The 144,179-nt window shown below is 42.3% G+C and overlaps 6 protein-coding genes across 12 annotated transcripts in view; 4 read left to right on the plus strand and 2 right to left on the minus strand.

The window, feature by feature from the left end:
* The first annotated feature begins 5,589 nt into the window (after window positions 1-5,589).
* Window positions 5,590-68,186, plus strand: LOC147152549 (muscleblind-like protein 2a). The gene is given in 10 exon segments (XM_086048427.1): window positions 5,590-5,921; window positions 12,153-12,849; window positions 47,158-47,322; window positions 47,440-47,643; window positions 55,130-55,390; window positions 58,330-58,383; window positions 58,780-58,930; window positions 60,180-60,215; window positions 67,831-67,934; window positions 67,937-68,186. Coding segments are annotated over 9 exon segments (1,176 nt in total). The 5' UTR covers window positions 5,590-5,921; window positions 12,153-12,675; the 3' UTR covers window positions 67,964-68,186.
* A 3,165-nt stretch (window positions 68,187-71,351) lies between these two features.
* LOC147152550 (ras-related protein Rap-2a-like) lies at window positions 71,352-83,869 on the plus strand. Its single transcript, XM_086048440.1, has 2 exons — window positions 71,352-72,038; window positions 82,767-83,869. The coding sequence occupies exons 1-2, from the start codon at window positions 71,725-71,727 to the stop codon at window positions 83,002-83,004; spliced, it is 552 nt and encodes a 183-aa protein (XP_085904566.1). The 5' UTR covers window positions 71,352-71,724; the 3' UTR covers window positions 83,005-83,869.
* A 9,496-nt stretch (window positions 83,870-93,365) lies between these two features.
* Window positions 93,366-101,365, plus strand: mrpl39 (mitochondrial ribosomal protein L39). Its single transcript, XM_086042571.1, has 10 exons — window positions 93,366-93,526; window positions 94,070-94,270; window positions 94,376-94,515; window positions 97,262-97,361; window positions 97,450-97,517; window positions 97,594-97,706; window positions 97,822-97,887; window positions 99,016-99,169; window positions 99,690-99,737; window positions 101,221-101,365. The coding sequence occupies exons 1-10, from the start codon at window positions 93,490-93,492 to the stop codon at window positions 101,293-101,295; spliced, it is 1,002 nt and encodes a 333-aa protein (XP_085898697.1). The 5' UTR covers window positions 93,366-93,489; the 3' UTR covers window positions 101,296-101,365.
* Window positions 101,366-112,694: 11,329 nt separating this feature from the next.
* On the plus strand, window positions 112,695-126,045 carry jam2a (junctional adhesion molecule 2a). Of its 5 annotated transcripts, none has more exons than XM_086049224.1 (11): window positions 112,695-113,416; window positions 116,424-116,489; window positions 116,657-116,767; window positions 119,234-119,383; window positions 119,459-119,646; window positions 119,807-119,909; window positions 120,227-120,334; window positions 120,501-120,516; window positions 121,764-121,835; window positions 121,999-122,032; window positions 125,228-126,045. In XM_086049224.1, exons 1-11 carry the CDS (start codon window positions 113,368-113,370, stop codon window positions 125,264-125,266), a joined length of 936 nt encoding a protein of 311 aa, XP_085905350.1. In that variant the 5' UTR covers window positions 112,695-113,367; the 3' UTR covers window positions 125,267-126,045. The 5 variants fall into 5 exon arrangements, with proteins under 5 accessions (XP_085905350.1, XP_085905360.1, XP_085905370.1 ...); XM_086049234.1 differs by having other exon boundaries at window positions 120,504-120,516; XM_086049244.1 differs by lacking the exon at window positions 121,764-121,835 and having other exon boundaries at window positions 120,450-120,516.
* Window positions 126,046-127,016: 971 nt separating this feature from the next.
* Window positions 127,017-128,948, minus strand: atp5pf (ATP synthase peripheral stalk subunit F6). Of its 2 annotated transcripts, none has more exons than XM_086042771.1 (4): window positions 128,836-128,948; window positions 128,082-128,251; window positions 127,631-127,755; window positions 127,017-127,113 (listed from the first exon to the last, which is right to left on the minus strand). In XM_086042771.1, the coding sequence occupies exons 1-4, from the start codon at window positions 128,890-128,892 to the stop codon at window positions 127,085-127,087; spliced, it is 381 nt and encodes a 126-aa protein (XP_085898897.1). In that variant the 5' UTR covers window positions 128,893-128,948; the 3' UTR covers window positions 127,017-127,084. The 2 variants fall into 2 exon arrangements, with proteins under 2 accessions (XP_085898897.1, XP_085898907.1); XM_086042781.1 differs by lacking the exon at window positions 128,836-128,948 and adding an exon at window positions 128,656-128,798.
* A 3,045-nt stretch (window positions 128,949-131,993) lies between these two features.
* The window catches only part of appa (amyloid beta (A4) precursor protein a), a 37,752-nt gene continuing 25,566 nt past the window's right edge, over window positions 131,994-144,179 (minus strand). The window contains exons 4-17 of one of the 2 annotated variants that reach the window (XM_086048453.1): window positions 144,123-144,179; window positions 143,824-144,014; window positions 140,421-140,683; window positions 139,965-140,132; window positions 138,832-138,965; window positions 137,843-137,917; window positions 137,594-137,752; window positions 137,111-137,239; window positions 136,796-136,895; window positions 135,926-136,138; window positions 135,798-135,851; window positions 134,862-134,953; window positions 134,412-134,558; window positions 131,994-134,285 (exon numbers count right to left, since the gene is read on the minus strand). The exon at window positions 144,123-144,179 is cut by the window's right edge and continues 56 nt beyond it. In XM_086048453.1, the coding sequence (XP_085904579.1) occupies window positions 134,184-134,285; window positions 134,412-134,558; window positions 134,862-134,953; window positions 135,798-135,851; window positions 135,926-136,138; window positions 136,796-136,895; window positions 137,111-137,239; window positions 137,594-137,752; window positions 137,843-137,917; window positions 138,832-138,965; window positions 139,965-140,132; window positions 140,421-140,683; window positions 143,824-144,014; window positions 144,123-144,179 (1,884 nt within the window). In that variant the 3' untranslated portion in view covers window positions 131,994-134,183. The remainder of the gene's footprint in view (window positions 134,286-134,411; window positions 134,559-134,861; window positions 134,954-135,797; window positions 135,852-135,925; window positions 136,139-136,795; window positions 136,896-137,110; window positions 137,240-137,593; window positions 137,753-137,842; window positions 137,918-138,831; window positions 138,966-139,964; window positions 140,133-140,420; window positions 140,684-143,823; window positions 144,015-144,122) is intronic. The other variant, XM_086048463.1, reaches the window with a different exon arrangement.

The raw sequence follows: 144,179 nt of genomic DNA on the forward strand, positions 1-144,179 counted from the left end.
AATCTATTTAGGAGAAAGGCAGCCTGTAGTTACATGGGGGAAATTGGACATGAGCTAAAATTGTCATTTGCCATTGTTTAGGAATCAAATTAAAAAAATCTATTAACTAATTCAGTGCCAGACATTTTCAGACCCACTTTTACCCTAACGTTTGAAAAATATTTTAAAAATATATAAATAAGTTCCTGGGAATGAATGGCTTGACTGTGAAAAGACAAATAAGTATCTCCTTGGCAGTGAATGAGTTAAATCAATCAATATTGATTGATTGATTTAACTCATTCAATCCCAAAGACATATATATATATATCAAGGCATGAATGTCCTTTTACTATGCTCCCAAATAGCAGTCGCTAGATTGCTTGTTCACACACTTTAACAGATTGTCCGCGCTTTTGGCAAAAGGTGTAAAGGTGGTGGGGATAGCCATATTTAAAAGAAGGTTTTGAGCTTTCGATAGCTTTGCTGTTTTTCACTGTGGAACATTTGGGCAAGCATTTCAAATGCAAAAAGAAGGTTGAAGTAATGGAATTAGAAGTAATAGTAGAAAAGGTAAGCAAAATTATTACGCAGTAAAAGTTCCTTGCTATTGTTCTAGTCCTAGCAAAATTATGAGCCGTTCTTCTTAAAACATAATTTTACTCGCCAGTATGGCCTTTCAGCACCTCACTTCCGGGTTCGTGTTACGCAACCAATTGGGTGCCTGTAATACAGGCACCCGATTGGCTGCATAACCCACGTGATGATTTGAGACGTCTGAAAAAATGCACTGATGATTGGCTGACTGGCGCACGTAACATTTCTCCCGTGGAGCTATGTACACAAAAACCAGCCGTTGTACGCTCGGAGTTACAGCACATTTTCTTCCGATTAAACAAAAATAGATATGTCACCGCGACATGCTGTTGTCTGGTGGGGAGCAGTGTCTGTGGTTGAAACTTCCACTTCGCCCGACTTCCACGCCTTGCATTGGATAACACATCAGTACGGAGCCCCTAAGGCAGGGGTATCAAAGTCAAATTGACGGAGGGCCAAATAAAAAATTTTGCGACAAGGCAAGGGCCGGACTGATAGAATGTTCATTGAAATTTTTTTAAACGTCCAGATTGGATCGGGTCCTTCGCGCCTGTTGATGATGTTGCGCTTTATATTTCTGTAATCTATTTCTTTGCCTCTGTGTTTGACACCCCCCTAGCTGTTGTGTTTTTATGTTCCGAGTTACTAAATGAAAAATAAAATAAAGTACATTAGTGCTACTTTTGCGAGGCAGCTCGTACGTCACTTGTGCTTATGGCCCGAGAAGAAGTCGCTGCCTGTCTTGTGAAACAAGATCAGTGGAACGTTTGCGTTTCTCCTGCCAAACTGGAAACAATTTTCTGGTTGACTCGGGCTGCACGATTGTATGAACTGTACAAAATGCGAAATAAAACGGAGAGGATCATATGATTGGTATGATGTCTCCAGCTGACTCTATTTTAGAGTGGCAAGGTATGGATGTGGGTGCTCCTGTCAGAGAACACAGGCCCGTATTCCACTTGGCACGTCTATTTATCGTGGTCTGCAACAACACAGACAAAGAATAACCTAGCAACATCATCCAATGCATATCCATTAGTTAACAATATACCTAAACATTACAATTCACTGTATTAAGGAATTAAACAACCAAACAATACATACAATACACATTCACACGTTTCATCACTAGAATAGTAAGCATACTAGCCGAAATAACTAACTAGTGTTCATCAATGTGACATCACTCACAAGAACATATCAAGGTTATTATGTACAGCAGTTACCTGACACGAGCCTAAATGATTAAACTCACCTTTTAACATTTACACACAACAACCAACATGGTGAAACACGGGAAATCTGCAACTACTGAGTTTGCTGGTACAAACAAACTACTAGCTAGCTGTGTTGATGGAGGAAAATGAAAAGAAACCACGTTTCTCGCTATCAACACTGAGCGCTTGAGGAGCATCCATTGCCTGCTCACAGTGTGGGACATCTCAGAACTACACCGAAACTCAATGAATTTATTATCAAATGCCAACAATTACCAATACTAAAAAAACGTGGGATTTCTAACATGAAGTAATTCTTAATAAAGCGTATTTTACGCCGAATAACCTTTCACCACAATCCGATTCTGAAAGCCACGAAAAGTGACGTGAAGTCTTCAGTCTGCACGTAGACGACCGAAGGACGCAAAAGTTGCGGTAATGTTCGTTATAACAACAGCCAGGGGGTGGCAAACATAGATGCAAATAAATATATGACAGAAAGAGTGTAACGAACTGGGTTATTTGTGTTGTGGTCGAATGTGTGTCTTGCCAAGTTGTGTTGTTTCCGAGGTTCATGAATGCATCGAGCTGGATGGGCGGGCATGCGAGCGAGAGGAGCCGAGGACGAAGAGGAGAGCCGTTGCTCTTTTTTGACTGAACGGTTGTTGTACTGTATTGGTGTCGGCTGCAGCCCACAGTAGCCGGTTGGACTAATAAAAACGTGATAATTAAACTACGTCTGTGTTCTTGGAAGATGCTACAATATATTTTAAAGCGTGACATCATCGGCAGGCACGAAGGACCCGATCACATCTGCTACCCACACCGGCTTGCTGCGGGCTGCGGGCCGGATTTAATAAAGCAATATCATCGCAGGGGCCATAGAAAACCTTCTCGCGGGCCGGATGTGGCCCACGGGCCTTGACTTTGACATTCCTGCCCTAAGGTGACATGGAAACGCTTCCTTTGTTGCTTTTCTTTACCCGGAAAATGACCCGTAAGTACATAAACACGCATTTAAAAAAAAATGCGTTCCCTCGCAAAAATTGCGAGATAACGCAAAGTTTTTTGCGAGGGAACGCAAATCTTTGCGTGTCACCTTAGGGGCTCCGTACCAGACCGTGTACCATATGACTTTCCAGCAAAACAATGAGGCTTACTTTTGTGTTGCCCTCTAAAAATAGTTGGGTTAAAAATAACACAATTTTGGGTCAAAAATGGCCCGATCTAGTACTTGAGTCAATTTGACCCAACTTTCTGGCTCGATTTTGCAGAAAATAATCAAAAAAATGGGTAGTTTTGTACAAAACAACCCCAAAAATTGGGCTGATTTGTACAAAACAATGCAAGAAGATGGGAGAAATTGTGCATCGGTTCTTTTTTGACCGAAAATTGTGATATTTTTAACCCAACTGTTTTTATAGGTGTGTGAGCTTTCACACAACATTGCAGTATATAAACTGACGTCAATACCGTGATAAAACCAAACCATCAGCTCTTGACATTGTCACAGCAGGTTTTTCTGATGAAAATTAAAACAAATAATAATGAAAAAAAAACCATATATGAGCCGCACCTATCTATGTTGAAAAATAAGGCCCGTGCACGGCGCGTCATCGGTGACGTTGCTACCGGGTTAGCCACCATGTTGGGAGTGCACTGGAGGTGACGTGACTACTGTTGTTAAGCAAAATGAACTCGCTGAAATATATAAACATGGTGAACAGTTGCTGTGTTAGGAGGTGCAGCGATTCCAGCCACCCACGATCGTAAAGGAAGAAAATTTAACAACGGACTGAGTTTGGTTCGCTTTTATTTATTTTTTATTTATTAACCATTTACTTGTCATCTTTTCAAAATAAACATATTTAAGAAAAAAAAAAAATCTGTTTTTGTACCGAAAATATGTCGAACCGAAGTTTCCAAGAAACTGAACCGAAATGTGATTTAGTGTATAGTTACACCCCAAATAGTATTGTATTCCAGGAGGACTGCCCCTAAAGGTGGCAGAAAAATCCACAAAATAGCCGCACTGGTCTATAAGCCGCATAGTTGAAAACCTAGGAAAAAAGTAGTGCCTTATAGTCATCTCTCTTGCTTCATTGTACTTTTTAGCGCCGACTCTCAGTCACATCGCCTTAGGGACACACTTGGCTCCACGCCGAAGGGGCAAAAGTCGACGCGGTCCTGCTCCTAGCAGCCGTACCATCGCAGACAGTCCAGCAGCATCAACATTTTCTGCCCAAAAAAAAAAAAAAAAAAAGTGGACAAACAAAACAATGGATGTTTGTGCATCTGGCATATGCAATCGTGGGTGTACCAGTTAGTAGATCAGCTTCCACATCTCTTTGAATGCATAATCAAGTTTGTCCCCATCTTTGCATGCGCAAACCTTTCGCCCGTATCCCACTGAGGGGCGAACGTTTGCGAGTGTTTATGAAGGTAGCCAATGTTTCGTTCTCGTTGGGGTTCGTGAGGGCTTGTTCAAGGTCGCCAACATTGCGTTGCGACAAGAAAAAAACAAAACTGTCGGCGAGCATCTGGCAAACGTTTGGAAAATGTTTGGCGAACGTTTGTGACCTCGAACGGACCCTGACGAACCGTGACATGAACGGACATTCGCTACCTTCGCCAACACGTTGCCCCACGGTGGGATTCGGGCTTTTGATAAATTAGGCCATTGGAAGGAGTGAGGTTACTACGGTCTTGGAAGGTTTGAGGATACAGCATTGGCGCTACGGACTCTGAGGGTGCAAAGATCCAATTGTGGTACTATGATCTTGGAAGGTAAGACGGCACTAATATTAGAGGTCTGGGAAGGTGACAGGATCTGTTAACGCGTCACACAATAGCAGTGTGTGCCACAGAGTTTTCCCACCCAATGACGATAGCAGTGAGCAGCCTCATTTCACAAGGGCTTTTAATCTTCCTGATGCTTTACTCCAGTAAACAATTTAATGAATCTCTTAACATCACTGGCAGACTGTTGATTGGGTTTGCATATCAGAGGATTGAAAAGCATGTTTAGCCCGCCGGTATCAACGAAACACCCAGGCTGCTGTGTCATTCGCAGCTTTTGTTTCAGACTTTGTATGAGACTGAGACTGACGGTACAGCTGTTCGATTGAATCTGGATTTCTGACTCATCAGTTCTGTGATGCCCCGGCTTCACCGCTCACATGATGCCGACCGGCTTGTCATCAATTGGATGGAGGGAGGTGGGGTGTACTGGGTGGGCCGACCCGCCGCCAGTAACAGAAACATTCAATGAACCGCGATTATCCAGTCCAGTAAACTCAGATTTATGATTAAAATTCCATGCGAAAGGCAGCTTAGAGGACAAGAGGAAGAGAGATGCGAGTAATTGGAGTGTCTGTCTGGATGATGAGGGGAGGGGGTGCGGCGCTCTTGTTTCCTGGGGGGGATGGTGTGACATATCAATAGAACACAGACAAGGACAGAGAGGATCATCCTTATGAACTAAGTGGTGGTGCATGTCGACTTCTCAGACATATTTGTTCAATATGACATAGCTTTGACTGGCAGGAGTGACATAACGACTTGCTTGGCAGGGCATGAAATTGGGGAAATACCTCGACAAGTTAGCATTCAGAGGATGTTACTGTAAGCGCAGTTTTCTCCTCATTGCCTACTCTCTTCCAATAGAGATGCCCAGACAGCATTGATTCATAGCTGCTCTTCTCCCATTGGCTGGAGCGCTGAAAGGGCGGTGCTGTGTCTCATGCTGGTGGGCAGGAAGGGGCTGGCTTTAGGGTGTGTGAGTGTGGGTGGGATTGCTGGAAATGTTTCATCCAAATAGTTGAAGTCGGCACTCGGCACTCTTCTGCTTTCTGCTTGCATGTCCGTCCGCCCGCTTGCCCGCTTGCCTGCCTCACTCGCTTGCTTGCATGCCGCGCGGCTGAACGTGAGACAGATACTGAGAGGGAGCCCGTGTCGGCGTGGACCTCTGGCTGCAGCATTGGGCAGCGTGCGAGGAATGACAACAGTTCACATGGTCATTAACTCCAGTTGCTGAGGCAGACTGCCGCACTGTAGCCCGGTTCCACACAAGGTGCCTCCTGTGTTGGGGACAGCAGACGGCCAAGCTCGGGGACCGGCTGAAACCAGGTGGGAAAGCACGGTCATTTTTCAATAGTTTGCTGCAGTGTGCTGCACACCAGTTCAGGTGGGAGGAGAGGGAATGTTTTAGCTGTGTGAAAGTGTCAGGCTGAAAATGAGAACCTCACACTTTGGCCCTTTACTGTAGTTTCCAGTAGTCATGCGCTTTATGCACCAACTCCTGCCCGTGAGTGAGTGTGGCATTATCACGGCAGTGGATTCACTCTGCCAACAGTGCAAATGTCAGAAGTTTTTTTTGGGTTACATGGCTTGCGTATTTTTCTCTTGTGTGTGTTTGTTGGGGCGGGGCATATCGCTACTGGTTATACTTGCGAATGTTTCCTTGTACGCCTTGGCTGGAAAATCTTTAGCATCGTTTAATGTAAAGCCACCAATGATTTTCCTCATGCATGTATGCACAGCCTTTGGTAATTTGTCTCTTGCGTAAAAATCGGCTATCGTTCACAACTTTGCGCAATATCTGGGCATGCTTTGGTCTATCGGTTAATGCTAAAAGGCCAAAGTGATGTTGTACGTCTGGCGGCGGAGCAAACGAATCGAGAGATGAAACGATCTGAATATTTGAAATTGTGATGTCATCAGTATTATCACAATAATACTAAAAGAAATTTAAAAGAAATAACATTGTATATGCACAAAGACAAATCATTGCGATTTTATTGTAAAAGAACTTCAACTTTTCTGCTTCCTGTCATTCTCTCATTGATGCTAATTATGGGAAATTTTGAACTGTATAAAAACTACTCTGTCTGAAACCTATCAATATGATCCGAGCTCCCTTATACTACTCACTAGAAGGCTTGGAAAAGTGGCTAAATATAGCAACAAAGATGATTATTAGGCATGTCTGTTCACAACCATGTTTTGCAAAATGTCTGTGGGGACATAATGTCCTAATTGACCAGCCCTAGAAGATATGTATGTACCGGTAGTGCTTTTAAAAGAATATGGTAATGTACAACAGTGGTCTCCAACCACGTGGGCCACTTCAGACTGGGTCACGGCGGGCCGCACAGATGCATTGTTAACACAAATGTTATCACACATTTTATCAGTGAGTAATTAAAATAAAAAAATAAATGAAACTCGGCCCATTCTCTATCAAAATTTTCAGGAAATTATTTCTTCATACGTGCTTCTCTCTTCTGACGGTTGCTGTAAATTCAGGTGATGACTTGCCTAAAAATAGTAGGGAGACCACCCCAAGACCACATACATATACCAAATGTAGCCCATTTCAGTGTTTATAATGTAAGCGTGATGGAAAGTGGTAGGTTATCTCATCTAACAAGGAGAAAGGCCCAGCCCATATCATGAACAGGGCCATTTGGGTCACAAGCTAAGGCTATTATGATGTGCACTGTGCCGTATGCCAATCTGCTGACTCTGTAAAATGCTACTTGTGTTGCATCTGAGTCCTTGGGAAGTCACACTCATCTGTCCTTATGGCGCTTGGTAGTCAACTCCAGGAGCTCAGGCTTATGCCAAATGCAATTTAGCACTGTATTAAATCCACATGGACCCTCTGAGAGGAGGAAAGGTGTAAAGGAACAGTTTGCAAATGAACAAGCCACTGACGTCACCTTGAAAGTTAGGTTAGGCTTTCAGAAACAAAAGGTCATTAAAAAAAAAAAAAAGCACCTTCATTTTTCCATTACACGCAGAAATGGAACATTTTCGAAGGTCTTGAAAATGTGCTCCAGTCTTCACAGCCTTGAATAACATTGACCATTTTTACCTCTTGGCCATGCAAATGACTCCACAGCAGTGGTTTTCCACAATAAAATGGCAATAAGTGGAAATGCAGCCACACGGTTGGATGGCCATGAGCAACTCTGTCACAGTAATTTGTGCACAGTAACCACGTACATAAATTGAGGGTCGTCTGTATCTCGTATATTACAATTACAATGAAGTTGGAACGTTGTGTAAAACAAATTAAATAGAATACAATAATTTGCAAGTGATTTTCGAACTATATTCAGTTGAATACATTATAAAAGGTATTTAAGTTCAAACTGGTGATGATTTTTGCAAATACAGTATTCTTTTATTTAGAATATGGTGCACCTTTCAAAAAATGTGGGACAAGGGCGTCAAAAGACTTGGAAAGTTGAGGAAAGCTAAAAAAAAAAAATACATGTTTGAAACATTCCACAGGAGAACAGGTTAATTGGAATTAAGTGAGTGTCATGATTAGGTATAAAAGAAGCATCCCCGAAAGGCTCAGTTATTCAAAAGCAAGAATGGGGCAAGGTTCACCACATTGTGCGAGCAAAAAGTCTAACATTTTAAGAACAGCATTTCTCAATGTCAATTGCAAGAAATTTAGGGATTTCACCATCTGCGGGCCAGAATGGGGCAAGGTTCACCACATTGTGCGAGCAAAAAGTCCAACATTTTAAGAACAGCATTTCTCAATGTCAATTGCAAGAAATTTAAGGATTTCACCATCTGCGGGCCATAATATCGTTAAAAGATTCTGAGAACATGGAGAAATCTCTGCACGTAAGCAGCAAGGCCAAAAAACATTGGATGCCCATAACCTTCGATCCCACACTGAATTAAAAACGGGCATGATTGTGTAAAGCAGTGTTTTTCAAACTGTGTGCTGCTCTGCTACAACTATATTGCCAGGTGTGCCGTGGGAAATTATCTAATTTGTGTGCCTGTGCGGTCTAGCGCCTGGCAGCGTAATCATGTCTTTACTACATTGTAGTACTCTTTCATACCAGCAGGTAGCAGCAGCAGCAGGTAGCTAATTGTCTTTGTTTAGCGACAAGCGATTTAGTGACGCATGTTTATCCAAACAGGCTCATGTTTCACACTGAGTAAGTATCAATATGAAACATTATAAAATACTTTTTTCTTTGTGTTTATTTGATTCCTATTCAAGACGTTATAATGTAACGCCATTCTTCAATGTTAAAAAAATGCTAATATAAACAATACAACACTTATATTGTTAAAATAAGATCTTTTTTCACAATTTCAGATGGTGGTGTGCCGCGGGATTTTTTTCAATGAAATAAATGTGCCTTGACTCCAAAAAGTTTGAAAAACACTGGTGTAAAGGATATTCCCACCTGGGCTCAGGAACGCCTCAGAGAACAAATGTCAGTTAGGCTAATCGCGACATCTGCAATTTAAAGTTAAAACTCTACCATGCAAAGCAAAAGACATTTGTCAACAACACCCAGAAAGGCCACCTGCTTCTCTGGGCCTGAGCTCATCCGAGATGTAAAGTGGAAAAGTGTGCTGTGGTCTGAAAACTCCACATTTCAAATTACTTTGGGAAATCATGGATGCCATGGTTGACCATCCTGATTGTTATCAGGACAAAGTTCAAACGCCAGATTCTTTGATGGTATGGGGCTGTGTTATAGCCATGGCAACTTTTATATCTGTGAAGGCACCATTAATGCTGAAGGGTAAATATTGGGGATGTACAATATATCGAAACAATATTGTTACAGTGGTAATGGCCCATGCAATATGTATATTGCAAAGACGTGCCATAAGTTTCATGTGGAGTTGTATGCTTGTGTATGAATTTGACCAGTCAGATGCAACCTTAAATGTGCATCAAATGGCATTTCTTTAGGTACATGTTAAATATCGCAATAAAACATATTGCTGGATTCAACACCCATATCGCATATTGCATGTTTTTACAATATTGTGCAGCCCTAGTACGTAAGTACAAATTTTGAAGAAGCAACTTCTCCAGGGACTGCTGTGCTTATTTCAGCAAGACAATGCCAAAACACATTCTGCACATGTTACAACAGTGTGGCTTCATAGTAAAAGAGGACGGGACCTGTCTCCCATTGAAAATGTGAAGCGTAAAATGACAACGGAGACCCCAGACTGTTGAGCAACTAAATGTGTACATCAAGCAAGAATGGGAAAGAATTCCACCTTAAAGCTGTAACAATTAGTGTACTAAATTCAAAAATGCTTATTGAGTGCTGTTAAAAGAAAAATATGCCCCTGTCCCAGCTTTTTTTAAATGTGTTGCGAGCATCAAATTCAAAATGTGTGAATATTAAAAAAAAACAAAAAAAACAGTTTGAACAACAAATCTCTTACTTTTGATGTATTCTGTAGAATAGAGGGTTTGCAAAGGGGCTTTCACTTGTATAGCGCTTTTAGCGCCGTAGGCACAAAAGTGCTTCATACTGTTTCCTCGTTCACCTACTGACGAAACAGCATCCGGAGCAACTGGGGGTGGGGGTGGGTGGTCGTCTGTGGGGTCAGTATCTTGCTCAAGGACACTTTAACATGGTCACAATAGCCGGGGATCGAACCCCCTAACCTCTGTGTTGGGAGATGACCACTCAACCATGCCACCCGCAAATCATTGTATTCTGTTTTTATTTACATTTTGGTTGCAGTTTAGTTTTATGCAGTCCACACCTGGCCTCTGCCATAATAACCTAGTCACAATGCTAACAATGCGCAAAAGTAGCTTAGATAAAATGCAACACAAAACACAGTCATATAGAGTGCACATGCATCAGCCTAATGGGTTACATACTGTGTGAGGTATTCAGAGGTCAAGCCAATGACTTTCACTTGAGACACCCCAGTTCCGCTGACTCTCATACAATTAAGCAGACTAGTAAGCTAATGCCCTTGCCAGCTGTCTTTAGTAAGCATCAGTAATCCATAAAGTCTACTACTGTGGTGCATTCTTATACAGTATGTCTGTCCTGCTTCACAGGTCATTTCGTCTTTCCCCTTGACACAGAGATGCACACTAACTCTAAACACTTTTAAAACAGGTGAATCGCTGTCCAATGTCCAGGATTATTTGCATCGTCCAGTGAATTTTAATGAATATATATATGAATATGAATCTGTTTGAACACTGCATTTCACCAATTTGAATTTCCTATTGTGAGTGTGTTAATCTCTGCAATCAAAACATTGGGTGTTGTTGGACCATCTGGCCTTTACTTCCTTCAGTGCGGCATGGTGCCTGAAGACCACTGGTTCAGCTCTGTGTAAACTAAGACAGACACTAGCAAGAGCTGAATTAGGCTAAGCCAAAAGAAGTTTATGCTGTCTTAAAACCTGAATCTGACCAACTCTAAACTAAAGCCGCATGCACTGCATATGCTGGAGTAGGCAGTGCTTGCGGTCTACAGTTTGACATCTAGAATGACAGTTTTCATGACCCTCGAAAGTCCTTCCCCAAAAAACTAAAACTCTGTGATGGATGTGTTCCCAATCAAGACAACACAATCATTTGAGGAAGACAAAATGATTGCAATGAGGAAGAGGGGAGGGAATGGCACTGTTTCGCTTTCGTTCATTCTGACAAAGTAGGGTAGCTTCACTACAGACTTTTTATGAGTTCTAAAAATAATGAGGTTTAATTGTTAAAGGTCAGCTCTGGCATGATTTTCACCTGACTGTCTCTTCTACAGCGGTTGCCTGTCTCCGTGGGGAGACATTGTGAAATTAAATCATGCCTTGGAGAGGGAAACTGCTCTTCTGAACAATTTGGCCGGGAAGCTTCTCATTTGGTTAGCCATGATCAGACAAGTGGGACGGGTTCTGTTAGACAATGTCCTGGATTCAAGAGGTTTGGAGCAGTGTAGTGTTGGTGGGCTATTTCAGGAAGAAGTTACTTGAAAATTTGAACCCGTATTACCCAGATAAATAATGATGTCGTTTGTATAGAAGAAATAGATAAACAATGAACTAAACAAGAACTCTACATTAACCAGGTCGTCTAATTTTGTTACAGAATTAGTTGTACGTTTAGTGCAAGTATATCATTGACAATGATTCAATGGTGGATTATAATACACCAAATATGTGAATTGTTAACTGCTTTGACACTCTGGAATCAGTGTATATCTCAGGACACCGGCCTATGTCATAATCATGTCGAGTGCTGGCATATGCATCTGTCTTAGTCACTCTCTGGCTACTGGACAGTTGCCCAGACTAATTTTGTGCTGGGTGGTTTTCGTTTGACGACACCATCAAGCCAGCATGGCTATACTGGGTGAGTCAGATTCAAAGGTTCTCGTCTTGTCCCTCGCCTCACATCACCGAAGTTCTTGCCATTCCTTGCTTTGTATGTTGAATAGCAGTTGCATTACTGGTTGACTGCTGTGTATTTTAACCAGCCACAAGAAATAAAAACATCCCAGATGGCACCTATGTTCTTATTCTGTTCCTCTGGCTCTCTCCCCACTGCAGATTGAAGATAGAAAGCTCCACGTGAGACAGCATCTCTACTTGATGACCCCTGACAAGTTTTGAAGAGTTCCTGAGCCCAACTGGAGTCGCGATAGGACACTCAGACGCAACGGTTGCTTTAATCCTCTGAACTTCTTCCTGTTCCCCATCATTGATACATCATACATTTTTGGACAGTTTGGAGACATTGGGACAACCAATTGAACTCATCTCGGACCATGCTTCGTCCGCTTTGCCCGAGGTTGCACTTGAGTCTTGCTGAATGACGAACAATCCACACTTTAACTGGCAAACACCACGATAAAAGTGCAGTCCCATGCTCTGCTAACACACAAGACTTCACTAGTCCCTTTCCTATCTACAGAGACGGATCATATCCCCTGAGTGAAAGTGATTAACTTTCAGCTGCAACTTCCGTCACTTGTTTTCTGTTTTTCCTGGAATACATTGTAACCACTCCTCAGAGGACGGCCCTCCTCCGTAAACTGAGCAGCTTTTCTCCAACTAAGATAGCAAGGCAGACATGGCTCTGAATATTGCCTCTATACGAGATACAAAATGGCTGACCCTGGAAGTGTGTCGGCAGTTTCAGAGAGGGACTTGCTCACGCAGTGATGAAGAGTGCAAATTTGCCCACCCATCGAAAAGCTGCCAGGTGGAAAATGGGAGAGTGATTGCGTGTTTTGACTCCCTAAAGGTAAGGATATTCTCTTACAGTATAAGCAGTTAACCGTACAATACTTATCATCCAACCTCGTAGGACCGCCAAAGAATGTAAAGTAAGCTATGTCAAAAGAACAATTTGAATCCAAATTTAGGATTTACAGCTTTGCAGCTCCTGGTGCATGCTGTCATGTGCTCAAATTAGCTCAATACTGTGCCACAGTTAGCTGATCATCCTGACCTATGAAGCTAAAGGCCAGAGTGGCCTGTTGTCATGTTCACTGTCACCACAGGCATGTGAAGTTTTATATGGTAAGTTATTCTAATGTTACCATGCCTGTCCATCATCATTGTGAGGGTGCACTTCTGATCTCCTCAAGAAGTCGTTGCAGGACTTCTATTCCTGGTTCCTTGTCAACACACAAGCAACATAAACTGACCTAACCTGTACCTATTCTGTGGTATTTGGTCTCACAAAACCAATTAGTGGGAAAAACAAAAAACTGTTGTGACAGTGACAAATAGCCAAAGAAACTGTGGCAGAACGCCAGGTCTTAGACTATATATATATATATATATATATATATATATATATATATATATATATATATATATAGATATAGATATATATATATATATATATATATATATATATATATATATATATATATATATATATATATATATATATATATATATATATATATATATATATATATATATATATAGAGAGAGAGAGAGAGAGATATAGAGATATAGAGATATGGATAGTATAGTTACTATATATATATATATTATATATATAATATAAATATATATATAATATATATATATACTATATATATATATATATATATTATATATAAATATATAATATATATATATATATATATAGTTGTATATATATATATAGTTATATATATATACACACACACTATATACAGTATATACATATATACACAGTGGTGCACATAATTTTTTTCATTGGGTACTCACATGAGTACCAGGAGATTGTCTTTGGTACTCACTAGTGGAACAACGGATCAAGTCACGGTTTGAATCTGTCACAGATTTTGAGTAACGTATCGGATTGTTGTTTGGATCAGGAAAAAAAAAAAAGTTAAATAGAACTTAAAAAAAAAAAAAAATCAACTTAAGAACACAACGCAATATAAGGCAGGATACACTCTTATTTTGTAAGTGGTACAGTGTATAAATTCCAAGGTATCCTGCCAGCCATTTTGAGCTGAATGTTTTCTTTGAATTGTTTATTGAGCAAAAGTGTTTTTATAAAATAAATGAAGACGAAGACGACGTTTGATTTTTATTTTATTTATTTTTTTCATAATGAAAAGGAAGTGCAATTTAAGGCACCTTCCTTTCAACATAGGCAGTGCATTACAAACTAATCTCATCAATATTGAAAAAGTTAAAACAAAAAAAGAAAGTACTGTAAGCCAAGGAACAGCTGTTGAACTACCAGCTAATGATAACAGCTGCTAGCCACTAACGGCAGAGACTTGTACCGTATTATACAATGACAGCGTAATTAACCAGCGGATTGTTCATGTCCTAAATTAGTGACTGAATATGATTTCGGGACAGCATTGCGTTAGCATTGGTGACAAGCGTTAAAAATGCCGTTAACGTCGATAACAGAGTCAAGTTAGCCGTTACGGCACCATGTGGGCCAATTTCAAAGTAAAAGTCCACTAAGGCATTCGCATCAATGACTCAATGTACTATTTGGTAACCTTTATTTTGAAGCTAGCCTTTGCAGAGGCGGTGTGTTCATCGAGTATGTTTGTGAAACGCTCTCATACATGTGGCTTGAGGTTTTTCAACTAGGGGTAGGCGATACTCAGAATTTTGGTATCGATCCGATACCAAGTAAATACAGGGTAGTATCGGCCGATACCGTTACGATACCGATACTTTTTGCTTCAGTTAGTTTATTATAATTATGATAAACACAGCACAAAGATTTTAGGCAATACATTTATTTTATTTTGTATTAAATGATTGAACTGCCATGCAAACCTTTAACAGTAGAAAAAAATAAAATACTTCTACTACAACTATTTCAGAACAAAAGTCAAGAAAGTCAAACGAAAAAAAGCAGCAATGTAACAAAAATACAAATATAACAATGTAAACGTGACAACTATATACCTTCCATTGCACAATATTTGGAAAATAAAGTCAAAAAGTGCAAATAGTGTAAACAATACAATGTAAAAATATTTAACAGTATAAAAAAAAATACTTCTACTTAAACAACTGTTTCAGAACAAAAGTCAAAGGAGTCAAACCAAAAAAAAGCAGCAATGTAACTAAACTCTGCCAGAGTACATTGTCTCTGTGTCCGCGGGGGTGTTCTGGCTTGGGGGGCTCCCCCCTCCTCCTCCTCCCTCAACTTCTTCGCTTGCTCTCTGTAGGGTGAGCTATTTTCATATGTTTGTGTAAATTTGTTGTGTTACCACAGTAGCGGAGCACTTTATTACACAAATCACACTTGGCGCTGTCCTTTTTTGTTGTAAAAAAAAGTCCATACTACCCTCCGCTTCTTGTTTGGCTCTGCCATTGCTTTAGGTTCCAGCTGCTCTTTCACTCTCTCGTCGCCCTCTCTGCCAGGGAGGGGCTAAAAGTGTGCCTGAGTCACTCACTCAGGCAGAGACTCAGAGGCCCTGTCTAAACGTAACCGGGGTTTTATTTTTTTTTTATTTTATGCTTTAAACATTGATTATTAATAACTCTGAATCAATGCAGAATCGTTTTTAATAAAACGAACGCTGCATCGAAAAACGATTATCGTTCCCACCCCTAATATATATACCGCATTTTCCGGACTAAGTCGCTCCGGAGTACAAGTCGCACCAGCCATAAAATGAATAATAAAGAGGGGAAAAAAGCATATATAAGTCGCACTGGAGTATAAGTCGCATTTTGGGAGGAAATTGTGCGCTTATTACGCATCATTTCCACTGAGCTACGATGCTGTATGTAGCATACAAGAAAGTTATGGTAAGATAACTTTAAACTCACCAAAATGGTTGTAGATCGCTTAAATAAGTCTTTTATTTATCCACGACCATGTAGAATGTTTCCAAGTCTCCAAAAGTATGTATGTATTCGGTCGTAATTATGTCTTCGTCTCCTTTGTGCTCCCCCTTACGTGTGTGGCTGCATGATGCAATACCCCAGCCAGAGGCAGGCAAGTGCCTGTTTGTGGTTCATTCTTGTTCAACCATCGCCTTGTAGATCGATTAAATAAGTCTTTTATTTATCCCCGACCGTGTAGAATGTTTCCAAGTCTCCAAAAGTATTTATGTATTCGGTCGTAATTATGTCTTCGTCTCCTTTGTGCTCCTCCTTACGTGTGTGGCTGCATGATGCAATACCCCAGCCAGAGGCAGGCAACTGCCTGTTTGTGGTTCATTCTTGTTCAACCATCGCCTTGTAGATCGATTATATAAGTCTTTTATTTCTCCCCGACCATGGAGAATGTTTCCAAGTCTCCAAAAGTATTTATGTATTCGGCCGTAATTATGTCTTCGTCTCGTCTGTGCTCGGCTTCTTACGTGTGTGGCTGCATGATGCAATACCCCAGCCAGAGGCAGGCAACTGCCTGTTTGTGGTTCATTCTTGCTCAACATCGTCTGTAAGTAACTTAGACAATTGTGTGTGATGAGTATGCAACATTTATATAGGAGCTGAATTGTGGATGATTGTACTGTGTTGTTAACTGAACATACTAATCGCTATCGCTAATGCTAATTGCGGTTGCTAATCGTTAGCATGTCTGTCTGTTTGTGGTTCATTCTTGTTCAACCATCGCCTGAAACTAACTTAGACAATTGTGTGTAATGACATTTATATACGACCGGAATTGTGGATGATTGTAGGGTGTTGACTGAACATACTAATCGCTATCGCTAATCATTAGCATAGGCTCATCTTGTTCATGTCTATGAAAATACTTGTGTATGCAATGCATAGCTTGATAGTATTTTCTGTTTCTTGTGCAGTTTCACAATATAAACAGGCAACTTCGCTGCACACCTAGAGTCTGTGGAGTTCGTGAATGTTTAGCAGTTTGGATAAGCTGGCTTCCTCGACTAGCCAGGCCTGTTAGTTTAACAAAACATTAGACTTTAACCGTTTAAATTATTCATGCATTTTAGGATGTATCTTATGTTTCTTTATGTGGGTTACAATAACATGTGAAATGATATAGAAGTAATTGTCATGGCTTGTTAGTGCTGACTTGTATTTATGATGTTTTGTCTCCCTTTAGCTAAAGCGCCTGCAAGGGAGGCAAAACATAAGTCACAAGTCAGCACTAACCATCCATGACAGTAATGTGTTAATAATTTCACACATAAATCACTCCTGAGTTTAAGTCACACCCCCGGCCAAACTATGGAAAAAACTGCAACTTATAGTCCGGAAAATACGGTACCTTAAAATCGATCTTGAAACACACGGGTAGCCAATGCAGTGATTTTAAAACTCGGGTAATGTGCTCCCGCCCTCTGGTTCTCGTCAGCACCCGAGCGGCTGAATTCTGGAGTAGTTATAAAGAAGAAATACTCTTTTGGGGGAGGCCAGAGAGCAGGGCATTACAATAATCTAAACGACAAGAAATAAAAGCAGGCATCAGCACTTCCGAGTTAGCCTGAGAGAGAAATGGGCGGACCATGACGATATTCTTAAGGTGATAGAAAACTATCTTGCTTACATTTTTAATATGAGGAATAAAACTGAGCTCCGAATCAAAGATGACGCCCAGGTTCTTCACACATTCTGAGGGTTTAAAATTGTGTTAATGCACAATGGCTGCCACATCGTGACACCTCAGATCACACATCCCCCTGGTGTATTGCAAAAACATAATGATGCTCCCTCCAGTACCATTAACGTTAGAGACAGCTTGAGTTACATAGAAGGACCATAATGACGCTCCCAGCATTTCCAATTTTACTCCAAGCAGTTTACTACTTTGGCAATTTATAAGTGCATAGCAAGATAACACGTTTGTTTATACAAGGAAACCATACTTTAATTTATACATTTGCACTTTAATTTTTTTTTTTTAAATAATTAATTTAATAAATTTTGGTGGGTCCAAAACAAACTTAAATTATTATAGCGTTTCAAAGAATTTTGTCTTCATATGTTTCACATGTTTAAACCTATTCTTGTTTTGTAGCAAAAAATAAATAATCGTTTGAATAATCGTGATTTCAATTATTACTATATGATTAATATTTTTTTTCATAATCCAGCAGCCCTACTCTGAAGTCTAACACTCTTTATTTATATTCAGTGTTCTATCTCTGTTTAAGTTTTGGGATTGTTTGTTATTGCACAATATATTCTCAGATGTTGTCACCATGAGTATTTCAAAGAAAGACACGCAGAGAGGCTGTGACCACGTATATTGGTGTGTCCTGAACGGTAGCGATATTGAGTTTTTTGAGGTGGTCACAAAAATATATTAAGTGAGAGAGAGAAATAGAAACATCCTCCCGGTATGTGAATGTGTTTTCATTTGAAACAAAAGCCTATTTACTGCTCCCTGGAGGGTGAGGTGCCCTGGTTTGTTTCACTTTGTCGCAGCATCGTAATCTAACTTGGACACTTTCACTTGTAGTTTTTAGGTTTGTGGGGTGTTTCAAACTTGCATTAAGCAAATACTTGATTGGCTAAATCACATTCTATAGAATGATGACAGCCATTGGGTCTATTGTCATTCTGCCTGACAGGTTCACATTTATTAATAGCTATTGTAGAAACGTGTGTTCTTTTTTTTACTATTTTATTGGCAGAGAATAAAGTGAGGTCATTATTTTGCAATTATTTTTAAATGTCAAAAATATCTAAATTGCCTGAATTTTCACACAATTTTTACATTAAATCAAAAGTAAGAAATTGCAAAACGGGTCGCAAGTGTGAATTTGATTTTAATACAGTGGTACCTTGACCTTCATTTTATGAAAAACAATTCATTTCTTTACATTCTATTTTTGTTACATTATAATTTCACACAATATAGTACTTTTTTTTTTTTTTTTTTAATTAAAACGCATTGCAATTTTGTCTCGTTTTGTGTTAGATTTCAAAACAAAATAAGTCACTATTCGGTTTTTCATTTTTTTGATTGCCAATCAAAAATGGAAACAACGATCATCATTGTTTGCACGTAATTGATTATTTCCCCCGCCTGCCATTCTACTTGCATGATTTTCCCCTAAGGGACATTTAGTGTACTTGAACGTATAGTTTCTGCTTTAAGAGCCCTGGTCCTTGTTTAAAAAGATGAGTTTGCAGCATTCCTCCGTGTAATCCTCTTGCAATGGACCACACCCTTGGCTCGGGGAACGTGTGTGTGTGCAGTGCAGTATGATCCAGTGGTCCCCTGAGGTCATTTGTACAGACACGGTGAGGTACTCACCATGGCTGGATGAGATCACTACCTTGTCCATTGCTTGATTGCTCCTCATATTCGGACACAAGCCCCGTTGGCTCATTTCAACAAGCATCCAGACGTAGGAGATAAGTGTGGAGAAGCAGGAAGTTGACCAATACGCCCTTTCAATTGCAATGTACAGTATGAATACAGACTGGAAAGCATGGTAGAGGGAGTTTAGCTAGGGCAGAGCCACTTTTCCCCCACCTTTCTTTTTCTCAATCGTCTTTCAACGATTAGACTTCCAAGGATTCATTCAGGGCTCAACGCTGACTCAAACTGTATATTGCCCATTGCCCAATCAACCATTTTAGCTGCTAGTGAGTGCTCCAGTGATGTTCTGTGATAGTACTTCAGGAAGTTAAAACATACCGGTGCAGTGCTTAAAAAATGTATTAGACCACCTGCTGTGACGCTCTCAATAATTGATCAAGCATACTATAGCATAATTGATTGCTTACCATCAATATCTTTTCCATAAGTCTTTCACCTCAGCAAACAAAGTTATTTAGATTGGTACCCATTACAAAAAAACTAAAAAGATCAATTTTACTGACTAATCCAGAGTGCAGAATTACCTATGTCGTTACAATATCCCTTTTTAGAGTGGACATGTTGTTCAGTTTATACTTGGTAAAATATTAGGCAAAGATTCATCAAATTGTCAGGCCATCAATTTCTAAACCAAGTTAAACATTTATAGAAAAGCATCTACAGGAACAAGGGCAACTGTCAACAGTGAAAGTGTGATTTACAGTTCCTCCATTTCCAAGGACTGAAAAGTACTGTATTTGTAACAAAGCTAAATAATTATATTGTAAATTGTTCATTCTTAGCTGAAAATCCTTCGCAGTCAATAACTGCTTGAAAATGATGTTTCCTCCCTGAGGTGCTTTACCAAGCGTTCATTGCACCTATACTTGCCGCTTGTCTGTGGGTCTTGCTGCCTTCACTCTTTATTTCAGCAACTGATAAACAGGTTCCATCGAGTTGAGATCAGGCATCAATCAATCGGTCAATCAATCTATCAAACAGTCAATCAGTTACTACACTAGTAATAGCCTTTAATTTGTTATCATTACCTACTCACCACTAACATCCTCATCCTCATCTTTGAATCAAAATTTAGGGCTGTTTGACCCTAAAAAGGGTCTTAAATACCGTACTCAAATACACATACAGTATTTGTTTTATTTTTCTGTGTCTCTGTGCCCCATTTGTAATGGAGTTGAGCCCCTTGCCTGCATTGTTGTTGTTGTTTTTTTTTTTTAATTCTGGGCCTTAAGATTGAGGGTGAAGTCATTTTTGCTGGCTAAAGACTTCGTTCCAGTATTGGTACCGTTACAGGGTGTGACACTACTTGCCTCCCTGGCCCAAACTCTTGACCCCAAACACAGAAATTCTATGTCACCATTCTTGATTTTGATAAGAAGGAATATACTGTAAATCGCCTCTTTAGCTGTTTATGTGTTGGATAGAATCAGCACAGAAATCTGCCCATCTGCTGTACCAGTGTCTCACCTGGTCTCAGTCCACCCACTGCCTCTGAGTCATCCTCTTTTTCCTTCACTCTGCAACCCACAGTACTGACTAAGCACTTGTTTGTTCTGTATGTAAAACATTATTAGTTTAAATTTGCTATGAGAACTGGATACCATCCACAGCACACTTGCCGAGTTGAAGGCAGCTACACAGAAAGACTTCCTGCTACTATGTTGTTATTGTTGCATACACCTTAGGAGATCGGTGGGGAGCTGGGCAGGAGGTTCAATGCATGTTTGAACTTTAGTACTGCTTTGGATTAATTAATGATGTTTTGTCTCGTCGTCATGATAGACAGACTCGGGTTGTCCTAATCTAATTTCTGCATCTCAGTCTGCCATTTATTTGTCTGCTTTTCTCACATCTATTTGCTGCTGGTAACTTCAATACCACACATGAAAAACCAACAGCTCTTGTCATACATCTTTTAGAAAGGTCAGAGATGTTGTTCCGATGCCACTTGGCCTCGATACCGCTTCCAACACCCAGCTATGCAGTATCGGTACCGCATTTTTTTCTTGTAATTCTAAAGAACTGCATACTCACTTGGATGGTCATGTCTTGGTCAGACTTAAAAACCTTTGTGAAACAGGAGAACTTTATTGCCTACCTGGTATGGGTGACAATAAGTGGATAAACTCTTCTGAAACCTGAGCGTTTTGGCTCCCAAAGGCCAAAATAGTGCAATGATCATGTAATTTACATGTGTAACAGTAGTGCAACAAGAAGTAAAATTAAATTAAAATAAGAAATAATATACATAAGGTATGTTTGAGGTATCTTTGAGAGAGATTGTGTCATTAAGGCATAGCTGACGTAAGAACATCATACAAAAGCTATAGGACATTATTTCAACATGTAAAGCTCTGTCAAGGCGGATGTTACTTCCTCTAAGTGCTGCCAGAATTTGTTAAAATAAAAGTTTGTTTTGAGTATTAGTGACCCATCGAAACAACTTCCGCTCCCAAATCCACTTCCAAAACCAAAAAACAGCAGTAGAAAAATCGAATAACTTCAACTCCAAAATCCAAAATTGAGCAGGGTTTGTTGTTGTGTTCCATTTCCCTTGTTCGTGCTAGCTGCCGCTGCCGCAGACTCTTGTTTTATCGGGTTTGACGTATTGAACCTGGCCACTTTAGTTCCACCTCTTACAGCTTTTAAGATAAGAATGCCTTTATTGATCCCACAGTGGGGAAATTTTCGTTGTTACAGTAGCAAAGATATAGGTCACACAGGGGCGGCGGCATAATGTGGCCATTAATGTATAACATTGACGGCAAACATTTAGAATCAAACCTATGTAGATATACGCAGTAACATGTGTATATACACATGTGTATACACACCAACCTACATCTACATAAAAAATATGAGGAACACTCATTTCGGCCTGTACATAGTACAGAGGAAAAAATACTCTAAGTGACAGTGCTGCAGTGCTGTAGTGAAATGTAAGGAACAGCATTGGATAAAAATAAAACTAGACTAACAGTAGTGGGGAATGTTGAGTATTGCACGGTATTACAGTAGTGGGGAATATTGGGTATTGCACGATACGAGCTCAGGTGCAGGACTGCACAATTGCACTAATGACCGCCAGTTTGTAGAGACTACACAATGTTCTTGTTAAAGAGTCTGACAGCAGCAGGCAAGAAGGAACGGCGGAATCTCTCCTTTGCACAGCGAGGGTGTAACAGTCTGTCACTGAAGGTGCTATGGAGTGCTGTTAGGGTGCCCTGGAGGGGGTGGTCCGGGTTGCCCAGCATTGATGACAGCTTGGCCAACATCCTCCTGTCCCCCACCGAGTCCACAGAGTCCAGGGAGCAGCCCAGGACAGAGCCGGCCCTCTTGACCAGTTTGCCCAGCCGCTTCTTGTCCCGGGCCGAGACGCCGCCTGCCCAGGTGACCGCTCCCTGGAAGATGACCGATGCAACCACCGAGTCATAAAAGTTCCTGAGGAGTGTCCCCTGAACCCCAAAAGACCTCAGTCTCCTGAGTAGGAAGAGTCTGCTCTGACTCTTCCTATAGAGGGCGTCTGTGTTGTCGCACCAGTCCAGTTTATTGTTCAGATGAACACCCAGGTACTTGTAAGTTGAGACTCTCTCAACATCTGTTCCCCGGATATTCACTGGTGCAGGTGAAGAGTGCTGGCGCCTACCGAAATCCACCACCATTTCTTTGGATTTCCCCGCATTGATCAGGAGGCGGTTCTGCTGGCACCAGTCCACAAAACCCTGAGTAAGTTCTCTGTACTCCCGATCATCTCCGCCTGTGATGAGGCCGACAATCGCAGAGTCGTCAGAGAACTTCTGCAGGTGACAGGTAGGGGTGTTGTAGTTGAAGTCCGAGGTGTAGAGGGTGAACAGGAAGGGAGCCAAGACAGTTCCCTGTGGGGCCCCCGTGCTGCAGAGGAGCACGTCAGACACACAGTCCTGTGTTCTCACATACTGTGGCCGGTTTGTGAGGTAGTCCTGGATCCATGTGGTGAGGTGGTGCGCCACCCCCGCCCGCTCCAGCTTGTCTCCCAGTAGGGTGGGCTGGATGGTGTTGAAAGCACTGGAGAAATCAAAGAACATGATCCTCACAGTGCTCCCCGCCTTCTCCAGGTGGGAGAGTGAAGTGTGGAGGAGGTAGATGATGGCATCATCCACACTGATGCCAGGCTGGTATGCGAACTGGAGTGGGTCCATTGAGGAGCTCACCAGGGGGCGCAGGTGGACAAGGACCAGTCTCTCCAGGGTCTTCATCAGGTGAGACGTCAGCGCCACTGGTCTGAAGCTGTTGAGCTCCTTCGGGTGGGGGGTCTTTGGCACCGGAACCAGGCAGGATGTTTTCCATAGCTGGGGGACCCTGCCCAGCTTCAGGCTCAGGTTGAACATGTGCTGGACAATTCCACACAGCTGGTCTGCGCAGGATTTGAGGAGCTGGGGGCTGATGCCATCTGGACCCGCTGCCTTCCTCGCCTTCATCTTCTTCAGCTGGTTCCTCACCTGAGATGTTGTGAAGGCCAAGGCTGGACAGGAAGGAGTGGTGGCTATCTGGTGTAGCTGGGAGCTGGAGTCTGTGGAGAAAAGAGGGGAGGGGGTGACACGCCCAGCAGGAGGAGTAGGTGGAGACTGCAACAGGAGAGACTGAGTGGAGGCAGGCATCTGATCGAACCTATTGAAAAAGAGATTCAGCTCATTTGCCCACTGCAGGTCCCCCTCAGTCCGGGTCTTGGGTTGTCCGTGGCCTGAGATGGTCTTCAGGCCCCTCCAGACTCCCCTGGCGTTATTCTGCAGCAGCTGCTCCTCCATCCTCTTCCTGTAGGACCTTTTCCCCTCTCTGATCCTCCTCCTCAGCTGGCGCTGCACAGTCCTCCGCTCCTCTATGTTGCCTGACGCAAAAGCCCTCCTCTTCTCCTTCAGGAGAGCTTTTATGTCTGGTGTGATCCAGGGTTTGTTGTTGGAGAAACACCTTACTGTCCTGGTGGGTATGGTGTTCTCCATGCAGAAATTTATATAGTCTGTAACAGTGTCCGTTAGACTACTAATGTCTTCCCCATGAGCATCGCTGAATACTTCCCACACAGTTGTGCTGAAGCAGTCCTTTAAGGCCTCCTCGGCCTCTCCAGACCATCTCTGAACCGTGCGGGTCACAGCTGGCTGCCTGCGGACCAGAGGTTTGTACACAGACTGGAGAGCCACCAGGTTGTGATCAGCTTTGCCCAGCGGGGGGAGGGGCAGTGATGTGTATGCCTCCTTGGTGTTGGCATAGAAAAGGTCCAGTGTTTTATTGTCTCTGGTGTGGCAGGTGACATACTGTGTGAATGAAGGCAGAGAGGAGGAAGGGGAGGCATGATTGAAGTCACCAGAGATGAGTACCAGGGCATTTGGGTGCTGTGTTTGTAGCCTGCTCACTGCTGCAGTCAAGACATCACAGGCTGTGTCGCAGCTGGCAGCTGGTGGGACGTAGACGGTCACCGCGATCACGTGACTAAACTCTCGCGGGATGTAGAATGGCCTCATGCCAACAGCTAGCAGCTCAATATCCCTGCTGCAAAGCTGCTCCTTAATCGTGATGTGCCCAGGATTACACCATCTATCGTTCACAAACACAGCCAGCCCTCCTCCTTTCCTCTTTCCACTCTCCAGCGTCCTGTCCGCGCGTATGATTTGGAAGCCGTCCAATTCTACGACCGCGTTCGGCGTTAGCGTTGTTAGCCACGACTCCGTGAATAGCATCAGGCTAGCCTCCCGGAAGTCCCTCTCGTGCCGGGTAAGCGCCGCTAGCTCGTCCATCTTGTTGGGGAGCGATCTAACATTCCCCATGATAACAGACGGGAGGACGGGATGGTATCGTCTCCTCCTTTCCCGGCGTTTAACCCCCGCACGAGATCCCCGTCTCTTCCTCCTCAGCTCACGGGGGATATCGGGTCTCGCCCCGGGAGCCGGCGCATGGTTAGCACGGAGTGCTAACAGCTGATTCCGGCTGTAAACAATGGGGGCTCGGCTCCGAGCCAAGTCGCCGGACACGATCGCGCAAAAAATAGCAATCAGCAGCAGCAAGAATACCGCAGTTTGGGTGTCCATTGCTACGCAAGTTACGACTATCAATTATACGAAAAAGGTATGAGGTAGAGTAATATTAAAGAACAAAACACACGAAAAGGCTCACCGATGAGCCGGAGCTACTGTAGCGGGCTGCCACTCGCGCGGCGCCGGAAGTCGAATCTTTTTGTACCGCAAATTTTGCACTTAGCTGTTCTACTCGCTGGAGTTTCTATGTTGAAGTAGTTCCATATCGCTGACATTATATCTCCTGTACCCCACTGTTTTTTTTTTTCTCTCAACATGAAAAAGCAGCCCCGCCATTGGTTAAGAACGTCCGCTCTGGGCCAATAGCGACGGCTAATACTGAACAGACACAACACACCAGTGTCGTGAGTGAGCAAGATGCAAGGCGCTGCATTCAATGTTAATTGAGCAGGGTTTATTGTTGTGGTCAATTCCCCTTGTTCATGCTCGCTGCCGCCGCCGCAAACTCTTGGTGCTCGTTTACATGTTTCGTTCTCAAACGTTGTATCAGGTTTAACGTATTGAACCTGGCCACTTTAGTTCCGCCTCTTGCAACCTTCACTCTAGCTGGAGTTTCTATGTTGAAGTAGTTCCATATCGCCAACATTATATCTCCTGTACCCCATTGTTCCCCCCCAACATTAAAAAGCAGCCCTGCCATTGGTTAATAGCATCTGTTCTGGGCCAATAGCGATGGCTATTACTGAACAGTCACCACACACCAGTGTCGTGAGGGAGCAAGATACAAGGCGCTGCATTCAACGTTCTTTACTAGTACAGCATCGGGAAATGGCATCGGCACGTTATTTGTAAGTACTAGCAGATACCGATACCAGTGTTTTAATGTGGTATTGTAAGTATCGGTATCGAACAACACTAACCAGTAGACCAGCTTGTTACTTCCTGTCAATGCGCACTGGCATGTGGCTTTTTCTGCACGGACCATATTTAATGTCATCATTAATCTTTTCTCTGAAAATATATTGACAGTGCCCCAAAGACTTGTTTTGTGTCTCCTTTCAGTGTAAAAATTGACAAATTTGCAAAGATACAAGATTCCCCGCCCTAGTGTGCACATGCACACACAGTATTGGGTAGTTACAAACAAGACAACAGACAGACAAATGTCCCGCAGGGGCCGTCACTTATAATGAGACAGATTTCCTCTTAATTGGCTCCATCTAATGAGGCAACAAAAGCAATCTTTTGGGGCCTGCTACTAGAATAGGTTCTAATCCAGGCTGTAGTGAACCCAGCCTAGCATGACATCACAGTCCCATGTGAAAATGTGCCAGAAATAATACGAACAATAAATATTGTTTGTAAAGCACATTTCATTCACAAATCTCCTCATGCTACGGAGTAGCAAAGATAAAAACAGAGACGAAAATGCATTGCTAGCAAAATTATTGTTAATTTTCTTTTTTTTTTTCAGAACACTGTACCCCCACTTGACTGAAAGTGTGAGGTGCAGCACAACATTGGCAGCAGTTCTGGTTAAAATGAACTTTCTCCCTGCCAACTAATCTCAAAGAGTTATCTGGAGACGCTCCACAAACAAAAACGAGAATATTGGGTGCAAAAAGTGTTGCCGCTCTAATTTGGGTCCTGTATATTTGATAGATCTTGTGTGAATGGAGCATTGTATGTATTTCTTATTTATTTGTTTATAGTAACTTCAAAGGGACTGTAACGTGATCATTCCCTTCAGCTGCAGCATCACTCCACTGCAGGGGCGGAGCCATGGGTGGGCCTGGGTGTGCACAGATTGACAGACTGCCCACCCAGTGAGATGCATGAAAAAATATATACGTTGAAATTTTTTGGAAATGATTTTTGAATGTGTGTTTCCTGGTGATCAACTCTAAATTGCCCCTAGGTGTGATTGTGAGTGCGAATGTTTGTTTGTCTATGTATGCCCTGCGATTGGCTGGCAACTAGTTTACCCCACCTGCTGCCCGATGACAGCTGGGATAGGCTTCAGCACGCCCGCGACCCTTGTGACGATAAGCGGTTAGGATAATGGATGGATGGATGGATGGATGTTTCGTTGTGCTTTTTGTTTTATTGAGTATTAAGAATGGCATAATTGTGGTTGTCTAAGGAAGATCTGAACTTCACACTATTCAGTTTGTCATTTTATTTGAATATACGATGTGTCGGGACAGGAGTATTGTGCTCGTGAGGGGAATATTCAGGCCTGCCCTGATTTTTCCAGGCCCACCCATTAGCCACGTTCTAACTCCGCCCCTGCTCCACTGTGTACTTAACTCATGATTCATATTCAAACATACAATCACTAAACATTGACCATAACTAATGCAACTACCACAATTTGTGTCTTCCTTCAATTTCAGTACCACTTATACTGGCCATGCTGCGTATACAAATGAACATTATTTGTTAAATAGCTTTCCTCTCTTTTGCTTTCCTTTGTGAAACCGGAAAAAAAGGTTGTGACACGGCTGAATAGTGAGATCAATATGTTGATTTGCATGCAGTGGTATTCAAATAAAACCCAGCCTGTAGCTCAAAGGCTGTTTGAGTCACTGGACCCTGGTTCATTGATCGTGTCTCTTTCACTAAAGGGCACTTTAGGGCTATCATTATACAGGACTTATTGAAATACCCCAAAATGTTAACCCTATGTTAACCAGAACTGCAACTGTTCACATCCATGACAATCACATCCATCCGTCCATTTTCTTTACAGCTTGTCCTCATTAGGTACCCATCCCAGGTGACTTTGGGCTAGAGGCTGCCAGTCAGTCACTGATCACCTATAAACAAACCACCATTCTGACATTACAGTATTTCACCATACAGTTTTATAACAATTTTTTTGTCTCTGTTTGTCTTCACTAATTAGTAGGTAGGAGAAATCACACGGTACTGCTTCAAAGTGTGTCATGCCTTCCGTTTTGAGTTATCAAATATGGCTGATAAAGGGCTACTTCAGTGCGCTTGCTACTTAGGCCATCAGTGGCTTCACTTGATGCAGGCTGTTTTCTTCAACTACATGTACACCTCGGAGTACCTTCAACCCACAGGAGAGCATCCTTGGGGAGCTATCACAGCCGTCAAATAAGATGATCAAGGCGAGGCTCTGTTTCCCTTTGGGCATAAAAAATGAATGGCAATCAACAACATCTGCAAATTTGTATTTTGGAGTCCCCAGCAGACTCTGATGGTTAAGTAAAAAAAAAATACAATACATATGCATACACACAAAACAGTACGTAAACATATAACATGCATAATATAAACATATAAACTCAAAATTTGACAAAATACACTGTAAAACCCAATTACGTAGTTATCATTACTTAAAAAGCATGCAAACCAGTTGCACTTAAAAAAAAAACTAAAGAAGAAACTACTTCATTTTAGTGCAACTTCCTTTGTAGAGTACACTTGAGCAACCAAAACAAGTAGTGTGCTTGATAACTTACTTCAGAATACTCTTGATTTAGTAAAGACTACTCAGAATTACTATTTTAATCTACTGAATGGTTGCATGTTAAATTTAGTCTGTTCTGTTCACACAACATACTTATCTAAGTTTCACTAACTTATATTACTTCACTTGACTAAGATATGTTTACTTGCAAAAACAATCTGCAAACACAACTGTACAAATAATACAGTAAAGAGGTTTAAAACTATAATAACAGTTTATAGACCACAAGAACCAACATGCTGACAAGTGCACTGTGCGCTTCAATATTCCAAAAGAATAATACTCAAACATATTTCAAAAGGATGTATTAAGTATCCCCCCCCCAAAAAAAATGTACTTCTAATTATAACTTTTTTGTTGTTAAATACAATGTCATCATGTGCAATGTAGCTTAATCCAGTGAGTGCAAAAAATTGAGCGGGTGATGACTGAGAATGGGTGCAGGTGGAGCTGATTTGGAACGAGTTGCTCATCCTCGCTGACAACAGTCAGCACCCCGACAGATAATTCTGCCCAAGTCTCATCAGTGTCACAATCCTGTGATGAAACCAAACAAAAACATAACATTCCAAAAGCAATTATCGTAAATTCCAGTCTTGTGCATTGAATAATAATATTAGTAGTAATAATAATAATAAAAATCTACATGGCCAAATCTATCCATATATGCTCAGTGCAAAAGCAGTACATGAAAATGCCATGCTGGCCAATGCTTTTAAGTGAGGTGCAAACAAGGAAGGGAATAAATCGTTGCTGTCCCGTGAAAAACACTTAATTTTCACTTTAATGCGATGTCTGTAACGCGGAAACATGATCCATGTAAAAATAAGAAAATGACAAAAAAATGGAGGTAAGTGTTTTTCACAGGACAGCGACGAAATATTATTTGGTGGCCTAAATTGGCATCGTACAAAAAATGTCAACAAACACGACCGGCAGGACAGAAGGAAAAACAGAAAGTGCTCAGACTTAAAAGGAGATGATTATACAATTGCGATGGTGCGACCCATCGGGCCTTAATTGCTGCTCCATAGTTATGGATAGCAGTCGCAGGTGTGCGCTCAGACAGAGGGACACAACTCTGAATACAAATGTTGCTGCACTGAAAAAAGTAGCCTATAAAATTTTTGTAATTTGTATACATTTGTTGCGCCTATGGTTAAAATGTGATAAACTTGCGTATGTATATTACAGTTAAATCTACAAAAAAAGAAAAGAAAAAAGTGACTGCTGCTTTGTTGGTGGCTGGGTGGTGTTAGCTCAGCAATCAGCGCAATTTGGTTCCCAGCCGGTGAATCGCGCGGTAGTGCGGCTTAGAACCCCAAGCACGACCGAGCAAGTGTAGCTGTGCTGCTGGTGGACTGCGCAGCAACACCATCAGCTACTTAAAAAAAAATTCTATTGGATAGACCCCGTAGCTGACGGCAAAAACAGTGCAAAAACAGAACACCGTCATAAGAACACACGGATCTTCTTCCTTCTCGCCATCCGCTCACTCCATCACTCGCACACCCCTCCCATCCAGCGAGTCACGTGATGCATTCAGGAACCTCAGGACAACTCAACACAACTCAGCAAAACATAAATGTCATCACAACACAGATAACCCAATTGTGACACTATATTTAAATAGTTTTAAGAGGAGACAATTACGTCAGTTATCGGTCAGTGATTTTTATTCATGTGAAACCGTCCGAATTAAGTAAATCCAAAACTGATGACATTTGTGTGACGCATTGACGCAACTTTAGTCATCGATGCCTATGATTAAGATATTGAAGCACTGTTCAGTCTTTCATTGACAATATACAGTAAATGCAAAAGTCATGATAAAAGAACAGAGTGGTTTTGTGTCCTTTGTTTATTCCTCTAGAATTACGAGAAAGGAGAGTTGCTCGAAGGAAGCTTCTCAGCCCCCGCCCCACACACACACACACCGCCATACCACACCGAACAGATTTTGCAATCAAAACACTTCATTTATCCCAGAAGGGCACATTAAAAAGCATGAGCAGCATCTTGATAACAGGGCAGAGAAAACATAAAGAACAAAGTTGCACATGAAGTGCAAAATCTATAAATATAATCCGCACAATGAACGTTTGATTCTGAGTGAAACTGGACCCGTGTCAGAGGCATGATCTTCAATTCACCACCACCTCACCGACCGCATCGCTGAATTTTCTTGTCCCCAAAATGTGCGTATGGATAGGTTAAAGCGTCCGTATATGTGTGCAATTTTTCCCCTCAATTTTTTGGGGAAGAGGGTCACGTACTTAACGCAGCACGCATCTTATCACGCCTGTTTTGTGTGCACGCAGCTTTAATAAGTCCGGCCACTGTGCACTTGCACAAAGTTTTTTTTTTTTTTTTTTTTTTTTTTTGATAGGTCACATACTTTGCGCAGGAAGTTGCATACGCATCTTTCAGGCCCCGTTTTGTGCATACGCAACATTGATAAGTGAGACCCCAGGTGTTGTAGAAGTCACTGGGATCATCACCAAGTAGAACAAGGAGGCCTCGGAGTACAATGGTGTGCATTGCCGTCACATCTGCATTCTAAAAGTGGACGATAAACAAATTCAGCTAAGATAACGCAGCATTCAAAAACTACAACACAAAACAATTATTGACCAAAAAAAAGCAGCACACCAATCTATCACTGTTTGAAGTCACCTTACTATAAAGACAAAACCTTTCATAGACTCACCCCAGCATCAACTTGTTGCAACAACTCTGTAAAGGTCTTCCCCACACTTCGTTTATTTGCCTTGAAGATCTCAACAAAGCGTGGGGTGTGGCGGTCGAGGGCCTAAAAAAGGTCCAACTGTAGGTTCTCGGTGACTACCCTGTTGAACACTGCATAAACCTGCAACACAAAGCAAACAGCAATGCAGTGAATAGGGTTGGGCCAGTGTGGAAAAATATATTTACAACCATTTATTTAACTTTATTAAATCAGTAATTGGCAGACTGTCACATAATACTGAAAGGGCTAAAAAAAAAAAACAACAACAAAAACACACACAATCTGTTCTGGGAAAAGTCACAATTCTGATGAAAAAAGATTTTTCCATTAAATTGTAAGACTAAAGTCTGAATTCCGAACAGGGTGTCGAGTCCCGCAAAAAAAAAAAAAAAAAAAAAGGCTCACAATGGGAAAATTATGTTATGATTATAATTTCAGTACTTGTCTCTCCACCGCTCTTTCAAAGTTTTCACTGGAGGTCTGGCCTCTACAGTCTCTCTTCAGGAGCCAGAATGAAGGGCATCCATGTTCTACTCAGTGAATATGCTGAACAGCACCACCACTCGCCAACATACAGAGCCCCCTTTATGGCATCTCTACTCCCAGGGACCTGAGTCTGTTGCACTGCCAACTACAACAGTCCAATAAAACACCGAACCACAGAAAAACTCATTAGTGGTGGGGAAGTACGCCGTCCAATAATAGATAGACAGACCTCTCACAACCAGTCCAAGGTTGGGTTGCTCTCGTCATGTCTTTGTTCAGGAAAACGTGCGGCTATATAGCGGATGCTAACACCCTCTCACGGTTTTAGCCAGTTAGGCAAACGCAAACAGTGGTAGCAGAAATTAAAACATATTAAAAAGTAGGGCTGTAAAGGTACACGTGGGTGTATCACTACGTTTCGTTATGACATGTTCGGTTCGGTCCATCTTGCGTACAGTTTCTGATCAGTTTTTATCATTAGGCCGAGCTTACGTACGGGCGCTATTGACTGTTGCACATGGGAGAGGAGAGTGGCGGCACAAAAGAGAGAACCAGAAAAGAGCCAGAGCTCAAAGGTTCCCCGCGTACACTGCGGTCGCCTTTTTGGGAACATTATTGCTGTCCTGTTAAAATCACCAATGGGGAAAGGTACGTGGTGGAGTCCCTAAGTTGTGTGCAGACATTGCTACATGAGATCGGCAGCTATGTTGCAGCTAGCACGTCTAACATGCACGGCATCGTCCGACCGTGAATGTTTCTTAGACAAGGAAGCAAGCAGTCGTTTTAGCCAAAAACGTCAAACTTAAATAGCGAGATTTATCATATTGTAGCGTCTTCCAGAAACAGATGTAGTTTAATTATCGCATTTTTATTAATCCAAGTACAACTGCTTGCGCTCTTCTTGGTTTCCGCTGCTCCGCTTACCGTACGATGCATTCATCAACCTCCGAAACATCACAACTCAGCCACACACAAATCCGACCACAGATAACCCAATTCGTTACAATACACTGTTGAACATTCAAAGATTTCAACACCTAAAAATGTGTACAATTTCGTAAAAGACTTTTTAAAGTTACTGTATTTTTTTCATTAAGAATAGTTTTAATATAGTTAGCAATAATTGTAACTGTTTTTGTATGTATTTTTTTCATCATAAAAATGTACATATGTACTGTAATGACAACTTATCTTTAACTTGAATACTTAGATGTGTCATAGGCTGTTGCTGCTGAGTGTTTAAAGATTTCAGTGTCTTGATAATTTACAAAATTAAGGGATCTTTGTTGTTAGTGTATTTTTTATTCTGGTGTAATTTCTTAGAATATCAACTGAATGGTTCGCTTTTATTTATTTTTTATTTTTTTCAAAAAAGAATACTGTTTACTTGTCATCTTTTCAAAATAAACATATTTAAAAAACAATAAAATCTGTTTTTTTGTACCGAAATTATACGGAACCGTCATCATATTTTTGATAAGCTAGTAAAGTTAACTCATGTTTGCAAGTCAGGCCAGCTATTGGATTTTACAGAAATATAAAAAAAATTCTGAAGGCCGACGGAAGTCAGTTGCATGGACTGGAAGAGAGCATTGCGGCCGTTGTGCAGCATTGTGGGACGGAATGCCGCCGACTACCGGCCAATCGAAGCGGCTCCCCTTTAAAGCCTTTAAAATCATGCAGGCTGGACAAAGCACACACAGTGCTTGACATTGCGAGAGACCGCCTTGTACCCCGGATAGTGCGTCCATGTGTGACCCACACAATATTTTTAAGATAGTGATAATAATTTTTTCAGTTAATAGATTTCTACCATGATTCCGAGGGATTGTAGAATGAAAGAGGTTGACATCCCACCACACACGTCCGCAGAGCGCCGAATCTGTCTGCCTGCGCCTCGATCAAATTCACCAAAATCCCGTTACTTCACCTGCACGACCACATAGACCTGCTTATAGCGAGTCTAAAATGTAGTCTACTTTTTGTCACCAAATTACCAGATGTGCCAGCTGTCCTGGCTGCTAAATACAATATGAGATGTGTCCAAAAATGATATTTCAAAAGTTTTTCCCTTCAAAGTAATCCACCTGGAGTCTACTGCGCTTTCCCAGCCTCCTCTGCCTTGCAATTTATTTTCTTTTTCTATACATACAAAATTGTTCACACTTTAGTTTGTTCTTTTCAGGAGTCAATTTAGTTTGAGAATTATGAGTAATGTGCAGAAAATGGTGTTCAAATAATGCCTAGATTTTCCTAAGTTGATTTAATTAAGAATTGCAATACCATATTTAAAATGTGGCCCCTGGAGGTAATCACTGTGATAACGTTTAATACAGACATGTGGATCGTAAGATAAAGAAAATATCACTTTTTTTCTCTCCTCAAAAATCAGAGGTGTTTTTTTTTCAAGCAAATATTTAATTGAATATAAATGATTCCCTAGATTATTACCTTAGAAATATTATTTGCAGCCTAATGATGACAAGCTGATTTTACTTAGCCTATTGCGTATTACCAGCAATTTGACATTACAATGACATTGCAATCACTACACTGAGTTTGACTCACCTGCATTCGTGCTTCTTGCTTACTTTCTCCCTATTGTGAATTATGAACCGATACCGCTTTAACTTTCTTTTGTCAGCAACCAAAGCTTTAATCTCCAAAGTAGGGGAGTAAGCAGCCACGTGATGCCTGGGCCCCTATCTGCTGAGTGTGTTCGAAAGAGGCTTTGATGCACAGATCGGCGCTCTTCCTTCCATCTCATTAGCTTCCTTTATCTGTCCTATGGATTTAAACAACTTCTCAACATGCCCTGACATGCCTTCCAATGAGGCAACAAGATCTAAATGATCTTGCTTTGTTTATTCCCTTTTTTTCCCTCATGTGCAGTTGTAGTAGATTTTATTTTTATTTTTAGAGTGTTCCAGTACTCACTGCCTTGATTGCCAGGAGTGACTGAAATTAGCAGAAGGCCTGCTGTTTTCTCTTGGGATTGTGGCACGGTTCCTTTTAAAGTAGGACATCAGAAATGTGTAACCTATTTCTATGAAGTCTCACCAATTTGTCAAGTTCCTGTTTGACATAGGAATTCTGCCGCATTTATTTTCACTGCATCACACTATAGAATGCAGATCGTTACCTGAGGCTGGTTTATCAACCACATAAAGGGGATTCCTTGATAATGAGCCAGTGTACTATATTGTATTGTGTGAGTGCAGATTAGAGAAGATCGGGATGGTGGGTTCCATGTCTCAGCAGGTCACAGATGATCAGATTAACTAAAGCAGAGCTCCATCCTTGAGTTGGATTAGAGAAGACCAAGTCTTCACAACTGCAGTTTCATGACCATTGACAAGTGTCAATGTATTATTTCCAAGAGGAAATGATTATCTGAATCAGTCTTTGTCCATGGTTCAAGCCTTTTTAAAACCAAAGGTGATAATAGGTTATGCACAGGGCTTGACAAGTTGACATGATTTTTTTTTTCTCACCTGCCACTTTGGCTACTAGTTTCTCAGAGTTACAAGCCATTTAACATTTTTACTAACCACCAAAAAATACAGTGGTCAAAGGGGGCAGACCGATGTATTTTTTTTTCTGATTGAAATACATTGGTCAGTTGGGGGGGATTCATTTTCTGGTTTGGAGGTGCAACAATTAATTGATTGAATGATCAACAACTAAACGATTGTCAAATTGACAGATATTTTTGACAATCAATTAATCGTTTAGTGACCTTTTTTAGTTAAAAATTGTCCAAATCTTTGTAAATTCAGCCTTTTAACAGTAAATATTCTCAGATTATTGTAGTCCTCCATGAACCCAGACTGATTACAGTATCTGTGTTGACTCAAAATGAAACATTTGCAAACACCTGCTTTTAGTTTGGAAAATTGATTAACATTTTTGCCTATTTTCTCAAATGTTACTTACCAAACCAGTAACTGAATCAATTTTATAGTGCGTTTTTTGCAATGTCAGTTTGAAATGATGGCCTGTTTTTGAATAATGCGATGGATCCCTCAAGTAATCTCCCAAATAATCAACAGATTAATCGATTATTAATCTAATCTTTAGCAGAGCTGGGCTTCGCCAAAGTTCCTGTCTGCATAGTTAAATGACCCACGTGTTCCCAGTCTGTCCTTTGTCGCCGACAGCCAATCGGCATCGAGAACGTAATCTTCACATCAGACGCATGTGAGCAAACACGCCGCCAAACAAAGAAAAAATATCAAACAAAAACAACTGACACACATTGTGATTGGTGAAATAAAAACAATATTGGGCACATGTCATTGTATCTGTGGGACGGCAAGGTACACAACACTGTTTTATTTTTAATTTTTTACGTACTCGGCCGCGTCAGGCGTACAGCACCTGCGTGTGACGTGGTGCAGGTTAAGTCTGTTCTCGACGCTGTTTGGGTGACTTGGAGTGGGACCACATGGGGAGCTTAAATATGTAGACGGGAACTCAGTGACGGTTAGGGGATGCCCAGCTCTAATCATTAGTTGCAACCCTACTCCAGTTCAGTACATAGTTTTCAAATAAGTGAATGTGAGGCTTTGGCCCTTTGGACGCCGTATGCTGTAGATAAAGTCCTACATACGGCCAGTGCTCCATTTACCATTTTATTAAATTTGTTCATTCATTTGTTTGATATCTTCATTTCTGAAAAGTAAAAGGAGTAACCATTTGATTCCGAATTTGTAAGTCACACCAATAGCAAATCGGGATTGAGAGGGCAATTCCAACCTCTACAGGATAGTAAAACATAAAATGAAGGCGATTCTCTGGCCTTTAACATTTTTAGTAGTAAATATTTAGTGCAAAGTGCACTGTTAAATAGAACCAAGAACTATGCAGTATCGTGTGCAAGCACAACAAAGAAACCGGAATATCCTGTGATAGGTAAGAGGGCCTTTTTTTTCAAATGTTCTGTCTAGGCACATACTTTTATATTGAAACAAAAAAGTATATAAAGTATATATATATATATATATATATATATATATATACATACATATACATATACATATACATATACATATACATATACATATACATATACATATACATATACATACACACAGTGGTACCTCTACTTACGAAATTAATTGGTTCTGGAAAATATTTTTTTCAAGAATATGCTCCCAGCAGGCCCACTAGGTGAAACACGGCATTCTGATTAATTTTGCGTTTGTGGGATATAAATTAAGCAGCAAAATCCACTCGTTGTTAGCCATCTCTGGGGGCGGCCATTTTGTCCTCTGTCGACTGAAAATGACATCACAACTGCTCACAATGACCAATCAACAGCTGACCTGTTTTCTGAATCCGAGCCGTGATTCTTTATGTAGAAAATTTTGTAAGTAGGGACGCGTTTTCAATGTAAATGCCCTTATCCGTTCCAAGCCCCCAATATTCAGACATAAATGTTTTATAAAGCATAAAAATGCATCAAAACATGTAACAAATACACGTTACGATTAGATTATTGCACAATAAATGAGAGTTGTGCATAATGTAAAAAAACAAAGAATAGAGTAAAGAATAAAAATGATGGTCGTTTTTAATTACTGTCCTCATCGCTTTTTGCCCTCTTTGGTTCTCAGAAATGGTTTTTGCCTGGCGTTTTGTAAAGAAATTATTTAATAACGTGGCGACTATCGATACTTTACGGTCATATTCTTTGGCGAGATCAACCAAACGCATCCCTTTTTCATACGTTTCTATTATCTCTTGCTTTGTTTGCATGGACAAAAAAACCTATTTTCTCCTTTTTTTGTTTTCCTGGTTTCTAATTCACGTAAAATCGGAACACCTCATGGCCCGAGGGGAGAATGACGAGGACACTGCATAGACATATCTATCACATATATATCTATCTACCTGTCTATCTACACACATAGACACGGTAGAGGTCCCTCTTAGCCAATGGGATGTCAGGAAGATCCTAGATGCCTAGTATTGGAACATTTCTCCATCCATTCATTTTATCTATTGCTTGTGTCTGGGGTCAGGGGTAAAGTCAAGTTTTTCCACGTTATACTCATCCTTGTATGCCGTATTACACACAGTCCAACTGAACAGAAAGACCTTCCAAAATTGTCCCCGCAACGTTGGAAGCTTAGAATAGCCCAAGGCCTGGCTCAGTCATTAATTGGTTAAGAGTTGCATCCAACAATTTTTGTCATCTATGTAATGTATGAAAAAACTACACCAGGTGTGAGCAATTCATTTTCCAAATGTGAGAAACTGGAACAGTTGTCAAGGGCCATACTAACATGCTAACCTCAATAGTGTTCCATTTTAATTGCATGCATCCATCCATCCGTTCCCTGAACCGCTTATCCTCAACAGGGTCACGGGCATGCTGGAGCCTCTCCCAGCTGTCATTGGGCGAGAGACGGGATGCACCCTGAACTAGTCGCCAGCCCGTTTAATTGAATGCATTTACATTACAGAAAGAACTAATTTGCAGAGATGGCCACTTGACCCTTTTTTGCCGGTCCGTCCTCCGTCCGCAACCTGGGTACCCTTCCGTCCTCGTCTCTCCGTCCTTATGCATAAAAATAATTGTGCTCTGACCCCGTCCGTCCTTTAAAAGCGCTTCCGTTCTTAGATGCCATCAGCACACTAAGCATTGGTAGGACGTCACGACGGGCGGGACACCGGAGCGCGCCATGGGACATCAGTCTTATTTTATTATCATTTTTTATTTGATTTGATTTTTGTACCCATTGTAACCTCCCTGCCGTGTTTTATGAATGTTATGAAGTTGTATACTATTTCTTATTTAATGTCCCGCATGTGGGCGACACGGTGGACGACTGGTTAGCACGTCCGCCTCACAGTTCAGAGGTCGTGGGTTCGATCCCGGCTCCGGCTTCCCTGTGTGGAGTTTGCATGTTCTCCCCGTGCCTGCGTGGGTTTTTTCCGGGTACTCCGGTTTCCTCCCACATTCCAAAAACATGCATGGTAAGTTGATTGGATACTCTAAATTGCCCCTAGGTGTGATTGTGAGTGCGGATGTTTGTCTCTGTGTGCCCTGCGATTGGCTGGCAACCAATTCAGGGAGTCCCCCGCCCACTGCCCGAAGACAGCTGGGATAGGCTCCAGCACACCCCGCGACCCTTGTGAGGATAAGCGGTATCGATAATGGATGGATGTCCCGCATGTATACATGATTTCTGTAAGTAATGTCTTTTTGTCTTAAATTGTTCAATAGTGATTGTTGAAACAAAAAAAGCCAGGGGACATCACAAGATTGCTTTATAACGCAATACTATTGCATTTTATTGTAAAACATTTGTGTTAGTTTAATAATATTCAATTTTCATTGCGTTATTTTGCAATAATTATTTTATAGCAAAATAACGCAAGGTTATCTTAGGAGGAAACCATACATAGGGGCTGGCAGAGACTTTTACGGTCAAAAGATGTCCGACACAAGGACATACTTCGTACTACCTCTTACATGCAAAGGGGATAATTATGTACTAAATGTTAACAAAACAAAATTGAAATGCACCTTTTTACACACACTAGACAGGCTGGGCGTGTTTCTGTCAGTCAGTAAAATGGCATAATCCATGGTATTACATGTGTTGGACCACTAGAGGGCAGACTATGCCTGTGCAATGCACATAAAAGGTGTAGGCAGTTGATCAAGGCGGCTGTGATATCACAGAAGAGAACAGTGGTCTTGCTTTTTAAAAGAACCCAACACAACACTTAAGGCTGTACTTGATCCGGTTAGGGATGAATAGACAGACGGATGAAAACCCATTTTTCGTCCTTGCTTATTCCGTCCTTTTGTTCTCATCCTCTGTCCATCCGTTCACAAAATGGGCGTCCGTCCAGGACGGATCCATGGGACGGAATGCCCATCTCTGCTCAGTGAGCTGCTACTTGGTGTATGTTGTTACAATTAGGAAAGGAAACTGTTAAACAGTATTACAATTACATTATTTACCATTTTTATTATACAGGGAGTCCTCATTTTACGAACGAGTTCCGTTCCTACGGTGGCGATGTAACACGAATTTCTGCGTATGTCGAATTTCACCGTGAAAGACGAAATTTACGTCAAAATACTCTGTATAAAAAAACGAAAATCCATTAAAATAAAAAGCTTAACATTCTGTACTTAGCATTACTGCTGAGAATTGGATGGAGAAAAAGGAGAGGTGGGCGAAAAAGGCAAAGATACTGTCGGCGGGAAAACAGACACGATTGAGACACTCTGTGCATGATCATTGTTCAACTGCAAGGAATGCTGGTCTTTGTAGTACAGGAAGTGCTTGTATGCGGAAGTGCGTTGTTTGGCGCGAAACCCATCGCAAATACACAAGCAGAGGTAAAAAAGCTCAGAAATGCAGCACAAAAGCACACTTTTGGAGCGAGGAGGAAACCGGCTGCTTCATTCATGTGGTGAGTGACATGAATATAAAGTGTTTTATTGACAGTTGAAAGTAACAAGCGGAAATGACGTCCATCTGAGTGTTGACGTCGTGTGTTGCCGTACACAGTGGGTTATTCAAATGCCGGAGCAACTCTGTCCGATCAATCATGTAAACGAGATATTCAGAATGTTTCAGAAATCTGAATTTTGATTTTAACCCAAATATTGACTGCATGTAAATGTAGTCACTATGGTGCTGGAGACAAAATGGAGGAGGAGGCACGGGTGTTGGAAAGTTGAAACGTCGTAGGTCGCGTACGTGTACGTAGTAATTCGAGGACTGCATGTACTTCTATTGTGAGTTCGCAATTAATGAAGCTTTAGCATGACGGTCCCAGCATTCCCTCATTGTCCACAACTTTGTCACCAAAATAAAAACTCCACACACTCCTCTTGGTTTTGTTCACAGTTTACTTCAAAATGAAAGTAATGGTACAAAAAAAAATCCAAGGTGTCAAAACTAAAGAATTAGGAAAATAAAACATTAAAAACAATATTAAGCTCAATTGCATTTACTAGGCTTTGCACAGCCGAGAGGCAAGCAAGCATTCTGTGTCCCTAGCAGGCCAGAGGATAGGGTGCTCTTTGAAGGCAAAATGCAAATTGTTCCAGTGGTGAAGGGAGGGGCCCACAACTGAAGCACTATTCTGCAGACTTGATAGAAGACTGGCCCTCTGTGTCTCTGCCACCCACAGATATGCAGCACTTATCACTCCAACCATTCAGATAGGCTAATGGAGGAGGTGGGGATACTTTGTGCCACTCATGAAGATGGCAGGGTGAAGTCCAGACTGGGGATGTCAGACCTACGCAGTCCATTTGGCACACATCTTGGGAGAAACCAAAAGCGTGTCCTCCTCCTTCCAATGGTTACTAGGACATTTGTATTGTTTTGGCCAAGTATACTTGCGTTGCATGCCACACAGAGAACGAGGTCACACACATACAGGCATACAAAGAGCATCAGAGTGAAAGGGGTGTGCAAATGGTGCGGCGGCTAGCGGGCTAGGTTTCTTGCTCAAGGGCACCTCGACAATAGTCAGGAAGCAGACTCTCCAACAGGTAGTTGACATTTTACATTCCATTCCGGGATTTGAACTGTGACCGCTCCACAATCCGTGTACAGTTTCACATGCCAAAATCTTGTCCAATAAATGACATTTTACAATGTGACTCTCACATTGAGAGATGGATAGATAGATATTTTATTCATCCCATGAGAGAAACTACATTGAATGTTCTGTGTACTGTATAAGGCTGCACTTGCAATAACATGGTGAGCAGGCTAACAATGAATGGAACTAACCATGCTGCTAGAAGAACAAATTTAATGTCAAAGTCAAGTCAAGATGGTTAACAAAACAAACAACAGCTAATGATTTGATAGTAGCACAACAATTAAAGTAGGAACTCTAGCTACTGGAAAAATATGAACGTGAAATAAATACAATGATTTAAAAACAATAAAGGATTTAAAATAAATAAAGTTGGAATAAAGTACAAATGAAAATATAGTTCTATAATCTGCATCGTTACAATTGCTTCAGCAATCTCCATTTTTGCTTGACAAGACTTAAAGAAATTCTACCGGCTTTCCAATGAGCGTACAGACGCCATACACAATGTTCTTTGCTTTGCCTCATTTTTCACAAAACTGCTTAATAAAGAAGGGATTGTACTTTTGAAAGCATTTAGTCATTTAGGATGGTTGATCATCATTTTTTTTCCCCTTTAAAAATCCCTAACTTTGTAATATGTGGCTTTCATCTGCTGGCAGTGGAGCTTGTAAACAACTAATTAGTACGGTATACTGTAATCAGTTGGATCTCTGCTGTCTTACCGATGCGGCCCATCCATGTAAAACTGAACATTTTTCTCGGTCTTCAAGGTGGCGCTTGAGACCACTTAAGAGCAATTAGATCCAACAAATGGGCACCTGTTGGCTTCTGTCAGGATTGCTCAAATTGTAAATTAACTTTGACGTCAGTGGTGTTTGCCGTGAAGGATATATTTGCCCAATCTGGTTGCGAGCACCCACTTTATTAAAGGACCCCCACCACCAATGGACCATAGTATAGGGCATGTGCAGGGCTACAATGAGAGGCTGTCATGTCAGCAGCCTGATTGAAAGGTATAATAGCGTCACGTAGCTGTGGCTATAAACTGGCGGCTGGTGCGCAAATCACGGAGAAGACTTAGTGCTTGTCAAAGATCCTTTTCATAGACGGCTTCGATGAATAGATGTGTGTATTCGTGCCGGCATCTGTTTATGCTTCTGTGTGTGTATGTGTGTGTGTGTCTTCCACTCTGTGAAATAAATACGTCCGGAGTCATTGCCGTCGATCGGATCCTACATGTTTAACAATGAGTGCTGCCCTTTGCACATGTGATGCAGCAATTTAGCTATCCTTCTTTTATGTGCTGCAAATCTTCTGTGTGGTTGCCTGAAACGAGAGACTCCTGATACTGAACATTATTACTAATCCCAGACACCCAAACGTAAAGCAATAATTGTGTTGGGTTTTTACTCTCACATGCCGAACAGACAGGCATGATGTGGATAATGGCTGTATTCCCTATGATGCACAATAGCGATTAACACCTCCCTCACTTGGATGAACGCATCATTTTACTAGTGTGGGTGCGTAGTAGTGTTATTTGATGACGACTCTTCATCTGCTAGAATCAAGTTTTTGGACTTATCTTCGAATGAAATATTAAGTAGTTTCAATTACACTGTTGACACCCTGTATAGAGACATTAAACTCTACACAAGGACAAAATGAATAAAACCTAATTGATGCAAAGACCAAGTGAGAAAGGCACTCATAGTTTGACCCGGTGAACTCAGCAGAGGTCCAAGAGCTGCATTCAGTTTGACTGAGTTGTACCTTATTAAACATCTCCTAAGGCAATCAGCCACAATATGTCATCCCTTTAAATGGGAAAGAAATAATGATGAGGAGCATGTGAGTGGCAACACTCGGGAGAAAATTACTCCACTTAAAGTCCACAGAATGAACAAAATGAGGAGCGTGGGTCTACAGTGCGAGAGTGCACGGGTGCTATTGGTGACCTATGTAGGTCGCAATGCTGACAACGTGCTACCCTGGCAGATTCTGTTTTGGATGCTGTCCAGATCTTGGCATGCACACTGTTATACATTACTGCACCTTCCCACACACTCTCCTGTTCACAGAAGACACAAAAACACAGACTTGTTTTGTTTATTTAGCCAGTCAACATGCATTTCATACATTTCTGAAAAATTAAACAAGCATTGCATACATTTAAACCAAATTTCCTAGACATGGTTACAGATTGACTAGGAAGGACTGAATTTCTTCCATCTATCCAGTATTTGTTCTGCTTATCCTAACTATGGTCGCAGGTATACTGCAGCCTATCCCAGCTGGCTTTGGGTGAGCGGCGGGGTACATAGTGCTGAGATTATTCCAAAATGGCAGTAAAATGTTGTTTTTTTAAATCCTTCAGTCTAGTGTGGTATAACCTGAAGTTATGACCTGCAATATCAACTAATGCATTGTAGACCATAATCAGATTGAACACAACGCATCAAGGAGTCAAGAAATGAAGGTTGACTTAGAAGATAGGCATTCGTTGATTAGTCAGAAAGGCCAGGCAATCTACACGTAAATAGACGTTGCTTTTTCGATTAATTCTAAAAAACCATTTACAAAGAGCCCATACACCTAGCCCCTATTCCAATGAGAGGCGATCAATTGCGACTGTTTTCGAAGGCAGTGAATGTTGAATTCACGTCAGTGTTCATTCAATGTCGCACATGTTCGCCAACAGTTTTTGCAATTTTTTTATTTTATTTTATTAAAGTACACACCAACATCTGACGAGCGTTTGGCAAACATTTGCGACCTCAAAATGACTAAAATGACTACCAAAATGTTTACCACATATGAAGGTAAAAGGCTTCACCTTGCTTGCCTTAAACTCGTACGTCCACACAAGTTGACCCAGTTGACAGGGAAACGAATAAAGAATACATCCTTCATATGTGCGTGGTGGTCGTAGTGTCTAGAGTTGTTTCTGCAAGTTCCATAGCAGCAGTGTTTACTCGCCATGTTTCTTTCTGAGATAAACAGGCAGAATACAAGCAGCATTTGTCTGCAGTCCATGTTGCGACATCACACGGAACACTATTAGCTGACCAAAAACATGCCTGATGTAAGACACAAGAATCAAGCAGCAAATTTACCTGTATAAAACAAACAATAATCATCAATGCCAGATTATAGACAATTACAAAGAGGGGCAAAAATCCACTTCCGCTTATGCTTAATCCGTCTTTTTTTTTTCATTTCCTGTTTATCGTTTATCGCTGGCAAAGTGGGCGTCCGTCATTGTCGGATAGACAGACTGGTCCGTCGGCTAGGTAGAATGCCCAGCTCTGGATGTAACTAATGAAAATCTTAGAGACACACATGGACCCATGAGGCACACTGGATGTAACCTCATATACGTTCTGAATTTGCATTTGAAATTGCCACACACTGCTTCTGCTCATACAGGTATAGCTAAAACTGAGTTTGAATCTGAAGTAAAGTGAAATATCAGAAAAACGGTTTACATATGTAAGAAGGTAACTGAGACCAAGAGGCTTGTGGCAAATTGTCTGGACCAGGACTGTCTTGTTCTTCCTTGGGTGCGGTGGTTTATTAAAAAAAATAAAAACTTCCCCTTAATGATAAATTATAATTTCAAGGTGTGGGGACAGTCAAAAAAGTCATATTCCAAAGTTAAGGTATTTTCAATTAATTGATTAATTTAAAATTTGATGTATTATATATGCAATCAGATCAACGTGCAGGACACTTTGCTAGCTAAACAAGTATTTTTACCACTATTTTATCATGCATTTAAACATGCATTTATATTACCTGGGGACACAAATGGCACTGATTCAGTGGAACGACCCTTACTGTATCTTTAATGCTTCTTAAAAGCCATTAATTACTGCCCCCCCCCCAAAAAATCAATATATAGTTGTGTAAAGCCGCAGAGTCAGATCTAAGTAAGTGTATGTCAGCTCATTAGCACAGTCTGACTGTGTAACCATAATCATAACATGAGTTTTTACTTGTGAGGTTCAGTGCAAACATTTTACTCTTCCAGGCTGGACATGGCCGCTTTGTTTGTGTGCATGTCCTCAAGCATGACAGTGTTGGTGTGAGTGGGTGATGCTTGTTGTGATCCAGGCATTTAATATGCATATGTGTGGGCAGGTGTGAGTTGGTTCATGTGAAGCATAAAGGAGGTGGTTCGAGCAGCTCACTGCGGGGTGTAGAGGTCAGCCAGCCTGAGTCGCTCATCGTTACAGAAACGTTGCGGATCTCTCTGCACGGCACCAGCTTTGTACAGTCTTAGAGACGTAGTTCTATTTTGTGGTGTGGAATAAATATGTTGCGAAAATGCCAAATGAGTGATGTTTTCTGGAGTTACTTACAATTTGACAACAATCGACAGTTTTTATTAGGTTTCTCTTGTTGGTTATTTCCCCTTGAAGCTATGTGCTTGAGCCCCGTTTCATTTAAAGCCTAGTACCCAGCATAGCTAATAGCATGTACAGGTTGTAAACAGGTTGAGGTTGGAAAATCATTTGGTTCAAGCATTCATTAGCGCATCCTGTGGACATATTCCATTTCTGTATTTTTCCTAAAAAGCAGTTAAAAAAATGCTCCTTGAAATGGTCTGCTCTGTATTATTTTTAACAATGTGGTTATTTTTCTGGTTGTAGTTTGCAGTTGTGTGGGGCTGCACTGTTGTGTCTAATAGGATATCCATAGAAAATCCAAATAAAGTAATCAAAATATTGTGCAAATGAATACCTCTCTGAAAGTGACAGATTTTTAGCAGTTATGTTCAGGAGCCGGGAAGACAAGATAAGATCTTCCTTGACAAGAAACACAGCAGGAACAGCGTCTGAGTCGTTTGTGATTCTCATCACGCTTCACTTGGCTCCGCCCTCCACAAGATGTGCTATGTCATGGCCAGCATGTTCCTCTCAGCGCTGTCGTGTCCCTCTGTCATCCTCTACTCACTTTCACCCTCCATTCATTCCTTCATAAGGTTTCTTCCTTTACTTCTGCTCACAGTTAGCACTGCATCAAAGAGCCATATTGTGTTACTGTTTGCCATTAGAGAAATGGAAAAATGCTAAATGGGCTTCACTTGGATGGCACTTGTCTACCTTCAAGGTACTCAAAGCGCTTTTTGCCTGACTTTTGTCACCTCAGTCACGCAGTCCCACAATGATTCGTGCTAGATTACAGGTTAAAATGGCATGAACATTTCAATTGTCAGGGTTGTCAACTGTGATCGCGATATTTCTACAAGCCATGAAAATGAAAAACACAGATACCTAAACCCTATGCATGTGTTGTCCATTAGCAGCAGTAAACAGCAGAAATCATCATGAATGCAAGACCACACCAATTGCATAGTTTAATGTGATGGATAAGATGACGTGAAGAATTGGACGTTTTTCTGGCCTTCACAGCAAATGTTTCCCTCAATCTTTCCACACACAAAAAAAGACTATAGGCTTTGTCTGTGTGTCTTTCCTTTTCAGGGCCGCTGCACACGGGAGAACTGCAAGTACCTACACCCGCCCACTCACCTGAAAACCCAGCTGGAGATCAACGGGCGCAATAATCTGATCCAGCAGAAGACAGCGGCTGCAATGCTGGCCCATCAGATGCAGTTTATGATTCCTGGCACCAGCATGCAACCTGTGGTCAGTGCAGCTTACAGGAAATGGCTCATCCCGACCTCTTCCTGCTCTCCTCTTTCATCACTGCTTTATGGCTGTTTCTAAATACATGAATGTTTCTAAATTGTCTTTCTGCTGCAGCAGACCTTTCCGGTCAGCCAGGGTCTAGCCTCCAGTGCAGGTTTGAGCTACACGCCATACCTGACCCCCATGTCACACAGCATGGGCCTGGTACCCACAGAAATCTTGCCTAGCACCCCCGTGATCGTCCCAGGCAGCCCTCCTGCATCTTTGGCAACTGCCTCATCCGCCAATCAAAAACTGTTGCGAACAGACAAGCTGGAGGTAACCCGTCCCGATGTTCCTTCTGTCTTGAAGGGTCTTGCTCGTGTCAAACACTAACCTGTATTTTCTTGGCAAACAAGAACAAAATACATTTGGAGTTGCCTAGGTTTCTGCATAAATTGGTCATGAAATCTGTGAGTCAAGTCACAACAATAAGCAAAAGATATATCGTCGCTGTCCTGTGGAAACACATATTGTATGTCCAACTTTGTAATTGTTTTTTTAATTTTCACGTTAATGGAATGTCTGTAACGCGGAAATCCCATTTACGTAAAAAAAAATTTAAAAAGTGAAAAAAAAAAAATTTGACATACTGTATTTTCCTGACTATAAGTCGCTCCGGAGTCGCACTAGCCTAAAAATGCATAATAAAGAAGAAAAAAACATAAATAAGTCGCACTGGAGTATAAGTCGCATTGTTGGAGGAAATTAATTGTGCTCTTAGTACACATCATTTCCACTGAGCTACGATGGTAACATTTAGCTAACATTCACACATGTAGCATACAAGAAAGTTACGGTAAGATCACTTTAAACTCACCAAAACGGTTGTAGATCGATTAAATAAGTATTTTATTTATCCACGACCGTGTAGAATGTTTCCAAGTCTCCAAAAGTATTTATGTATTCGGTCGTAATTATCTCTTTGTTCTCTTCCCTGCTCTCAGCTCCGTGGCTGTGTCTTAAAGCAACAGTACATTATTTTGTATGGATGTATATTGATAGACAGTCAAATTGTCTTTATCATCCATACCGCTTATCCTCACAAGGGTCACGGGGCGTGCTGGAGCCCATCCCAGCTGTCTTCGGGCAGTAGGCGGGGGACACCCTGAATTGGTTGCCAGCCAATCACAGGGCACACAGAGACAAACATCCGCACTCACAATCACACCTAGGGGCAATTTAGAGTGTCCAATCAACTTACCATGCATTTTTAGAATTTTTAGAATGTGGGAGGAAACCGGAGTACCCGGAGAAAACCCACGCAGGCACGGGGAGAACATGCAAACTCCACACAGGGAGGCCGGAGCCGGGATCGAACCCACGACCTCTGAACTGTGAGGCGGACGTGCTAACCAGTCGACCACCGTGCCGCCCTGTCTTTATCATACTATTTTAATTACTTATTTCTCAAAATGTTAGATTTTAACCGTTTAAATTATTCATGCATTTTGATAGCTTTTAGGATTTATCTTTAGGTTTCTTATTGCGGGTTACAATAAGATGTGAAATGATATACAGTATACACTATACATGTTATTCTGCCCGTTGTAAAGTCAATATGTAATGCAGGTTTATATGCAGCCTTAGAACGCCCTCCTGTGGTTGTTTGGTGTATTGTTTGCTGACGTTGAAAAGGAAAGAGATACAATATAATGTGTTAATAATTTCACACATAAGTCGCTCCAGAGTATAAGTCACACCCCCGGCCAAACTATGAAAAAAAACTTTGACTTATAGTCCGGAAAATACGGTAAGTGTTTTTCACAGGACAGCGACGATATGTTGCCACGTTCTTCGTTTCTCTCTAAATTACTCCTTAAAGAGGAATCCGACTCAAACATATTTTTTTCGAGAATATGTTCTCTGCAGGCCCATAGTTGAAACAAGGCAATCTGATTAATATGAAATGTGATTAAAGCAACAATATCCACCCGTTTTTAGCCATCTGTTGGGGCAGCCATTTTGTCACTTCTGTCGACTGAAAATGACATCACAGCCCCTCAGGGTCAGATAACGACCAGTCACGGCTCGCCTGTTCACTCTATGATTGGTTGTTATCTGAGTCCTGACCATTTGTGATGTCATTGTCAGTCGACAGAAGTGACAAAATGGCCACCCCTGGAGATGGCCAAAAACGGGTGGATTTTGTTGCTTAACTCATATTTCACAAACACAATGTTAATCAGAGTGCTGTGTTTCAACTAATGGGCCTGCATAGACATACATATTCTTTAAAAAAATATGTTTGGGTTGACTTCCACTTTAAACAGCCGTGCACCGCTACGCACACACACTTCCGCATTTCTTTCTTCAGGCAGCCCGCCCTGCCCTCACGCATATGCACTCCAACTGTAAATGGCTGAGGAATATGCAATATGAGGGTGGACTCGGAGAGTTTCATTGGTCCACTGTGATGTGTTTGGTAATTTCACTGGTCATATGTGACGAGACTATGGATAAATCCAGAGCTAGGCATTGTCTATCCGTCTCTAACTTCTGGGCGGTATTTCCGGCCGACCCATGTGGTCCCAGTCCGTCCCTCATCGGCGATAGCCAATCAACGTCAAGAACATAATTTTCACATCACATACAGGCACCGAAAAAAAATATCAAATAACAACAGACACGCACAGCGTGGTGATCGGTGAAATAAAAATAATATGGGGCACATGTCATTGCGTCTGTGGGACCAAATTGTATACAACACTGTTTTTTTTTTTTTCTTTGTTTGGCTGCGTGTCAGGAGTGTGGCACCTTGCGTGTGACGTGGTGCCGGTAAAGTCCGTTCTCTACGCTGTTTGGCTGACTTGGACCAACTCGGCGGGCCTGAAATATAGACGAGAATTCATGGACGGACTAAAGCATAGACGAATGCCAAGCTCTGGTTAAATCTATTGGCGGCTTGAAGCTCGTCAGTACAAATTCATAAATAAAGTAACGGCTTATAGTCTAGAAAATACGGTATGTGATCCTTTGGATTTAATATCTGATTGAGTCCCCTTTTGGCAGCAATAACCTCAACCAAACATTTCCTGTAGTTCCCTACTAGACAATATATGTTGCATAGTGAGCAATATTCATGGGGTGTCTACTGTCTGGTAGGGGTGTAACGGTTCACAGAAGTCATGGTTTACGTCCCTCGGGCTTGGTGTCACGGTTAGGTATAAAAGGAAAAAGCAACAAAAAAGTCTCAAAAGCAGGGATGGCGCTAAACCGGGGCTAGCGTGGCGCTATAGCGCCATCAGAAATCTTTGTAGCCCCAGTTAAGCCCCAACCGCTCCAGGAGAGAAAAAGTCCTGGAGCCGTCCCTACTCAAAAGCATAATTTTAGGTTTCTTTTCATAATTTTAGGTTTCTTTTCAGTTAGTTTTAGCTGATAGTAGTGCAAGTAACAATTTGTTCAACATACTGTCATTTAGAACTACCTGAGATAACATGGTATAAGATGCAGATCACCACTTAAAGCATGTATGTCCAAAATGCGACCCGGGGGCCATATGCAGCCCGTGTTCAAATTTGCACCAGCCCGCAGCCTATGGCTTAAAATCAATATTGTGTGTCCCACCAGTACTGTTGACCACAGTAGGAGATACACATATACAAAAAAGCTATTCAATATTGCACCAGAAGTGGCCGCACTCTCGGGTGCTTTCAGAAATACGCTCCGAGTGCTCTCTGCCTCTTCCCATCTCAGTGGTGTTTGATGTCAGAGTGAACACCTTGCTGCATGACCTTTTGTGTGGCCCTTTCCAGCCCATTTCTAAAATAGAGACTGTAGCGAAGAAAAAGAATCTTGACAGAGAGGGCCGGCCGTCACTGAAATACAAAACAACTGCGTCTGCATAGTTCGCTGAGAGACTGTGGCTGTTTTCAAGGAATTCAGTGTCAAGAACCACTACCAGACAAAACATGCAAACTACGACAAGGTGACTGGTAACTAACGCCGAGAAAAATTAAAGGAAATGGAAGCTGAATGAATGGTCTACGCCCCCACACACATTTTCACCTCACCAAATCTGGCCCTCTTGGCAAAAACTTTTACACCCCTGACCTGAAGGTAGTCAAGCTGTTGAAATGTACAGTGCATGCCAATCGCTTTGGTAATATCTTTGGTCAGCTTTCAATCTTGCTTCTTGTAACAGTTGGGACGAATGGTTCTACGGTTCGCTTTTCTTTTGCCTGGCTTCAGTACCGTGGCCGACAGGGTCAAACACGCTGCAAACACAGGAATGCTACAAACAACAAAAAAAGACAAACACATGCAAACTAAAAGACACACAAATATATGCAAAACAAAAATGCTGCAACTAAGAAATGCTGCAACCGGCCACACGATGCAAACACATGAATCATGCAAACAAAAGACATAAGTTCTCCCGGTGCAGACAAGTTGTGGTTGGACAACGCCATTTTCAAGTGCGTAAATGACGTCACTACGCATTTGCATCAAGACAGACAGAGCATGCGCAGACCAGACACAGCCTGGCTGTTCCGATTGAATTTACATGAACTTTGTTTGGATTGGCAAAAGGAATATGATTCCGAATGAAATTCCATTTGGATTCTGTGTTTTTACTACGATTGAGATGTTTAGATGGAGCATTTTCATTCCATTTGGTCCTTCAGTTTCATTCTAATCAGAATGCAAGGCTGTAAACTCGGCTACTGACTGGTTCCCCTCTGACCTGGACAAGTTTGTGGAGAAGACGTGCGGGTGTCTTGGTTCACATACTTTTTCCACCCTACCATGTTTGCATGGGGTGACCAATAAAGTCATGAAAAAAATAATTGTGTGATATTCGTTTGAGCAGACTGTTTTCTGTATTGTGACTTAGATGAAGAACAGCTAATAATACTAATTCCACATACTTTTCTCTGCAACTGTGTACATACTGGCCCAACCCCTTGTACATATCATGGGATCCAATGCAAAAACTGCCTTCACAAAGGTATTTGTGGTCAGCTTTAATTGACACTGTCAGAGAGGTATTCATTTAATGCTCTTTTATTATTGTAGTTGTAGTTTGCAGTGTGGTGGAACTAAAATGTTTTCTAATGAGAGGGGTAGAGTTGGGCGATATATATCGTCATCGATATCATCATCAATCTTTCTTTCACAATGTGTAATTTTACATTATTGAGTATTAATACTGCCTCGAAAATCATAACGAGTCAGTCGACGGCCGCAAAGTTTGAGGAAATGCTGAAACCCTCTTTCGGCAAATCAGGTTGCATTTATGGCAAAGGAGCAGGAAGTGATAATCATTTTGACAAATCAGCGGGCAATGCAGCCGGTCTGTTTCAAGTATGGAGGAGTGTCCAGCGGGAAACAATAGCGCAAGTCCACGTCGTCAGTAGTCTGTAAATGGTTTGATCTTGACAAAACTGATGTCGGTGGGAATAACATTGTTCGATGTGCCAAAACGGTCACCGTGAAGAGCAATTCTGTTGCACCATGAGCCATATGGATTACGAGGAAAACTTGGCGACCGCGCAATCACGCTAAACAAAAGCTTAGTAAACACACACACACACTCAGAAAACTACGGAAGAGGATTAGGCCCAGTGGGAGAAAAAAAATAAGGTTGGTAAGATTCTGACTTGTCATGTCATCTTCCAAACCGCTTATCCTATACAGGGTCGCGGGGAGTTACTGGAGCCTATCCCAGCCGTCAACGGGCGAAGGCAGACTACACCCCGAACTGGGTGCCAGCCAGTCGCAGGGCACACACAGACACCGTCACTGAGCGGGAATCGATCCCACGCTGCCCGCACACAACTCGGGCGTGTGTACCACTACACTATCAGTGGACAAGATTCTGACTTTTATTTCAGAATTCTGACTTTATTCTCCGAATTCTGACTGACATTTTAACATTAAAGTCAGAATTCTGACTTTAAAGTGAGGATTCTGACTATTCTCAGAATTCTCACTTTAAAGCCAGAATTCCGACTTTAAAGTGATCGCATATTACAGCGATGAATGAGTGGGAAAGTCTGACTTTAAAGTGAGAATTCTGAGAATAAAGTCAGAATTCTCATTTTAAAGTCAGAATTCTGAGAATAAAGTCAGAATTCTGACTTTAAAGTTAGAATTGTTCTTTAAAGTCAGAATTCTAAGAATTGGGAAGTCTGAGAATCTGACTTTAAAGTCTGAATTCTGGGAATAAAGTCAGAACTCTCACTTTAAAGTCAATTCTGACTTTAAAGAACAATTCTGACTTTAAAGGCAGAATTCTGAGAATAAAGTCAGAATTTTCACTTTAAAGTCAGAATTCTGAGATAAAAGTGAGAATCTTGCAAACCAGCGATGAATGGGTTGGAAAATGCACTTTTCTTTAAATTGCAGCTTTGTTATTCAACTTTATTCCGAATACAGTGGCCAATGTATGACAATAGGTGTTGTCATGACGACGTATTTTTTTTCTCTCGCTGGGTGACACTTCATCACACGTCACATATCAAATACATTTATTTACCATTCTGATTGCTCTAGTAATTGGCAGTGGTACACCAGTACTTACTGCAGCTCAAAATGTCATATCATTATGGAATAACAGCACAGACATTTCAATGACATAAATATTTCCAAAATCAATGCAAGTCTATACATAATTTTTTGTACTTTATTGTTAAATATTGTCCTAGAATGTCATTATGTTTTGCAGAAGCTGAATTTAGAAATTTAAAAGAGGTGTTGTTCACAAACGCTGTCTATCCGCAAGTGGTCTGTGAAGCAAGTGCAGATTTAAAATATTTTTGTAGAATATCGTCAAATTGTCGTAATCGAGTTTTTTTGAAAAAATATCTTTTTTTTTTGCCCATATATCGCCCACCCCTAGAGAGGGGTAGTTGCTAAATGTGGTAGTGAGGTACCGCCCGTGATGCCTTCCTGTACTACACAAATTAAGATCAACCAATGTAAGACGTAATTAGCATTATCTTTGTAAAAGGCTGAATTGTTAATACAGCTCTTATATTGGTAATGTGGCTGGTTGTGTATGGGGATCCTTATATAAACGTTGCTTGATATTTTAAAAACAAAAAGGGCCGTCAACAGATACTTCTGCATTGCCCTCGGATGTCATCAGCATCTGCCCTTGTGAATCTACTCGACCCTTTAAACTTGATGTATTTTTAATAAAGATAGAGGTCCTGGTTTATGAGATTACATCAACCCACTGGCAGACAATACTGAATGAGAAGATGTTAATTGTGAAGGGAAGTGTATTTTCCCCTCAACCTTTAGAAAGATAAACAATTGCCATCTCTATACAGTATGAGATATAGGTGATGCGTAGGTGTTTGCCTCGATGTGTTTGTCTTCGCGAGTGCTATCACTTAGCAACTACTGTAGATGAAGCTCGCTAATGAAACAGCATCCCTCAGAGACATGTACGCACTCCCACGCAGACCGTGCGTGAACATGATGCGCATGGATCTTTGCAAATGACCTGCATGTGTGCGTGTCTGCGTCATTGTGTGTAACGGGCCCCGTGGTGCCAATGAAAAGCAGATTCCCCTGTGATTGAAGTCAGGCCTCAGTGCTGGTTGCTTCAGTGGTTCCACAATCCCCTTGTGTTTGACACGTAATCATTTAGTTGCACGCCATTCAATCCTTTTCAAAAGTATTTCTATTTAAAAGGAAAATGTGAGCAGATCAATGATTTGTGATGTATTGTGGCAGTCTTTGCAAGTGTTTACCCTTTTTTCCCCGCTGTAGTTTCCTGTGTCTTACCACATCCATGTGTGTGTGTGTTCAGGTTTGTCGTGAGTTCCAGCGGGGCAACTGTGCTCGCGGCGAGACCGACTGCCGCTTTGCCCACCCATGCGACAGCCCCATGATCGACACCAGTGACAACACGGTTACCGTCTGCATGGACTACATCAAGAGCCGGTGTTCTCGTGAGAAGTGCAAGTACTTCCATCCACCGGCACATCTGCAGGCCAAGATCAAGGCCACCCAGCACCAGGCCAACCAGACGGCAGTGGCTGCACAAGCCGTCGCTACGACAGCAGCCATGGTGAGAGAACAGCACCGACGTCTGGATACACAAATGCGTACCTTATAATGTGGAAGATTTAAGATACAGTATGCTTACGCTCTAAAAACTGTTGGGTTGAAAATAACACAATTTTGGGTCAAAAATGGACCGATCCACTACTTGGGTCAATTTGACCCACCTTGCATTGTTTAGTACAAAACAGCTCAATTTTTGGGGTTGTTTTCTACAAAACTAACCATTTTTGGAGTTCTTTTCTACAAAAACAAACCATAAAGTTGAGTCAAATTGACTCAAGTAGCGGATAGGTCCATTTTTGACCCCAAATTGTGTTATTTTCAACCCAACTGCTTTTAGAGTGTACTGTACAGTACAGTAGGGCTGCACAGTATATCAACAAAATTTCCTCATCACGATAATAACACATGCAATATTCGTATCGCAAAGAGCTGCGATAAGTTTCATAATGGAAGTTTATGATTTGATCTGATTTTGACCAATCAGATGCAACCTTAAATGAACATCGCCATCCAATCGGAGAACAGTATCTAGGGGCATTACTAACTTAAATTGTAAGTTATTACAATTAATTAGCTAGGAACATGTTGAGTCTGCTAATATTGCCACATGAAGAAAAATATTTCTCTCATTAGGTATTAAAAATGTATTTCTTTAGATACATGTTAAATATCATGGTAACATTGATACTTCAAAATTCAACCCATATCGCATACTGCATGTTTTTCCAGTATCATGCAGCCCTACGGTACAGTGCAAAAGTCATAGGCTGGCTGTCTTGTTTGTTTACTTCTTATCACAGCATTCATAGTGACATGATAAAACGGTAAATATTACAAAGGATACAATTAGTTGGATCATGCCAAAAATATAAAACCTATTTCAAGAATTCATTACATTTTGGTGAGGATGTGGATGAAGGTGCTGTAAGAGGATTTCATGTTCACTTTTGGGTGTCACAAACGATTGAAGAATGATGAGTGAAGAATCATGACACCGCCAAAATAAACACACATTATAGCATTGCTAAAAGAACAATGGTGACATTTTGCACAGTATGATAACATTCACATTGCAACAGATGCACCACCTCCTTTAAATTGAACATTCTCTCTCTCTCACAAGCATACCGGTACACACACGCCGCTCGTTGTAACACCCCCACAGTAAGATTAAATGTGGAGCCCTGTTTTGTTATTACTGTATCAAGCACCCACCCACCTCTGCAAGTTCATTCCAGTAGGTTCCAGTGTACAGTCCACTAACAATGGTCCTCCCAAAGTGAGGTCCTTTCAAAAATAATACTGCATGAACAATCTGTTATCATCCGAGCACTTTCATTGTGCAACGCCCTTGGTTGGGACGGTACGTAGAACACTCCCACCCTCTCGTCTCCATGCTCTTGATGAGTTCAGCTCTCAGCAGATCAGTGCAAATGAAATCAAGGATGGATGAGAAAGTCACATCACATCCCCGCAGCTGGCCAATAGACAGGTGGAAATGCTGGCAAAATGGAGGACATGCTTGGCCGCGTGTGTTAGCGTTGCCCCGCCCCGCTCCAGGCTGCCCACAACGCTCCCGTTTGCTCCTGCACTTTGTTTAACACCTCACACCACGCCTGTCTGTTTTTCCTTGGCAACCGTCATTGCTGCTTTGCTCTCCTTGTCCGTCCTCCGTAAGCGACCAGGCGACTGTTTGATCGGGCGAAGCGGCTGGAACACCGACTCCACACAATAAGAGTACATAAGGCCACTTGGGGCAAAGTGATGACCGCTTGGTGCAATCTTCTACTAGTCGCACAGTCCCTCAGCTCATTAACTTCCCCATTTGCCACAACGTGGTCCTCATGTGCCTCATCTTATCGACGTTAATTGTATATTTCCCGGTCTCGGTTGCGTGCGGTGCTGGAGGTGAGGAGGTTAACCTTGGGCGATTTTGATGTTCAGTCAGCACCTTTCATCCAATTTTCTTTGAGCCCATTGTCCGAGCTGAAGCAGAGAGCCATAAAAGCATTATTGCTTGACTGTTGGAAATATCACTACCCATAAATCGCATTAGTACCGTAATCTAAAAGGGGGCAAACTAAAGTGGAGATGTTCTGTTGCTGGTGTTGTTTGAGTGTGCCACATTCTTTGTTGCTTGCCAAGAGCTCCCTCATACGCAGTGGTGTGCTGCCACCTTTTGCTTCTCATCTCATGGCAGAGCGCCATCCTCCATCTTGAACTAACCTCGCTGTTTATTCATGCCACGACGCATCAGTACAATATTGCGATGCAGTTTGCACACTGCACGCCAAGGAAGGCGTCCGCATGGACCCCTTTGGACATTTGACTTCCATCTCTTCAAGCTGTGTCATCATTGCATGGGCAACTTTGTCTTGCTACTTTACGGAGCTGTGATACCGCCACCCAAATACAGTATGTACAGTATCTTGGAGAATAAACAGCGCTCCACATGACAATTTTTAAATTCGATGACATGACACAATCAAGTACATGCTGCAGGATGGCTTGAACAAACAACCACCCCACGTCAGCCAATTTGAAGAAGAGTTCATCCTTCAATTGATCTTGTTTATCCTTTGATGCCCTTTGTTGCTGTCAAAAGTTGTAGCTAGCCCTGCTACTAAATTCTTTGCCCAGTAGCATAGACATACAACATTCAACGTTTCGCTTTTGTCTAAATGTTTTTCTGACTAATTGAAAAAGTAGCAAATGTTTAAAGTAGACTAAGCAGGTTTTTATGTGTACGTGCATGCCTATGGTTTTGTATGTGGTATACTTGCATTCAGATTCTTTTTGTTTTTGTTTTTTTCCTTCTCACCTATCCACAATGCAATGCTGTCCCCCATGATGCACCTCTGCTTGCTGTTACCTGTATGTTAATACGCTTGAATCCCATTGGCCCACTGCCATCATGTGCTCGCTGCCTGCTAATTAAAGACTCAGTCGACTGCCAAAGCAATGAAGCGACCCCTCGAGGCAACTGTAGACCTGGTACTTTGACCTTTCACCTTTTGCTTTGCATGTAGCTTCTTTAATTGTACTGTAGCCACTCACAAAGTTTAAGTTGGCTCTTTTGCTTTTGTGAAACGCTGTAATGCAGTTTGAAGTTTCATAGTGTACTGTATTTAACAACAGCAGTGGCAATTGCATCTTATGTTACACATTTACAAAAAAAAAAATCCAGTTTAATGATAAAATATTTCTGTCTGCACAATTTTCTCACTATTTTTGCTAGGATGTAGTTTCTCCTCCATTCTTGCCTTTTTGTGATGAGCATAGTCATACTGTAGATTTGTTAACTTTCACTGTTGATTTTTTTTTTTTTTTCCTACTTGTAAATGGACTGTTCTTCTCTTGTGTGTGCTGGTGTGTCTCCCCGGCGGCCAGGCGTTTCCCCACAGCGTCCTTCAGCCGCTACCAAAGAGAGCGGCACTGGAGAAGAGCAACGGCGCGAGCTCGCTATTTAACCCCAGTGTCCTGCACTACCAGCAGGCACTGGCCAGCGCGCAGCTCCAACAGCCTGCTTTCTTTCCCACAGGTAAGTGCACACAGGGCGGGAAACCTCTCGTGACCAGTTACTATGGAGACACAAGGCCATTTAGGAAAACTAGAGGGTCAATAAACCGTGATGATCAGTTCATGAGTTAAGGTGTGTTCCAAGACTTTGGTCCATGTACTGTACTGGAGTACAAAAACCCGTGAAAAAATTGTGTTAGAGGGACACACAGGCACTAGCCTCTTTGACACTGTCTTTTGAATCCCTGACTTTTGACCCTTTATCCCCATATAAGACATTCAGTAAGTGAAGTAGGGCTTCAATGTTACGTCCGATGCAGACGCTCTGTGAAAGAGGCTACTGACCGTGTCATCATCTCAAGTACAGTATGTAGTGGAACATCCCTAAACTTCATTTCAACATTATCAGTTCAGTTGTGCCCTTCAAAGATGACGTTGTGTTTGTTTAGCCTTCACCTTGTTGATCCAGCTGTGTCAGCTGGGCTGAACTGTGGCTAATACATTAGTCTGTCGGCACGGCCATCTGCAATCAGGTTTGTGTCTTAATGCCAGATGAGTGGGCTTTTTCCACAGTAACGACACATCTGCCACAAGATATCACGGAGTCTATGTCAGGTTTCATGTGATATTTTGTGGAAGAGGAACGCAAAGCACCATCTTCATTTTCAAGTATGGCTGCAGGTTAGATTCAAAGCATGGCACATCTCTACAGTCCTCCCACTTTCCTTCTGTTTTTCCGCACAGGTGAGGAGGGATTTGCAAAACAATGCTAAAATACATCATCAGACAATCCAGCAGTGATATAAATTTAAAAAAAAAAAAAAACACACTAAAATAGCTGGTTAAGTCACCTTAGCTCACAGGTGTCTAACGCCGCTCCTCAAGGGCCCCTATGCTACATGTTTTCGATGTTTCCCTCCTCCAACTCACCTGATTCAAATGATCAGCTCATCAGCCAGCTCTGCGGGATCCTGATCATTTGAATCAGCTGTGTTGAAGGAGGCAAACATCTAAAACATGCATCACAGGGGCCTCCGAGGACGGGAGTTGGACACTTGTTCCTTAGCTACTGTAAATGGTGAGGCTAGGCCTTGCTGATGTTTGGCTGCACATTTTGTCACTAATATAACTGGTCAACGGGAGCCCCTCTGCTTGCTTCCATCAACACAGTAACTTGTCTGATCTTTTGTCACTCTCCTCCCTGTCAATTAACCCATACCCCCCCACCCCCACCCCCCCACCCCTCTTCTTTCTATGCATGAACACACCAGGGTCAGTCCTGTGCATGACGCCTGCTAGCAGTCTTGGTAGGTTCTGACCCTCACCTTTTATGTTCTGTCTCTCTTGCGCTCTCTCCCACACAAACACACACACACACTCACCATGTGGAGTAACTGCAGACAATAATCGCATATTGTTTGACTCTCTAAGTTCCATGTAAACCACACGTGTCAAATCGTCATAGTGTTTTTTCTTAAAACGCAGAGGCGTAGCTTGTTTCACAGGTTGTTGAAAAGAGAATTAAAATCTGATACCCAGAGGGACTATTCCGCATAGCGTTCTCGGTGCAGGATGGGAATTACAAAATGTTCAAGTTAACAAATCATCAGGTCTTATATGAGTAAAGGCTCAGTGAATCTACGTTTTTGTGATGAGGACCAGGTTAGTTTTGGCTTATTTCTTTAGGTGTAAATAGAAGAAATCAAATAGAATCCAATCTCTGCTGCCAGAAAGGTCGCTGGTTCTGGTTCATTGTAGTTGAAGTCTTGCCAAGTCTTTGGGAAAGCAGCAAACTGAATTTCTGTTTGAAAAAACAAAGAAAGAATGAAATAAGATTTGTGATTGTAATCTGCTTGTCTCTTCTTTTTTCCCTCATCTTTTTCTTTTTTTTGTCTTTTGTTCCTCCTTCCTTGCTTTGCATTGTGAATGGTTGCATGCCATCTGCTGGTGTAACCCTAACGATGGCTTGCTGGCTCACTGTAACATCCGCCGCCATTACCACCACCATCTGCGACAACATCAACTAACGACACGCGTCAACATGCACGTGACACGCCTGTTTCCATGGTTGTCATACTGCGCCAAATCCTTCCCTCTCCCTCTGCCCTTTGTCATCCTCAAAACAAAGTCCCAATGATGTACAGTGCTACGCCTGCTACTGTCTCTGCAGCAACAACTCCGGCCACAAGTGTCCCCTACGCAGCAACAGCCCAAGCCAATCAGGTTTGCTCTTTTTAAAGCTTTCGTTCATCAGTCCCCGGAGCTCTGAAGAAGTCTTTCCTTCAAATGGAAATATGTCCTCTGCGGCTGAGGCCTCGCCCTAGCCCCTCCCCAACCGTCTCTTCCACCTGTTTGGCGCAAACTCACATAAGTGGGGCTTTCCCAGGGAGCAGAGGGTCCTCCAGGGTGGCCTATCATGTTTCCTGAGAAATGCTTAGCCCCTTTAGGCGCTCTCTTCAAGTATTTACTTCTTCAGAGCTCTCCCATTTGCAATGTGGTACTGTAGTTGTGTTATGTATCACCACTTCCTGGTTCTCTTGTGCATGTTTTTTTTTTTAAGTTTCCACATCTCTTATTGTCAAATACTATCTTGCAGCAAGGGAATCACTTGTATTGCTTGTGTGCTATGCAAAAGCACACAGTGAGCACATTCACATGCTACCATTCAGGACGTACCGGTTTCACTCCTTTGGTGTGTCCTCGTTGCAAGTTGAAAGCGCAATTATGCATGTACGCTAATCGTAAAAGTCTGACCGCGAAAGAAAAACTGTAAATAATTCACGCCCCCACCCTAAAAATGTTCATACTTGCCTATATTAGTAGTGTAAACCGTAAATACAGTATACCACAAACTATGATCTCAGAGCACTTTGTCATTTCAAAGTCTTTCAACATTGCTGTACTCTTAAAAAATAAATGCCAATAATTCTCTCAGTTGTGTTACAGTCCTACGTTTCAAATGACGTTGCAATCAAAACTATGTTGATGAATTACAGTACAGTCGATGGATGACGATGATGATGTGACTGCATAGCAAAGCACAGGAGTTGCAACGCCTCCATTTTTCTTGCTCAGGCACTTCAGGAGCCGTAATATTTTGATGCGTCAGAGGTGTGCATGGTTGGACCATTTTTAACCTGGACATTTCCGCACAGTATAGTTGTGGTCAAAGGATGGATTTACACTGCATGGTTGAATTAAACAGTTCCAATTTTTTGCTATTATGTGGCACAGTTTGAATATGATTGGTGGCAGCCCAAAGAGGGGAAAAAAAGGAAAAAACACTTTTAAAAGGCTTTTGTGATGATGCAAGAAAAAAAAAAATGTGACCGACACACACCAGGCAAGACTCAAGCTTGAATGGGCATGATTCAGGGTTAGCCTCGTGTCGCTAGCTTTGGCTAGCCCAACCGCCGCTAGATTCAAAGCAGCAGCAGCGATACCATGGAACGTAACAACAAGGGCAGATGTTGTGGCACTTGCCATAGTATTATGTCCAACAATACTGAGACAACACTGCGTACTAAAGATTACTTTATTCATCGTAGATGTTTTAGGACAACGCCACCAACTACAACACACTTTACGGCACTGTGTCATTACCTTCACAAACACTTCACTCGGAAGTTGGATATTAGATAAATTCCTGATGACCTCTCTAAGTGTTGGCAGAGTCTGAGAGTGTTGTCTGCCCGACCAGCACAAATAAACATTAAAGAACACATTAGATAACACTATATATAAATCTAAACTACAGCAAAATTGTAGGCCATTGATTATGGTCGGAATATGTTATTAGAGGTCCATCATTAAATATGGGGGGTTATTCAAGGTTAGCATAATTTAAACCAATGGGATAAAGAGTAAGTAATCACTGGGCAATGGAACACTATGTAATGTTTATTTTTTGTGATTATTATTTATGTAATGCAGACAGGCTCTCTCCATTTGTCACTACTCAGTGTTGGACACATTTATATATATGTGTTCCATGAATGTAAAGACAGCCATGTCGGATACGTGTCATTTGAATTGTACATGGAACTAGACCATCGGCTATGATTGCGTAGATTTTCTACAAGTACTCTGATAGGGTCTACCTCACCCGCAACCTTAATAAGCAAGGGAAGCAGTATGTTAAATTGGTTGATGGTTGGTTGGATGGAAAAGACTGTCAAAATAATACAGCCACGGCACCAGGATTTCTCCCCTCCCAGGGCTAAGGGGAGGCTTGACCGATATAAGGTCGGCCTGAGAATCACTTACTTGAGAGGTTCATGCATGCGCAAGTCAATACCCTGTGGCATTATGAGGAAAATGCTATGTTTTTAGCATTTAGCTTGCATTTTATAAATCGTTCGAACGTATTTTGCAAATCCGTTCGAACATGTAGTAGCTCTAACCTAACACGCAAATGACTAAAAGACTCACCAAACCCCTCCCTCCCCTCACAAACACACACGCGGTACAGCTGCAGCACAATCAACAGAACCGGAATTGTATTGGAACAGAATGGCTACTTGTGAACTTTTTAAAGGGAACATTTGTAGAATGTTTTGATTTTTCAATGATTATTTTTTATTATTATTTAAAAATCCACTATTCATTTCAACAATATGCAAAAAATATATACTCTATCATATAAACGTAATTATTTTTATATAATCGTAGGTGAAGTAATCTCTAATTATATTACATAGGGCGCGCTTCCCCTACAGGAGGCTGCCATGTTTCGCTGCCATCTTTGTGCTACGGATACTAGAAGGAGACAAAATTAGCTAACGTAGTTCCTAATCATCATGACTACTAGGGGTGTTACCGTACGCTAAATCACATTTCGGTTCGGTTCGTTTTTTTGGAAACTTCGGTTCGGTATATTTTCGGTACAAAAAAACAGATTTTTTAAATTTAGTTAATTTGAAGTAAATGGTACATTTTTTTTGAAAAAATACATAAAAGCAAACCATTCGGGTTATTTTCTAAGGAATTACAACAGAATAAAAAATACACTAACAATAGAGATCGCTTAATTTTGTAAATTAAGACACTAAAATCTTTAAATACTCAACAGCAACAGCCTATGACTATGACACGTCTAAGTATTCAAGTTAAAGACAAGTTGTTATTACAGTACATATATACACTTTTTGTGATGGAAAAAAATACATACAATAACAGTTCAATTATTTCTAACTTTATTAAAACTCTTTTTATAATGAAAAAAATACAGTAACGCTAAAAAGTCTTTATGAAATTGTACACACTTTTTAGGCATTGAAATTTTTGAATGTTGAACAGCATATTGTAATGAATTGGGTTATCTGTATTGTGGTCAGATTTTTGTGTTGCTGAGTTGTGATGTTTCCGAGGTTCATGAATGCATCGTACGGCAAGCGAGTGGAGCAGCGGAGAAAGAAGAGCGCGAGCAGTTGTACTTGGATTAATAAAAACGTGCTAATTAAACTACGTCTGACGGCAATATGGAAGACGCTACAATATGACAAATCTCGCTGTTTAAGTTTAACGTTTTTGCTCCCCGTCTAACAAACATTCACAGTCGGATGATTCCGTGCATGTTAGACGTCCGACAGTATCTGCAACATAGCCGCCGATCTCATGTAGCAATGTCTGCACACAACTTTGCGACTCCTCCACGTACCTTTCCCCATCTGCAATTTTAACAGGAAAGCCAGAATGTTCCCAAATAGGAGACGCAGTGTAACGGGGGGGACCTTCGAGCTCTGGCTCTTTTCTAGCTCTCTCTTTTGTGCCGGTACCCTCCTCTCCCGCATGCGACGGTCAGTAGCTCCCATGCGTAAACTCGCGCTAACAAGTGGCCCGAACCGAACATGCCATACCGAAACGTATTAATACACCCACGTGTACCGTTACACCCCTAATGACTACTGTATGTGTAATAAATACAATGCACTTACTTCATGACTTGTGGGAATACTAGAAGTCGTTTGTGATGACATTTTCCTTGCACCTTTACTGAAGAAACTTGGTAGGCTTGCGACGTGTGGTCTCTCGAAGGCACCGTAGTGCATGTGCTTCAAAATGCACCCGCTTCCTTCTTAGGTCGTTGCATTCTATTATTTCACCACTAGATGGCACTGAATTCTACACATTTGTCCTTTTAATGTTTTTAAACAAATGAATACATACAGTACATACATACAGACAGATTGCTGATGTGGCTATAGCACCCCTTGGCCCCGTGTAGCACCATGCATGAAAGAATCACATGTACTGTCGGCATTCAATCGGAATTGGCCACTTGGACCTCCGGTGTAAATCCCAATGCAAGTAAATCATAAGGAAAGCTTACGGCATTAAAGTGGAAAGTCAACGCAAACATTTCTTTTTCAAGAATATGTTCTATGCAAGCCCACTAGTTAAAACAGGGCATTCTGATTAATATTACGTTTGTGGAATAAGTGTTAATCCACTCGTTTTTAGCCATCTCTGGGGGTAACCATTTTGTCTTCTGGCAACTGAAAATGACATCACAACTGCTCACAACGACCAATCGCGGCTCAGATACAGAAAACAGGTCAGCAATGATTGCTCATTGTGAGCAGTTGTGATGTCATTTTTAGTCGACAAAAGACAAAATGGCCGCCCCCAGAGATGGCTAAAAACTAGTTCATTTTGCTGCTTAATTTATATTCCATCCATCTATCCATTATCGATACCGCTGATCCTCACAAGGGTCGCGGGGCGTGCTGGAGCCTATCCCAGCTGTCTTCGGGCAGTAGGCACTGGACACCCTGAATTGGTTGCCAGACAATCGCAGGGCACACAGAGACAAACATTCGCACTTACAATCACACCTAGGGGCAATTTAGAGTGTCCAATCGACCTACCGTGCATGTTTTTCGAATGTGGGAGGAAACCGGAGTACCCGGAGAAAACCCACGCAGGCACGGGGAGAACATGCAAACTCCACACAGGGAGGCCGGAGCCGGGATCGAACCCATGACCTCTGAACTGTGAAGCGGAAGTAACTTATATTCCACAAACATAAAATGAATCAGAATGCCGTGTTTCAACTAGTGGGACTGCTGGGAACATATTCTTGAAAAAAATGTTTGGATTGACCCTGCAATTTTTGTCATTTCCTGTCACATGTGGGTCCTGTGAGCACACTTCTTGTGATTGTCACCAAGCAGCAACTGCAGGAAGTAGCACCACAGTTTTATTTTATTTTTGTTCTCCTTCTTCATTGTAAAACGTAGATGATACAGAATTAGCACAGTTTTAAACATGCATGTGAGACAAGGAAAAAGGCTTACATCCGCCCGTTGTCTGCTGCCATCTGTCCTTCTAGCGGCTGCCCCTTCCCATCCCACCCGAGAGCGTTTCCCTGGCAACACTGAATAAACAATCGTTTTTAGATACTGTTAAGACACACTAATCGACCACAACTTTAGGTACACTTGCAAACTAACATCACCTCCTCTTTTGTAGCTTTATCGGGTAGGCAAATATATATATATATATATATATATATATATATACATATATATATATATATATATATATATATATATATATAATATAACATGTATGTACCTTACATAAATGGACAAAATGTATACCTTCATTGTGACAAGGTAGAAGTTGTTACATCATTCCATCCACCTATCCATGATGTACTGTTTGTCGCTTTCAGGTTCACAGGGGAGCTGCAACCTATCCCAGCTGATTTAGGGTGAGAGTGGGGGTACGCCCTGAGCTCATCACCAGTCAATCATGCTGTTAACACATAAGAGAGACAACACTTAACAGTAACATGCAGATCTGCCAGGCTGCAGCAAACCAAACATGCATGTTTCGGGGTTGTCGCAGGAAGCCAGAAAAAAAACATACAAGCACAAAGAATGAGTTAAGTTGAAACAAAAATGGCTGAACGCAGACTGGAATCCAAACAATGATAATCAGTGCTAGACTGAGCTGGCCCACATCTAACGGTGTAACCTTTACTAGAACTGGTCAGGTTACAAATTATACGACAGCGCCCCCTTGTGTCTCTCACAACAACAGCCTCCCTTAATGCTGTATTTTTACTCTATGGCTCAAATGACACGATTCCTTTCAAGCGGCACATTTCGGGTTTGTCATTGCCTTGAATGACCCTTACAATTCAAGGTTGGAGGACGATTTAGGCAGCAACATATTTGAATGATGTACCATCATTTTATAATTTTTTATTCTATTTTCGAGAAAAACAGACAATAAACCATCATAGAATTAGATTCGCCCAGCTCAAACATCAACACTAAATTTTAATGACATGTTTAATTTGTCATATGAAATCTTTAGTTGTGCTGGGCGCAGTACTGTTTCAGATCAGGTACCTAAAATCGTATTTCAAAAATAGTAATGAATAAATCCTTTACAGTTACAGGGGGAATTTGCAGTCTTAAAACTGCCTGCAATGTTTGAATATAATATGACATCACTAATGGCAACAAAAGAAGAAAGAAAAAGTGCGTTTAAAACGTATTTTCCCTGTTATGTTTGATACGTAAGTTGTTCATTAAGAGGGAGGGTTCTGGTCCATCATTTCGACTATGTAGTGGGCGTTTGTGCATGCGGATCGTTTGATGTCTTTCATATGGGATGCGTGTCACTTGAAATGGACATGGAAACACTTTGACCTGCAGAGCAAATCCAACCTAAATATGAAATTCTGTGCGGTTATAGATTAGACCCACTGATCACAGTCTGAGACCAAGCAAGGACAACTTGATTTCTCTCCCAAATGAAGCACCAGGATTTATTGCATCTGGGTCCCAGGCCATACATAGGCAGACAAACAAATATGGATCAGGGTGGTTGTCAAGAAATAGTGCTTATGTGCTGCGTTGAATGTCTCTTTAAATGTTCCTCGCTGCCTTTGTGTCTCCCTTGCAGATCATCTTAAAGTAAGCACCACAAAAGGGCCGGTGTGTGAAGGAGCTGCACTACAAAACCCCAAACTGCCCACCTGTAAATACTACCTTACCTCGCCAGTAGAGGTCCAGCAACCTGCATGCTAAGAGTGTAACACTTAACTGCACTTACTGCAGTGTCGGCTTAACACACAAAAACCATATAGAGTCTATGTATATTTTATGAAAAAGTGACTGTAAAAGTCAAAGATATTGATATTGTTTTGTCGTCCACACAGAATAGGCACTGGTCATTTAAACCCTTTCTTTCATATTTATTTGACTAATTTTCACACAATTTATTTACTTGTTTAGTAAAAAAAAAAAAAAAAAAAAAAATATGCTTGATTTGCACTATGATGAATGGTGCACTCTATTGTAGTGGGAGACAGGATGTCACAGAAAATTGAGAGTAGCCACACAGACACACTTTGAGGGCCTCAAGTGGCGTGAGTGTCGCTCTCCTCAGCATGGAATGTTGTGGCAGCTCAAAGGGGTCGCCGCCCATACTCCATCTGCCCTTGATGCCATATTGAAGTGTGTGTGACCTGCATCGTATCAACCCTAGAAGCACTTTGCCAAAGTCCAACCCGGAGAAGATTTTTTTTTTCTTTTTCTTTTTTTTTTTTTTACCATTTTCCAAAGCTGCTTGGAACACCACCAACAACACAACATTGATTTGTGGAGGTGCCGCCTTCTTAAAATGCATTCGGCTAGGGGGGGGGGGGGGGGGGGGCGAACGTTGGTCGGCCTAGGTGACCGGGTCAGTGTCAAGGGCTTGATGGTGTTCGGACATCCCAAGCCATGTGTGTATGCGCGTATGTGCGTGCGCATGAGAACGGATCGTCTGCCGGCAGACACGGGAGCTTGGTAGGGACAGCAACGGTGTGTTTTGAAGTGCTAAACAAAACGGTGCAATCGCAACGCTGAAGACTTGAACTCGGAGGGCTACACGCGTCTGACTGGACCACCGCCCGCAATTCTGTTTCATCTTAGAAAACTGTAGAAGTGCCTAAACATGCTCACCTGGATCATGGCCAGGTCGGCGTCACGTTTGGCGTGCGAAAGGAAAAAAAACATCAGTTTTCTACCAACTGTCCGTTGACATCACAAGTGTCTTTCTGGAACTCCAACTAGCTCTCATGATGTACCATCATTTCTTACCAGTAGTTTACAAGAGGAATATGAGAGAGGAAGGGGGAAAAACCTGTGTGTAATGTATATATGTAGTTTATATTCTGGTTATAGAATAGTATTTCAAGTTTGTGCAATGTGTGCTATTAAAGTATGTTTGGACCCCAGTCCACCTGCACTTCAAGCAAGTCAAGATCATGAAATGTTCTTGTGTTGTTGTTTTTTTTTAAACCAATCTGCATATATCATATTTTAAAATGTTTTTTTTAAAACATGATTTCATTTGTAATTGTTTTATCCAAAAACAAATGTACCGGTAATTTCATGGTGCTTGATGACCATTGACAATCCACAACCTTGGGTTTCATTCTCCTCAACTGTCTTCATGCATTGCGTTGTGTGCGTGCGTGTGTGTTTTATGTGTGATGGGGGCTTAAAAGGTTCTATTTTGCTGTAATTTATCTTATTTTCAACCTCTTGTTAATTATTATGTTGTAAACGCATTTGAAATGAATGTAACTTATTGAGCTCTGCCACGCCATGCATCGTTGGTGGTGTGGAAGTGGGAGCTTCCAAGCCCATCCACAGACTTCTGGAAGCTACTGGACCTATAAGGCCTTCTTGCTGAAAAGAGGGGGGAAAAGAACGGCGTTGCAGACGTGAGAGAGTAGAAATAGAGTTGCTTGTGTTGTTGGAGAACAAAAATGTGTATTGTATAGATTTTACCACAAAAAAAAGAGAAAAAAATATACAGATGTACTTTTCACTCTAGTGTGCTAGTATTTCATAACAATTAAGTTGTTGCTGTGGCAACCAAATGTTGCAGTTACTAAAGTTTGGTATTTTTGTAAAAGACATTGTTTAGTTTACTTTTTTTTCCCCTCTAGGATACTGTACACAAGGTAGATTGTAAAGAATATATTAACATTTCTTATTCTTCACTGAGATTGTAACAGTGAACTAATATTTTCACTAGAAAACAACGGCCGCTGTAGAGCTGTGACACTCACTAGACTGAATCATTATATGAATATATAAATATGTACACACAATTACAAAATATGTCAAGGAAATGTTGATGACTTAGCCTGACAAAGGACCTTCAGGCTCCACACTGATTTGTTTTATTCAGTGTAAGGCGAAAGTTAAGGATTGCACTTTTTACACTGATTAAACTGTTTTCCTGTCAACTACAAAAAAAGAGAGATTTGTGTGCAACAATCGACCATGTTGCATGGGGACATTCTGTTTTCAAGTGAATGTAGTTGAGGCAGTGGGGGGCAGTGTGTGCACTTGAGACGTCCTTGTTTTGTTACCCACAATACCCCTTGACATGTATTTTAAGCATGGACGGTGGATGGTACAAGATGGCCAACAGAAGAACTTTCTGAACTGTTGGTCCCCTGAGCAGACTCGGCGTATCCAAACTCATTGCCTTATCTCAAGTCCATTGCGCATATTTTTTTTTGTTTTGTTTTTTTGTAAACTGTTTGACGATGTGTTTTTTCTTGAACCCCTTCATACATTTCAAATAAAGGAATAATTACTGCTATATAAAGCCATGTTTATTGGGTGGAGGCCAAAGGGGCTGACACTAACAGAGTAAACAGTCGAGGATGTGTTGAACTTGTTGACCCTGCATAGCGAGATGTAATTCGCAGCTTTGGCCAACAGAGGGGGCCACACGGGAGACGGTAGGAGACTGTGTGCCATCCTTGCTGCTCTGTGCCCAACCAAACAGGACAAACGCACATCTACTGATTTTGCTGTAATCTTTTTTGGGGAGAAATGTATTCTCTATAGGCTACAAGTATTTTCTCTCACCCAATTCCATTGATCTTTGAGTATATTTTATATAAAACGGGAAACATGGTAATGATGGGCCAGTTATAATAATACACAAAAATATTATTCATAGGCACAATACTAAACGACGTAAGACGTAATTGAACAATATAGGGATGGTCGTTGGTTTACGACGATATAACCCATACAAACAAACTACGCTAATTGTAAAATCATAATTACGGTAGATATCTTAATGACCAACATTTATTGGCAACAATCAATTTAAAAGGGCTTTACGGCAGATCGCTCCTGGGTATTGCGTGACGACATTTTCTATCGTATATCGGGACCATCGAGGGCCCTCTGTCTGAGAGATGTTTCTAATATTTTGACCGCCACAATATGAGAAACTCTCGTCACGAATAGCACCCTTGGTGTTATGTGTTCCGTAAATAAACACATATATTTTCCTGAAAGTGTCAAGTAAAATTGAGGAGAAGCCTATTTTTACAGCTCTTGGGTGTACCTAATGATATGTCCGTTGATAGTCACCTCCCTTCTTTCATACTAGACATCCCGGAAACGTCCGCCTGATGCGCGGAATCCAAAGGCGTGGATTCCCTACACTTTTTTTTTGTCTTCTCGGGGACAAAAAAAAAAAAAAACATTTGCCTTTCCTTCCTGATCGTCGCTGAGCACGGAGAGGAGGGGTGGGTGTCGTTTTAGAATATTAGCAAGATGTGCAGCCGGCTTGCTTCTAATTATAGCCAGTCTTATTTCTGCCTATTGCATTATGGATGCCCGTGGAAGGGGGTTCCTTCCAGATAGCGTGGGACCGTCTCCGTCGAGGCTGAATGCAACATCTCCTCCGCCTGCACCGCATTCGTCGAGTCGTGGCCGCGGCGTGAGCGCACAACGCGAGGTCGGGATGTGCCTGATGTGAAAGTGGGGCGCGATGCGGGAGTACAAGGTGGTGGTGCTAGGCAGCGGCGGGGTGGGCAAGTCGGCCCTGACCGTGCAGTTCGTCACCGGAACGTTCATCGAGAAGTACGACCCGACCATCGAAGACTTCTACCGGAAGGAGATTGAGGTGGACTCGTCCCCGTCGGTGCTGGAGATCCTTGACACGGCCGGTACCGAGCAGTTCGCCTCCATGCGAGACCTTTATATCAGGAACGGCCAGGGCTTCATCTTGGTCTACAGTCTGGTCAACCAGCAGAGCTTTCAGGACATCAAACCCATGAGGGACCAGATTATCAGGGTCAAGAGGTGAGGTTGCAATTTGAAAGGTGTCTGTGTTTTAGATGGATGGATGGATGGATGGCTGGATGGATGGATAGATAGATAGATAGATAGATAGATAGATAGATAGATAGATCAGGCCTGCAGTACTATACTTGGATGGGAAACTTGAATAGAAAAAAATGCTGGGAAGATGAATGGATGCACACTATCTTTTGCATTGATGAGCGCAATGACATATTGTGTTAAAAAGCAGCTGCTGAGGCGTGCGGCTTTCCACTCGCATACATATGACTAACTTGGGAAGTGCTTCTGATCACTTAGTTCAGACCATTACTCAACAAATCCACTGAGATCATCCCACAACCCCACAGCTTAGTTGGGCCTTATCTTGGATAGCCCCTTTCATAACATGACAGGACTGTGAAAGGTCTCTTGGTGACATCATGTGACTGATGAGGCCTTGAAATGCTCACTGTGATCGGTACAGTTTGGGATGAAGAAGCACAATTACATTCATTAAATACACGTTACGTCCGTGTGAGGACAAGATTCAGAATATGCACATTTTTCCCTGGGTACTTTTGGCATGAATGTGCATTTTAATGCTTGCTATTTCACTGTAGCCTATTCTTTATTATTTCTTTTTTCTTTATTTGCAAAAGTCCAGGTCCATACAATCAACACAAGAAAAACAAACAGGGAAAAAACAGGATAAAAGAGAAAGGATAAAAAACTACATATTATGCCTCCTATATGTGTACCTACAGCATATGTGCCCTGAGATGGGGAAAAATGAAAGTTGTGATTACCAGATGTCTCTTAAAGATTATCCTAAATTATGATCCTGTGAAGTGAGGTGTGTTAAGAGTGACTTTTTTCTCTCCCCTCTGCTCGGAAAACAGTCCAGCCAACTGTTCAATCATAATCAACCCTGAGTTTGGCTGAGCGCAGGGGTGGAGCTACAGGGTGGCCAGGGGCCATCCCCTCTGCCACAAGTGTTTTTTTATATTAACTGCATATTTCAAGCATATATGTACAATTGTTCTGAATACAAAGTCTAAAATAATATATTTTAAGTAAAAAAAACATACAATTCTTAAGCTCGTATCTCACTGAGGGGCAAACGTTTGTGTTTGTGAAGGTTGCGAATGTTGTGTTCTTGTCAGGGTTCGCCGGGTTTGTTCAAGGTCGTAACGGTTGGCCACACATTTTCCAGATGTTCGCCAGACATTCGCCTCGGCTTTTTTTGAACATGTTAAAAATTTCCATGTGGCAAAAAAAAAAAAAAAAATTAAAACTGTTGGCGAACATGTGGAGAACCTTTGCAACCCTGACCAAACTCTGTTGTCAATGTGCACTTTTCTAACTGTTATAAACATTCACTCCTCAGTGGGACAGGAGCGTTACAGTCAAGATCAATCAAAATCGTTTCTTTCACATCATAGCAAGCAATCAACATGGCCCCAGGCGGCCAATAAGTAATTGTTTATCATACCATCCACAGTCATGGCTTCATGAAATAAAATGGACACATATTTTGCACACACACTCAAAATGCAAGCAGGAACAAACCTAAAGTAAGTAAAAAGCAATAGTGATCCCTCGCTACTTCGCGCTTCAACTTTCGCGCCCTCAGTGCATTGTGGATTTTTCAGAAGCATTCATAAATTAAAAATGAAACAACGCAGCCATATCGGCTATATTGTTATATTGCAGAAAGACGCATTGTTTCAAAGATATGAGTTGACTCGGAGACTTTGTACATACCCGCAGGCACTCATAAAAGGCGGTGACTGGTTCCCAGCGCGATATCGACCAACGAGAGCGCAAGTGGGTTTAATTTTTCCACACACTGTACTGTACGTGAGGTGACTGTGTGCGCATTATCGCAGCCTCTCGCTTAATCTCGTCCACTATTCAAATGTGCCATTGATTTAGTCAGAGTCAAGCCGGATACTTTCTCCTCCATATTTGTAAGGACGTGTTTGGTCTAATAAAGTTTTGTAAAAATCAGATAGAGTACAACTGCTGTGTTTATAATTCATGAGCGCAGGTCCCGACCGGCCAGCGACATGGGACTTTATTGATGTTGTTGTGCAAAGATAAAGTTAATGCATGATCCCCGACGGCCATACTTCTTCGTTTTTGAAATGAAGTAGGAGGAGAAGAAGAAGAAAAAGCAGGCGAAGAAGAATGAGGGAAGAAGAAGCTGCCGCTTTTACTTTCACTTTTCACGACGGCGACAAGCGTTTTAAAGTGCAGGATTGGATAAATTACACTATGGCATTCTAGTTAAGGTAAGTCAATTTTATGATAAAAATGAAAACTTCAACATAGTTTTTAGCGAACGTTCCGTCGTGCTCGTCAGCTGCCGCGGTTGTTCGAAGCTAAATTCTGATCACAGCCTGCAAGCTTGGTATTTATATTCTTCATTTAGCATTTTTATAGTTAAATTGATTGTTTAACAAGTATTTAGAAGTGTGGGAACCATGTTGGGGTTCGCAACAGCGTAACAATCCCCCAAAATAAAACTGTACAATAAATATCATATAAAATCATAATCATAAGTCCGACTTTGCGGGTTTCAGTTATCGCGGCGGGTTCTGTGCCCCCATTAACCGCGATGAATGAGGGATCACTGTATTTAGAATTGTGAAGAATGAAGAGACTTTTATGTCATTGTGCTGTGTGGATATGAGCCGTTGACATAGACTACACGGTTCGGTTCGATTCTTGGTTTTGTACTCATGGTTTATTTTATTGAATATTAAGAATGGCATAATTGTGGTTGTCTAAGGAAGATTAGACGACGAAGATGAGAAGATCTGAACTTCATACTATTCAGTTTCTCATTTTATTTGAATATACATGTGTCGGCATGTCCGCTGATAGTGTAGTGGTACACACGCCTGAGTTGTGTGCGGGCAGCGTGGGATCGATTCCCGCTCAGTGACAGTGTCCATGTGTGCCCTGCGACTGGCTGGCGACCAGTTCGGGGTGTAGTCTGCCTTCGCCCATTGACGGCTGGGATAGGCTCCAGCAACTCCCCGCGACCCTATATAGGATAAGCGGTTTGGAAGATGACATGACATGACATGTGTCGGCACAGCAGGATTGTGCTCAGTGAGAGAAATATTCAAGCCCACCTGCCAGGCCCAGCCATTAGCCACGTTCTGGCTCCGCCACTGGATGTCGTATTGCTTGCTTATTCAACTGGGGCTTCATTCTATCCCATTTCGTCAACATAGAGTTTTCTATGGCGCTCACACTTGTAACTGAGTGCATCTGCTCCACACCCTTGTCCTACCTGCCGCTACTTTGCCTTCTCTTCCGGGTTCTCCTGACCCCATCAGTGTCCACGTCACACACGTTGGTAACGGTGCACTCCGACTCTCATAAAAATAAACAAATAAATATATGAAAAAAAACACTCCACCTCTCATTTGTCGCGCAAAATGCCAGTCAAATTAAACACCAGAGCTGGGCACTTGACCCTTTTTTGCCGGTCCGGCCGCGACCCTTCACCCTTGACCTGGGTACCCTTCCGGCCGCGACCCCCCGCCCTTATTCATAAAAATTATTAAAATTAATTAAAATTCTTAAAATAAAATAACAAATTGAATAATAGGCAACCACAATTATGCCATTCTTAATATTCAATACAATTAAAGAAAACACAACGAAACACAAATTCAAAAATAATTTCATAATAATTTTCTAAAAATGTAAAAGTATATATTTTTTTCATGAATCTCAATGGGTGGGCAGTCTGTCAATCTGGGTGGGCCTGTGCACACCCAGGCCCACCATAGCTCTGCCCTTGCAATAGGAGCTCACAATTAAGGCTGAAATCATCATCATCTCATCATATCTTGTCAAATCTCAAATCAACATGTAGAGCATGAAGTGCAGTAACAATTTACTACAGTAACAAAGACAATCCAAACAATGACAGGCTACTACAACTACTGCAATTCAAATTATTTTCCAATTAAACAGCCACAGCATAAAATGAAAATAAAACAAGAAGTATATCAAAAATAGTCAGGAGATAACAATACTGTTACTACAATCAATTCAGTTGTAAACAAACGTGTCCACCGGAGCAGCACTATGCACTTCCAGAAGCAAGGAAAGCACTGATGAAACACTTGAGGTTATGTCAATCACAACTCAAGTCTTTCAGTTTTCTCCATAACAGCAACAGTAGCCACAAAGTTCACAGAAAGCTTTATCTGACTCGTCTTTCACTGGCTTCACCCACGGGCAGTGAGTTCCCAGACCTTGTTATAACTGCATTTCATTTTTCTTTGCAATTTTCTTTCTTGTCTTCTTACTTTCCTTAGAGTCCTCCATTTTCATTAATTCATCACAAATGTATGGAACGTGTCGCTAAAATGCTTGTTTTTGGTAGGCGTATCTTTAAAAACAACTATTGCCTGCCTGTGCGCCCAGCTATTGATTGACAGCATACCCCTGCCCTTCACAGTCCCGCACACAGACAGTCACACCCGCCCGAACACCATACCGCCACCCCACACATACACACAGCCCGAGACCCGCCCCCGTAATAGCCTCCACCGTGTGTTGTCTGCTCTCCTCACACCGGCGTTTAATAAAAAACACGATTTTAGACGCACATTTGAAAATCAAAAATCATTAAAATGCGGGACAGTCCCGCGCAAATTGGGACATATGGTCACCCTATGCGTGCTGCATGCTCTCCTCTTCTTTGTGTGGGAAACTGTATGTCATCGCAACATGTGACATAATGGACCGATCAGAGCAGCAACAATTCCTGATGTGTGCGTGGCATGTGTCGCAGACCTGTCGCCAACAGCACAATGCGTTGGTCATGTGAATCAATGCGGCAGTTGTCGCTCGCACCGAGGCAAGAGTAGAAAGAAGCCGAAAAAGAAGCCTTTCACAGAGTAGGCTGAGATGAAATTTGGCCGCCTCGCGACCAAGTCAAACGCATGAGGGCCGACTAAAATCCACTTCCGGCCATGCTTAGTCCAGCCATTTTTAAGAATTTGATAAGATAAGTTGATTGGACTCTCTAAATTGCCCCTAGGTGTGATTGTGAGTGCGTGTGTTTGTCTCGTTGTGCCCTGCGATTGGCTGGAAACCAATTCAGGGTGTCCCCTGCCTACTGCCCAAAGTCAGCTGGGATAAGCTCCAGAACTCTCCGCGACCCTTGTGAGGATAAGCGGTATCGATAATGGATGGATGGATAGCATAGTGTGTCGGCCATTTGATTGCGATATTGAAAAATGCTGTCGTAGGCTACTACCAAGCGAAGCCCCTCCCCTCTCCGCTGTGAGCGAATGAGCGGCTGCAGCATTCAAGATTTAAATTTCCCGTGGTCAAACGCAAGCGAATCAAGCGACTCGGAACGCTTCATCCGCGTTTGTTGTGAACGTAGCATAAGACCAGTAAGAACAAACTTGGCGATTTTTTGCTTGTCATGTGCGGGCCCCCACATGGTCCCATGATAATGATGAGAATGACTCGCGAGTGGAGCGCCGGAGTCTGCTTTTTCTGCAGAAAAACAATACTTTCCCGCTGGCGCGGAAGTTCCGACGAGCACCACATGTATTTTGCAGCTGACAAAGGGCTCAAATGGCCTGTCACAGACAGTTAACAAGGCGCCCCGTGCACGCTGTCTTCGCAGGGCGTCGACATCACGTTACAGAGCCTTGAGGTGATCATCCTCCCCGCTGATCCACATTTGTGCTGAGCTAGCCAACATGCGGTGAAGTTGCATGAACCCACTCACCAGAACCTAATGGAATTGAGTTGGGTTTGAAGCCAAAAAGACATCAGGCGTCCATTAGAGAGTCGTGTAAACTGGAATGCGGGGCTTTTATGTGGGAAAGAATGTGTGCTGCAGACCTCGCTCTCACACGAGCCTGCATGCTGTTCCATGCCACAGAGTGCGAGCTAGCATACGCCACCTGGTGACGTCCAGCTCCAGAGTTTTTTACACAATCGTATCATCTCGCTGCATGTGCTGAGTCGGCTGCTTCAAAGTCGTCCTTTCACGCTGGACTGATGCTGTGTCAAATAGCAGGATGGGAGCGGGAACAGGGTGGAGACCAAAACGATGCATCTCAGGGGGCTCTCTGGTGCGGCCTCAAAGCACAATTTCGACCTCAGGCTTTTAGCATTGGCCAGCAGCAAAAATGCAAGTCATTAAAGCAGCCAGCTGGTAGGAGAGCAAGCAATGGAGGGTCACCAGTTAAGTGTTTGTGTTGACGATGTGTCTGCAGCACAAACATATTACTCGTATTAACTGATGACCTCTAATGAAAAAAATACGCCTCCGATTTTGCTCACGACAGTGGTAACAGGGTTAAAATTGGCACATCAGGTCTGCTGCACTGGCCCAATTGCTCTCTTTTTATCGCTGTAATGCTGAGTAGCACAGACAGACAGATTTGTTGAGCACTTCTTCAAGACTTCACACAACTGCAGAAGTCATGTGATTTGTTTGTGTATTTTGTGTGTAGCACATAGCACACACAGGCTACAGCACTGCATCTGGTGCTAATTAGCGGCAGATGCAGACTGCGTCATTGAAGGCCTTCGTGCTGGATTGCTTGCTGCTGCTATGGGGCATGTAAAATCGCTATTTAGCACAGCAGGTAGTTTTAATAAGGCTCTGTGTGCCCCGAGGATACAAACGTCCCAACTTTTTTTTGCGAGTTATAAACATTGCTTCTCTTTGTGTAGGTTCCCGGCACAGCAACCCTCAGCGGTAATTAGCTACAACTGAAGTTTAACTCTGCGTCTTTTAAAGACAGTGCAGCATATTTGCAGCTTTATAGCCACAGAAACAACAAACATGAACACTGGTAGGCTATAGGCTCCCACAAATGTGAGCTGCAGAGAAATCTGCATCTCAAGTATAAACTTGTCAAATATTGAACACGCTTTACATTGAATTGTTTGTTAGCCACACTGAAACTCCACTTTTAGCACACAGCACAATTGAAATCCTCAAATTGTCATGTAGTTTAGCTCGAATGAGACAAGAAGTGGATAATGCCATGAAAAATCAATAACTGCTGGTGAGGGCACGAGAACGCGAGAATATATGATAGAACTCAGAAGTATCAGAATTAATCACTATATCAATAACTAATTGATTATCAAATCAAGTAACAACTATTTTAATGATCAATGTTTAGTGCCATGGTTCAACTTAAAATTGTACATATCCTCCGATGTCAGCCTCTCAACATGTTCTCTGATTTATGTAGCCCTTTGTGAAAGCAAATTGATGATCTTTAGGCAAGTAAAAACAGTGCTTTAAGTGGGGGGGGAGTGCCCTTAATCGACTTTGGCCAGGTAAATTAAGCGGTGGGTAACAGCAAATCATTAAGTTAGTTAATTGATGGATAGACAAATGAATAGATGTATAGATAGATGCATGGGTGGATGGATGGATGGATGGATGGATGAATGGATGGATCAATAGATAGATAGATAGATAGATAGATAGATAGATAGATAGTAAAAAGTCACGGTACGCTAGAGGCTAAAATTGAGAAGTGCTGTGTACCGGCCCACTTAAAGCACTGAATAGGATGTTTGCAAACATCTGCTTTTATTTTGAAAAACCCTGACTGAACTCAATCCCTCTTGTGTGATATTGCGTAATTGTTGTTTAGTTGTTGTTTTTCAATCACTAAACCAATGAACAACAATAATAGGATAATAAACAGCAATTGGGAGAAAAATGTTTTTGTAGTACACTAAATAAAATTTGTTATGATTTTTTTATTAATATATAGAATAATCTATTATCCAAATATTTGACACTGTCAGCCCTATCAGAATTAAATGACATGGCATTCACATTCAAAGCAGTAAAACATCCTTTGGGATCAAAGTAAGGAAAGGCCCTATTGTTTTGCATGTCTTGAAGGTAGGGCTGTTCGATTTTGCCTAACAAGAAAATCCCGATTATTTTCTCTCAAACACGATTTTACAATTACGATTTCTTTGTAAAATAAAAATAATGAAAAATGAAGCATTTTGAATGTCTTTTATCCATCCATCCATTATCGATACCACTTATCCTCACAAAGGTCGCGGGGTGTGCTGGAGCCTATCCCAGCTGTCTTCGGGCAGTAGGCGGGGAACACCCTGAATTGGTAGCCGGCCAATCGCAGGGCACACACATACAAACATCCGCACTCACAATCACACCTAGGGGCAATTTAGAGAGTCAAATCAACTTACCAGGCATGTTTTTGGAATGTGGGAGGAAACTGGAGTACCCGGAGAAAACCCACGCAGGCACGGGGAGAACATGCAAGCTCCACACAGGGAGACCGGAGCCAGGATCGAACCCACGACCTCTGAACTGTGAGGCGGACGTGCTAACCAGTCGACCACGGTGCCGCCCTGAATGTCTTTTATTTAAACTTAATTTGTCTTTCTTTGAACTCAAAATGCCAGTCAATTTAACTTAATACACTGAACAATCCATTGGGATTAACAGCATTTTACTTACACAATAGATTTCAGATCTGTTGTTAATTAAACCAATAATGAAAGAAGAAAGTGCATATACCACCTGAAACGAAATCATCAACATGAGCGAAGGTAGACAGTCAAGTCTGTAAACCAAACAGTCTGTCAGCAAGTCATTTTGCCAACCAGCTATATAGTGACTAGCCTTTCACCTTCCTCCCTGGTCTTACTTAAACATAAATCAATGATTAGGGCAAAATTGTCACCCCAATAATACATTGCACTGTCATACGGATGCATAGTCCGACCGGCTGGACCGGAGGTCCGTCGTAGAGGAGAAAAAAAGTGACACCTTTCAGACTTTGAGTAACTTGCTCACGGGTTGTATTGTACATACGGGGCACACACTACACTACAGATCTATATTTGCCCGATTTATTAACTAAACACTCACTTGCCTGAGAAAATAGCAGAATCGCCGGTAGCAAAATCGAACAGCCCTACTTTCACCATAAGAAAAATGACAAGAACAGTTTGCAACCTCCAGATAAGCAAACAGTTAGCCTAGCTTCTCGTGTTGCTTCTTCACCTTAGCCTAGCTTCTTTGTGTTTCTTCTTCTGCACATACTTTCCTTCTTTATATTTTTCAGCAGTCTGGATGCCCTTTGGCACAATACTGCCTGTTACAGGTCGGTTTTAGTAAATGTCATCCTGTGTGGTGTGCTGTGGTGGTCAAATAGAGTAGAACTTACTGTTCTTAAGCACACGTGTCAAATTTTGGGGGTGTTAAAATGTGGCTGGTGTTAAAAAACAGCGTACCCTACTTCAAACTCTCGATGTCTTACAGTGGTAACGTGTTTTACAATTAAATTAATTAGTTCAAAAGAATCCTGAGGTGCATCGCCTTCACTTCATGTCTCTCATTCAGAAAACACAAAGTGGCTAAAGAGGATGAAAGTGGTACTTACTACAGTATATATTTGTGGAAGTGGGTACAGTTTGGCCAATTAATCGCTGACCTGCCAGTGCATTTCTACTAGGACAACAGGAACATTCCAATTAAATGCCACTTGGCTATTGGAACCCTATACTACAAAGTAGACAACTATCCCCTGCGAGGCAAAACAGTGCCAGCATACAGTCGACCGGCATGGCAACAAACAAACGAAGCGAGCTCTCCACCCGCTCCACCACGGAGAAGCCGGCACTCCCTGTGTCTTTGTAGATATATTTAGAGTTTCTCCTGTGAGACTGTCAGCTTGCATTTGCCCACGTGGCTCTCTCCTTGTTCACACCCTCGCTGCCCACACAGGTGGGACGACAAGCTTGTCCATGCCACTCGTCCTTCCTTTCTGAAGGATGCGCCTTCCCTCCGGCATTTCACAAAAGCAGAGGCCATGAGGTCGGTAATCCACGTACGGCACTAATGGTGGACATTACATGCAGAAGAGTGTCAGTCGGACAACCACATGAAAAAAAATATATAAAGAATTGGTAATGATGGATTTCTTAAAGGAGTCACTGAGATGGTGTGAAACAATGAATGGTTGGTTGGCCTCTTTGTGCTCCCTATGATTGGCTGGCGACCACCAGTCAATCCTCCCATGCCCCCCCCCCTCAAACCGAGTGATTTCAAGTGGAAATTAAGTGTGGTGTAGTTCTTCATTAGTTTTGTGTTTTGACATAAAAGCGTCAGAGAACTTTATTAAGAAACCTGAGAACTGTTTTCAATTTTGGTTGAAAAAAAGAGGCATAATATGTGTCTTTGTTAAGGTTTGTTCATATTCCATGATGTGACACTGTATCTGTCGCAGTAGGAGTTTTCCGTTATTCAATAACCTGTTATCCATGACTCGCTCCGGCCTGTTCTCCTCCTATCGATGGCCCAGGGGAACGGTACCTCGCACGCTTAGACGAGAGACACGTGTATTGCACAATAGCAATGCTTGTTAGATGCCATTAGATGCAGCACTTGCATGCCAAGCATTGTTCCAAAGAGGTAGTCTCGTGTCGTGACAGTTCCCTAATGATATTAGACACCCACGGAGGGCTGGCAGCCTCCTTGGGAAGCTGCAGGAGCTGCATTTGTCGCTTTCCTCTTGCTTCAGTGTGCATCGTTCTTGTGCTTTCAGCAACTGACAATACGTAGGCTGACACTCACTGCATCACTGAGTTTTCCTCGGAGGCATCGGGAAGTTCCTGTTATAGTGCTAGTCCAAAAGAGAGAAGGCTGCAGATATTACATATGGCTTTGTCTTTTCTCTCCAGGTACCAGCAGGTGCCGGTGGTGCTGGTGGGAAACAAGGTGGACCTGGAGGACGAAAGGGAGGTGTCGCCCAGCGAGGGCCAAGCACTGGCAGAAGACTGGGGCTGCCCCTTCATGGAGACCTCTGCCAAGAGCAAGACAATGGTGGACGAGCTTTTCACTGAGATTGTGCGGCAGATGGATTTTTGCCCACTGCCGGACCGCAGAGAGGCGTGCTGCCCCGCCTGCAGCGTGCAGTAGCGGCCCATCGGCCTGCCGGAGGGGCGCAGTACTGATGGATCCCAAAACGCGAACAGAGGCAAATAAATTCACGTTGTTAGATTGAAGTTGCTGGGGAGTCAAGGAAAAATCTTGCTATTGCCATCCCTTATTTCCTTGTCAGGCATGCACTTTGGCTGAGAGGCATGCTGGGAAATGTAGGAAAGCACCCAGCGAAGCAGACAAATGAGATGAAATCAAATCCCTTGGACACGGGGTGGATTTTCCTTTGAACTCCCACATCCATCAACCCCGTCCTGGTAAACAGCCAATTTCAGGGGCTTTCCCAAAGGCGGCTCAGTGCCAAAACCACCTTAAAAGCCATCAACAAAGAGGATTGGAGCCCTAAATCAATTTGGGAAGCCAAGAAAAAGACAGCAGCAAATATACAGTATCCGTCCTGTTTCTCTTTTGCACTCGTGTTGACGGTGCAAAGACCAAACGGCAGATTTCTACACAGATGTCAAGCAGCACCACTGTGAAGGTGTCACCCCAGAGGTCGGTCCAGCAGGTGGCCCGCCTAACTATGAATGAATGATTAGATGAATGAATGTCGAAGAATAAAAAGCTGCACCTTTTGAGGAAATTCCCTCGGAATATCCCAAATGTCGCAAACATGGATGATGTGTGCATGAAGTCATACTCTCACGCTGACCTCGAGTGCAATTTCACCCAAAGAGACAATGTCAATCAATCATTGTTAAAATGTGCAGACACTTGACAGATGATACAAATGCCTTGTATGCCGAACATGATAGTGATCGTGTATCTTGAATTGCATCAGTTAGTGGCTTTCATCAACACTTGTTTTCGACCAAAATAAAGGAAATCTTTATGCACCAATGAATCGAGCCGGTTTGTGTTCCTTTGCTGACTGTGTGGAGTTTCATCCCACATTCCAAAAACATGAATCCGCCTCATAGTTAGTAAAAGCAAGATTATCGGGTGAGTCTAAAATGTTGTCCACAGTGATTATCCTGCGATGTGGTCTGTTGAGAGTAATTTTCCTCAGCGTTCTTCTCACAATACAGTCGCAGTCAACAATCATAAATGTAAACGCTGTTCAATATGTCTGATAACGAACCCGTATGCGTGTGGTCAGCACCAAGTTCGGCCAAGCCACCGACTCCATGATTGTGACAAGAAACAGAATGATAGCCAATTAGGGAGCAATCTGAAGCTCGCAGATGCAAAAGGAGGAGCAACTGGATCAGCTGTGTTGTTTCTTCTACAACTAGCGGTACTCTTTCTTCTTTGTATTTGACAACCTCCTGTTTGCACGATGGTACCGTGTTGCTTTCTCACAAATCAATCACGGCACCATGACATGCTTGATTGTCAGATGGGCCGAATCTCATTTCTTTATATGCAACATCCTCAGTCCTAAATCCTCGGTCCTCAGTTTACACGTGAGCTCCCCCAAGCAGTGATGCCGTCAAGGCGACGAGGGGAACAACAGGAAGGACAAATGTTTGGAGGGTGAGGATCCAAGATGGCGGAGTGAGTGGACGCTTTTTGGCAGCCTCTGCTAAAACATGTGACACGCATTCCTGCACATAATTTCATTTGTGCATACTTGGAATTTGCTAAATGTTATCATTTATATCGTTAAATGACAGAAAATTAAACGACAATGTGAAACAAAAGGCAATGTTTCTTTTCTGTTAGGAGAAAAAGAGCAATTTTACTATTTTACAAGAAACACTGTGGACACTGGCAAAAAATTTTGGAAACAACAATGGGGGGACGCTATGCTCTTCAGTCATGGTACACACTCAGCTGGACTAATGATCATGTTTAACATGTTTTCTGGCAATGTAATTAACCTCAAAGGTGATATTAATGGACATTCGTTAATGGTCGTGATTGAATGGGACAGGGTTAATTATATTTTGCTAAGTTACAACAAAAGGATACAGAACAAACAATATTATCAGTTTTTGAGTGGGCTGCTGAAAAGTTGGAAAGTAACTTATAACACTGATGAAGTCGTAGTGGGTCGAGATTTTAACGTGGTCCAAAATTTCAGGTTGGTTCGACTTCCTACAAGAGGACAATGCCACAACTATGAGGAAATTTTTGTTGATTTTAAATCTAAGGAGATCTTAAATGATTTTTGGAGAATGAAAAGTATCCAGCGGCACAGTGCAGAGGTCGCGGGTTTGATCCCGGCTCCGGCCTCCCTGTGCAGAGTTTGCATGTTCTCCCCTTGCCTGCGTGGGTTTTCTCCGGGTACTCCGGTTTCTTCTCACATTCCAAAAACATGCATGGTAAGTTGATTGGACTGTCCAAATTGCCCCTAGGTGTGATTGTGAGTGCGGATGTTTGTCTGTGTGTGCCCTGCGATTGGCTGGCTACCAATTCAGGGTGTCCCCCGCCTACTGCCCGAAGACAGCTGGGATAGGCTCCAGCACGCCCGCGACCCTTGTGAGGAAAAGCGGTATCGATAATGGATGGATGGAAAAATATCCATTTACAAAATAGATGTGGTATAACTCTGCCAATAAACAACAGAATTAGCAATGGAGGAACAATCCAAATTATATGACCTGCAAAACCAATTAGATGATTTATATTTGGAAAATATTTAAAGGGGAAGTCAACCCAAATTTTTTTTCAAAAGTATGTTCTATGCAGGCCCAGTACAGGAAGTCCTCAAATTACGACGTACGCGACCTACGACATTTCGACTTTATAAACACATGCCTCCTCCGCCATTTTGTCCCCAGCACCATAGTGACTACATTTACATGCAGTCAATATTCGGGTTAAGGTCAAACTTCCGATTTCTAAAACATTCTGAATATCCCGTTTTCTTGAATGAGCGGACAGAGTTGCTCAGGCATTTGAATGACCCACTGTGACGCAGGGCGTCGTTACTCAAATGGACATCATTTCCGTGTGTTATGTACAACTGTCAATAAAACACTTGATATTCATGTCACTCACCACAGGAATGAAGTAGCCAGTTTCCTCCTCACTCCAAAAGTGTGCTTTTGTGCTGCGTCTCTGATCTTATTTACCTCTGCTTGTGTATTTGCGGTGCTTGCGTGCCAAACACCGCACGTCCGCTTTCAAGCACTTCCTGTACTACAAAAACCAGCATTCCTTGCAGTTAAGTATGCGCAGAGTGTCTCGATTGTGTCTGTGCACTGGCAGTATCTTTGCCTTTTCCGCCGTCTCCTTCTTCTTCATCCACCTCTCAGCGGTTAATGCTAAGTATAGCATCTTATGTTCTTATTTTAATGCATTTTCGTTATTTTTATACCAAGCATTTTGATGTAAATTTCGACTTTAATGGTGAAATTTAGGAACGGAACTCATTCGTAAATTGAGGGTTTCCTGTCGTTAAAACAAGGCACTCTGATTAATATTGTGTTTGTGAAATATAAATTAAGCAGCAAAATCTAACCTAATCTAATCCAACCATGGGTGGCCATTTTGTCATTTCTATCAACTGAAAATTACATCACAATTGCTCAGGGCTCAGGTGACGACCAATCATGGCTCAGCTTCCGAAAGCATGTTAGCTGTGATTGGTCGTTGCCTGAGCCCTGAGCAACTTTGATTTTCAGTCGACAGAAGTGACAAAAGGGCCGCCCCCAGTGATGGCTAAAAACAGGTGGATTTTGCTGCTTAAAGGAAAATCAACCCAAACATATTTTTTTCAAGAATATGTCCCTAGCAGGGCGGCACGGTGGTCGACTGGTTAGCACGTCCGCCTCACAGTTCAGAGGTCGTGGGTTCGATCCCGGCTCCGGCCTCCCTGTGTGGAGTTTGCATGTTCTCCCCGTGCCTGCGTGGGTTTCCTCCGGGTACTCCGGTTTCCTCCCACATTCCAAAAACATGCATGGTAAGTTGATTGGACTGTCTAAATTGCCCCTAGGTGTGATTGTGAGTGCGAATGTCTGTCTCTGTGTGCCCTGCGATTGGCTGGCAACCAATTCAGGGTGTCCCCCGCCTACTGCCCAAAGACAGCTGGGATAGGCTCCAGCACGCCCCGCGACCCTTGTGAGGAGAAGCGGTATGGATAATGAATGAATGAATGAATGTCCCTAGCAGGCCCGCTAGTTTAAACACGGCATCCTGATTAATATTCCATTTGTAGAATATGAGTTAAGCAGCAAAATCCACCCGTTTTCAGCCATCTCAAGGGGCGGCCATTTTGTCATTTCTGTCGATAGAAAATGACATCACAACTACTCAGGCTCAGGTAACGACCAATCACAGCTCAGCTTCAGAAAACAGGTCAACCATGATTGGTCATTACCTAAGCCCTGAGCAGTTGTGATGTCACAAAATGGCCGCCCCTAGAGATGGCTAAAAATGGGTGGATTAACTCTTATTCCACAAACGCAATATTTATCAGAATGCCTTGTTTCAACTAGTGGTCTTGCATAGAATATATTCTTGAAAAAAAGGTTTGGGTTGACTTCCCACTTTAAGTCACATTCCACAGATGCAACATTTATCACAATGCCTTGTTTGAATTTAGCATAGAACATATTCTTGAAAAAAAAATGTTTGGGTTGACTTCTCTTTAAATCATATTCCACAAACGCAATATTAATCACAATGCATTGTTTCAACTCAGCATAGAACATATTCTTGGAAAAAAAAGTTTGGGTTGACTTCCACTTTAAGGGGCATTTATGTGCTCTAGTGCTCGCTGATTCGAGGAAGGTGAAAAAATCGCCTATTACTTTAATCTGGAAAAACAAAGACAAACCGAAAAGAAACTTCAGGAATTGCTAATTATTAATATTGTCTTTTATAATCAAAAGCAAGCCAATGAGGAAAAAAGAACCAACATTTTCATGGGAGGCTTTTCATCTGAATGTTTCAGTTGAGGAAATTGATCATTTCATGCAACATATGGAGGATGACCTTGGAATAGAAGAACTGGATTTGGCGATTAAACGACGATGAAAGGGAGATCTCCAGGGATTGATGGTTTAGCTTTGGAGTTCCATCTTTTCTTTTTATAGAGATCAGAGTGATGCTTTGCAATGTTCTTGCGGAATGTATTTCAGCGGTACACCGGTCTCCTACTATGAAACAGGGAATTATCACATTAATCCCAAAATCCGACAAAGACAAACTTGTACTTCAAAATTGAAGACCAATAACTGTTATATAATGACTACAAATAATTGTTAGTGCATGTTGACTCTAATAGATTATATATGGGTATGCGTAGAAGCATACATAACCACACAATTTGTTACAGTGAATATTTTTAAACTGACAGTTGTGTAGCCGACTGTTTGTCGGTTTTTGTCAAGGCTTTTGATACCATTGAACATTATATTTTGTTAGAGACGCTTGACTTTTTGGGTGTTGGGTTTATTTTTTGTAATATTGTAAAAATGTTTTACACTGACTTTAACAGCTCTGTTTCTCTGAACCCTGGCGTGATTATTACATTTACAGTGTTAAAAATGATATTCGCCAGGGAGGCCCAGTTTCTCCTAAGCTTTTTATTCTGGCAACACAATTATTAACATTGCTTATTAAAAATTTTGAGGATATTCAAAGGATTACCATTTTTGACAAAGAATTTAAGATATGTCAATTTGCACATATTTTTAAAGGCTAGATCAATGGTGGCTAAAACTCTCAATACTATCTCAAGCTTTTCTAAAGCACCCGGGGTATCTCTTAGAGTGTAACTCTAACGGCCCATTTCGAGAACGATATTGCAAAATGTGATATATTTCTGGTTTGTCTAGTCTAGTACTATGTATTTGCCAAAATAATCCCCCTAGTTAATTCTGGCGCGTGTCTGATACGTGGATGATACATGGGTGATACATCAGATCCCTTATCAATGGATAATGGATCAATGGATCAATGGATCCCATTGAAACCATCACCGGCAGACGCTTCCCTTGCACACACAAACAACGTGGTTTTAACAGTGGTAATCTAGTATATGTTAATACTGCTCATTCGTACCACCATGAGCGCACGTCCAGCACAATAATTAATCTGGCCGTGCTGAACGTGCGCTCCCTTTTAAACAAAACTTTTATCATAAACGACCTGATTTTAGACAATAATTTACATGGTATACTTTTGTCTGAGACATGGCTTGGTACAGATGCTCCAGTTGCTCTCAACGAGGCTTGCCCACCGAATTTTAACTTTTTATTTTCTACAAGGGATGGCAAAAGAGGAGGCGGGACTGCATCAATTTTTATTAATACTCTTTTATCAAAGGAGATCATTTTTAGCAGCTATTTATCGTTTGAACACCATGCCTTTGTTTTTAGCAGTCCCCCTATTCTCTGCATTACCGTCTATAGACCTCCCCATCATTCCACTTCTTTTATTACAGAATTTTCAGAATTCTTATCCATTTTATATTCCAGTTATAACAGGATATTAATAACTGGCGATTTTAATATACACATGGACAACATCTCGGACCCACTATCCAGAGATTTTTCAAACCTTTTAAACTGCTTGGATTTTAAACAGCACGTCTTGCAACCAACTCACAACAGAGGACACACCCTGGATTTGGTTATAACCTATGGCTTGTCTGCTGGTGTGTCCTCTGTTGTTGACTTGGCAGTGTCAGACCACTACTGTGTCTATTTTAACATCGCCAGTTTTAACCATCTAGCAGTCCCGGTCAGAACAGTGAAGAAACGCTACCTATCTTCTGAGGTGGCAGCAAATTTTATCGAGATCTTAAAAAACACTCCTGCTGACATTTTACCTGCACCCTGTGATCTTATTGTTGACAATTTTAACCTACATCTTAAATCATCATTAGATTTAGTAGCTCCACTTTTAATTAAAACAACAAAAACAAAGACTCTACCCCCGTGGAGAAACAATGCTATCAAAATATCAAAGAGAAAATGCAGGAGTGCAGAGAGGAGGTGGAGAAAAAGTAAACTTACAGTACACTATGAAATTTTATGCGAACAACTGAAATCTTACAATAAAACAGTAAAACTGGCAAGATCTTCCTATTTCTCAAACCTCATTACAGTCAATAAAAACAACCCCAGGGTTCTCTTCTCCACCTTTGAACTTTTAACTAGTTCTGATTTTAATAAGTCCCCACAGAGACCAACAGATGCTCTCTGTGAGGACTTTGCAGACCACTTCAGAAGCAAAATCGATGACATAAGATCCAGTCTTTTAGCCCGTCAAAACACAAGTTTTAATAAACCCGGACAATCATATTTACATGAGGAAACACTGGAAAGTTTTGCCCTGGTTGATGCAAGGACACTTGTTCGAGTTTTCTCCCAGGTAAACCCAACAACCTGCCTTTTGGATCCAATTCCCACATTTCTTTTTAAGACATTTTATGGATTTTTTGAAGAACAAATTTTAAATATAGTCAATTGCTCTCTTCAGACAGGCGTCTTCCCCGCTGCCTTTAAAACGGCGGTGGTGAAGCCCCTTCTGAAGAAGAGCGGTTCTGACCCGAGCGTTTTTAATAACTACAGACCCGTATCCAACTTACCGTTTTTAAGTAAGATTTTAGAAAAACTGGTTTTCATCCAGTTGAATCATTTTTTAAATACAAATAATATTTTGGAGAAATATCAATCTGGTTTTAGGATGAACCACAGTACGGAGACTGCTCTTTTAAGGATCTTAAATGATATTAGGTGCACTGCAGACGTGAGAAAACTCACAGTCTTGGTGCTACTGGATCTAAGCGCTGCTTTTGATACAGTAGATCACCAAATTTTATTAAATAGACTTAAAAATCTAGTGGGCATCTCTGGTACTGTTTTTGACTGGTTTTATTCCTATCTCACAGACCGATATTTCTTTGTAAGTATGGATACTTGTTCCTCTAAAACTCATGAAATTAAATGTGGGGTTCCTCAAGGTTCGATTTTAGGCCCCTTACTTTTTAATTTTTATATGCTTCCCCTCGGAGATGTCATCAGGGGACACGGCATCAGCTTTCACAGCTATGCTGATGACACGCAGCTGTATATTGCCGTGTCTCCTGATGACACAGGACCCATTGATACCCTTTTAAATTGCATTTTAGATATCAAGTCATGGATGGCAGATAATTTCCTACAGCTCAATGAGGACAAGACTGAGGTTTTAGTTATCGGTCCCGAAGGTCAGAGAGAGAAGCTTTTACCAAAACTACACATTTTTAATCCCTCACACTGTGTGAAGAACCTTGGCGTCATTTTTGACTCTGAGCTCAGTTTTATTCCTCATATTAAAAATGTAACCAAGATTGGTTTTTATCACCTTAAGAATATCGCCAGAGTCCGCCCGTTTCTCTCTCAGGCTAACACGGAAGTGCTGATGCATGCCTTTATTTCCTGTCGTTTAGATTACTGTAATGCCCTGCTCTCTGGCCTCCCGAAAAAGAGCATTTCACCACTGCAACTACTGCAGAATTCAGCCGCTCGGGTGCTGACGAGAACCAGAGGGCGGGAGCACATTACGCCAGTTTTGAAATTGCTGCATTGGCTCCCTGTGTGTTTCAGGATCGATTTTAAAGTACTTTTATTAGTTTATAAATGTGTTAATGGTCTTGGGCCATCTTATTTATCTGATTTGCTTTTATCATACCAGCCCTCGCGGATCCTGAGGTCCTCTGGCGCCGGCCTTTTATTTATTCCAAGGGTGAGGACCAAAATGCATGGCGAGGCTGCATTCAGCCATTTTGGTCCTCACCTTTGGAATAGCCTGCCAGAGGATGTCAGGTCTGCAGAGACTGTTGATATTTTTAAGAGGAAGCTCAAGACACACCTTTTTAGTTTGGCTTTCAACAACTTTTAAATAATTTATCTTTTCTTTTGATTGAAGATAATTCTATGTTTTGCTTTGAATGTTTTAAAGCACTTTGAGTTGCATTTTTATGTATGAAAAGTGCTATATAAATAAAATGTGATTGATTGATTGATATAAATAAATAATATAAATCCCCACATTTTTTGTGTAACTTCAAGTCATCAGTATCTGTCACACAAGTGCAACACATGCTATGCAGGCTCCATGCCCATCCCAATGGAAGTGGTACGCTAGTCCTCTGTTTTACTGGAAATATTAGTTGCCTTATGTGGCAAAAATGGAGGTAACAGATCGTCTGCTTTATGAAACTGAGCCACTTAGGGGAATCTCCTTTTATACCCAATGATGGCACCACCAGCTCCCAATTAGCCCGTTCGCTTGAGGGATGTTCCAAACAGGTGTTTAATGAGCATTCTTCAACTCTCTCAGTCTTTTTTGCCACCTGTCCCGGCTTTTTTAGAACATGTGGAAGCCATCAAATTTCATGATTATTTGCTAAAAACAATAAGGTTTATCAATTTGAACATTAAATATCTTGTCATTGTAGTGCTTTCACTTAAATATAGTTTAAACATGATTTGCAAATCATTGTATTCTCTTTTTTATTATTTTTTACTTATGTTTAATACAGCGTCCCAACTTCATTGGAATAGGGTGTGTAAATGGAGCTCAAAAACAGTGTAGAACTGTGTGGTAACCATGAGCCAGTGTAATTGAATAATTTCAGTATTAAATACTGCCCCAAATAAAACAGACTCAGTGAAATAGCCTATGTCTACAGTATTTGAAATAAAATAATCAAGGAAACGAATGTTAAAAAGAAAAGATTTATTATGGGGACTCTCATGTTTTAAGATGTTGAAAATCAGTATGAATCATTGAAGACTCTAGATGTGCGTGTTAGTGCATTGGTCCTGTGACATGCAAACAACAAAAATGACAGTGATAGAAACTAATATGGAGCAGAAAATGTCCACATATTTTTTCCATCTGGCTATCATTTACTTGAAAACCACTTGCCTCCTTCCAAACTCAAGATGACTTCCAGTCTCATAGCGAAAACAGGCCTTCCTGTGCCGAAAAGAGGATTTGTCATGTGGTCGATTTATGTTTTGTTCCTGCAGATGATGTCCCTGATCTGCTGCTGTCATTAGTCCTTGTGCTTACTCCTGGCTTTGGACATTCACACTCCAGCATTCGTCAAATTCCATTCAAATGTCATTTCATGTCCATTAGAGAATAAAACTGGAGGACGCGACACCACGGCCAAGATCATAAATTTGGATGCAATCCAATTAGTAAAAGATAAATATTTCATCAAAGTCATTTGGTGGAACAATGAGGTAAAAGGCCGTTTTAAAAGTACTGTAAAACTATTACGTGGCATGGTAGTTCACATGTATGATGTGCCACTGACACGCCCTAATTTTCCATCTGTACATGTAAGTAGCGGGTCGTTTACGTAACCATAGCAGTCAGCGCTAACAGCGACGCCTACTGGGCATAATTGTAACTCCCAGGGCCAAACGGAACTTAAAGTTTAAGGTTTTAGTTCCTCGCCGGACCGGCGGACCCAATTTTGGTGCGCAGGAACCTGGTATGGCGTCCTTCAATATGAGACCAATGAATTAGACGTATTGCGGTATCATTGTTATCGAGAAAGTCTTCACGATGCTGATCAGGGCTGCATGCCAGCGCCTTCAACGCCGTAAGTTGCAAACTGCTAGCAATTAGTAGCGCTAAATGAAGCTGTACTTGTACGAGACATTGTGTAGAGTTCTCGGAACAGATAGTAGATCAACAAACTAACCCAACTTTGTCAACAACTCCTACTTTCACTTCATTGTATTTACTCTGTTTACTTGTCAAAATACAGCAGGGCCTCAATTTACGACGTTGTTCCATTCCTATGGTATGGTAAGCTCGTCGGAAGACGCTGTAGTCTATCACTAGCGTATCAGTAAAGTCATAATATTGGTAAATCGTTGTATGAAAATTACTATTAGCCCACAATATTATTACGCCATCAATAAAAACAACAATTAAACGTGGCAAAGAAATTAATTGCGCAATGTTTGTAACCTCCATGTGTATATGTTGGGAACGTCAACCCAGTGTCGTGTAGTGTAGGGTCTTGTATGTGGTCTAATGAAATATTGAAGGCAAAAATGTACACACACGCATACATACAGTATTTGAATCATTTATTCAAGGTGATGTCCAGCACCTGACACTTTTTCCATCTCCGTAGGTTTCAGGTCGACTGCGGCAGCAGGAGCGTGTGTCGAGGCTCACAGCCACCGTAATGCAGTCTTCTCCAGAGAGCAGGCCCGGCAGCGGGCTCTGTACCCTCGTGTGGAGAAGATCGAGGTCTCTGTGCAGGGCCCGTTGCTGGATGGTACTCTGCTCATCATGAACAGAGGAATGTCGACACCGCTGAGCTGTGCCAGACGTGAGTTAAAACGACTGATTCCAAGCCCTCTGAACACAATTGGTCACTTTTTCATGCATTCCTCATATACTGGACTGTAAACACACCCTTCTGTGTGTCCCGCAGACCTGCAAGAGCATCATGTGACCAACTCTGCTTTGGCCCTGGTGGATGGCGAACCATGGCCTCTGCACCAGCCGCTCACTCGCTCCTGCACGCTCACGTTGCTCACATTTAAAGACAGCGACCCAACATTGGTCAACCAGGTAAACTGTGAATGTAATTTATATTTAACCCATTAAGGCCTAAAGCTCCTTTCTAAACATCTCTCCAAAACCTAAGGTTGTCTTTGGAATCACCCTCGAAAACCTACATTATTTCCGGAAATTCAACACCTAGAAAATAATTAATGTCTCAGCCCCTGTAGCAAATCAGCACATCATTCCAAAAAAATTTGGAAGCTTAGACGTGGCTTTCAAACTGGCCCAAGTTTATTCATCGTTACTCTTTCAATCGAAGATGTAAAAATAACTTAATTTTTTATCAGTGCAAGAGAAGCACTAATTTTAATTTTAAAAAAATCTAGTGGTAAATACCATCCTCTATTTTGTTACAAAGACGTCGATATCGTCATTGTCTACAAACATATATCTTAACCATATACCACGTTCGACTGGATCCACTGGTTCAATGTCCTCAAGCGGTCACCTTTTTCACTTGGGCGGCATCCGCCATTACTGGCGGACATTACCGACATCCTCTTAGGAGTCATGACACTGTCACGTGTATTTTCCGATGCATTTTATTGGCTAGGACACCGAGAATTGGATTTAAAAAAAGAAAATTACATATACGCTCTCTTGGCTTTAAAGGCAGAAACACAAACAGAAAACTCCTGGTTTTAGTGGTATAATTGCGGATATGCCCTCCCAGCCTTAATGGGTTAAGGAGACATTATCTGGTCCAAATTGAGGCGATGGTGGTTTACCTATTTGACATCGCACGTGTGCGATGCCGCACACCCCACTGGTGTAAACACACTTTTTTGTGAACTATTTACATGGTATTTTGTCACTTAAAGTTCTTTTCTTCTATCATCATATTCTACTAAAATATTAAATGACAATATAGGAACCAGGGTAGCTATTTAATTAAATGATAAATAACAAAAGTGCATCGTGTGTGGTTAATAAATATGATTATTAATTGATTTCAAAACTCAAATTGAAATTTACTTTACAAGAACAACCAAATTGTAACAAGTAAAATAGTAATATATTAGAATTTAAAAAAATTAAAAAACAATAAAAATAAATACCTCCTGTGCGCGCTTCTTATCCTAGGCTCAGATTCTACAAATAGTGTGTCGTCCCACTTGTCTCACGTGCTTTGGTTTGCGAGGGAACTTCATGAGGGTTGCTTCCAGCATATAATAGAGGTGGATCCTTCTCTGACGGACAGGGAAAAAAAAACAGGTTGAACATCGCTAGTCAATCTAGTGACCGGTGGTTGTGTTATCACTTTGGCTGCTAAATGCTACCTTGGTTGACAGTTCAACAGCTGTAAATAATTCAATACACTCACCAGGTACGCCACCTTCCTCGCTCCCCATTCTCCAAGCATGCTCTTTTTTTGCTGTTGGAAGCTGGCTGTATTGTACACCTCTCGGTGTTTACAGACCACAAGTATTCTGTTTTAATTCATTCATGTATTTATTAAATACCCGAATACAAGCAGCCGAAATGAGCGGGAGATTTGCCGCACTTTGGCAGTGCGCAAGCCAGACGCCTCCTAGTTCTCCTCTACCTGCTCGCTACGCTAGCCGCAGATTGCAACGTCATCTGCAAACATCACAGGAACTCTGAGAAAGCCAGGCACTGCTCATCACCTGCCAAATACAGTCCCTATAGTGAAACGTGGTGGTGGGAGCATCATGTTGTGGGTTTTTTTCCAGCTGCAGGGACAGGGCGACCGGTTGCAATTGAAGGAAAGATGAATGCGGCCAAATACAGAGATATCCTGGAGGAAATATCTTCCAGAGTGCTGGGCCGAAGGTTCACCTTTCAACAGGACAATGACCCGACGGCTAAAATAACAACAAATAACTGTGACCGTTTTAACTGGCCCGGCCAGAGCCCTGACCTAATCCTGATTGAGCATCTCTGGAGAGACCTGAAAATGGCTGTCCACCACTGTTCACCATCCAACCTGACAGAACTGGAGAGGATCTGCAAGAATGGCAGAGGGTCCCCAAATCCAGATGTGAAAAACTTGCATCATTCCCAAGAAGACTCGCGGCTGTACTATCTTAAAAGGGTGCATCCACTCAATAAAATGCGTCAGGGTCTGAATACTTATGACCATATGATATTTCAGTTTTTTTAATAAGTTTCTGTTTTTTTCTGTCAAGATGGGGTGCTGAGTGTACATTAATGAGAAATAAAATGAACTTTTTTTATTTTGGCAAATTGCAATGACACAGAAAGTGAAAAATTTCAAAGGGTCTGAATACTTTCTGTGCCCACTGAACATATAATAAGAGAGCGACAATATGATGAATATAATAAGGGTATCATATGAGAAGTGCAGTAACTACAAGGCATCATTGGAATGGCAGTTTTCACTGTTACACACCTCCCCAAACACACACACTCATACTGTATTCTGTACATCGTCATACATTCATCCACTTTCAGATCGTCTAGTCCAACTGTTGATTGAAAGTGGACCTGACTCTTTAGCCATCTTAGCTGATTGTTTCTTGGGCAAAGAAACTCAGCGGTTGTTCTGTAAATGAATCCCACTGTTGCGAAACAGTGTGGCCGTACAAAAGTACACAACGGCTCGCTCACAGATGGATTGTCAGAAATGGAAAGATGAAAGATTTATTTGATTGTTTATTTTCACACAGGCATTCCTGAGATCCAACTATTTGTATACAATCTATTAAGAATTTCATTTTCCATAAGATGTCCCCTTGAAAGTAGCTTCTTGCCTTTTCCCCATTGACAGGCTTATTGGCGCTCCTGTGCTGCCCTTCTCGGTCAGGTGCTGGAGACAGCGTTCAAGGACCATTTGTCTGTGGACTTGATCAGCAGACCTGAGGTGCCAGGTAGGTGCCCCCTTTATGGTTGCACTATTCATATTTGAGCTTGCCTGGATTTGTCCTGCAGCTTGTTTCACGAATAAATTCCCTTCAGTTACTTCAGGTGCTTTTCTTTGTGACGTGGTCCTGGACCCTCAGTTGGACTCTTGGACTCCCTCTGAGGTTTGATACCTTTTGGTTTATCAACGACTGCCTTTCAGAGCTCACGGGAGGTCACATGCTTGTGTTTGTGCTCTAGGAATCGTTGCGCTCTATGACGAGAGAAGCTCAGCAGCTCATTCTCCAGGACTTGCCGTGGGAGCCTCTGGAGGTGGCCCCCTCTGTGGCTCTAGAAGTCTTCTCACACAGCAGGTAGAGGGATACCACCTTGTCTCTTATCAAATACGCAATGATATACGTCGATCCCCTTCTTTGTCTCTCTTGTGATGTCAAACATACAGTTTGAAGAGTTGTCTCTCTGTTTCAGGTGTCAACAGGAAGCGGTGGAGCAGAAGGCAGCCCAGAATCCCAAAGGCACAGTGACGCTTTACAGGTGACATTACATGCACACCAACGCATGCTTATATACAGTTTATATGAAGCTGCATTTACAAACACTACCCGACTTATGAACCTTCAAGTTAGGAACATTGGAAACACACTGTACAGACAGACAGCCGTGTTCGCTAAACTTTGTTTGCAATGTTTGTTTGTCATAAGATCTACTCCACCAAATGCATGTCACACCATTCCCACAGCATCTGTTTGGTAACACGTTCACGTCTCACTTAGTAGTTCATTCCATTTTGTTTTTGTGTTTTCATGTAATTACACTTTGCACCACAGGCCCAAATGCCCAATTCCTTTCCAGTTAATGCTTGTATCCGATTTTCCGGCTCAATTCAAATGGCACATCTGATATGACTGTGTTTCCATTCACTGAGCACATGAAACAAGTGTGACAACACAAAAGCAACCTCAAGTGAATAAAACCAGTAACACGATGAATGTTACATCGTGTGTGTTTGGCCTGACTCTTTCCACTTAGGATTTGAATTTTGGTTACCTCAGTATTACTTCACTGGCTGCCTTCGAAAATTATTTTCTTATTTAATAATCAACAGACCTCTGTTGGTGCATATTGAGGCCATATGTTGTTTTTATTTTCACTGTTCAGATTGACAGTGTTTGTTTTGGAGTGGTCCATGTATGTTTTGGGGGCAGAAGACTCAGGTGCAAGTCTCCATATGTCATTGGTGGGATTGAGTCAAGTATGAAAACTCATTAATTAGTTACCATTAGCTTATTGTATAAATTTCCTATGTACTGTGACTCGCAAGCCAAACATCTATTTTGTCACAGTACAGTGTGAAAAGAGGACAGTGCCCCAAAAAAAAACCAGGATGATTTCAATATGTTTTCAAATGTAGAATTAACAGTTGAATAAACAAAGCATTAATGGTCTTAAAATGGGATAAATTAGGGTTAAACGAGCAATTCGGAATTCGGGTCCGAAACAACGTGACCAAAACTGTTAAGTTCCTGAGTTTTTTATTTTTTTTAATTTTTTTAATCTTCATGTGTTGGGTCTGTCAAAGAAAAAAAAAAGGTTTGAAGATTGTACAAATAATTGTGTGTGCACCACTGCCTTAGGTTACCTCTCTGTCTGTCTGGCTTCTAGATGCGGGAACTATGTTCTCTTGAGTGGGGGCCCCCTGGTGGCCAGAACAGGCCTTTGCTTCCAGTACGAGGTGACGGCGCTCCACAGCCTGGGCGGAGGCCGCTGGGGTCTCCACCGCCGCGCACAGGGCCTCTCGCTGCCTTTGCAGTTGGAGGTAGGATGGATGCCACTTCCATTATTCTGCAAGTGCAAATGTTTTGACCGTTATTATTATTTCAGTAGTTTATAGTTAAGAGACTGTTTGGTTCAGTTCCCTTTAAGCCTTTGTTTTTAATGGTGCGCTGCCCCTTCAAGAGAGAGTGAAAAAAATCAGCGAGAGAACAAGAGCTTCCTGCTCACACTAGTACGGTCAACACACGAAGCAAGTTGAGTTGCGTCTGACGCTTAAAGTCATAAAGCAGCATTCCCTGTTAACCAGCTAGTTAAACACCTGCCATATAAAGAGAAGGTCTAAACCCATCCTGGCGTCAGTGACTTATTGTGTGGAGGTGTTTAACTAGCTGGTTAGCAGAAAGGTTCTGTGAGGCCAGTAAAGCAAATGATAAGAACTCAAGAGAAAAAATGATTTTGACTTTAGTGGCGAGCTATATCACTTTGGTATACTCGCATACATGAACTGTCACGTGCGATCGTGTCTCCATGTGACGGCTTGTCACGTTGTCTCGTCCGTGCAGGCCCACCACACAGTCTGGAGGAAACTGAGGCAGCGGGCCGAGAAACTGGTGAGAACAAGCATCCCTGTTTCACACGCTCATCCAACAGAGAAAACATCAAAGCTGAAGCGAGGGTGCCAGCTCAGACAGGGCCGTTACGAGTGAGGCAGCGCTCGGGTCTCCATGCTTGATGCTAGTCCAAATTAGCGCTTGTTCTAAATCCAGCCAGGCCCTTACCCCGGATGCCCCTCATCACTCCAGATTTCACACTGTAGCCAGAGGTTAGGATTTAACGTCGTCATTTTTTATGGCTTTGCGTTTATGTTTCTGGCACACACTGAGGAAGGACTCTCAGCCTTCCCATGAAGGACAAACCGCCTGTTTCTGAAGTTGACATCAAACACACCAATGAAGGATCCAACAAACTATTTTTAAATCTCTCCAGACTCTCCACGAGGTGCATCGCGACGCAAGTCGATTCTGACTGAAGCACCAAAGATGCATAAATCCTTGCTATTTAAATGAGGCTGAGTTAATTTTGGATGGAGCCATCTAGGCAGAATATATTCTGCTGCTGCTGCTGCCGCCGCCTTTCTGGCATTCTCTGTGCATCACTGACTGAGTGTGTAGTGCTGGAAAAGGACTACTCATTAATAGGCACGCTTGATTTGGCAGCTGATGACATACGATGATGCTCCGCGGCCTACATTTCCTTTTCACAGAGCCACTGTTACTTGGGGAATTGAAACTGCACTTTGTTAAAGACAAAACGTATGGAGTTGGATGAACGTCAGAAGTAAATATGTGGATCAGTTCTTGGTGGAGTTCTTCCACGCACGGGGATCAGCATGGAGAGCAGGCGCTCCATTCTGATGGCTTCGGAGGACGTCATTTCACCCAACTTGCAATGCTATCATGTCCTTTTTGTCCCAGTGTATCACTCTCACAAATCTCAATCAGATTTGATATCAACTTGTCAGACACTGGCTGAAAAAAACTCACTTTGGAGAAGGAGCGTTTCTGTTTTATGCAAATGTAGAATACATCTTTCGTTACCATAACGACTGCGGCGGAGCTTGGGCATGCAACGAAACAAGCGGCTTCTCAGCGTTGTCAACTTAGATTCAATGTATTTTGTGATTGGAGCCCTCTCCTCTTTTGACCGAATTTCACATTCTATAGGCGTTACAGAGATATATTTACATGCAGACTTTTTGTCACGCTGCAGGGTTCTCTGAGGCCACTGCATGATTGTGTTGAGTCACGCGAAGTTCGCTGATGCTGGCCCAAATGGGGCCAGTACAAATTTCCTTGTTTTTTTTTTAATGCATTTATAATGGAGCATTTTCATTCGCTTTGGGCATTTGGGTTCATTTTAATCTGCATACAAGGCACCAACCATGTCAACCTGGTTTATGTGTATAGATGCTAACAAAATAGAAACTTTTCATCTTAATAATTGCAAACTACAATATATTAATTGATCGATTGAAGCCAAAGATAAAAAGTAAAAGCTATGAATTAAAGAAAAAAAACTGTTTTTGGACCACAGGTGGAGGTGAAGCCTCCTGAGGAAGTGACTCCGCCCCCTGTTGCTGATCCCACTCCACAATCAAGCAACCAGTAACACCAGATTTGTATACACACACACACACACACGTCATATATCGTCTGAACAATAAAACTGACAAAACAAACTGCCGAATCATTTCCACTTGTTTTCAATGCAATCAAATCAATGGTCTCTTTGTTGAGCTGACTGTTGGAGCTATTTGAAGCGTGTGTTCTGCACGTGCGCTTGAGCGATTTGCGGCAACAAACGCAGTGTGTGTGTGGACTGGAGGTAGTCGTGTTGGCAGCTGTCGCGTGCGTCACTTGTCAGACAGGTGGCTGTCTGAGTGTGTTCTGAGGCCACCGTGAGAACCAGTGTTTACACCCCCAGTCCCCCGCTGACACATGACACCCAACACTCCTGCTTTCTGTCATCTTCATACACTTGGACTTGTTCATGATGCTTATGTTGAGTGACAATACTGAAGGGCTATCGCTCGTTAGCTTTTCTGCCAACAAGATAGAAAAATAACTGTCGTATCTATTTTTAATTTTTATGCCATCGTCCAGCCGTCCCCGTTCTTGTAAAAGCAACTACTCGGGCACTTTTATTGCATCTGGCATCCATAGGGGGCCGCAGAAGAAGTGATTAGATTGGTCGTCAAGGTTGTCGTGACCTCAGAAAAGACGTTTCATGACGTAATACGCGGGATGTGAAAAGAAGACCCAACGACAGGAAGAAGAAGTGATGATTTGATGCAGTCACTGGGATGTAATATTTTGCAAACACTGGTCTGATGTACTTATTAGATTGTCATACCACAGCAGAAGGGTGTATTTTATTTTATTTTATTTTATTTTTAATGAAAGGTGAAGGCAAAAGTGCAACCAAAAAAAACTCTTTCCTTTGGAAGAGTAAAGTTCCATGGGCTTCTCAGTTGACAACAGTATGAATGTAAGTTTAGAATGTACGAGCTAGTTTGTGCAGTTGCATAAGAATACGTCATCACGCGACAAAAGAAGGCACGTTCTGCTTCCTCTGACTTTTGTCGTTTTTCATGTGATTGTTTTTTTATTTACGGTCTACAGGTCTTTTTCATACAAATATTTGCTGTCATTCTGACATTCCAACTGCATTAATAATACAGCTATACCGCTTGGCTGCTCATGATTGAGACATGAGGGCGATGCATCATGTGTGGAGTTAATTTCTCAGACATGTGACAGTGCAGGTGCTGGTAGACAACTGGCAAGTGAGAAAATCTACGAGTTCACGGACAATTCCAAACTTTTCATCACTTCCCAAATCCCCTCTTGATATTTGAGCTGCATGGAGAGCAAAAGACAGCGCAGCTGTAAATCTTTGCGCAGGTTGACGAAACATTTTCAACTGGGGCATCTTCCTGTGGGCCCTTTCTCAGTCTTTTAAGTACAAAATCATCTAGGGGCTCGGGCAAGAAAAGTCCGCTTTGCAGCTGTTACTCCGCCGTAAGCTTCAAACCCTCACCCACCAACTAAATCTATCCAACGCACCCTGGCAACGCATGAGGCACAGCCTGATAGACATGCGGCTGCCACACTGCGGCTCAGACAGTCTCAAACTTGAAAGCATTGCTAGAAGTGACTCACTAATTTGCTCTGTTAAGCATGTTCTCTCTTGTCCTGTTCCCAGTGCGAGCCCACTGTAGCCAGTTGTTCGGGTGGGGAATCGCCGTGATACGGCGCTCATCCAGTCAACCTGACAATAGTTCAATTTATGGTAATTCTCTGTTGGACCATTGATCTGCCAGGCTTAACGGGGAAGTCAACCCAAACATAATTTTTTCAAGATTGTGTTCCCAGCAGGCCCACTAGTTGAAACACAGGATTCTGATCAATATTGCGTTTGTGGAATATAAATTGAGCAGCAAAATGCACTCGTTATTGGCCATCTCTGGGGGCGGCCATTTTGTCTTCTGTCAACTGAAAATGACTTCACAACTGCTCACAACGACCAATCACGGCTGACCTGTTTTCTGAATCTGAGCTGTGATTGGTCGTTGTGAGCAGTTGTTATGTCATTTTCAGTCGACAGAAGACAAAATGGCTGCCCCCAGAGATGTCTAAAAACGAGTGGATTAACTCTTATTCCACAAACGCTCTTTAAGATTTGTGATAATTACATTTGCACAGTGGGCAAGGCAAATAACCACAATACTACACAGAGGCAGTAAGAGAGAGAAAAGAAATGCAAATGCTGCAGCATTGACAGAGGTGGGAAATCCAGGTCCGGAAAGTAAAAACCCTACCCCAGTTTGGCTTTAGCCACGCGTGCTTCTACTCAGCCGGCATGTAAACGAGCTCAGTTGATTAGAAGCACCTGTGGCTCAAGACAAACTGTGGCTGGGTTTCTACTTTCTCACATGAATTTCCCATCTCTGTGCAGCAACAACTGAAACTAATTAAAAAAAAAAAAACAACATACAAATCCAAAAATATCCAACTCCACAGATACGAGTCTCTCAAATACACACCCCAATTCCCCAAAAGTTGGGACGTTTCATAAAATGTAAATAAAAATGGAATATTATGATTTGCAAACACTTTTCAACCTACATTCAATTGAATACACCATAGACAAGATATGTAATGTTCAAACTGATGAACATTATTGTTTTTTGTGTATATTCTCTCTTGAATTTGATGCCTTAAAAACATTCCCAAAACACTGGGAAAGAAATCTCCAGCATGAAAAGTCATATATGAACAACATCCAGCGTGGAGAAAAATAACTCCGATTTCAAAAGAAATGAGATTTCCATTGTGCCAAAAGTGATATACTGTATAAACAAGTATATGCCGATAGTCAACTGTGGAATGCTTAAAAGAGCATGATAAAATAATTTCAACTACATTAAAGTGGACAGCACTGTGCACATGCTTTGATGACTGCAGAGACAAAATCAGTGTTCTGCAGTTTCAAGTTGTCTTGAAGTTGCCTCTGCTTTTGTAACCCCCACAAGTCAAAGCCCTTACAACAGAGTTCTCATACTATTACAACTTATTCAACATGTTCAGCAATTCTTTCTGATAGTATTTCAGTTTTTTTTTTAGTTTTTGATTAATTCAAGTTCATTTTTGTTACATTCATATACACTTCCAAAGAATTTGCAAGCGTGCACGTCCAGCTTCTGATAGAATTGGTTGCCCACGTTTACGTTGTGATCCTGTGGCACTCGGCAAAGACCTGTGTAAAAACAGAATTACACGGACTTGTACAAACAATAGTAAACAGAAGTGTGCAGTTATATGAAGACGTCTAACTTGGTAAATAGCAAAACCAAGGACAACTCTGTTAGGGATGAGTCAAAACTGAAGATTAATTGTCATTCATTATTTTCAAAACACCCATACAAAAAGTAAAGTAGTATACCCATGCTACTTTGTTTACTGTGAATGGGAAAAAATACATCAGATGTTCATAGTATTCATTTCAAATTTAGGAAAAAATAAAGACATGTTCAAAGAGGAAATGTCAGGACTAAAGAGTCATTTTGATTAATTTGCGTTCAAAGGGAGAAAAGTAAAATAATAAGTGTATTTGGTTCACGTCCCTAAATGCATGACCATTCGTGGACATGTATATTTTTTCTCCTAAGAGTGGTGACACAACACAAATCAACAGGTGTTATCGACCCAACAGACTCGTGAAGAAAAGCATGCATAAAGATTGGCATGGATATTTTTTTTTGTTGTTTTTTGCCTGCGACTCCATAAGTAAGGCTGGCCATCTGTCCACAACAGCTCTCATCCATGAAGCCTCAAGAACTCCAACCGTTTCTTGGCAACAAAGGGCATAGGTTGAAGATAGCGGCTCCCCCTTAGATGTTGCACTGACAATAACATGATTGTCCATAACAGTACTGAATTGTTTCACTAACACTGATGTTTTGACTTTTCCAATGCCATGTTTGACTATAGGCTGGGACAAGGAAAATATCGCAGTCACATGTTCCACTATCTTCTGAGATACAATGTCCAATACATGGAGAACAGATCGCACCTCTACAAAGTGGGCTCTCATAAGCGTTTCTGCCACACCGCCTGCAGTGCTACCGCACTGACAACAAATTCATCTGCACAGCCTGCAGTGTGACACTCAGCGGGTTCCTCAAGACTTTGTTCAGCAATCATCATTGTCTGCTAATACAGCACAATGACCAAAGTCTGAATCATCCCTATTTTTTTCTACTTTTGTGTGCATTGAAGAGACACTTGCATGAGCTTAACATGAGCAATTATATAATATGTATAATGTAAAAATGACATCATTTCTAAAATACCCCCACTCAAAAGAATCTGTAGTGATTTAAGGGATTTTTTTTGTGATTACCGTAGATTTACGACAAATTGCCCCGCCACTTTTTTGGGCTTGGCTCGGTATTTTTTCGGTCTCAGCGGTATACGACATGGGGGGGAGACAAGCGTGGTAATATTGCTCGCTTTGTCAGTTCTGTTGTCTAAAACGGCGACCGATGGCCACCAAAATGCAAATGCACATTACTGCTCTTGTCCACTTCAACCTGTGAAAGTATAAACGTGTTCTGCAAAATAGTTTGGATCTATTAACATAAAACGTGATCTCATCATTATCACCTCCACAAAATCAAAAATACTGTGGCGATTGCTCCTCCACTTTCACAGGCTGAAGCCGAAAAGAGAATGAATGCGCACACGAACCCCGACTGCTTATATTTCTGACATTTAGCGACGCTAAACTCGTGTCAACTTTCGGGAGGCAGACGGCGACTGGCAGTGGGCAAGCAATCAGGCAAGCATGGATGTTTATTTCCCCACCTCCACTTCTCTCCCCGGCAAACAGTAGAATAACGGTACAGCTAATAGCAACAACTAGCTTCAGGCCGTTAAAACAAAAGGCGTTAGCACAACAACATTAGCTCCTTACTGTCCGCACAGCATGTGGAGGTGATCATGAGCCTGTGTCTTCATGTCGCGGGGTTGCCTCCCAAGCAGTCGCGTGCGTTGTCTGACACCACTTGCAACCACGAGAGTGAAGCGGCGTCAGAGTGAGGTAAGACCTCATCGAACACCGGGAGTGTCTTGAGCGTGCGCATCGACTCCACAGCCTAGTGTGGCCGCATTGGAACGCACCATTTCGGCTGTTACGTTCCATTGGACGCCATGTTGTTGGTCGAAAAACTGTGGTCATTCCTCATCCATATAAATGTGCACGTCTCCTCATTCCAACTTCAGTCTCTGTAAATATCCTGACTGGTGTTAAATGCCTTGCTCGTCCTAACCGTGATCAGCAAAGAAGCAGTGTTTTTTTTTTTTTTTTTTCAGCAAAGAAGCAGTGTGCTCGTCCCAGCATAAATCTATGTAGCTCTGCACACTTCCACATTTCCTCATTGTCATATAAATCAGCCACGGAGACGTTAATCCTTTAGATATGTTGAAGTGGTTAATAGTAAGGATGTCCACATAAATTTTGGTGCCAAATGATCACCGTTTTTGGACGTTATAAGCAATGAAAGTACAATGATTTCCAATGGAGAGTTTGTAATCGGTCCCTCCAGTGACCCCGACCGAACAAGGATGGAATGGTAGGGGGCGTGGCCATTCTCCTCATTAACAAGAAGCGTTATTCATGGAGTCACTTATTTCCTAATTTCTCCCAAATTTATTGATAAAATAGAAAATAACAACTCTTTCCATTTTCCTGATCAAAAAATACATAAATTGAATTTGTTAATGAAAACGGCCCAACCATTCCTTTAAATGAAGAGTAGTATTTGTGGTGTAACTACGGTTCTGTGTATATTCTTAACTCATTCACTGCCAGACATTTTCAGACCCTGTTTTACCCTAGCGTTTGGCAGTGAATGACTTAAATAACGTTTCAAATGGCCAAATGGAATTTCCTCCAAAAGAGGGAGCTTCCAGTCACGCAATGGACATGTTAATAATACACATGCTCAGTCGGTTGCATCTACTCTACATGAATCATTGTGAGATCTTGACAGATGAGCTTTCATCGCCTAAGTAGAAATCTGTCATAGAAACATGACATATGAATACTGGCTATGACTCCATAGTAGCATTTTAGTGCCGAAATAATTGCTCCTGCTATTTGAAGTTTCAGAACACAACTTGCACCGTCACTCCATTGTGCCAACTTCACCCTGCAATTTAAAATAATAATAATAAATTCAAGTGTATAACATTTCAGCTCTGTTTGGTACTTTTGACTTCAAAGATGGCTTCATTTGTACAAGTTAAATTTGGAATTGGGTAGGAAAACTGTATTTTACCTTCAAATGAGTGCGCAATTTACACAACTCACCAACTGGATTCGGTGATTGTGAAACACTGTGCCACTCTCTGAAGCACTCTCCAGTCCAATATCTGTACACAACATGAGCACAAAAAGGATTTATTCATATTCAAAAACAATTTTAATTACATAATGAGAGATGAAAAGAAGTTAATATAAACGTTTCCAATTCATCAACAACATTAATTAAGGGTGAAATGAAAATGGTGAAAGTTGAGCAACTGAGTTATGACCAAGCAATGTTGTGTGCTTTTAGATATACTATTTCTTTTATTGATGGAATTGATTTGAACAAAGTGTTAATACAAGGTTCAAGACGTGGATCTTTTTTTCTGGGATTCCCACAGAGAGAAAGACATTTAAATAAAGACACATTTGAGATGTGGAAATGACAGTGGAAACACACCAAATAAAATTAATTTAAAACTATTCCATCACACATTTTAACCTGTAACTGTGAAAAGGATGCATGAGGAGACGACCGGACTCACCCGTACCGTACACTTCACCAGAGCTTCACATAAAGAATATGTGCACACAGGCTAAGTTCATATTAAAGCAACACATTCAGGTTGTTTCGCTTTGTTCATTTTAACACATTCACCGCACGTTGGCTATAAAAATGGCTACTGCAACAGTTGGCGAAAATGCATTATGGGTAAAAATGTGGCACAAAAACACGCATTCTGGGAAATGTAGTACATCATAGACATCCACCAATAGCTTACAATTATTTACCTTGACGTTTCGACCTTCAGTTTAACGTCGCGCAACATCGCCAAAAGACAACCTATAAATTATTTCTAGCGGTGCAAGTTAATTTGCATTTTACACTGTTGAAAGAGGAAACAACAAACATCTGCGGCATTCAACAAATTCTAATGTTACCATTTATTGGATTTATGATAAGGGTTCAACTAGTTGACCACAAATCTGTCCTCATCCGTGTTTTTGTTTTGATTTGCATTTGAATTTGTTTCACGTTATGTCTTGTTTTCTTGTGGTTCATGACAAGGTGGTTTTCTTTCCGCCTGTGCTCGTCAACCCGGTCCCTCGTGTCTTTCAATCACAGCTCCCTCAGCCACGTGTGTCTTGTCCAGCTGTTGCTCTTTGTCTCCTCTGTTTGTTTGTATTTATTTAGTTCCCTATTTAGTTCAGTCTTAAATTGCCTCGTTGCAGAGGTGGACAAGTTCAGTGCCCTCTCCTGTTCCCATGCACCTGGCACCGGCGCAGTATCTCCTACAGCCGCTGTCCAACCATTCTCCTTTACTCGCCCCAGTTTCGGCGGTGCGTGTAACAATAGGATTGTTAGATTGCGGGTGTGTGTTTCCCCGGGGGACTGTTAAGTTGTTGCACAACTAACTAAATAATAAAAGTGAGCAAACGTAAGAGCTCTAACCGTCCATTCTGTATTAGGAACAGAATGAAAGAGCGCGGCTGCCACTTGCCCCTGTCCCTGACCTCCGGCCGCCCCCTAGCCTTGCTCCGGCTGCACATGGTTCCACATTCCGAATCTGCCCCACAGGCGCAAGCCATGCAAAAAAAACTTGTGCTTGGCGTTGAGGTCGACCTCCTGATTGCTCCAGCCAAGCACCTTGCATCTGGTGTCCGGGACTCCTGCCAGACTAGTTTGATGGGTGGGTACTGTACCCGCCTCAGGGTCCCCTTCCGTCAGTCTTGCTTTGGAAGCTTTTCTGGGGGTTTTGGCTATAGGACTAGAATCTGTCCCTTGAGAGCGTGGTACTCATGATTCATGTTTTGGTTTTGATTTGTTTGGTTTTGTTTCATGTTTTCTTGTGATTCATTTCCTGTTTGTTAGGTCTACACCGGTACTCATCAACCTGGTCCTTTATGTCTTCCAATCAGCTCCCTTAGCCACTTGTTTTGTCCAGCTGTTCATCATTGGCTTGTCAGTTTGTTTGTATTGAGTTCTCCGCCTCATTTCAGTCTTTTGTCGGATCATTCTGATTAATATTGCGTTTGTGCAATAAGAGTTAATCCACCTGTTTTTAGCCATCTCTGGGGGCGGCCATTTTGTCACTTCTATCGACTGAAAATGACATCACAACTGCTCAGGTAACGACCAATCACGACTGACCTGTTTTCTGAGCCATGATTGGTCATTACCTGAGCACTGAGCTGTTGTGATGCCATTTTCAGTTGACAGAAGAAATGCCAAAATGGCCGCCCCCTGAGATGGCTACAAAGGGGTACATTTTGCTTCTTAACTCATATCCCACAAATGCAATATTAATTAGAATTCCGTGTTTCAATTTGTGGGCCTGCTGGGAACATATTCTTGAAAAAAAAGGTGTTTGGGTTGATTTCCTCTTTAACATGTGTACTTAATCTTACATCAATATATATGATATGAATGTAAGGTCTGTAACTTTTGTGGTTAAGTTCATATAGTTTAGCAGCATGCTAATAAACAATGCTGTTTAGCGATAGAATGTGTGTGATGTCTTAACATTAGTATTGACATGTCCAGTTATTTATGCAAAAGATGTATAACACTGGGTTCTATGTAAAGTTGATGCTCTACTTTGTTTGGTTTTGGCATAATTAGTGTCAAAGACGTGCATACAGAGGAAGTGGATGTGAAGGCCTTCTGCTACAGATCCATAAGGAAGCATGAAAAACTTTATGCTAACTATAGCTACAGTATGTACTATGTGTTCAAGCTGTGTTCTGAAAACAGAGTTCAAGCTTTCCACTGCATGTTGTGAGTTCAATATGATATGGCCACATTTTTTGGGGCCTGTGTGTTATTTCTTTGCTTTGTGTTTAATGTTGTGTTCAAATAGGACCCTGATTACTGTTATTTACTATTTTATTTGCTAAGGATACATTAGTAACATTTGATTGACAATTACCTATCAACAGATGGTCCTCAGTGACTCTGACCCTGTTACAATGGTGCAGCTCATGTCAAATGCATCATACATTAGTAATGCAAACAGTAGAACAGTCGTCTACTCCCAACTGCTGGACAGTTGGTCTATTATTGATTTTCAAAATAAGTGCTATGAACACATGGAAGTCTGACATTTGCTTACACAGGCTGAAATGTAGCCTTGCACTCCCACCTACTAACCCGATTGAGTCCTTTCAATTTTATCCAACCCAGACAGTGCATTTAACACTTTATTTAACATATGATTAGTGCGCATCACATGTGTTGAATGTTTTGCTGAAAAACACAATTTTTTCGTTAATATATATGATAAATATAAATGGTGTGAAAGACTGACTACATGTAGACTGTCAAACCAACTACATAGCCTACAAGGACTGGTTAAGTGCTCAACATTAGGCTATGTCATTCACGTGACATGCAAAAGAAATTCCAGAAAATAATTGAAAAATGAAACCTGAACTTGAAATGTGTGTGTGCGTAGACCTCCTGTCACCCCAGGTTGAATCGCCACTGATGCCATGCAACCACCTTACTGACCTTTGTTCATTCTCCAGACAAATAGTATGAGTATTGTCAGTCAGTTATTTGTCACATACTGTATGTAGATCCTGAACAACTTTGCACACATTTTTTGAATGTGCTTTGGAATTTTAAAAAAAAGTATCAAACCATCCATATCACTCCAAAAAGTCTAGACATGTCTTATCACAATTTTGTTTTTCTTAAGAGTAAACTTTCCAGAGATTTGATTGGCTCCTATCCTGACCTGCCAGTTCTCCATGTGGATAAGGCATACAGCGGCTTGGATCGACTCAAAATGCCCCTTGTGACAACCATGAGGACGAGTGCAGACAAACCACTTGTGGACTCTGAATTTGGGCCAGTACAGAGGGAAAGCGGACTCTTCTATCAGCGGCCAAAACTTTCAACACTTGGCACAGTACTGCATCTGAATGCCCCGGCCCCTCCCTGATTACCCATCAGCTGTCATGTACAAGACCTGCGACTTCTTTGTTTGGGCCCAGGAGGATTTCCATTGTTCACCGACTGCATTCAGACAAACATATACAAGAAACAATACGACAAACGTGTGATTTTTACTTTTGAATTTACATGCCGAGGTATCTCTCAATTAGAAAGGCATATAAATGTCTAGTTTTTGCCTCATCACCTGACTGATGTGTATAGACCAATGGATCTTCATCTCTTAATTGGGGCTTGTGAAAGGAAGCCCCTTTACAATTGCGGGCTAAATAAATACACTTGACTACAACATTGTGTGTTTTATTTTGATGCATACAGATGAACCACAGGAGAAGAAAAACATGTCTGATTTATGACCTTGAGTTACACGGTATTTAACATTTACAGGTACACAAAAAAAGATGGTATATTTGTATGCCAGTTTCATCTTCAGTCTTCACGTGTGTGCTTTTTGTGTGGGATTAACTTTATTTTCAGCATTACTTTGCCCATCTCTGACAATTAGTTTGTTTTGATAATTGCTGAGCTGGCAAACCACTGAAAAAAATGATGGAAAAACAAAACACCGTTCTACTTGGCTAACAATATGTACATTGGAACACAACAATGTGCGTGGTACTGTTTTTGTTGTTTTTGCAGAGGGAACGATCTTTTTTTAAGCATTATTCAGTTGTTTACGACTCTCGTCACTTTTGCTGATATGGCATCCAAACCGGAAAGGAGTTAGCCGTACTACGCAAAAAAGATGTGACGTCACGGCATTTCTACATTTTTAGACTATTGAAACTCAAATCAAAACAAAACCGTTTAGCACTCCATACCAAATCAGAGTGCCGATAAAAGCGAGGGCATTAAAAATAGACGGTGGTAGTGTCAACTTGAGGGGGGGGAATAAAAGTGCGCATTGCAAGCAAATTGAAAAAAAAAACAACATTTAAATGTTTACCATCATCCAGGTCAGTAGGTTTGTCTTGATCTCAACTTTTAAATCTCACTCGGGTAAATCCACCATTCTTCTAACTAATTGGTCTAAATACAGTATTTTAGTTCGGAAACGTATCGTCACGACATCATGGACGTTTCAATATTTTGGTGGGCGGGTCTCATCTCGCTCCTTCAGGATAGGCAACATGTTGGGTTGACTGTGCCCCTCTGACAATTAACACACCTGTGCCCAGAGGTCCACTCAGTAAAATTGCACTACACCCGCCACTGCTCGCTCTGGCACGTACCGACTGTGTTGCACAAATACAGTAATTGCACGCTGTTTATAACCCCAAAACGTCATGACAGGACCATTGTAATGTCCAGATATAGTACGTTATTGTACCTTAACGGATTTCACGTCAGAAGAAGACTTAGAGAAAGATGCTTTGTTGCTTTTTAATGGTTTGGATTTCGATGTAACGTGTGGTTCATCGCAGTGTGGCCATGCCCAGTCTGTGCTGTGTCCACTTGGCATTGCAGTGCGCGTCTTGGACACGGCGTTGCGCTCTCGCCTCCGCTCGCGTTCAGCAAGCGCCACCCCGCCCCGTCCCTCCATCTCCATCTCCATCTCCACCTTAACCGTTAGACCAGAGAGGACATTGACCCGCGTCGTTGCTCTCAGCCGCGGCTCGCCGTTCTCCCCTGCGCTGCCAGGACGCCGCTATCGCGCCACCAGAGGCTCCGCGAGGCGCGCCGCGCTCGTCGGCTCTCGTCCGCCGAACGACCGCGCCGCGTGACGCTCAGCGGCGGGTCGCTCCGGTCGTTGTCTCCCCCACCCGCCCCAAGAGAGAAGAGTGTCGCCCCTGCAAGCTGGATGAATTATTGGAGAGTTGGGAATAAGTGCGAGAAGAAAGCTGAGGCTCCGGATCCGCCTCGTCGCTCCGTCGCGAGAAGACAAGACTCAGCCACAGTTGTGGACGACCATGGAGGGGACGTCCCTGTGTGTGCCGATTCTTATTTTACTCATGCAATGTAAGTGGGCCACTAAAACTATTATTTTCCCTCACAACAGTCTGGATCCGCGCTTGGTGTGTTCTATCGGGGGGAAAAAACAATAATAATCATGATAACTTGCACGCGAGAACGGTTTGATTCCACAGGCTATAGTCACATGAACGCTGCGCTCAAGTTGTCGGGTTGGTACCTCTGCGGAGGCTCCAACCGAGGCAGGTTTATCGCAACTTCTAAATGGCACCCCGAGTGTGTTTAGGCAGTTTGGCGGGGGCGGGTAGGCACCTACGTGCCTGGATGAGGTCAGTGCTTGGATTGCCATCGGAGGCTTCACGCTGATATTGGAACATATTGAATAGTGTGCGCGTGTGTCTGTACGTGTGTTTGTGACTGTGTGCGCGCGCGTGTTCACGTTGGGGGACACAACATGAAATGTGACACACGCAAGGGAAGGCAGCATGAGCACTTGCACTGCGGGGGAGAAGTGGCAATGTGGCATTGACATGGATGTGATGAGACAGTGCAGTGAGTGACGCACATTTTACTGAGGTCCTCATTTTTCCACCTGTCAGGTCAGGAGTTCGCAGGGGTGTGTGTGCGTGTGTGTGGTTGCAACCCGGCAGACCTCACTCATCTTCTCGCTCTCTGATTGTTGATACATCCACTCACGCTGACGCGGGTTGCAATGTAGCTGGAGTCAAGCAGGAAGTGTTAAGGGTGGGTCTTTGAGGCAACATCCCCCATCTCAACCCCCCTGACTGACACACAAACACACACACATACTGGGACAGCTGTTGCTCACAGGGTTAAAGGGGGGCTTTGTTCAAACGGAGACACACGCTTTCCTGGCCCGCTTTTCCCTCTGACCCGTGTGCCGTTATCTTTATCACACAGCCAGGCCTGACGCTTCCTGTGGGTCCACCTCCCTCCTTTTCCCCGCTCATTTGAATAAGTGCCTTAATTATTACTGCGCCATGCTTTTGACCCCACCACAGTCCTGGCAACACCCCGGCCCGTCTCTAACACTCCGGTAATGAGGCTAAAGCTGTGTGCCAAGCAGCGAGCGTGCCATCTTTCTATTTTTTGCTCAGGCAGGCGGGTGGCTGTCCCTGGGTGAGTCTGAGCTATCTCAGTGCTCGGCTGATGCCTTCGGAGGCGGAACGGGCCCATCGGCGCCGCCGGCGTCATCGGCCTACCTGGTGCCACCAGAGTGCCGTTGCTCTCAAGTGCAGAAGAACTTCTAGAAGAGAAAACTCTTCAGAGAACCCAAACTCACATCAAAGCTGGATGGCTGCTTTTCTTCAGTACAAGTAGGCTACATCCATGTTAGCGTTACACTGGTGACTAAGGAGGCCATGTGTTGGTTGTCCGCCCCGACACCATCGTGGCTAATTGAGGCCACCGAAGCTGACAGCGTTTGTCGTAGAGCAAAGCAAGTGAGACCTCACACGCAGGCACAAACGCTTTGCTCATTTTCCTGCGTGCGTGCGACACGGTCGGGCATGTTGTCAGCTCGGCCGCCTGTGCTCAAAGAGACACCCTTCAAGGTGGCGGCCGGCCGTGTCTCACTGTGTGACAAGAGATTCTCCCGTTCATTGTCTGCCCGTCTGAGAGGATCTCCCTTGCCTTCAATCCCGCTTTTTATTCACGCGTCTCCGGATCCCTGCACTCGCCCCGCCCTCACTCCCTTAAATCGTGTCATCTCTTCTCAGGGCCGATCGCCCCTTCTTTGTCATTCATTCCCGCCCTCGTTTAATCTCATTGTATCACCCTCCCGCCTCCGGTTGTTCCTTCAGCGAGACAATGCTTCTACGAGGCCATCGGGGTGCGTGAGTCGCGGCTACAATCCTAATCCTTTTACACTTCCGCTAGTCGACACGTTGCACGGGGAAGGGAGGGGAGGGGAGGGGGAGGGCAGTGAGAGTATGCAGTTTTAATTCACTTAATTGAAAGTTTGACAAGTGAGGGTGGCGCAAATTGAGTCCAACAGCAAGCGTCTCAAAGCTCACGCAGCCGGCTGCATTTGGAGTGCGTATTACCGCTCCGTGCACGCCATACTAAGAGGAAAAGCAAAGTCAGTCTAATGTCTGCCTTCCTGTTGCATTGCATTCACACTTATTGCCCTTGGTCTCTGTGCTCAGGCCTCCAATCACAGTGAGACTTGGCCAGTCCCAAACAATGGGCCAGTGCACGGGAAGTAGCTCAGGAAACTGACAAGTGTTGTCAAAATTAGAACGGGGGGGATTTTTCTGCATGAATCATATCCCGAACCAATGAGAACCAAGGATAGATGTGTAGCAAGTCTTCAGCGTCACATTCCCCCCAATTTTTGTAGAAGCCTTAATGCTAAGCAAGTTCTCTCGAGGCTCATTTCATATTTATGGACTTTTAAAAAACGCATGGCTCATCCTTCATTTGCTGACCTACGGGACGGCAGCTTTCATGCAGCAGCACTTTAATGTCCTGGCCATGTGCACGGTTTCTAACCGGCTTCCCTCTCAGGTGACCTTCACCCACATTCAACCGTGTATGATGGACCATAATCAGACTGATAAACCAATCGGCATTCAGGAGAGCCTGCGGCCGCTTGCCTTTCCTGTTTGGATGAGCGGTATCAGTGACACGCTGGCGGCGGAGGAAGCAAACTCAGACATCTTTGTGGCCAAGATCATGCTAACGGCCTCTGGAGAGCAGGTTAATCTGGACAAGCTACTGCAGTGAGCTTTGCGAGGTGTTGGGCGCCCTTATCCTAACCTGCGCTTAAATAGACATACGGCTGGCTGCTCCTTAACCCAGCGGGATTAAAGTGGACGAGGGAATAATCCCGCCTTCACATCTCACTAAAGCAATACTGGCCGACAGCGGCATTAAGCATTCTCCTCGTGCAGTTGGCGGGCAAGGTGGTGCGCATTACCCAATTCACCTTGCCCCCTAATGGATGACAAACAATATTGCCTTCTGCAGACAGTGCTCCCTCTGCGTTTGTCTCCTTGTTAACGCTCCTTGTTCTCCTCTCTGCCACCTCCAGGTTCCCCATCCCTTCCCGTCACCGTATCGACCAACAAACAAAAGGTGGAGGTGCACGAGTACTCAGGTGAGGAAGGGAAGAAAAAAAAAACAGCAGCCCATCTTTGGTCCCTCTCGATTTGATGCTTCCTTGACAGGAAAAGGCTTTAAATAGAAGTAAAGTGTGTGTGTGTTTTTTTTTTTTTTTTTTACTGTGACTGGTGCCATAAATATCTCAACACTTGCCTATTTCAGATGCAGTGCTGTCCTGCATGTTCCGCACCGAGAGGGACCAGAACCCACGAATTGAGTGGAAGAAGAAGGGAAAAGATGTTTCTTTTGTATATTTTGATGGACACTTCCGAGGTGAGAAGGCACCCGTTGCTCTTTATCGCTAGGTGGTGACACACGGCACATTTGCTTTAATCAGCTTGGTGTGCCTGCTGGGAGGAGTTCACCACTCTCCTAATGGGAGTGATGTTTCAAGCCCTGTCCGAGTTGTCACCTGTGCCGGGGCATAACATGTCCTACCCTTGATCCATCTTCATTAAGGTTTAGGGAAGCAGATTTAATGGGGGCCATAAATAATAAATCACAGCCCTCACCTGGCCATAGTCTAATTCAGTTAGTCGGAGAGAGAGTTGTGCTTCTTACATTGTCAAGTAATTTCAACTGCTGGCTTCAGATCACATGTTAATCCGCTGACATGAAGAGTCACACCACTGAACGTTGCCGGTCCTTTTTTCTTGTCCTGCAATGCCAGCTGTCGGCAACGTATGACCTGTGGGCTATATTCGTATTCTGGCCCACCCACCCAACATTCACATTATTAAGTCTCCTGTAATAGTTGTTGCATTATTTTAGCCACCTTTTACTAAAATTGGTTAATTAAAAAGTATTTATTCATTTTTAATGGTATAATTATTTAGCAGATTTATTGTAAATAATATCACAAGTATTTGTAAAAAAAAAGCATATACACAGATATATACATGCATATACACCTATATATACATACATATATATATATATATATATACATACATAAACACCTATATGTACACATACATATATACATATATATATATATATATATATAAATGTATATATATATATATATATATATATTTATTTATTTTCTATGTATATATATGTTAATTTCATTTTATTTCTCATTAATGTACACTCAGCACCCCACCTTGACAGAAAACATCTGAAATGTAGAAATCTTTGCAAATGTATTAAGAAATAAAAACTGAAATATCATATGGTCATAAGTCTTCACACCCTCTGCTCAGTATTGAGTAGACGCACCCTTTTGAGCTTGTCCAGCCATGAGTCTTCTTGGAAATGATGCAACAAGTTTTTCACACCTGGATTGGGGATCCTCTGCCATTATCCTCTCCAGCTCTGTCAAGTTGGATGGTGAACATTGGTGGACAGCCATTTTCAGGTTGCTCCAGAGATGCTCAATCGGGTTTAGGTCATGGCTCTGGCCGGGCCAGTCAAGAACGGTCACAGAGTTGTTCTGAAACACTCCTTTGTTATTTCACCTGTGTGCTTTGGCTCATTTTCCTGTTGAAATGTGAACCTTCAGCCCAGACTGTGGTCCTGAGCACTCTGGAAGAGGTTTTCCTCTTTACTTGGCCGCATTCAAGCTATGTGTGCTGCCACGTGTCTTGCACTAAGGAGAGAGTGATTGTTGACTTTGTGGAACTTTCTCCCATCTCCCTACTGCATCTGTGGAGCTCAGCCACAGGGATCTTTGGGTTCTTCTTTACATCTCTCACTAAGGCTCTTCTCCCACAATGGCTCAGTTTGGCTGGATTATGGAGGCCACTGTGCTCTAAAGAAACTTGAGTGCTGCAGAAATTCTTTTGTAACCATGGCCAGATCTGCGCCTTGCCACAATATCTGTCTCTGATCTCCTTGGACAGTTCCTTTGACCTCATGATTCTCATTTGCTCTGACATGCACTGTGAGCTGTAAGGTCTTCTAAAGACCTTTCCTAATCAAGTCCAATCAGTTTAATTCAGTGCTTCTCACATAGTGGGACGGGCCCCCCTGGGTGTGGGGTGCGGTGCGATGCTGAGGGGGGCGCGTGTGACCCTGGGGAACATGCTTTTTTTAAGACGTACTACAATAAATCTAAATTCTAAATTCTTAATAAGGTTATTCTTGTAAGTAGAACTATATCTCTTTCTTTTTGTTTTCTTTATGTTAACAAGGATACGATGTTATGCAGAGGTGTACCTATAACTATCTTATAAACAAATGCTATTATTTATAGTTGCGGCTGAGAGTGGGTGGTGCAAATTGTTTTCTCCTTGCTAGTGCGGGCATAACAGAAAATAATTGAGAAGCACTGGTTTAATTAAACACAGCTGGACTCCCATAAAGGAGCAGAACCATCTCAAGGAGGATCAGCATGTGAGTTAAATATGAAGGTCGCTGCAAAGGGTCTGAATACATATGCCCATATGATATTTTAGTTTGACTTTTTTCATAAATTTGCAAAGATTTACACATTTCTGTAGAATATTTATATATATATATATATATATATATATATATATATATATATATATGTATATGTGTGTGTGTGTGTGTATATGTACAGTACAGTATGTGTGTCCAGTATATATGTGTGTGTATGTATGTATGTATGTATAAATAAACTACATATATTATATTATGACATACTGTATTTTCAAATGTAGGCCTTGAGCACAAATGTTTGCCCATCCCGCTCTCGCTCTACGTAAACTGTAATTATGTAAGAGTGTGTGACGTGTTCAGGGGTCTTACTTTTTCACCCCATCCCTACCTCAGGGCCATTTGAGGGGCGGGCAAGCATCGAGGGGGCCACAGTGACGTTGCGCAGGGTGACCCAGGAAGATGCTGGCGAGTACCGCTGTGAGATCAGCGCGCCTTTTGATTCTGTGAATTTGGGCGAGACCAATGTCACACTCAGAGTCTTAGGTAGGACCGGTGTAAAACTTTGCATTGAAATGTTCATCATAATGGCGGGTACATTGTGCTCACTCGCTCCCGCAGTGCCTCCCAACACACCGTCCTGCGAAATCCCGAGTTCGGCAGTGACAGGCTCTGCTGTGCAGCTGCTCTGTAGGGACCAGCAGAGCATCCCGCCTGCTACGTACGCCTGGTACAAGGACAATCAGCTGATGATCCCCCCACGCCACGCCAATGCCACCTATCTTATCAACACACACACTGGAGTACTGGTGAGTGAAAGGACTTGATTGTGCCCTTGGAAATATAACACCGCCGTCGAACGCCACAACAGATCGCCATTGTCGTTTGATAGCAGGACCACGTTGTTGCTACAGGACGTGTCAGATGTTCATTTATCAGCCTTCAGTCTCCTCTATGTCTGGTCTGCAGGAGTTCAAATCCGTGGCTAAAGAGGACAGTGGCCGCTACAGCTGCCGGGCTTCCAACGGGGTGGGAAAGCCCATGATGTGTGAGGGCAGGCACATGACCATAGGTGTGTACGTGTGTGTATGTCTACTTGTGCGTTGGCACCCACACCTTTCAGCACTGGACAAAATCAGCCGAGCAGTGGAGAGGAAAAGCCTGCTAACATTTTTCACCATGCTTCTAAAATATTCAAGAGTGCTCACCTTTACCAACTCGCTGCTAGCATGAAAGATTGCAGTCGGCAATAGAATAAGGTCCAGTTTTATGCTATGACGTAAAATGCACATTTGGATTTTTTTTTCTGTGACCTCAACCTGACTCAACCGATCCCCAACTTGTTTCTAGTTAGTTTGAAAAAACGGAAGGTCTTTGTTTCCCTCCCAGAGGATGTCAACATCACAGCAGTGGTGGTGGCAGTGGTCGTGGTCTGCCTGCTGGTGTTGGTCTGCGGCTGCGGGGGTTTCCTGATGCACCGCAACGGCTTCTTCACCCGTGAGTTTGTCTCGTTTCATGCCACTCTTGTGCCATTGTTTAGTCCGGGCTCTCTTCCTGCTCCTTCGCCCGGCACATTCATTATATGGGGGCCTGTTTATTCCTAAATAAAAAGTGATGTCCACTCTTGTTTTCCGTTCCATGGCTGTGCTGGATCATCCGCCAGCAGGACACAGAGGAAGGTAAGAGCTCTGTGATTGCATTAACATTGACGTGAGCAAACACGGCCTAATATCGTAAACACAGAGGATTGAAGGGAAGAAGGGGTGGGGTGGGCCTGGGGGGGGGGGGGGGGGGTTGTGGCTTGTTGTCGCACTTAGACGCGCGTCTGCGTGCTGAGTCAGGCCTGAGCGGAGTGACAGCTGTGCTCGTGCGTGTGCCTATACACTATGTGTGTATTTAGGAGCCACAGCCGCCGCTTGCTTTCTTGCCGGCCGACTGGCGCAGACAGATGTAAATGTGGGCACGGTTCGTCGAGTCAAACTGTGTCGAAAACTTTGCTCGACAGATGAGCTCACCCTGGGCAAGAGCAACAATCGAACTTGACCTAATCGCACAATAATTAGCGAGCGTTAATCAGCAAGGAGATCTGAGATCACTGCAGCCTATTAAACTGATTGGACAGTGACTTGAAATGGATTCTTTCTTCCCCGACTAAGACGTTGCCATAACGACACACAGCGACAGGATGCTCTTATAGTGTACAGTATAGGCCTGGCTGATCACAGAGGCAGCCATGCACGCCCTGGTGTGACTGTCCCATCTCGCTTGACTTTATTTGATTACTCGCTTGTACTGCAGAGCTTTTGACAGAGAGAGGCAGCGCTGATGCGAGAGCTCTTTGTCTAGGTTAAAGTCTGATGCTTATCCCACTGAGCTAACTGGAGCTGTCAGTGTCAACTTCCTATTTATAGAACCGACTTCTTCACAAAGACTCCAAGACAATGCAACGCAATTTCCGATGCGCAATTTGTCAGCACAATTGAACAGAGCAGGGAAGCAGCCCAATGATGTAGTTTGACTTTTCAAATAATTGCTGAGTGGAATTCAACACGAGGCCAAAACATGAGGTTTGGAAAGGGCATTGTTGAGCAAAAACTAAGTCCCCTCACCCAGAAATGTTTTGAGAAACAGACAAAGACAAATCTAATACAGTGGCTCTAAATTGGAGCCTTGGGTAACACCAAAGCAATATCTGAAAAAACTATCAAGCCTTCATAGGTTGGATTGCTGCATGTGAATGGCGCATCACTCGACCACTTCACCTTTGCATCCCCATTGGCGCTGCCGCATCTTGAGTGGCTGCATGGGTGTAATGATCTCTACTCCATAAAAAGCATGGTGTGCGGTGCCAGTCCCAAATCAGGCCCTCTTTGGAACAAGTTTAAAGCCGTCAACCTGACCACCACCCCACCCCCACCCCCAACAGGTCATTTTGGATCTCCGAGTGTCATGGTGCCGCTCACATCAGCAGCCAAAACCTGAACAGAACTGAGGACACGTGAGTGTAACGCTGAGGGGCATGACGGAAACTGAAACCGATACAGTACATATATGCATTATTGCGCAAGACAAGATATGAGTCAGGATAAGGCCGACGGACATCAAGGTTCTTTTCTTGTCAAAAAGTCTGAAGTGGTACTAATCATCACTTTGTCTTTCAGGTCCAATGTCAACTACATCCCACCACCCCAAGAAGTAAGTTTTTTTTCTCGATGTAAAATATACTTGCACTGCGGCGAAATGGTGGCGAGTGGTTAGCGTCTCTGGCTCACAATTGAGATGAGGCTCACGTTCAAATTTCATCTCCCGGCTCCCCGTGTGGAGTTTGCATGTTCTCCCTCTCTCAAAATGATCAATGTCCAAGGTCTGGCCCGGGGGCCAAATGGGGCCCGTGTACAAATTTCCACCGGCCCGCAGCACCTGGCATAAAATTAATAATGTGTACTATTGACCACAGTAGAAAATACACAATTTTCAAGAAATTCAATATCAAGTGTCACTACCAGACAAAATGACAACCAGTTACAACACCTCTATTTATGTGTGGCAGCATTGCCAGCTTCAGGTCGCTTCGTAATTTATTGTAATTTATGTCACAATCAAGGAGTCCATGGTTCGGCCGAACTCGATCTTGAACAAAACAAGGATTGCCAACTTAAAAACTCCCACTGGCAAAAATGATGGAATCGCAGTCTCAGACGATGTTCATTCAGTGGTTTAAATTTGTAGAAAAAAAAAATCAGATCACATACATGACACAAAACTCAAGTCATTTCAAATGGCAACTTTCTGGCTTTAAGAAACACGAAAAGAAATCAAGGAGAGAATGTGGTTGTCAGTTACACTTACATTTGTTGACCAAGCAGAGGGAAAAAAATATGGAAACACTAAATTCTGAGGAAAAAAATATGGACTCACATTGTAAATTTCCATTCCCAAAACTAACACCTGCATCAGATTAGATCTGCTCGTTAGCCTGCAGTTAAACAGGCGTGATCACACCTTGGAGAGCTGTTGCACCAAGTGGACTGACATGAATCACGGCTCCAATGCAAGACATGTCAATTGAAACAAAAGAGAGGATTATCAAACTTGTAAAAGAAGATAAATCATCACGCAATGTTGCAAAAGATGTTCATTGTTCACAGTCAGCTTTGCCTAAAATCTTGACAATTGAAGTACAAACACCATGGGAAAGGTTGTTCAAGGCAAGCAGACTTTAAGCAATAGAATATGTCTTGAAAACAGAAAATGCCATAATTTTTCCAGTGGTTGTATTAAACGGTTTTGTTTTTTTGTTTAAGATTTACAATTGTAGGAAGGAAAATATACTCCTAACACGCCTCACACTAGAGCAGGGATGGGCAACATAAATGCTGGTGGAGGCCACAATTTTTCATCAGTGCTACTAGAGGGCCACATAAGACCACACATTTCCTAATCAGATGTATGACAAAAATGCCATTTAAATATGTACAAAACACGTGCTCTTTTCATCTCTCAATGCATATATAAAAGATCCACGATCCCAACGCAACAACAAAGCGTTGGAAGCAAACCCCATATGGGCAAGGGCTCTCTTGCATAAAAATGACCACTCAAGGACAGCTCAAAACTGCTGGACAGCAAACCAACTTACTCATTTTTTCATTTAGTTAGTAAGAATATATCATTATTGAAGTTTCTCCAGCATTCCATTTAAAATCTAAAAAAAATAAATATCAGTCCTAGTCCAGAGGCCAAGACAGACATTTTCAGTGGCCAGGGTGACAAAACACCTCAGTGAGGGGTGGCCATGCATGTGTCCATCATTCTTTATCATACAATCCACAGTCATGTAAATTCTCGTAATAAAATTCACACATATCCAGAACAATGCCCAACACATTCATAATGGAGCAGGACCAAATCTATGTAAAAAGCAACATTTTGCTGAGCTTAATTTACTAGATAATGCAATTTTCTTTGAAGTGGCTTTGTTTTGTGTACTATCTCATAATCTACTTCTCTACACCTACAGCTCATGCACGGATTAGCTTGCTAACAACCAATCAGAGTGATCCATTGTCAGAAACTTCCAAAACCATTTTGCATATTATGATTAATGGCTCATTCATTCAAATCATATCTGAAAAGCACAATGGCACACAAAATCTCTTGATTCTTCACAATTTTAAATCTTGCTTTTTAATTCGTTTGCTCCTGCTTGTATTATGAGTGTGTGTGCAAAATTGGTATATGTGTGCATTTTATTTCATCAAGCCACGACGGATGTGGAAGGTATGATAAATATTTACTTCTCAACCATGTTGTTTACTTGCAATGGTGTGAAAGTAATGATTTTGCTAGATGTTGACTGTAAGAATAGAATGCTCTTTACTTAAATCAGATTCTTTTAGAGTTTGCATTCAGATTAATCGTGTATTAATACTTTAAATATGCAATTAATGTAAAAAAAAAAAAAAAAAAAAACAATCGCAGAGTATGAAGGGTCTAAGAATGCCGCATCCATATGAAAATGGCAGAAAAAAAATCACAGATATCAAAATTTGCCTATTGGAAATGGGAGTGGCCAGGGGGTGCCCACGGAGTGACCAGTGGTCGGCCTCTGCCACCTTGTACCTCTGCCATTGGCCCACTCACATTGTAGTACAGTATGGGGCAGTACTGTATAAGATCTGCTTTAAGCGCAAGTAAGACATGTCCACATCTAGTGGTGAATGTTGATATTACATCTTAAAACTAACAGTTGACCCCTGCATACATGCGGCTTGGCACCCGCGAATTGTCATATTCGCAGATTTTTTTTGTCTGTATATTTTTTATCGAGGGTATTTCCTGTTTTTTTCCAGGATTTTTTCCTGAAATACGCCTACCCCCCATACCCCGCCTTTTCCATGGAAACCATATACTAAATATTTAGCTGTGGGTTTTGGATTTTGTAAAAAGAAAAAATAAATAAATAAATAAGAATTAAAAACCAATTAATTTATTTTATTAAGGGGCCACTCACTCAGTGTGGTCAGGGGCCGCCAGTTGCCCGGCCTGCACTTGAGGATTAATCACTCCATTATTTCAGAAACATTCATGCTTTTTCTGACTTTGATTAGAGAACAGATCAAATTTGTCGTAATTATTGAGACGTGTGGATTTTACCAATCTCAAAGAACAGAAAAGCTTTTATCAAAACAGCAACTCCTGACCAGAGATAAGATTAACATGTTTATGCCGCTATATAAAAATATATATACATACAGTACATTAAGGACAACTGCTAATAGCGTATCAAAGTTTTCAACAAGAGCCTACGCTGCACACAAACTGATGAAGACAAATGTCTGCCCTATAATATTGTTGTGTTTTTCAAGCAACCCTTTCTGTCTGCTTCAGCCACAGGATTTCAAACACACGCAGTCATTCATGCTCTGAGAAGCTGGTCTTCCTCTTGACAAGACATCAATTACGCTGTTGAGAAGGTGCCAATACTGGATTCGGGATTCATTCTCAGCCTTGCAGACTCTGAATGAGCTTTTGATCTTCCAATTATGTGCTCATTTTTGTAATTAACTATTGTTTTTGGTGGAGCGCTGACGGGCCAATTGGGTATTTGCAAGGCGTTACATATAGTTATACCCTTGCTTTGTTGTGTGCATAGCCTGCTCAGTTCTGCCTCTTATGTGGACTTCCAGTACATACATGTACTTTGATGTCGCTCTGCTACCCCCCGGTGGCCAATGTTGGAACTGGAGTTTTTCCCAAATTTGGTTTCTATCCTAACAGGACACGCCTATGTTTTCGTTGACCAAAGACTGGCTCCCTTAATGAATTATGTTGCATTTAAACAATCCTCTTAAGACTATGCTTCACTGCATTGTCGATCTTTTGAAACAACAACAAAAATGCTGTTTACCTCAGTATTGCTCCGCTCGCCATTGGGTAACACTGGGGCCTCAGTGTTCAAAGGGCCTCATGTCCACTGTGTTAATAGTTACAACAAAAAACCCAGCCCAGGAAAATAAGTCATTCTAGTCATTTTAAAGACCAATCCCATTCCATCCTAATGTGCCTGCATGGTCTTTTTTTTATATATATACAATATATACCTTGTGCCTTTTTTATTTGTCATATTTATCAATGGATGTTTTTTTTGTAAAAAACTTGCCTTACTTTTCTGTCTTTATATTTTTTTGTGCCACTGTTAATCAAAAGGTGTGTCTGTTTTTAGACAGTGTGAATGGATTGTTCAGAGTTTTATTTGAATGTTGTATCAGTAATAAAAACAATCTTTTCTATTTAAAATGGGCTTTTGGATTTACACTGTGGGTGACAAATCCTGGTTTTGTTTGTTGTTTTATCTGTATCCCAACACACATGGTGACATTACTGCTGTATTCCCAGAAAGACTGTAGAGAACACATTAATATGCTGACTAGCAGCTTGATGCACCATAGTTCAAAGCCTACATTCCACTGGAAAATGTCATTATGCCATTCTATTTTTATTCATTCTCTACATCTGGATCCCAATTTCCACAGATCACAGTAAGCTTTTGTTTGGTGCGTCTCCAGGGCTTGACATTAAAGCTGCACAGAAAGGTAACGGGTCAGATGGAAACGTGCCCCACGTGACACAACTGAGCTTCAAATATTCATCCTGAAGAGAATAAAATGAATCTCGGATCTTTACCCTTAAGTGATGTCATTTCAGCCCAATTCAAAGTGACAGCAGACCCTCAACTAGGTCAGCTGACATTTGGCTTGCTTGCAGTTGTTATCAGTGAATTTCCACACATAGTGTTACTACAAGCTGGAGTGGAAGCATCACTATTACTCCACTCCATTATCTATAACAATTTTATACAGGCATAGATGATGGGTTTATTTAGATTTCATTCCATTTTAAGAGGACCACGGCAACTTGCACTAACCTAAGTGGTTTCTGTTTTATTGAAATTCTGGGTGTATTCTTAAGGAATTATATATTATAGGGAAAAGGCATTGCTAAAACAAACCCAACGGTGGCCCAAGACAATAGCGATGACCCTGTGTAATTTATCCATGCATACTATATTTGTTGCACTGTTAAATCGGCTAGAATTCCTCTAGTCAATTAGTAGCCATGCATCATTATAGATTGACTACAGTTTGTGTCATTACAAACAACTGTGGAACTGACAAAATTTTCAACCAACTTAAATCTTTTTATTATTAAATATAATACATTGGTGATTGACAAGATGAACATCATTCACTTAGCCACTTCATCAAGCTTGGGGTCTATGAGGGGGAAAAAACAAGCAAAGAGAACCATTAGTGAAAAGTAGACAAGATGGTGCTGTACGACAGAAGAAATGTGGTATAAAGGGGAAAAGGATGACATTTTTTTTTACAAAACTGAAGCGCAGATGAAATGGTCCCAAAGCAACTTGAAGCTGCTTTAAAAAAAGTCTAAAGTTATCTTGCTTGAATGGTGTCACAGCTCTTGACTATTCTTAGATGGAGAGCACAAAATAGAATGCTTGATCATGTCATTTTAGAAAAAAAAGGAAATGAGAAAGTTCAGGACTTTTGCATAGCATTAAGTGGGTCAGAATTTTTCAGAATGTAACATTGAATGGCCGTGTCAAAAAGCCTTGGAGGGATTGTCATCCATAAAAAAAATGAACTGTCGTCAACACAGATTCTAACAATTAGATCATTTTCTGGTAATGGGCAAAGGTGCCCTGAGCGAACATACACATTTCTGGCTCTCAGCCAAATGACAAGACAGAAATGGAGACAAGTAAAATCCCACCTTGGAATTTGAAGTCAGGAAACTTGGTGAGATCACCCCCACCATATAGCCTCTCCAGTTTGGAAACCTCTTCGGACATGTTCTTCTGATATGCGGGTCCTGCATCCACAATGCCGCCAGAAGCCCTGAGGTAACCATGGCATCAAAAGTTGAAAAGAGATGAGCAGACAGTGATGAGGGGGATGGCATTTCTTACAAATACAAAATTTGAGAGAGAGCTGCAACTTCAAATCAGGAGCTTCCATCAACATTTACGTTCAAGCTTCACGACTGAATTAAGGTGGGATCAGACTGCATGGTGCAAGTGACACAATTCAGATTTTTTTGGGTTTTTTTGGGGGGGGGTGTTAGAATTGCCATACTAATTGTGTCAGCGCCTCTTTCAAATGTGGAACTGAGCATTAGGGCCTGCAGTATTTGAAAAGCGGTGTTTTTCCTATCAATGACTAACTTGCTCTTGGTATTGTAGTCACGGATCTTGTCCAAGAACAGTTTCTGGACGGGGTCCAGCTCTTTGGCCCGGTTCAGGACGACGGCGGAGAGACCAATGTTCCTGCGTAGGGTCAGACTGGCCGCGGAACGCAGCATGGAGGCCAGATGGAGGATGCCATGGAGCGCCATCTGAAGGCGGACACATAATAGAGCGTTACAAAAGACAAAACCTCAGCTGGTTCACCAACAATAATTTCACGATTTAGAAATGCACCGACACCTGAGCTCCGAGATGTACCAGTACGCTCAAGTGCACTCTTCATTGAAGGTTTTAGGTTTATTGCCGAGGAGCAAACAGACTCCATTTGCAAAGTGTTAGCATACCTGCACTGAGGGTACTGTGTCACGTACACAATAATACGACAATAATACAAATACAAAACTGCAGTAGCACGCTAGCCCATCAGCGTCAGAGACTGGTTACCATCACAGTTTATTCTTTAAGTTTATAACAACAGCCATTCGCAATTGCTCAATACAAGGTCGTTCGAGTTTGGCTAAAGGCTAGTTAGCTTCAGCTTTGCTTCATTTACCGACTCGGGTGCACATGCTAGCTTTAGCTCGAGTGACAAACTGCAGCGCTTTCTTCAACCTTTTGGTGAGACACGCCAACGGCAGGCATTCTAAACACACAAACATTTCTTTAGCCTCATATTCAGCACACGGAGGCCAATAAAACATTTGCTGCCCTTGATGTAGAAAGAAACACTCACCTTGGATTTGACACTTGGGACCCAGCAAGCTAATGTGGAGGACCACGCGCGCTGCATTATGGGATGTCAGTGCCGATGGTGGGCTGGACCCGTTTTTTTTTTCTGTTTTCAAATCAGTGCACAAAGTACAGAAACATGCACCAGTTGTTTAATTTATAATTGTTAATAGCTGTAGTAAGTTCCTAGATATAATTAGAGTTGTGTTATTCTCATATCAAATTAATATTCAAATGAAATTGGACATTTGGTTAATTAATTGTAAACATTTATTCAGCAGTATATCTATCATATGTTTTGCAGGTGCCAGAGTATGCGCCAAATAAATATGACCAATAACCTCTCTCATAAAAGCGTAGGCCTACCTGTGATGTTGAGCTTGACAAATCATATTATATGTTCATTTCCTATTTTTCTTGCAAATATGATACAAATTATAAAATAAATGGTTCCTTTTTCAAAAATGTTGTCCTCCAAATCTGGAATAGCCCTTTATATCCCAATAAATTTCGCATTTGATCAAATAGGTAGTCTGTAATTTATGACAGCAAAAACAGTAATTCTGTATGGATGTTGGTTACAGGTAGCATATCAGGTACATTTTTAATGGGGTCGGGTGGCTATTGTGGGCCCAAGATCTGGCCTTCAGACTCAAAGTGCCGTAGACATCCACTGTACATGTACACTGCCTTGAGTGTTCAATGTCACTGTCACAGTGGATGTGGAAAAATGGAAAAGCGATCGGCAAAGATTGCTCACTTGCTGCTTGGAGATGTATCAACTACTGCTAATGGGTTCCCAAGCAGAAAATCATTTGGGGCCCCCATCTCATCACGTCAGCGCCACATCTGCTTAATTACTAGGACCACTACAAGTGTTAAACTTGGATATAGGGTGTCGATGCTTATGGTAACGCTTTCATTTCTGTAATACTGTGTATTGTGTGTAAAAAAAAAAAAGCGTAATCCGTTTATATGTTTTGTGTGTTAATTTTTTAAAAATATAATTATAATATTTGTCTGTTATTCATCAAAATACTATTCATTTCAAAATGTTATTTTTAATTAATTTAATTTTGAATTAGTTGTGGACTTTGTAGGCTGTCATTTTATGAAGTTCAGGCCATTTACTTGGATTTTTAAAGTAAAACTATTCCACCTCCAAAATGGCGGACGCGCTGACGTTCTGAAGCAACCAGCCAATCCATTCAAGACTGGTTCTATGCGGCGTTGCACAACGGACGTAAGGAAAACCAGGTATGTGTCCAAAAGTGCACACTATTCCCTATACAGTATATTGCAATATTAAGAGGTTACGCCACTCAAAATTACCCACAATACACTTGGGAAAGTAGTGAGTATCAATCTGCATTGATGTACTATTCATCCATGTACATGGTCATGTGTTTAACAATTAAGTTTATTTTTTATACAACAAAATACGTCTGACACATCATGCGTGGCAGCAAAGCTAACCTTAGTGCATTAATGCTAATATTTGGTCATCAATATTATATCATCATATCATCATAAGCCGTCACCTTACCGTGGTGGAGGGGTTTCGGTGTCCCAATGATCCTAGGAGCTAAGCTGTCTGTCAGGAGCTTTATGCCCCTGGCAGTGTCACCCATGGCAAACAGGTCCCAGGTGAGCGACCAGACAAAGCACGGCTTATGATGTACAAAATTGGACAACGTTTTCCCTTGCCCAGACGCGGGTCACCGGGGCCCTCCTCTGGAGCTAGGCCTGGAGGTGCAGCTCATTGGTGAGCCTGGCTGCCGGGAGCCTGGCGGCCGGGCTCAGCCTGAAAAGGCAATGTGGGTCCCCCTTCCCATGGGCTCACCACCTGTGGGAGGGGCCAAAGTGGTCTGGCTCAGCCTGAAAAGGCAATGTAGGTCCCCCTTCCCATGGGCTCACCACCTGTGAGAGGGGCCAAAGGGGTCGGGTGCCCTTTGAGCTTGGCGGCGGTAAAAGGCAGGTACCTTGGCGATCCCCAGTTACAGAAACTGTCTCTTGGGACATGAAATGTCAACTCTCTGGTCACAAAGGAGCCTGAGCTGGTGTGTGAGACTGAGAAGTTCCGACTAGATAGTCTGGCTCACCTCCACACACAGCTTGGGCTCTGGTACCAATGCTCTCGAGAGGGGTTGGACACTCTTCCTCTCTGGAGTTGCCCAAGTTGTGAAGCGCCGAGCATGTGCGGGCATACTTATTGCCCCCCGGCTTGGCGCCTGCACATTGGGGTTTACCCCGATGGACGAGAAGGTAGCCTCTCTCCGCCTTAGGGTGGGGGGACGGGTCCTGTTGTTTGTGCCTATGCACCCAAACAGCAGTGCAGAGTACCCACCCTTTTTGGAGTCCTTGGAGGGTGTGCTGGAGAGCGCTCCCCCTGGGGACTCCATCGTTCTGCTGGGGAACTTCAATGCTCATGTGGGCATTCACAGTGAGTCCTGGAAGGAAGGGCGTGATTGGGAGGAAACTTTTAAGAAGGGGGACCGGCGAGTGTGTGCCGCTTTCTTACATGTGTTTCCATCTCTCCTTGCTGCAACATACCAGCAAGCTCTGAAGGAACCTGATGCTATCCTGATCAATTAAGCCAGGTGTGTTGCAGCAGGGACAGATGGAAAACAGGCAGAACAGTGGCCCTTGAGGACCGGAGTTTGACACCGGTGCAGTAAGCGGTTCAGAAAATGGATGGATCCTGCTGTCCCATGATGGCATTTTCAGCCAGAGATTAAAAAAAAAAAAATCCTCTTGCTCTGTGCACTAGATGTTGGGACTGAGATAACTTGGCCGTTTTTGGTTTTCTTCGTTGTTTTGCTGCGTTCAAAACTTTGCTGGAGCCTGCTTTTTTTAGCCCTTGACCTACCTACTGGACACACCACTGCATGTGTATGCATAATAAAAATTAGATGAACCACACATGAATGTTTTGTACTGTAGCAGGAAGGTGCACTGTACTTGGAGAAAACACACATTTGCACAGGTAGAACACTGCATGATAACTAAATCATTATCATTGAAACCCAGACTTATCTGAATGGCAGCAGTTCCAAACATTTAGTCAGTCACAGTACATATTGCAAAGCATATCAAATTGATCAAAACAATTTCAGAAGCTAAAACTATGCTGCTCAGGGGGGAAAAAAAACCCACACCATCTGTCGGTACATTCAAAACTTTATTATGGAATACAGTGTAGAAAGCGTTTCCCCAGTCAATGCAAATGGCCTGCAGAATATTACACAGCGAACAAAAACCAATGCAATCAACAGAACAAAATCCTGCTTCCACTTCTCTACTACCCTCTGTCGTGCTACTTGTGAGCACCTGCATGAAAGCATGCCAGCAAATCTGTTGCCAAAGATGGCATAAGTATGTTCAATGTTCAACGGAGCGAGAGGTCACATTTTACTTGCAATGTGATCATAGGATGTATTAAAGCCTTTGGAAAGAGCCGTCTGCTTTTATTACTGTTGCCTCTCATTAGAATCAAATGAATGTTTGAGCTTTGCCTTCCTAACTTCTCGCCCAGCTCCAGCACAATGATCACTATACAGACAGCAGAGAGCTCAAATGTGCATGGATGGCATTTGAGCAGCGTGCCTGAAGATAAACACAGGCAAAGGAGAGAGGCGAGGGGATTGTGAGAGTGGAGGGGGGTGGCAAATGGTGTAAAACCCATTATAAATACAGACTGCCTGCCAGCCTGGCTATCCATCCAGAACTGCAAGTCATTTCCTTTCTACCTCACTCACAACTCCCCTCCTTGCCGTCAGCGCTCCACCTGTCCTATCAGCAGACAGAAAAAAAAAAAAAAAAAATATATATATATATATCATTGCTCAACCACAATGGGATAAAATGCCAGTTTAAAGATAGCTAAAACACCAGACTAAAAATGACAAAACACACACTCTAACCGCATCCTTTGCTAGATTCCTGCAAACCATCACGCATATAAGATACCTCGCGGGTAAAACATCCAAAGAGTCGAACTTCAAAGCAAAAATTAAAAAGGGCCGAGCCTCTAACATCAGGATATTTGATGATACAATATTGAATTAAATGAAAATAATACACAGATGAAGCCAGCTCCTCCTTTTCCTTCAGGGAAAACTGAGAATGTTGAACAAAAAATGAAACGAACAAAGAAACACTTAAAATCCCCAAAATCACAGATCAGATTTAAGTGTGTATTAAGATATCAAAGCAGAGCCTGTTGATCTAGACTTATATACTGTATGTATATGTTTCATCATGGTTTGAAATCACACCATCACGAGAGGATACGAAATGTACAATCTTGCTAGCATAATCTATAAGTGAGAGACGTTCGAGAGAGCAGTGATAAGATCTTGTTTTTTTTCTTTCAAAATTTGTTGTCATTTTTGTCATGCACTACATAGGAACGACTACAACTTCAGCATTACTTCAGTACATCACACACAAGTTTAAAAAAATGACTGCATCTTTTTTTTTTTTTTAACTCTGTTTTCATTCTTTTTTTTTTTTAAAAACAAAATTGAACCCATAGGGAAAACTAAAATAAAAACAGCTCATTCAGAATACATAATTACTAGCATCATCATCAACATGTTCATTTATCAACTCCATATATTTAGCCTTAAGAGCCTTGTGTCACCTAACACAGCCCAGCTGTCATAAGAATGCACAATTACAAGAGGAAAGAGGGAGGCTGGGTGGTGTGGGCTATGGGTGTAAATTACGCTAATTATTCTCCAGTGTAGAGAGTAGAGTGCAGCAGTGGTGCAGGAAAGGGAAAAAAGACTGGATCTCATTTCTGGAAAAATGCTTATTGACTTAAACCTATATTAAAAAAAAAACAAAAAACTCAATAAAACTAATAATGGAGTACATGAGGCCCATGGAGCCATGCAACCGCAGTCCTGCTGATCAGAGGCCAGATTTGGCTTTTCACACCTAAATTTGCTACAAGCTAAGAAAAAAAAACCCAACAACACACTGGCCCTGGATCAGTATCGAGAGAACAGGCTTCTTCCATTAATGGTGGGTTTGCTTGCACTGGGTGAGGCCACTCCCATATATCAGCAGGCCCAAACAGAGCAACATAAAAACTCTCTCGAAGTAAAAGGCGTGTCGCTCCAATAAAGTGAACAAACGTCGTGCAAATTGGCTTGGCCAGAATATCCGCCCAGACAGTAGTGGAAGAAACCCAGGTTACAAAAGCTCCATATACTCAGTCACTGGTTGGTTCATGCCACACTGCTGACGTCACTCTACTCTGCGAAGGGGAGGGGGGGAGGTTAGGGAAGGTGCTTCAGGTGTGGAATGAGATGTGTGTGTGTGTGTGTGGATATGACATCCCCGTCAGTTCTGCATCTGTTCAAAGAACTTGTAGGTTGGGTTCTCATAGCCATTCTGCTGCATTTTCGATAGGTGGCGTTCCTCGGGGGTAACAGCAGCGTCCACCTGGAGCAGAGCCAGAGAGGTGCTGGGTTACACACATGCACATGCGCAACATACACGTAGGGACCCTATAACAGCTTGCCCATCACCCGCCCCAAGACAGGAATACACGCATCAGCTGCCTCTAACCTCGATGACTCCATGGTGGATGGAGGTGTACTGCTTCTTCCGAAGCATCACCAAGGTGATGACGATCACTGTTGCTATGACAACACCGCCAACCATCAGGCCAATGATGGCACCCTTGTTGGAGCCGACATCCTCGGCAAAGAAGACCTGAAGGAGAGAAACTTGTCATGTGACACGCATGCACTCACCAGCTGGAATTGTGTATGATGAGATGTTGGACGAGTTGCATCTCGATAAGGCAGCCTTCTTAATTTTTTTTTCATCTGAGTTCAACATTTTTCTGAATATCAAATTAGAGAGATGATTGAAAGCCTGAATGCCACAGCTTTTGTGGTGTTTAGTCCAGTGTAATATATTTCCACCTACAAACATAAGCCTGATCTGAGGACGGAGGAATTTACACACTGTAGTGAACCGTGAGCATGCGTCAGAGGGAGCAAGTTTGTTTACCAGCTTCTGGTGGTGAACTTCATATTCAGTACTCTGTCTGTCCCCCTTCTCCATTCGGAGTTCAGGAATTGCTTCCATCTTCATCCCAGTCACTTGCAAAAGAAGGAAAAGTATCATCTACTGTGTCATAGATGGTGACAGTCATGCGCTTGCATACATATATTGGATATAAAAGGTCTACACATCCCTGTTCTAATGCCATTTTATGGATGTAAAACATTGACACCAAGACAAATAGCAAAACTTTTTCCACCCTTAATGTGGTGGCCTTTAACCTGTAGAACTCAATTGAAAAACAAGCTGAAAATCCTTAAGGGGACAAAAACAAAACCTAAAATAAAATAACCTGTTTGTCTGAATATGTATAGTACACCCTAAAACTGCACTCAGCCTTTTGGGGTAGAAGTCTAATGTGGCACATCTTGATGTGGCAATATTTGCCTACTCTTCTCCAAATGTGTCGGATTGCAATGGTAGCTTCTTGTCACAAATCCACAGGTTAGTCGACCCCCCCCCCCCCCCCGGTTCAATATTTGGAAAGAAACTTTCCAAGTACATATGTTTATTTTCACTCATTTGCTAGCTTGTGCATTTAATATTAGCGTTACTCGACGGAGACAACTTCACATGCATCAAGAGTCAGTCATAGATGGATGTAACGGAGAGAATCCGGTCACTTTTCAAAATAAAATATTTTTCAGCCTCGGATAATAAATAAACCTGCACTTTTTTTTTTCATCTGTGCGGCCCAGTCCAAAGTGGCCTGTTGCCCGATACCAGGCCCAGTGGTTGGGGACCACTGTCATAAAGCACAGCAGTCTTTGGGTTTTTTTTTTAATTGACGATGTGTCTAATTATACTTGCCTATTGAACGGGAGACATTTACCATAAGTACTTTCAAAAAAACAGTGGGACAAAAGTTTCATGCAGACCCACCTGGCCGTGTGGGGACTCCTCTTTCCAGACTGGGGCGAGAGTCCACAGGTTCAACTGGAGGGAGCAAAACAACCGATTTTAACACATTACCTCGACTATAACAAATGATGAAGTGTTGGCCTAATCACCTTGGTTGTCAGTGTTGGGCTGGTTGAAGCTCTCGGGATGGATAAAGCCGACTCCTCCCAAGCCTAGCGTGTCCTCCTGAGTTAGCAGTTCGGTTTGGCCATCTCCAAGCTCCTGGTCGGGCGTCAGAGCATCGTTACCGTAGCTCACCCTCACGTCTGTCTGCAGGTTGGCCAGCTGTTGGGCCATCTCAGCCTGTTCTCTCTGCAAAAGCTCTGATGAGAGGAGAAATCACAAGAAGGTGGGTCAAGGCTGAGAGTGAAAATCTTCTGGACTTAACTCAAGGTTGATTTCAACACATAAATATGAAGAAGGCACATAATGATTGTTTTTGCGTCGGTTCAAGTACTGAACCCTTGAAAGATATGCATCTAGCATAATGACTCAAACAAACGCTTGCAAGAATGTTTTCAACAGTTTTTGAGATCAGCAGCGATATATTGGGTTTTTTTTCTTCTAGCTAAGCTTTGTGTGCATCATCCACGGTGCAGTACAGACTGCCACAGTCTCAGAGACACAGATGGTTGTGTGACGCATGTAACTCCAATAAGCGGTCGGAGGGGGAAGGGGGTGTATTGGGGGAGTAAGAGATTTATCTTCGCAACAAACAATTTGATTTGAATGTGCTGAAGAATTGGGTCAAATAGCTACAATGTTGTTATCAGTGAAAAAAAGGCATGGAATTTAGAGCTTTCAATGCCACCGTTTCAAGTAACACAATCACGAGCACATTTGACATCTGTCTCACAAGGTTTGGAATTGGGCAGGAAACAGAGAGCTCAACAATTCAGGTTACTTTGTAATTAATGAAATGTCACATTTTGAACAAAACACTCGGGGAGTAAAAAACGCCCGAGTGGTGTGAATCATACCAACTTGGTCCTGGATGTCGTCAGCCACACCTGGCACCTTGTAGAGAAGTCCCAATGACTGGTTCATGCGCTCTTCAATGACACGCAGGTGGGTCAGCACCTACAGCATCACGCACGCATTCAAAGTGCATTAGACGCAGTGTTTCCCAACCTTTAAGGAGCCAAGGAACCCATTTTTACATTAAAAAAAAATCTTGCGGCACTCTGCCATACAAAAGTGTCACAGAACGTATCACGTAACGTAATCATGATCATCTCAATTTACTCACAACTTCACTAACTCAGTGTCCCATTTTGTGGGTTTGTGTGTGATACCTGAGGCCTGATTTGCGCCGCCTTCTTTGGGTCCACCATACGGACGTGTTCAAAGTGTTTCAGGGTGTGTTGTCTGTCCTTCTGCTCAGCACGCACATACTTCTTCAACAGGCTGAAGACGTGACGAGGCTGCGACAGGTACAACACGACAGCTCGTGAGGTACAGCCTCAGGACAGAATTATCGGAGACATTGGGCAGAATTTATCAACTGTGAAATTGAGGCTTCCGAGTCGGTTACAAAGCTTTTCCCTGAGCGCTTTAGCCTTGACATGGTCTCAGTGCTTTAGAAGACAGAGGAAGAACAGCAATAAAGGACAATACACAGACTTGGGCACTCCAAAATATCTCATTTATAAATAAACAGCAAAAAAATAAATAAATAAAACAAAATGTGAGAGGCTAGGAGAACAGAAAGAAAACACTGAAATATGATACTTCAAATAGGGGATTTATGTGTGTGTGTGTGTGTCTATGTTGTGTACCCTGGGGGGATCCTGTTGCAGGGCGGTCAGGTAGCTCTCCAGAGCCAAGCGACGGCGGTCGTTGTGAAGAGCTTCCACCCGGGCCATGTGAGTCTCCACCAGCTGCTGCCGTTCACTGGCTGCTTCCTGCTCCAGTGTCTCCACCTTCTCTTGGAAACGCTGAAATGCACAGTTGAAAGGCTTAAAGTAATGATGGGACAAGAATCTGCTCAGCCAGCATTTAAAATGTTCGGAATAGGCAAATGTTACTTGGATGACTGCCTTTTTGTCTGCGCGTGGAAGATTCTTTGCTTCCCTTTCGGCCTCTTCCCACTCTCTCATCACCTGAGCACAAGTAGGGAGGGACATTAACTACAAATTGAATTTACTCACAATTGTGTGACTGCTGAAAGAAAACTACAGCTATCACAATGATGAACACATTACATCCATCCCAATACGACATACAAATATGAATTCTCCAGTCTGTGAGCAGAGTTGTGATAATAACGTACCATTGTTGCTGCACCACTGCTGTTCTGCCCATGATCTCACCTTTTGGAACCAAAATGTGTTTGGGCTGGGAAAACTAACCGAACGACTGTGCTGCAAAATAATACCGCACTAATAGCATTTCTAGGAACGACCGTCTCTCAGGAGTCACACATTTACACAATGTTCACTGCTGGCTGTGAGCATAGAGGTGACATTTACAAGTATTATCTCTTTTCCGTTGCATCCCCTCTGCCTCACTGGCTGAGCTCGGGCCTGTACCCGGCATACAGCAGCGTCTATAAAGGGGAAGTCAACTGTGCAAAACCTGATGATGCGGGGCCTCAAGCCAGTCAAGCAAAAACAAACGCTCAGAACAAACTCCAGCACAAGGAAATGTCGTTCCGTGTTCTGCACAAGGCGTCCTCGGCTGCAGCTTTGAAGCTGTTGCTGTGCAGTGTGCACCATCTGCTGAGAATCGCTTCATTAAGAAATGCAATTAAAAAAATATATATATCGGTTCAGGCATCCCACCCTGGGGAGGATTAACGGATGCACTTATCTGTTTTCGCTACAACTTCTCCGCCCTCAATTTCCTATTTAAAAAAAAAAAATTGTTCATTTTCTCAGCTACAAAGACAATCCCTCTCTTCCTTCTCACTACAATCACATTTCTTTATATACAGGTACTTGATGGACTATTTTAAATGGAAGTAGTCAGTAAATATTACATTACGGAAAGAGCCACCATCCTCTCCAATGCATACCTGGGACATCCTTTCACGGTGTTTCGCCTCCAAACTCTCTTTAGCCCTCAGAAAATGGGTGTGCTCATTTTCATCAGCAGGCGCCTCCAGGTAGTGGTCCACAGCGTCGGGAGAGCCGGGTGTGGCTGTGGGCACTTTGTCAACAAGAGCAAAGAGGAGAGAACACAAGGGGATGCGATTACAAGCAAAGCATCCCTGTATTGTCACATTTGGCTGATTGAGGACATAAAATAGGCCACGAAAGGAAGAAAACAACACAGCAAGTGGAAACTTGATAGTTCAAAAGGAAACAAGCAAAGTAAACACCTCAGGTTACCCGTCATCCTTTGTACGGCAACCTAAAAATCCCCTCCCGGTTATACAGCTTTAAATAGCAGGGTGGAGTATCGCTCATCCGAATGTACTGAGCTCAAATTAATCCTACAGCCTTGACCGTTAACTTCTTGCCAGGACATATGGCGTGAAAACTGAATTACTGGTAATCAGCAGAGTTGATTATCTTTAGGAAGCCCAATCCAAAGTGGTGTGTGTGTGTGTGTGTGTGTGTGTAGGCATGAAGGTCAGACATCAATTGAAATTGGTTCAGTCATCTGCGAGTGCATGACTGCACAAGACACAAAAAAACAATCACGGGATGTTATTCACTATGAAGGAGAGCACTTAAACGGCAGTCTAGCTATAAAAACACAGTCTCCATGACAGGAAAAAAAAAAAGATTTCACCAGCACATTCATGGCACGCCACAACAAACCGGGACACGTTTAGAGGCTCGGCCAAAACAGAGGCGCACCCGTGTGAATATTAGCATTAATAGACTGCTGTAGAAAACTCTCACTTTGGCTACTTTCACAACCCTAAATTTATCAAACCTTGAGTGAGTAACTATTTGTAATCCTCGCAACCAACGATCTGACAAGCATGAGCCTAAAATAAGTTGCATGAGCATGAAAATTATTGCAAAATGAGGTCAGCTGGAATGAAGGACAATATATTAAAGAAAGGTAGAGAAGAGTTAAAATATTAGCCAGGAATGGAGACAGGAAAATTTAGAAGGAGCAGTTAGCGTCTTGCAGGAGGTCAGAGTCAAACAAGTGGCTAGCCGGTCTGGTTCGTCTGCTGCTGGCAGAACTTACTGACGCTTCTGCAGACAGACAGGCAGTATTCCTCGGACTCAAAGTTATTCCTGTTGCCTCCACAGCCGCCGTAGATAAACTGAGCACAGCGGCCATCCTGGCGGTCAAAATACCAGCGGGGCAGCATGGCCCGGCATGGGCCAGTCTCTGCACTGGCCCAGCACACATCTTGGAGAATACACACACAAACCTAGTTGCACTTTTTTGCAGGAAAAAAAGAAAACACACAAAACAACCCCTCCAAACACACACATTTAAGAAATGATATAAAGTAGCTGCAACTGAATTCAAAGCACTTGAAAAAATGTTCCACACTCACTGGAATTGAAATAATGCTCTGGACTAAGAAAAAAATATTTCTGTCGCTTATTTTTTTTAGTTTGACAAGAATTCCCTTCACATGTTCCCAGGTGAGACAAGACTAGAAACACGTGCGCCACTGATGTGCTAACTCACCCCTGACGACCTCCTCGACTGACTCAGTGGTGGTGGTGGTCGTTGTTGTCATGGCAACATTGGTGGCTGGCTCGTCATCATCGTCATCAAGCGTGTCAGCGATGTCTTCCCCCTCCTCTTCATCCTCCTCGTCCTCCTCCCCATCTCCATCTTGGTCATTGTCCAGCACGTCCTCTTCATCATCTTCCTCAGCCGCCTCCTCCTCCACCACAGATTGCTTGGTTTCCTCTTGCTGCTCTGCTGGCTCTGGCTCCCGCACCATACTGGGAGAGGGAGCGCAATGAGGAGGCATGGAAGGGAGGGGAGAGGAAGATGGGGAAGGAAAAAGTCAATAAAAATGAAACAGAATGAGGATGAGGAGGACGGGAACTCAGTCGTCCTGAACATACAAGTGACAAATCTGTAATTATTTGAGTTGATTTATTCTGCAGCATGCGAATGCTGAGTCATGCATGTTCACCAATTTCACCTGTTGGCTCCACCTTTTCACAGCACTAAATAGCTCTGCCCCATCTTTTCAACGGAATCTAACACAAACAAAGAATAGAATGTGCAGCTGGTTCTGGATGGGTGGGCGATGACACCTCACAGTTCAAACAATTAAAGTTGCTGATAAGACGATTCCCGTCTTACCCTATCATTCAGTAGGATAGCTCTGACATCAACGTTGTCCTGCTCACAGCCACTAAGGCAGGGGTCACCGACCTTTTTGAAAGTGAGTGCAACTTCTTGGCAGTGCAGCCATTGTTCATGAACATTCTTTTGTGCTTAACATTTATAATATTTAATAATGAGCAACAGTGTTTACATTATGAGACAATCACTTTGTGACTATTCCAAGGAAATGGCAATGTCCCATCACTGGTCATCTATTTTAAGAACAGGCCCGCGGCTACTCATGTGGTCCTTAGGGGTGGGCTACCTGGTGCCTGCGGATGTCACATTGGTAACCTCAGCACTCAGGGAACAGTTGAGGTCAACCGTTTGCAGACACCCGCCAAGGGGCAAGAATGTCATATTCAGTTTATGGTGAGGCTTTGAATCATTTATTTGAACCGTTCTTTTGTCCCTGAGCAAGTTTGACTAATACCAGACACTTTTTGTAGTCATCATTATCAATTCCAAAAATAGTTTTGATGTAGATTTGAGATCATTGAGCTGTTGGACTAATGTATCCAAATTTCAGCCATCTATTGATTTGTGGTGAATTTTAAGGGAGGCCTCCTCCTTTATTACTCCATCCAGCGCAGTACACCTTCAAACATGTACCGCTGCCAAATCTTTGTCTTGTCTGACGAAATAACTTCCATCCAGAACACATGGTTCGTCCACGTGCGTAGCTGCAAATTTCAGTCGAGCTTGAAGGTGTGATTTCAAAGTATAGATTTTTTTCTTGGTTGGCATACTCTCAGGCCATGGCGATGTATAACTTGTTTCACTGTCTAAAGTACTTGCGTTTCAGCAGCTTCCTGTTCATGCTAGGCTAGAGACTAGCTAGTTCAAAAGTTGTTACTCAGCATCCGAAACAATTTCCTTTCCTCTGAGGGTAACAGCTCGGATATTGGCAAAGTAATTACATATCCAGATAACTTCTTTGAATTAATGTTGGAATTTGCAATTATTTATTCACCACTCAAAAACACTTCCCCAATTCCCAGTGCATTTCAATTCATTTTAATTCATCAGCTCTTCTTACATCTTTACTAAGGTCTTTGGAATATTCCAGAGTGTTCTGAGTATTGGTCAAACAAATTATTTTTATAATAAACTCACATCACCTTCATCCCCCATTTTCTCACCCTTTATGCTCCTTATCATTAACAATGACCATCTCAAAACTCACCAAACAGCCATCCACCAATCAGCCGGCCCACTGATCTCAAGACTCAGCAAATAGCTAACTCCCTGCCGAGTGTCGACCTCCCTCTTTGCCCGCAAATAATTTTAATTCCAGTCCAGTCTGAAATGTACTGGGTCCAGACTGCTTATCTGTTATCAAGAATGCTTTTCCCCTCCGATGAAGTTAAGGAAGCTTATTGTATCCGTGCGATTACAAGTGACAGAAAGTGAGCTAAAGAAATGAGAAGAAATAAGTCTATAGCTACAAACTTAGGGTAGCTTGTCAACCTCTCAACAAACCAGTGAAACATGACTGACAGAAGGTGTCTGTAACACTATTCTGGATGAGGCACCAATAAATTTTAGTTTCGATGAGCATGATGCTTTGGCAAAAAAAGCAGGGGAGATAGAGCCAGGCAAAATGGCAAATTAATGGAGGAGTTTGAAGAAATGTCATGTCATCTTCCAAACCGCTTATCCTATCTAGGGTCGCGGGGAGTTGCTGGAGCCTATCCCAGCCGTCAATGGGCGAAGGCAGACTAGTTTGAAGAAATGCCGTTAGCAATATGTACTGACTTCAACTTTTTGGTCAGAACAAGAGACATTAATGTTGACAACAATTTGGACAAAAATAAAGACCTGTCTACTTTACTTAATACTAATGGTCTCTCACAACATGTCAAGAGTCTGACACACACTCAAGGTCATGTTCTGGACCTCATTATAACTAAAGGTGCTGATATTTCATCTGTTGACATTAAGGACCTGGATAGATCATTTTTGCATGTTCTTTGAACTACAAATAATCCACAAAGTTCAAGCAACCACTGTGTCTGTTAAAAAAAGATGTGTAAATGAGAACTCAAGCACTAAGTTTATGAAAATTGTTGATTTGTCATCAACTGTGAATGCAGAGACTGTTGATGAACTTCACAATAAGTTCACCTGGAAAATGTATTTGGGCATTGCTCTCATTTCCTCCTTGTGCTTGTGTGAGTCTAGTCACGAGCAAAAGGACCGGGTTGGCACATGCACTTAAATCGGAAGTCAACCCAAACATATTTTTTCAAGAATATGTTCCCATTTTGGCGGCCATTTTGTCTTCTGTCGACTGAAAATGACAACACAACTGGTCACAACGGCCAATCATGGCTGACCTGTTTTCTGAATCTGAGCCGTGATTGGTCGTTGTGAGCAGTTGTGATGTCATTTTCAGTCGACAGAAGACAAAATGGACGCCCCCAGAGATGGCTAAAAACAAGTGCTTTTTGCTGCTTAATTTATATTCTACAAAGTTAATCAGAATACCGTGTTTCAACTAGAGTGCCTGCTGGGAACATATTCTTGAAAAAAACATGTTTGGGTTGACTTCCGCTTTAAGTTGTCTGTGAGCACTTAATTACATGATGAGCTGGAAAGATCGACCATCACACCTTTACTCGAAAAGTTTACCAGCCTACGTGTCAACTACATTATTAGAATCTTTCAGTTAAACAGCTGAGTGACAAGATCTCTTAGCTTCCTCAATATCTGCATAGTGACATCCCGTTAATACATCAAGTACCTGTTATCAGAATAGTCCGTCTCTGCTCCGCCCCACCAAACATCAGAATCGTCACCATCCTGCTCAGCACTGTCAGCGTCGCGCTCAGCCTCTGCTGGACAGCACACAAATTCCACCCCTCGGAAACGGTCAATACCGCATGGGAGAAGCATTCCGTAGTCATGGAGATTCATGGTCCGGTCTGTGCAGGACTAGAGAATTGTTCAGGATTACAAGGACAGTGGGAGAGGAATTGTCTATTTTTGCTCTCTGATGCAGTAGTGATGCGTGTGTGTGTGTGTGTGTGTGTGTGTCCTTACTTCCTTGGCCACAGTATGCCAGTGCAGGTGGCTCTCACACTGGTCCATGCGCTCCTG

This window comes from Filicampus tigris, chromosome 1, assembly GCF_054856515.1.
Source record: "Filicampus tigris isolate MCC_2025a chromosome 1, RoL_Ftig_1.0, whole genome shotgun sequence".
Taxonomy (NCBI): domain Eukaryota; kingdom Metazoa; phylum Chordata; class Actinopteri; order Syngnathiformes; family Syngnathidae; genus Filicampus; species Filicampus tigris.

Excerpts from the sequence above, each read along its gene's own strand:
- LOC147152550 (XM_086048440.1), top strand. The coding sequence starts at position 71,725 with ATGCGGGAGTACAAGGTGGTGGTGCTAGGCAGCGGCGGGGTGGGCAAG. Across the intron at positions 72,039-82,766 it reads CAGATTATCAGGGTCAAGAG|GTACCAGCAGGTGCCGGTGG; the intron begins GTGAGGTTGCAA and ends TTTTCTCTCCAG.
- mrpl39 (XM_086042571.1), top strand. The coding sequence starts at position 93,490 with ATGCTGATCAGGGCTGCATGCCAGCGCCTTCAACGCC. Across the intron at positions 93,527-94,069 it reads ATGCCAGCGCCTTCAACGCC|GTTTCAGGTCGACTGCGGCA; the intron begins GTAAGTTGCAAA and ends CCATCTCCGTAG. Across the intron at positions 94,271-94,375 it reads ACCGCTGAGCTGTGCCAGAC|ACCTGCAAGAGCATCATGTG; the intron begins GTGAGTTAAAAC and ends TGTGTCCCGCAG.
- jam2a (XM_086049224.1), top strand. The coding sequence starts at position 113,368 with ATGGAGGGGACGTCCCTGTGTGTGCCGATTCTTATTTTACTCATGCAA. Across the intron at positions 116,490-116,656 it reads GGAGGTGCACGAGTACTCAG|ATGCAGTGCTGTCCTGCATG; the intron begins GTGAGGAAGGGA and ends TGCCTATTTCAG. Across the intron at positions 119,647-119,806 it reads ACACACACACTGGAGTACTG|GAGTTCAAATCCGTGGCTAA; the intron begins GTGAGTGAAAGG and ends TCTGGTCTGCAG.
- atp5pf (XM_086042771.1), bottom strand. The coding sequence starts at position 128,892 with ATGCAGCGCGCGTGGTCCTCCACATTAGCTTGCTGGGTCCCAAGTGTC. Across the intron at positions 128,252-128,835 it reads TCCCAAGTGTCAAATCCAAG|ATGGCGCTCCATGGCATCCT; the intron begins GTGAGTGTTTCT and ends GTCCGCCTTCAG. Across the intron at positions 127,114-127,630 it reads TCCTGACTTCAAATTCCAAG|ACCCCAAGCTTGATGAAGTG; the intron begins GTGGGATTTTAC and ends TCCCCCTCATAG.